Source organism: Bos indicus, chromosome 3 (assembly GCF_029378745.1).
Source record: "Bos indicus isolate NIAB-ARS_2022 breed Sahiwal x Tharparkar chromosome 3, NIAB-ARS_B.indTharparkar_mat_pri_1.0, whole genome shotgun sequence".
Classification (NCBI taxonomy): domain Eukaryota; kingdom Metazoa; phylum Chordata; class Mammalia; order Artiodactyla; family Bovidae; genus Bos; species Bos indicus.
In genome coordinates this window covers 33,564,400-33,704,974 of record NC_091762.1, presented here as the reverse complement: position 1 = coordinate 33,704,974, position 140,575 = coordinate 33,564,400, and the positions used below count along the sequence as shown (strand labels likewise).

Here is a 140,575-nt window from a genome sequence, read left to right as displayed (position 1 = left end):
CACAAGGGAGGGGAGGCATTAGAGGAAGCAAATGAGATTCAAGGAGCAGGCTGCTCCAGGTGGCCCCAGGCTGGCCACTGGACCCTTGGCTTTTATCCTACAGAGTTCAAGCCCTTGTGTGCCAATGTCCCAGAGTCCTACACCAAGGGCTCCAGGCACCCAGGTGTTCTTCCTCCCCCTCCTCCTCTCCTAAAGACTTTATGCTGGTTTTCCTGTGACACGATTGCACTTAAAGTTGTTTGTCAGAGGGGCTGGGACCCACCGCTGACCAGCGTTCTCTCTGTACACATTTGTTCCTTTCCCTCAAGTCACAAAACCCACTCATTCCCACTAATCTTCCTCCCTAATTATGGCAATCGTTGTCTGATTGCCTGCTCTGATTACACAACTGCATTTTCTCATGCTAATTGCATAATGAAGACAAGCAATCGCCTGGGAAAAAATTATGAAATTTCCAAGCTCCAAATATGATTTGAGGGCCCAACAAGGTTCATCCATTACCCTCGCTGGGGAGGGCAACGGGGGCTCCATCACAGAGGCAGGGGTCAGTGGTGACCATCTCTCCTAATGGGGACATGCTAATTCTAAGGCTTCTGTCATGGCCCCCTAGCACACTGGGACTCTCTAGATCAGTAAGTGGATTTATGTGACCCAGCAGCTCTGGCCCTTGAAGCCTTGGTCACAGAGGTGCCAGTCTGCAAGTGGCCACTAGCTTTGAGGAGCCAGAGTCTGAGCTGTGGTCTCACCTGTTTCTAGAAGCCCAGGCCCAGCCTTTCTTCCCCAGTGGCTGGGGCAAGTCTAGGAGGTCTGGCTGAGGCAGGTAGCTGGTTCTTTTCTTCCTCCAAGCCCAGGACTCGGGCCCCTACTCTTTCCTCATAAATTCCATAGCCTGGGAGAGAGATTGCAGGCCACTCCCCTCCCCGTTTCACTTTCCTTCCATCTCCAGCAGAAGACGACTTAAACCTTGCCCCTAGGAAGCCTTTCTAGGTTAGCTCTGCTCTGGGCATTTTTCACAGTAGCTCCCCCCACCACAACCTTGTCCATCTCATGGTTTGTCCATCACAGGGTCCTTCCTTCCAGAGGCTGGGAACTCTCAGACAGCCGAGGAGAAACCTCATCCATCCTCAGCTCCCTCAGCAAGACAGACGTCCTGCCATCATGGAGTCCACGGGGCCCCCACGCACTGTATGAACATCTGCGATTTCTATCTTATTCCAAATGCACCAAGGGAGGTGGCTGTTTAAAGAATGCTATAGAAGGTCCTTTGGTAAAGACTGCAAACACTTTCTGATTTATTTTTTTATGTAATTTTGGATTTTCATTTCTCTGGGGGAGATGGAGAGGCTACAAGCAGGTTCATTCGCTTCCACAGCCTGCTGTTCTGGACCCTGCATCTGCCTGCACGGCTCAGCATGTTGAAATTTATCATCTTCATTCAACAAACGTGCATGTGAGGCCTTCTGTGTACCAGTCTTTGTGTGCTGGAAGCAGGGTTACAAAAACAGATGAGACCCATTCTCTGCCACTGAGAGTCAGTGAGGGAGACACAGATATGTATAGGTACATCAACACAAGTAATGTTCAAGGAGGGTAATGGCTGTACAGAGGCAGGTGGGATTACCTTCACCTAGGACTGGGGAAAGTAGGGAAGGCTTCATGGAGGAAGTGGGTTTTAACCAGCATTTAGAAGGATGAGCTGAAGCATTCTAATGAAACAGGTTAAGTAGAGGAAAAGGCTGGTGGGTGTGGCTGGAGTGGAGGATGCCAAATGAGGAAGCCTGAGGGGAAGCAGAGACAGGTCATGATGCCCTTGGATGCCAGGCTGAGGAGCTAGGTTTGATTCCAAAAGCAAAAGGGTGAAACCAGATGGTGTCACTCAAGAGTGCCGCGCAGTCAGCCGCCCCTTCCCCACCTCCTTCCTCCTCTCCTCTCCCGACCACAGGAGCCCTCTTATTATTTCTGTTCTTCCTCGGAACAAAATCCAAAATCTGCCCCTCCTTTGCATCTCCACCAATCCCAGCCCAGTTCAGACCCTCACTTTCTTCCAGCCGGTGGCTCAGAATTCATAGTGCGTCTCTTCCTTCCAGTCCTGCTCCCTCAGGGCCATTCATTCTTGGGGTGAGATTCCTGACTCTTTAGCTTAGTTTCTTGATGGACTAGAATTTGGTCACCTGCTGGAGGTGAGAACAAGGGTTTGGAGGAAGGAAGAGGGCAGCTGAGTCTGTGGCATTCATGGATGTTTTCTTCTGCTGTCCAAGGCTGCCAGAGTCAGAGGAGGGGGTGGAGGCAGGCGCAACCTGGGTAGAGAATCAGCCCAGTGCTGTGGAAGGGTGAGGTCTGGAAAGTCCAGGGCTGTTGGCAACAGTCTCAATCAAGTGTAGCCCAGGCCGCAGGGAGAGGAAGGAAAGGGGGAAGAAGAGGGGAGGAGAGGAAATAACAGGTTCTTGCCGGGAGCAGCCGTGGAGCACAAAGTGTCACGGAGAAGTGAGTGCACCCCTGACAATATTCCCCACCAGCTGCGGGACGTCAGCCAGGCCTCCACGCTCACTCATTTCCAGAGTGCGCCCATTGCCTTCCTCATGGACTTAAATGTGTTAGCACATTCACAGGGCTCAGCCCAGGGGAGCTTCAAGTTGAGCAGAAAACTACCGAGACCACAGAAGTTGCTGACACCAGAGGCCCCAGCATGTTCCTTCCTTACTGGCCTCGGAGCCGCGGGCACCCTCGGGCACACAGGGCACCGAGCAGATGTCGCAGGAGGCCAAACTTGTGTGCTGCCTGCTGGCAGTGACAGTAGGCAGCCCCACCATCTCCTCTGGCAGGTGGAGGGTAGGACAGTACCTGCCCCAGAGGCCGGGAGGATTCACTAAGGTCGGGCCTTGCAGCAGATGCTGCCGGCGGCCCAGCCTGAGCCCCTCGGCACTCCCAGTTGCTTAAGATGGGTTCCAGCAGATTCATTTCTGCAAAAGGGGCTGGGCCCTGGGTGGGGTTAGCTGGCTCTGGAATTCAAAGGTCACGAGGGATTTTTTTAGGTTCTAGGGTTTTATCTTGTCTCAACCCATGAGAGGAGAGTGTATCATCCCAGGTGGTCTGACCCTGGGGTGGGAGCAGCTAGCCTCCATTGCCAGGTTTTACAGTGACTTCTGTGTCCTGGCGCCTCCCTCAGGTAGTCTCATTCTTTTGGTTGAGTGGGCTTTAACTGCGCCAAGAGAGAATTATTTGTAAGTAGGGGATGGGGGTGAGATGGAAGTGGAGAGAGTTAAAGTTACTGCCAGCTCCTGCAAGTCTCTGCCTAAGGAGGGTCTTCTTTGGTCACTGGAGCTGGCTCTGCACACATTAAGACCACAGGTACCAAGTTAGCACCCCAAAGACCAAAGGCACGGATTCAGCTTCTTTACTTCCCCGACGCACGGCTGGTGTATTCCATGTGGCCTCTCAAGGTGCCCGCTGGGACTAAGAGCTCCTAGTTGACCACAGAGGCCATCTGCTCACTGATGCAGTGTGGACTGCCCACCCTTATCTGTCTCGCTTTCTCGCTCCTGCTTACAGGAGCATCCTGGGGTTACCTCCCAACTATGTATGTGCTTGAGAATCCCTGTCTCTGTGTCTGGGAAACCCAATCCAAGAGGGCGTGTCAAGTGTGTGACAGAAGGAGGACCCTTGATAAATTAAAGCAGGAAATATCTATCATGATATGATCTCTCCTTGGGGATGGGTCCCGGCAGAAAGGGCATGAAATAGTGCTGAATGAGGCAACATGGGTGTGTTTCCTTCTGCCGCCCTGTCCTTTGGGCCCTCCTGTCACACCCTCCTGCTCTCCTTTCTCCTAGTCCTACGTTCGCTTTCCCGACCCTCCTTTTTTCCTCTTCTCCTCTCATTTCTCCTCTAAAGGAGGAAGGAATGTTCTGTGTCCCAAATGCCCCCTCTCATTTCCCTAAAGTCCCACTCTGGAAATGAGCCCTCTGATAAGCAGCATTGTGACATCACCATGCATCAGCCAATGGCTGTCCTCTTGGGCCCGGCCCTCGGCCTCCTGGGACCACTGCCCTCCGTTGATAAGGAGAAACCACACACATAAACCTTCTCCTACAGAACCCCTTCACCCTCAGGGCAGCCGCCAGAGCATGGATCCCTCCTGAATCTGCCGGCAGCCCGATGTTCCTCACAGTCAAGCTGCTCCTGGGCCGGAGATGTAGCCTGAAGGTGTCAGGACAGGAGAGCGTGGCCATGCTGAAGAAGCTGGTGTCCGAGCGGCTGCATGTGCCGGAGGAGCAGCAGCACCTGCTCTTCCACGGCCAGCTGCTGGCAGATGACAAGCGGCTCTCCGACTACCGCATTGGGCCCAACGCCTCCATCAGCGTGGTCGTGCGGCCCCTGGAGAAGCCGGCGCCTGAGGACACCCGCCTGCCCCAGCCCCTGTGGCACCACCTGGGCCAGGTCCTGGCCAAACACTTTGGGCCCCAGGACACTGAGGCAATGCTGCAGCTGCTGAGGCGGGAGCACGAGGAGTGCCTGCAGAGGATAAGCCTGGGGGACCTGGAGCAGCTGGCGCGGTACCTCCTGACCAAGGAGCCACTCGCACAGCCCACTGGGGAGAGGGAGCCTGAGGTTCTGAGTCCCAATAAGGAAGAGGAAAAGGAGGCTGTTCAGTAAACCAGCCATCCTGCTTGTTTGCACACTCAAATTCACCCCGCCTCATCCTTAAGTTTCCCCCAGTGACTCCCCACAAGTTCTTGCTGGCATAGATGCATCTTTACCCCTTTTTGAAATTTCAGAGCAACTGGAGGGATTTTGGGCCTTTTTCTCCTCTCTTGGGCCTGTGGGTTCCCCTCTGAAACCCAGAGGGATTCCCTCCCCATCACTAGAAGCGGCTCTGGTCGCTCCACGGACAGCCCAAAAGGGGTGGTCACAGGCTGCCCCCACCCTCTGCCCCTCTGGGGGAGCAGCTCCTCCTGGGCTGGGCGGCTTTGCCCCTGCTTGTCCAGCAACAGCCCAGGCTGTCAGCACACCTCCTGGCTCAGAGTCTCCGTGTCTCTAGACAGACTGTCTTTCTCCTTGGGGGCAGAAAGACAGATAATGTGAGTTCATTTCTTCCATCCCCAGGCCATGGCGCCCACCCCCAGACCTCCGATGGCCAAGGGGAAAGGAGTGCCTGGCAGCTGGCACTTGCCCTCTGAGAGAGGCTGTCCCTACTTTCTGCCTGCTCGTGCTTCCACAGCGTAAGGGGCAGAGGCAGCAGAGGTAGGAGTTGGGGAGGGCTTCTGTGTGCAGGTCTGGTGTTCTCAGGGACACACACACACACGCGGGAGAGCAGGAAGCCGAGGCTTAGGCTGAAAAGGCAGTTTGCATTGTTGCACACTCACCGTGGTCAGCGTGAGCAGCACAGGGCCGCGCCCCACTGTGCCCTGCCCCAAATCTCATCAATCACTGGGGCTCACTGAGCCCCCATTTCCTGCCCATCACTGCCCAGGCTTCCTGGGAGCAAAGAGAGTACCAGTCAGGGCCCTTGCTCTCACAGAGCGTGCAGCTTCGGTGGAGAGGTCATACGTGTGACAAGTAAAGCAGCAACATAAAACCAGACTGCAGCCCGTGTGACTACATGCCCAGGTGCCAGCCACCACCTTGCAGGGCGCAGTCCTCACAGACTATAGAAAAGCCAGGCCCCTTTCTCTGTTCTGGTGTGAGAAGGCCCTCACCAAGGGCTGAGGAGCTCCCACAGCCCATGTGTGAGAGGGCAGGGCACTCACTGAGAGCCTGGTGCTCTGAAGTCCTGGCAGTGCTGTTATCACAGTGGGTCTGTGGAGAGGAAGGGAAATGGATGAAGCATAATCTAGAAAGGAACTGGAGGCACCCAAGTTCCAAGGCTTCCCAAGTGGCGTTAGTGGTAAAGAACCTGCCTGCCAGTGCAGGAGACATAAGAGACACAAGTTCAACCTCTGGGTCAGGAAGATCCTTTGGAGGAGGGCTTGGCAACCCACTCCAGTATTCTTGCCTGGAGAATCCCATGGACAGAGGAGCCTGGTGGGCTACAGTCCATGGGGTCACAAAGAGCTGGACACGACTGGAGAGACTTAGCACACACAGGCATACACAGGTCCCTGGGAAGCATCCTGTCCTTGGCTTATGGGGCCCCCACATCCTATTTGTTGGGGTGTTTTATAGTAGTGTTTACTTACCCCATAGGTGTTGAAGATTACAATTGAGAGTAGGGTGGGATCAGCTACAGGGCAGGGAGAGACTCCTGAAACTGTGTCTCTGCCATCAGGGGGTGGGGGAACCCCAGCTTATGGCTCCTCTCTAGGTCCTGCTCCCAGGTACCCCATCCTCTGTAGGAGAGACCTTCTGTGGAGCTTCAAGTATGTTCATGCTGGGCTGTGCCACGTATGGAGGGGGACAAGCCTATTATCTTTATATTAGGGGAACTAATAGCCCATTTCCTGGGAAATCTGTGAGTGATAAAAATAAGTGGGCCGTTTTATTCCTTTTGCCAAGAGGAGCTGGCACAAGGGGATGGGGGACGGCTTTGTTGTCTCTCTGGCTAGTGGGAGTGTCAGGGCTGGCCGGGAGCAGCCACCTCGGCTGGTAGTCCCCAGCGCTGCGGGGAGGGACTCCAGGCCCCACATGGGAGGAAGGAGAGTTGTTCTGCTCTGGAGTGCCTGTGATGGTCTCCCACTTCTGACTCCACCCTTCCCGGGGGGCCCTGCTTCCAGCCCTCCCCACAAAGCTGAGCCCAGGGGAGAATGTACTGCCTCGTGGAACTGAGCAAGAACTTGCCTCTGTTCTCTCTCCTAGGCATATTTTATTCAATGCTGCATTTCCCACTGTGGGGTTTGTCCCCTAATGGATGAACTTACAGGTATCAGGGAATATTGGGAGGCTGGGGGCAGAGGGGCCACTCACACTCCTGCAGTGGGTTAGAATCCTCCCCTGTGTGGAGAAACTTGGCTCCTATCTTGCCCTAGAGGTCCTTCCTTGTCTCAGTTTCACCTCATTTCAAAGGTGAATTGGAACCTATGCCAGCAAACCCACTGAAGGCTCCCTCCTCTGCTGTTACCATCTGAGGAGCCGTGGGAATGGGAGGGGGCACTCTTCTTAAACTGCAGCCCTGGGCATGTAGCCCTGCCACTTCCCCACAGCATCTCTCTCCTGCCACAAAAGGACACATAGATCCCTTTAGAGGTAACCGCTTTGCTCAAGTAGGAGTCATCTCAGGGCAGCCACGGCGTCTGGGTTTCCAGCTTTGTGTTCTCAGCCACATAGAAATCTGCCTTCTCCTCCAAGTTCCTGCCTGCATCACCAAAGGCCAACAGCCTCTATCCTCCGGTCCCTGGCGAAATCGTCTTTCTGATGGAAACAGGAATCACACCCTGGTTCATGTGCTATTTCATAAGTCCTTTATTCTTTGATGATACAGGTTGATGGTGGTCTTAGCATGGGCTATGCTTTGTGCTGGGGATCTAGGTTGGGCTCCCTGAGAAGACAGTGTAGGGAGAAGTGCGCCCCCTGCTGTCCCTGGTTGCTTGGTGCAGCAGAGGGGCTCAGGGAAGCCCTGCCACATAGCCTAGGATTGAGATGTGGAGATGTGTGTGTAACTGGCCGTATGATTTTTACTCTTAGCCCTGAGTGGTAGGGCAGGGAACAGTCTGTCAGGATGAACATTCTTGTAGATGTTGGTGAAGGAGAAGGCTTACAGCGTTTCCAGGGCTTCAGAGACGCTGGATGCCTGATGCTACAGTAGAACCAAGTCACAGGTCTTGCCCACATTCAGAGAAAGGGAATCTCACAAAGGGCCAGACACCAGTGGAGGATAGGGAAGGGGAAAAGTTGAAGGGTACCTCAAGGACTTTTCCTGACACCCAGGGGTCTACACATCACACTTGGAGAATTGTTGCTTGGCTCAGCACAGCCAGCATCTGACCTGGCTGGGTGCCCCATGACACCCAGAATCATGTGACATACCCAAGGAGCACACTGGCAAACAAACAGATACCCCCTCAACACCTCACACCCATAGGGTGTGGTCTGTAGTGGCAGAACCAGGTTTGCAGAAATGAGCTTTAGGCTCTGTTCCACTTGCAGTGTCTGGGTTCACATCTGGCCTATTGGGGTTCAGGCTGCTGGAGCTCAGGCAGTCCAGCCAGAAGATCCCTCACAGCAAATGCAAGGACAGAAAGAGGAGACTTTCCAGCGCTGAACCTAGGAATTCCTAGGGCTGCAGGAAGAGGTGGCCTGGACCAGCTTTGCACTATCCAAGCGATGCCTTATATGGTCAGGACCCAGGTGCTCACAAGACATGTAGGAACATGGAGATGGCCATGTGGGTGTACACACTTGTGTGCTGGGTAGCAGCTGGGCCTTGCAACGGTGTTCCACACTTGTACTGACATCAGCCCCCTCATGTCTGAGGGCAGAGACTCCTTTCTCTGTGTGAACTCTCCAAGGTGGCAAGTTTGCTTCTTACCCAGGCCAGGCCTGGATCACTCTCTCTGGGCTCTGAGCTGGGCCTGGGTGGTTGTGGTGTGGCCAGAGGGCAGGCTGCCCTGTGCTCAGGTCCAGCTGCCGAGCAAGCTCTAGCTGGTGGAGATGGCTGAGGTGAGAAAGCTGCAGAGCCAGGTCCTGGGCTCCTGGAGCAGATGATGTTCCCACCAGCTGCATCACCCTGCTCCTCCCTCTTGAGCCTTCCTCCTCCCTTGTCCTTTCTGCTTTTCTTCCTGTACCTCTTTTCCACCCTTTCCCTCCTGTTCGTGACCACATCTGGGGCCGAGTTGGCTGCACTGTGTGGACATCTGGGCGCTTTTTGGCTCTCCCTCTAATCTTTAAGTCTCTTTCCATCCACCCCTGCCCAGCTTCTCTTTCCTCCCATCCATTTCATCCATACTCACCCTTCTATTAAACCCCACCAGCCCTTCTCCCTGTCCTCCTGTGTGCTCTCTCTTGTATTCTTGTATCTACTGACTCACCCATTAGATAGGCGTGGACAAGGACCCAGAACCCTCTGGCTTTGATGATGTCCCCGCCCTCCACCCTACCTGTGCACAGGTGTGATACTAATTAATAGACATAGCTGTCTGGTGCTCGAGCACAATGCGAAATGGCCTCATTGCATGCATGCACCTTTTTTGCTGACGTAAACCCCCAAACAGACACACATCCAGAGAAAGGGCACAGGTATTCACACATACAGGGTTACCACGAACAGCCTTGCTTGAAGATGGACGTGCTGCCAGGAAGGCAGAACTGCCCAGGCAGGCGGTCAGGCAGTGTTGGCCAAGGTGGCAAGCTGCCTCTCACAGGCACTGTGGCCAGCGGGTTGGGTGCTGGGTCCCCGTGCTTCCCCTCACGGCTCTGTCTGGGCCAGTCCAACTGTACTGGCACCCTCATTCTCCTTCAGCTCTGCCTCCCTCTCGGAGGTGGCTTGACTCCTGTGGGCTCCAGGACTGTAAATCCCCCTCAAGAACAGACTGTAACCCAAGGAGCCAGCAGGAAGCCCAGGCTCCCAGCATGCTCCTACCTCCTTGCTCTCCACCGCCTCCGACTGCACTTCCCATCACAGTGATTGAGTGGCTCCCCGGCAGCCTTTAGTGGCTCCCCTTGCCCTTGTAGATGGATGATAAATCTGAGGTAACTACTGTCGGTTGCTGGCCATAAACCCGTCACGGCCTGCTGCAATGGGGCCAGGCCTGCCTGCAAGGCCTGGCAGAGTCGGTCTTGTCAGCCAGCTGCCCTTGGAGAAGTCCCAGGGCACCCATGCCTGGGATATTATTTATGAGCCTCAGACTCCAGGATCAAAGCTGCTGTCCATCAGATAGGGCAGGAGGGAGGCCCTCGGAGCCCCCTCCTCAGCCTCTCATCTAGATAATTTCAGGCCATTGCCACTACTTAAACTTGAGTGACCATGCATTGGAGAAAGCCTTGGTCCTCTCAGGATCCCCTGAACCCCCTTCCACTTTATTTCCCTGACCAATTCCCAGTGTACCCCCTTACACACACACACACACATGCGCGCGTGCACACACACACACACACACACACACACACACTAGAACAGAGTCCACACACTGGACTCTGAAAGGCTTTGGTGACAGAGTTGGGGCAACAGAGTGGGCTTTAACTTGGAGGGCTGTCTTTCCTGACCGCTGCTGCCCCTCTCTCCAGCACGGCCTGCCTGAAAGGAGGAGTATTGGGGTGCTCAGACCCTAGGACTTTGTCCATGTGACCCTGACATCACCAGGAAGAGAGTTTGGGGGAGGACGTGCATTCATCTTACCCAGAGGGAGGAGTCTCTCTACAGCCTTTGCATCTCTCTGTGTTGGCTTATTTCCTGGGCCATTGTAGCCCCAGACACCCCTCCTCTGTGCTGTGAGTCTGGCAGCCCGTGAGGAGATGGAGGCGGATGGTGAGAACAGTGTGAGGCCTGGAATCTGAAGATTTGAGACTGAGCTTGAGATACTCCTTTAATTGGGAGGTTTGGTTGCTTGGTCTGACTCATCTGTTCAATGCCCTCTTTTGGGGTAGTAAAGAGCACCCAATGTATGAGAAGTGTTTTATGAACCCTAAAGTGCTCTGCAGAATTAAGGCTTATTCTACCCCTGCCCTCCACCCACATTGATTTCTATTGCAGTCAGCAGAATGCACTCTGACCAGTTCATACCTAAAGGGGTGTATTGCATGGAGGGGTTATGGTTTACAGGATCCCTGGGAGGGCCAAGTGACCAGGTTTGGACACTTAGCCAGGAGGGACACCCAGACTGCCATCTCACCTACCACTTGGCTCCTTGGGTTCCAGGGATGATCCAGAGTCCCCATGACAGGTGTGCCCTGGACTCTGCTGTCTCCAGCCCCGCTTTGAAGAGCTGCCTCTTCTGAGCTGGCCCACTTCCACCTACAAGTACCAGGTGAGTGGTCTGCCTGGAAGAAGCCAGGTTGTGATGAAACCTTAGTTGAAACAGAGTCTTAGACATGTGGATTTTAACTTTCCAAGAAGTTAGTTGGGAAGGTTGATCTATGGGAAATTTTATGGAACAAATGACCCAATTTCTTCAACAGGAAGAAAAAAATGAGCAAGAAAGAGGGAGAGAAATTTATAGATTAAAAGAAATTTAAGAGGTGTATCAACTAATCACAATGGATAGAGTTAGTTAGATCCTGATTTGAGCAAACTTAAAAAACAAAAGGCAAGGGACTTCCCTGGCGATCCAGGGTTTAAGACTTCACTTTCCAATGCAGGGGATGAAGGTTCAATCCCTGGTCAGGGAGCTAAGATCCTTCATGCCTTGTGGCCAAAAACCTAAAACATAAAAATAGAAGCAGTATTGCAATACATTTGATAAAGACATTAAAAAATGGTCCATATGAAAAAATATTTTTAAAAAGGCAAGACCATGGGGAAATATAAACACTGACTGGATATTTGATGGTATTAAGGAATTAGTGTCCATTTCTAGGCGGTGAGATATTGTCATGGTTATATTTTTAAAAGTCACCTTTTAGAGAAGCACGCTGAAGTACTTCGGGGTGAAATGTTACATTAGATTTTTTTCAGAACAATCCAGTGAACTGGGACAGAGGAAGTTCCTGCAGTGACAGAATGATAGCAGGGTGACTGTAGAAACTGGGTACATGAGGGCTTGAGCATACTACTCTATTTTTGTGTTGGTTTGAAATTTTTCATAATAAAAGCTTATTTTAGAGGTTTACTTCAGCAGCGGCTAAATTGCTGAAGCCTTGCCTCCCGCGGACTCCTTACTGTGGGGCTCTTAGAGTGAGAGCAGTAGCTGTTTCACCGTGATGTGCCGACCACCAGTCAAATCCCGTCTTCTGGGGCTAACTGACTCTCTGTTGTCTGGAAATGCAACGTGTTCGGAAACCAGTCCCAGATTCTCATATCCTCGAGGGTTTCTTGCTTGGAATCTCTTCCAATACCAGTCTGGGAGAACAGATTCCACTCTGGCTGATTTAAGCAGAAAGGAATTTATTAGAGGATATTAGGTAGTTTATAGAACCTTGGAGAGGGCCAAGACATCACAGAGCCAGGAGAATTCCATGAGCATCCCATGGGGCTGCCCTGGTGGAGACACAGCTCTGCTGCCTGTACCCAGGGAGCAGGCACTGGAAACCTCCACAGCTCACCCAAGAGGCTTTATCTCCCCTGACCCCGCTTCTGCCTTACATTTCTTTCTGCCTCCACACCTATCTTCCCCAGCCCTTCCAAGGCTCATGTAGGAATTTTCCTCATGGAACTCGGTCACTCATGGGCCCTAGCTGCAAAGAAGTCTAGGAAATGTAGTTCTATGTTTTCCAGCATCTTTAGCACAGGAAAGCAAACTCTCTGTTTCAGTCTTTAAAAGAATTTTTTGCCTGGCTCCCTAGATCCCAGAACAGTGACCTAACCTTGGCACCGGGCTATCTTTTGTTTAGGGCTGCCACGACTAATGTTATTCAGCTCAGGCGCTGGCAAGGCATATGTTCTGCCCATACCCTTAACATGAAACATCTACAGAATTCAGAGTTTACAAAGAGCTCTTACATACTTTTTGCCTTTTGATCCTCTCATCAAGCTTGGAAGGTTGGGCTCACCAACCTCATTTTGGAAGGGAGGAGACTGACAGAGAGGGTAAGTCAGGGAGCTGGTAGATAGCAGACCCAGAATCTGAGTCCTTTACTCCCCTTCCCCACTGCGCACCTATCTGCATGAGAGAATTTATTGCAACTGTCTTGTGACTTGATTTTGCTTCTGTGGCTAATTGTCCTTCCTCTGTCCCAAGGTCACCCAGGCAGGCTTTTGTGCCACCTTTCCTTACACCAGTTTTAGGGAGAGATGGCAAAGAGCAGTGGTTGGAGCACAGGCCCTGGAGTCAGAAAGCTGGGAGATGCTTGTGAGCTGAGCTGACCTTGGACACGTGACTTCAGGCCTCTGTTTCCCTCATATGTAAAAGTGGTTAATAATAATAGCGTCTTATTAATAGGATTAAATGAGGCAACATAAGTGATTAGTAGACAATAAATATTCAGTAAGTCTGTTATTGTTACTACAACAGTTGGTTGTCAGGGCACCTAGAAGACCACTTTTACCCTTTCCTGGATTTTGTTTTGTAAAAATACAGGTTCATATGGCTGAGTCATGTTGAGGTTTGACAGAAAACAAAATTCTGTAAAGCAATTATCCTTTAATTAAAATAAATAAGTAAAAAATCATCAGATCAGATCAGATCAGTCACTCAGTTGTGTCCGACTCTCTGCGACCCCATGAATTGCAGCATGCCAGGCCTCCCTGTCCATCACCAACCCCCAGAGTTCACTCAGACTCACGTCCATCGAGTCAGTGATGCCATCCAGCCATCTCATCCTCTGTCGTCCCCTTCTCCTCCTGCCCCCAATCCCTCCAAGCATCAGAGTCTTTTCCAATGAGTCAACTCTTCGCATGAGGTGGCCAAAGTACTGGAGTTTCAGCTTTAGCATCATTCCTTCCAAAGAAATCCCAGGGCTGATCTCCTTCAGAATGGACTGGTTGGATCTCCTTGCAGTCCAAGGGACTCTCAAGAGTCTTCTCCAACACCACAGTTCAAAAGCATCAATTCTTCGGCGCTCAGCCTATTTCACAGTCCAACAAAAAAGAAAAGAAAAAAATACAGGTTCATTGAGGGGATTATGCTGAGGGAGATGGTGGAAGGGAAGTTTGGAGGAAAACAAGCTAAAGAGCAAGGAATGGGGCTTCCCAGGAGGTTGGGAGGAGCCAGAGGACAATGGCAGCAAGGTGACCTGAGAAAGTTGACTCTTGGCAGAGACCAAATGAGGACTGGTCATGAGCAGAGCTGTGTGGACAGTGCACACAGAGGGGCCAGTGGGCCCTTCCCTGAATGTGCTGTGATGTGGGCAACTCCAGAATCTTTGCTCACCTCTAATGGATAGTGGAGAAGGAAGCTCCAATAACAATGCCTTGAATTCCCTCTGCACTGGTAGGATAGAGGCTTGGGACAGATTTAATTTAATTGGGGGAAAGAAATGGGGCTTTTTAAGCACCATATGCAGGAGAGTAAAATCCCCTGTTTGTGACTTCTTATCTTGTTGTCATCCAGAATGGGCCCCAGCAAAACCAACATTTAGGCAAAGATTGTTTCACATATCTGGGTCTCTATTCCTTTGCCCTTTTCTAAAATGCAGCCAGAAACTGAAGCTTTTCTCTCCTCCCTCCGCTTATCAAACTCACTTTCTGGTGAGGATGTGAATGAATCAGGTCAACACAGGCTCAAATCCCAACTCTGTCACTTAGCAGCTGTGTGTGAGGTTAGGTAAGTCAACAATAAAATAAATTCCCTTCAAAGAGCTGTCATGAGGATTACATGAGACAATGGAATTTAAATGTGCTTTGTAAACCGTGACTGTATGTTGACAAGAAGTGTCTTTATACAGATTTAAGCAAGTGGGATGTGTGATGGCTTCCTGGTAGCCTGGCTTGGCTACAGAATCCCCGTGTGCTAGTCTTTCATGGAGTTGGACAACAGAAAGAAAGTGGCAGCTATTTTGTAGCATATACTTCCCATCTGCTGCTGCTGCTAAGTCGCTTTAGTCATGTCCGACTCTGTGTGACCCCATAAACGGCAGCCCACCAGGCTCCCCCAGCCCTGGGATTTTCTCCAGGCAAGAACACTGGAGTGGGTTGCCATTTCCTTCTCTAATGCATGAAAGTGAAAAGTGAAAGTGAAGTTGCTCAGTCGTGTCCGACCCTTAGCGACCCCATGGACTGCAGCCTACCAGGCTCCTCCATCCATGGATTTTCCAGGCAAGAGTACTGGAGTGGGGTGCCATTGCCTTCTCCGACTTCCCATCTACCAGTTACTAAATCAAACACTAACTCAGGTGCTGCTTTAAAGGGCTTTTACACAGGTGGTTCAAGCCCCTAATCAGTTGACTTTAAATTATGGAGATAATCCTGGGGGGCTTGGCTCACTGTGTTGGAAGCCCTTTTTGGCACCAGAGACCTTTTTGGCACCAGAAACTGGCTTCCAGTTTCGTGGAAGACAATTTGTCCAAGGACTGGGGTGGTGGAGAATGGTTTCAGGTTGATTCAAGCACATTGGATGTATTGTGCACTTTATTTCTAGTATTAATTAACTCCACTTTATATCAGCAGGCATTGAATTCTGGAGGTTGCGGATCCCTGCTTTAAGAGAAGGCTTGGGGGACTTCCCTGGCGGTCCAGTGGCTAAAGACTCTGTGCTCCCAGTGCAGGGGGCTCCGATTCAATCCCTGGTCAGGGAACTAAACCCCACATGCCCCAACTACAGATCCAGCATGCTGCAATTAACACCCAAAGCAGCCAAATAAATGAATACATAAATAAATGTTGTTTTAAAAAAGATAGAGACGACTTGGGGCTTTCCTGAGAGGGACTCAAGCCTGTGGCCAGCAGCTTCAGCTAGTGCCTGTGGATTCCAGTCTACCCATGATCTTCCCTGCCTGCCTGCCTGCCTGCCCCACAGATCTTGGGCTCACTTAGCCAGCTCCACACTCGTGTAAGCTCCCATACACATCTCCTACAGGGTCTGATTCATTGGTTGACACAGGGTGCTCCTGCTGACACACAGCAGGGCAGGAGGCATCAGTAAAAGAGTGGAGAGGTGTGTTTGGCGGTCCCGGGGCGTCACGTGGGTGTGTTGGGGGAGCTCTGCCTCTGCCTGCACGGCTGCAGCATTTGTGCAGCTTCTGCAAGTCTCTGGGTGTAAACACAGGGTCACATCAGGACCTTTAAACAGGCGGTGAGGCAGGCATTGTTATTCTCACCTTTGAGATAAAGAATCAGAATCAGCACTCAGAGAATGCAAGTGATTCAGCCAATGAGTGGCAGAAGCGAGTGGATGGTCCCAAGGACCCTCTCAGAAGCACTGCCCATTTTGCTTGTTGCCTTTGGAACTGCTTGAGTGTGTCACGTGCCTCGCTGGGGTCAGGTCCCAGGGCTGGAGTCAGAGATCTGGGAGAAGGGTGATGAGTTTGTTCCCCTGCCCTAGTCCAGGTGTCTCTCTGGGTCTATGGCTGGGTGAGGATTGATGCTGGGCCTTCTGGGAGCTGTGTGTTGGAGCTGGCTTTCCTGCTTGAACCCGGTTGTCCTGAGCAGTACTCAGGAGAAGCTGCTACCGAGGTAGGTTCTCTGAGCCTGCAGGCAGAGTGGAGAGCCCTCAGGGCACCAGCGGAAGCCCTGGTGGCAGTCCCCCAGGGCCCCTGGGGCTCATTAGCGGCACTAGTGAGGGCACTGGAAAATGTCATCCAGAGGAAAGTATGAAGGAGTTGCTGCACAAGGGGCTGAGGGACCGCCTTTCATCCTCCACACCACCTCCCAGCGCCTGAGCCCTCCTACCCATCCAGACCGAGAGAGCACTCCACAGAGGCAGGTAGGACCTCACCTACCTTACCTGAGGCAGGTAGAGCCCAAGTGACAGCTCTCTGATTGTGTGTCCAAGCACCTTGGAAAACAAAAACCAACAAGAGATTATCTCCTGACCTGGGTGTTAGCTCACACAGTTATGTGGTAAGCAGAACTTTTTAGTTGGCTTGTCTATTCTGGTTGTCTACACAAATCAGAGACGGGCTTCTTTCTACTTCCAATGATCCATGTAGACCAGCCTCTTCCTTACTGATGTAAGAAATATTATTTGAAGGCCTGCTATGTGCCCTAAAATTCCCACCTCCACTCTGTAAAGACTGCAGCTCACTGAGGTATCTGCTGAGGGCAAAGGGAACAAGGGCCATCCAGTGGAATAAGGGAATTATAAATACTCTGCCAGCTGTGGAAACAAGGACAAGATTTCCTTATGAATATGTTTATATGTATATTTCTATTAAGCAAATATTTTTTTCTTCCTCTCTTATTCTCACTGTCTCAGTTCACTTCAGTTCAGTTCAGTCGCTCAGTCGTGTCTGACTCTTTGCGACCCCATGAATTGCAGCACGCCAGGCCTCCCTGTCCATCACCAACTCCCAGAGTTCACTCAAACTCAGATCCATTGAGTCAGTGATGCCATCCAGCCTTCTCATCCTCTGTCATCCCCTTCTCCTCCTGCCCCCAATCCCTCCCAGCATCAGTCTTTTCCGATGAGTCAACTCTTCACATGAGGTGGCCAAAGTACTGGAGTTTCAGCTTTAGCATCATTCCTTCCAAAGAAATCCCAGGGCTGATCTCCTTCAGAATGGACTGGTTGGATCTCCTTGCAGTCCAAGGGACTCTCAAGAGTCTTCTCCAACACCACAGTTCAAAAGCATCAATTCTTCGGCGCTCAGCTTTCTTCACAGTCCAACTCTTACATCCATAAATGACCACTGGAAAAACCATAGCCTTGACTAGATGGACCTTGGTTGGCAAAGTAATGTCTCTGCTTTTTGAATATGCTAGAACCCCATGAATAGTATGAAAAGGCAAAATGATAGGATACTGAAAGGGGAACTCCCTGGGTCAGTAGGTGCCCAATATGCTACAGGAGATCAGTGGAGAAATAACTCCAGAAAGAATGAAGGGATGAAGCCAAAGCAAAAACAATACCCAGCTGTGGGTGTGACTGGTGATAGAAGCAAGGTCCAATGCTGTAAAGAGCAATATCTCATAGGAACCTGGAATGTTAGGTCCATGAATCCAGGCAAATTGGAAGTGGTCAAACAGGAGATGGCAAGAGTGAACGTCAACATGCTAGGAATCAGCAAACTGAAATGGACTGGAATGGGTGAATTTAACTCAGATGACCATTATATCTACTACTGTGGGCAGGTATCCCTTAGAAGAAATGGAGTAGCCATCATGGTCAACAAAAGAGTCTGAAATGCAGTGTTTAGATGCAATCTCAAAAATGACAGAATGATCTCTGTTCGTTTCCAAGGCAAACCATTCATTATCACAGTAATCCAAGTCTATGCCCCAACCAGTAACACTGAAGAAGCGGAAGTTAAATGGTTCTATGAAGACCTACAAGACCTTTTAGAACTAACACCCAAAAAAGATGTCCTTTTCATTATAGGGGACTGGAGTGCAAAAGTAGAAGTCAAGAAACACCTGGGGTAACAGGCAAATTTGGCCTTGGAATACGGAATGAAGCAGGGCAAAGGTTAATAGAGTTTTGCCAAGAGAATGCACTGGTCATAGCAACACCCTCTTCCAAAAACACAAGAAAAGACTACACGTGGACATCACCAGATGGTCAACACCGAAATCAGATTGATTATATTCTTTGCAGCCAAAGATGGAGAAGCTCTATACAGTCAGCAAAAACAAGACCGGGAGCTGACTGTGGCTCAGATCATGAACTCCTTATTGCCAAATTCAGACTGAAACTGAAGAAAGTAGGGAAAACCACTAGACCATTCAGGTATGACCTAAACCAGATCCCTTATGATTATACAGTGGAAGTGAGAAATAGATTTAAGGGCCTAGATCTGATAGATAGAGTGCCTGATGAACTATGGACGGAGGTTTGTGACATTGTACAGGAGACAGGGATCAAGACCATCCCCATGGAAAAGAAATGGAAAAAAGAAAAATTCTCACCATCTAATATAACTTAAAAGAGTAGATAACTGTGTATCTCAAAATTTGTTACAAGATATTAAAGGAGGAGCATGAATTAACTAAGAGAAGAATAAACATCAAACAGATAAAAGTTCCTGCTCTGATTCAATCTCCACTCTACTTGGGGAAAGAAATAATAAATAAATAAATAAAATATATAGGTATCAGTTGCTGATCAATAATAAGGAGAAAATGGGGAAGGGGTAGAGAGAGCATGCTTGTGTGTATGTGTGTGCATGCATGTGGTTTTGAATAAGCTGATCAGAGAAGGCCTCCTAGAGGTAACACTTGAGCAATGGGAGAGAGCAGGTGCAAAGGTCCTGAGGTGGGTGCTGAAGGAGGCCTGCTGTGGCTGGAGCAGAAAGGAAACAGAGCGTAGCATAAGATAGGTTAGAGATAATGGGGATCAGGTCACACAGGGCTTTTGGGTTTTGCTAAGGACTTTGTTTTTTTTTATCCCAGTGAGGTGAGGACCCAGGCCAGGACTTTGAGGTTAGGGATATACTCTGACTTAGGTTTTCAGGCACATGGCTCTGCTTCCCCCCAAGGATTGTCAGAGCCCTGAGGTCCAGGACTTTGGGGACAGGCGCCCAAAGAAGGAGAGTCTGATGACATCCCCACCTCCCAGCCCAGGGCTCCAGCCCTTGGTTGTCTTTTTAGGGTCTCTATGACGCTAACATACACATGAATCCTGTTTAGTTAAATTCCATGAACTGAGCCAAGCCCTCCTTCTGGCTGGATTGAGCTGAACCCTGAAGGTTGCAGAGATGACCAAGGCCCCTCTTTGCCCTGCAAGAGCCCTGCAGGAGGAGACAGACATGTGTGTGACACTTAGATGCAGTGTCAGGAGGCTTGTCTGTGGAGAAGCTCAAAGGAGAGGGTGTTTTACTATGGGGTGGATCATGGTGCTGGGGGTGAGGAGTGAGGTGGGAGCATTCAGAGAGTGGACAACACCAGAGCTGGGGTGTTAAGAAGAGATCTTGGAGGGGCAGACCAGAAGAGGGAACAAGACACAGGAATGGGAAACTGTAGAAGGTAAGAATCTTAAACTCAGGGGTGGTTGTTGTTTAGTCGCTAACTTGCGTCTGACTATGTGTGACCCCATGGAATGGCCAAGCTCCTCTGTCCGTGGGATTTCCTAGGCAAAAATACTGGAGCGGGTTACCATTTCCTCCTCCAGGGGATCTTCCTGACCCAGGGATCAAACCCATGTCTCCTGTCTCTCCTGCAATGGTAGGCGAGTGAGTTCTTTACCATGGAGCCACCAGGGAAGCCCCTTAACTCCGGGGTAAGACAAACCAAATAACCTCATTTGACCCTATTGCCATGAAGTGGTGAAAATGTAACCTCGGTTGCTTTGGTGGGGAACCCCGGTCACTTTCCCTGGGACTGCTTTTTAAATCTTGGGAGCTTATGGAGTACCAAGGCCAGTGGGGGCAGGGCCGTCTGCCTTTGATGTCATCTCAGGCCCTGAGGGCCCATGGCCGGGTGTCCCAGAAAGCCCTAATCCCATGACCAGCTCTCATGGCTGGGGCTCCTCTGTTCCTTTCATGCCAGCCTGAAGGGGGTGCTTGGGCATCCAAGGGCCATGGGAAGTGAGTCTCTGAGAACCTCCCACTGCAGTGGAATCCGGGCGCTCCCTGACAGACTGCCTGTGGAGTGGACACCAGGCCACCCAACACCTCTGTACCTCTTAAAAGGAGAGACTTTTAAGTAGCTGTGAAGGTCGGGGGTGCGGGGGAGGGGAAGAAAACGGGATGGGGAAGCAGGCTTCCCTGGCAGCGGGCTGCACTTCAGAGCCCAGTGACATCAGGGACCTTGACCTCCACTTTGAGGCATGGCCCTGGCTCTCTGGACCTTCTGGGTGTGGTTTGCGGGAGGTTGTGTTGCCCACCACACCACGGCTTAGCCAAAGACGGACTGAGCAGTGTGGGCATGGGGGAGGGGGCCAGGATCACCCCTAGATTCCCTTGCTGGCCCTCAGTTCTCAGGGCACTGACTGCTCTCAGGAATGGGGGTGGTTGCAGGTGCCCTGGCCCCTGAATGAGACGCTGGGGACCCCCGAGACCTCTCGACAGGCAGCCTAGAAGCTAGCAGCCCCTGCTGTTTGGAGCCTCTAAAGAGCCAGGATTTATGTCTCTTCCCCACCGTCCATGTCTCTGGCTGGGGAGAACGGCTCATTTTTCACGCTGCCGCGTGACTTTCCAGACTATATTTTCAGCCTCGGCTTGACGTCAGTCTCTTGCTCGGTCCCTAGGGATCGGCTTTGTACATTTCCAGGCTGTCCGGGCTGGAGCCTCCCCATCCCCTTGGGCCTCTTGTGGTATCTCTGCTGTCCCTCCAGCCACCTCTGGTGGCAATCCCTGGGCAACTGCCTGTGGGGGTCGCTGGGTCCCCTAGGAAGCCAGTGGATGTGGCAGCAGGGAGGGGAACTGCTGGTCAGCAGGAGAGAAGGCCAGGTGGGCTGGTGCCCTCCAGGGTGGGCTGTCCTGTGTGGCATGTGAGTGTGGGGGTGGGGATGGAGAGCTAGGGGCGGGAGGAGGGAGCTGGGCTGACCGAGATGGGAGACTGCACGCTTGTCTCTAGGCTGCTTATCTGCAGACACTCCCTGGAACAGGCTCTGTCCCAAGGCCTAAAAAGAGAGAAGGGAAGATGAGAAAATGGGAGGGCAGACTGGGGAGAGAGAGGAAGATGGAGGAGCAGGAAAGGGAGAGGGGTAGTGGCAGAGGCAGAAGACTGGACTAATAGCACAAGGACAGATTACAGGGCTTGGGTCAATGCTTCCCCGTTTACTTACCTCATTTAATCTCCAAAACAACTTTGCTGTGGATATTGTTGTCTTTTTACAGATGGAGAAAACCGTCGCAGAGAGAATGTTCTTGGCTCACGGTGCTTAAAACTCAGCCTAGCACTGCCCTTGGCTTTCATTTCAAAGTTGAAGGGGCACAGTCTGCTCTCAGAACTGAGCACGTAGGCACCACCTGAACCCGCATCAAACAGCAGTCCCCAAATCCTGGTCACGACTTCTGTTCTGGGGTGTCTTCATCTCTGAACCTAGACTGGGGTCCTGTCTCTATCAGGCACCCCAGACACAGTCAAAGAGACTTCTAGTTTCTGCACTGACACTTACCTTCCGTGTGACTCCAGGGTAGTCACTTAACCTTTCTGGGTCTTATACCTGATAAATTCAACATGTCCTGGACATGGACATGGACATAAATTCAACATGGCCTATTCTCTCTAGTTCCTTACTGGTGCCCCTCAGTCATCCCAAACCAGAATCCTCAAGTCCTCCTTTACTCCACAGCAGTCGACCACTGTGTCTGCTGACTGTGACTCCTGAATACGTCGAGGATTGCTATGCTCCCTGCCTGGTGTTTGGTAGATGCTAAGAGATGCTAGTTCTTTTTCTTATGAGCCCTTCTTCCTGCTTTGAAAAGTACCAGGTAATCTGAAAATGTGTCGCTATGATAGAGCTTGGATCCCTGAGCCTCCCTTCTCACTTCTCTGCCAGTCAGTGTCCCAACACCCACCCCATGGGCTGGGGCTTCAGGACAGCTTCTGACTGACACCCGAGTCCCACTACAGGGGCTGGGTCCAGGCTCTCATGGTCCGCTGGAGTGGCAGCATGTCACGGTGGCTAAGCATGTGGGCTTGGGACTCCAATCTCAATTCTGCCACTAACTAGCTATGTGACTTGGACAAATAACTTAACCCTTCTGTGCCACGGTCTCTTCACCTGTAAAATGGAAATGATACTACACTTTGTTATGAGAATTAAATGAATTTATACACATAAAATGCTTAGAACAGTGCCTGGTAAAAACAAGCATTCAACAAATACTAACTTTTGTGATTATTGCCTGGAAGATAATCACCTCCTCAATGGTCTGTGCTTCCAGTGTTATTCCCTATGAGACATTCTCCACTCAGTGGCCAGAGAGCTTTCTCTGTCACTCCATGCAGGGTTGCCAGATAAAATACAAGATGCCCAGTTTAAACTTAAATAGATGTTTGGTATTTGCTAAATCTGGCAACTCTTCTCCCATGCTTAAAAATTTCCCCTGGTTTTCCATTACCTTTAAAATAAAATCTAAGCCTTTTAGCATGACATTCAAGTTCCGTATGATTCAGACCCCTGCCCTCTCCATTTAATGCCTACCTCCCTATTCCTTACCACTCCAGCCCCCTCATCTTATGCTCCAGCCATCTCCAACTGTGTTCCTAGAATCCCAGAGAATGACTCTCAGCATTTTGGAGCTAGGATTGGCCATTGGTCACATTTTCAGATGAGGGCTCACAGAAATTAAAGCCCTGCCCAAAGTCATGAAGCCCACATCACCCATGTTCTTGATAGGATCTCAAACCTTGGTCCTGCCACACTGAAAGCCACACACAGGCTCCTCTTAGAGTCCAAGAGTGAGGGAAGGCTGGATCTGCTGGCCTGGAGGGTCAGCCTCAGCAAGATGTGATGCTCAAGAGGTTTGCAGGGGGCAGAGAGTTGACCTGGAAGTATTTCAGACTCAGGTAAGGAGCTCCTCAGAGTGTAGGGATGTGCTTCTGAGACTCAGGGTCAGGGAAGCAAGGCCCTGTTTGCTGCTCTGTACTTGGGGTTTTGTCCTGGAGTGGAAACTTACTTCCCCAAGTCCAGTTAGCCCAGAGTAAAGCTCAGGATTATAAAATAGACAGAATAATCTTGGCTGTCAATAATCCTGCCCAGAAACCTTGTGGTGACCTCAGGGGGAGACAGTGGAGGCCATCAAAATGGGAGTGGTGGACACCTTCCCCACAGGGCTTCTGGGCAGGTGTCAGCACTCTGCAGTCCTTGGGAGGCTCTGGCTCTGTTACAGCATACCAAGAAAATATCTCTGCTCAGCGTTGAGAACTTGGTCTCAATAATTGACTTGTATGATGTCCAAAGACTGCGCATATAACCAGCTCAAAGTGATGTATCATCTTTAGCAAAAAGATTTATCATGGAATCTGAGACAGCTTCCCATTTGTCTAGAACAGAAATAGGAATGACTCTCCTTGCCAGGAATCATCCTTTGTCTTCAAAGCAAATTTCTCCATGGTTGGAGGTTTCCTGGACTGAGGCTGAGACCTGTGGCCGACTTACTGGCCAAGCTCCCAGAGTCCTGGTGTCTCTGTCTCAAGTATCTCAGCTACAGGCAGCAGGGACAAGGGAGAAAGTGGAGCCCTGGGTTTAGGAGCCCCAAGTTCGGGAACTGACTCTGTCACCACGTGACCTTGGGCAAGTCACTTGGTACCTCAGGCTTTTGCTGCTCCATCTGTAAAATGGAGTTTGTGATGTCTGTTTAACTACCTTATGGCAGTAACGGGAGAAGAACATTCATCACCTGCTTGGCAAGGAAGCAGTGAGGAATCAGGGTGCAGAGCATGGGTTTTGGGATCTGTTGGATCTGGGTCAAGTCCCAGCTTTGCTGTCTGCTTTTTCCTCACTGGGCGAGTTTCTCAACCTCTTTAAGCTCTGGTTTTATAAAATGGGGATCCTCAAAGTCTTTTGGACTTCACTAAAACATTTACAAAACATTAGTTCATGGTAATGTTGTCAGGAAGAAAAAGAGAGGATGTACAGGAGCCCTTAGAAGGGTGCCTGGCACAGGATGTACACTCAAGGACTAGCTGTCACCACACACCCAGGCACCTGGGGGACCAGGCCGTGCCAGCAGTGATGTCTGTTGTTACAAGACAGGCCCATTACCACATGTCACGTCATCTCAAGGACCGCACACAACTGTAGGCAAGGAAACAGATCTGGAAGGATTGAGGACTTAAAACCCGTCAGTGGCAAAGGTGAATTTTAACCCTATTTCTAGCTGAACCCAGGGTCTGTATTTTTTTTTCTGCCACACCACACAGGCTGGTAATGTAGTTGAGAGAGTAAAGATGGTCAAGTAAGAGTATCATTAACAGGGAGGATGCAGAAACTGTGCACAAGAGGCGGAACCAAACAGGCCGGAGTTTTATCTTTCACTCTCGCCACGTCATAGCTGTGTGACCATGGACAAGTCACTTACCCTTCTAAGTCTCAGGCCTGTTAGGTTCTCAGCATGGTAAATGGCGTCCCATCCCGGTAGCACTTGTTGTTACTGCTGCGTACTGAAGGGTGGTACAATGGCCAGTCCTCAGTGTGAGCAGAGTCTACGCAAGGAGCATCCTGTGGGTGATCGGGCACGGTAGCAGGGAGGAGTGACACTGAAATGGGGCTTTGAAGGGCAGAAAGGCTTCTGATGAGTGGAGCTGAGGGGGAAAATCTTCTCAGAAGAAGAGATGGTGCAGGGGAAGACTCAGGAGAATGCTGGGCTGGTGAGCATGGAAGCTGGTACCCATGAGGAGTTTCCATTCACCCACTATAGTAGAGATGACTGCTTTTTACTTTTTAAAAAATCATTTGGCTGTGCCATGTAGCATGTGGGATCTTAATTCCCCGACCAGGGATCAAACCCACATCTTCTGCGTTGGAAGCATGGAGTCTTAACCACTGGACCCTGAGGGAAGTCCGAGGCAACTGTCTTTTTTTTTTTTAATTGGTTTTGCCAAATATCGAAATGAAACCACCACAGGTATACATGTGTTCCCCATCCTGAACCCTCCTCCTTCCTCCCTCTCCATATCATCCCTCTGGGTCGTCCCAGTGCACCAGCCCCAAGCATCCAGTATCCTGCATCGAACCTGGACTGGCGACTCGTTTCATATATGATATTATACATGTTTCAATGCCATTCTCCCAAATCTTCCCACCCTCTCTCTCTCCCACAGAGTCCATAAGACTGTTCTATACATCACTGTCTCTTTTCTGTCTTGTACACAGGGTTATTGTTACCATCTTTCTAAATTCCATATATATGCGTTAGTATACTGTATTGGTGTTTTTCTTTCTGGTTTACTGTCTTTTAAAATCACTTTCTACGTGCCGGACACTTCGTAATCACTTTGATTTTCACAACTGTTTCTCATATTAGGTGACATTATCCTCTTTCATAGATAAGCAACTGAGGCCTGGAGAGTCTAAATAAGCTCCCCAAGAGGGTCACAAGTGACCAACAGAGCCAGAACTAATACAAATCTGTCTCCCTAGGGTGTGCTGACCACCGTGCCATGCTGACTACCTGTCAGTACTGAATGAACGTGTGCCTCCACCCCACACTCCCAGCTAGAAGCCAGAAGAGGCTTTTCTAGAAACAGGTGGGGCACTGTCTCTGGACTCCAGCAGCTGGCAGCCTTGGTAAAGTAAACACACACAGCGTGGGTGCTCAGCTGGTGGTGAAGCAGAGAGAAAGCATGGCCTGCACGGCTTGTTCTCTTGCCGCTCCCCCTCCACATCAGAGCATCAGCTCTCACCCCTTGAGCTTGGGGATGGGCTGTTATAACCAGTCCACTGTCAGGCTGGCTAAGAGCCCATGGTGGTGAGGGGGCAGGGACAGGCAGGAGGCTCTGTCCTCAGTGCTAAAGAGACTGCAGAGGTGAAGAGAGTTAGGGAGACGGAGGATTGCCCTGGGTCACTGTGGCTGGTGCCAGCCTCCAGCCTGATGGATTTTAACCTCTGTGGAGCTTGCTGGACACCTGTCTTGAGGCCAGGTGGTTGCAGAGCCTGTGGCTGATGCTGACACATGCAGGCCCATGATAATGTCTGGTTTTTCGTTCTGTCTCCCCCAGAAATATGTCAGTGCACGAGTTCCTTTGTTATCTCTGGTACTCCTGGACCCTACACTGCTTGCTGGTGGTTTGAGCTCATGGGATTGAACCACGTGAATCAAATCTGCAATCAGCAGTGTCCTAACCCAAGGCATGTCCAGAGTTCCCTCCTTGGTCCACCTCAGCAGAGCAGTGCCCCGCACCCCCCTGCCCCTGCACAGGTCCTACCCCAGCACCCAGGATCCCCTGAGAATGCCCCTCCCCATCGGCCTGCCTGGCTGTGTCCTCCCCTCCCGTCCTCCTGTAAGCCTTCCCCAACTTCTATGGCCCATCTTACATCCAGCTCCGAATGTCCCTGGAGCTGAGCTGCTGGTTAACCAAATTCTCTTCTATTCACTTCTCCATGTGCAGCAGGGCAGCTCTGTGAAGGCAGGAAGAGTCCTTTCCTACCTTTGCATCTCATCCCCAGCCCCAAGCAAGGATGGGCATAGGACTTGGTGATGTTTGAGGGGTTTGGCTGGATGACGGCAGATCTGGGACATTCTGATCACGGAAAGATTTCCATAGATGACTAGGGATGGCATCTGGCTTTGCTGGATACTGCAGGACTTCTCATAATTTATTAGCCACTCTCTCCACATGGATCTGCCAAGGGGCCAGGGTGGAGTCTCGCCCAGAATGGTTTTTCCCTCCCCTGAAGGACCCATGATCCCAGCCAGGTGGGATGACCTGGGAGCCAAGGTACCGAAGTCCCCACTGACCAGAGTCACACTTATATCTCTGCAGCCCCTTGTCATCCCCAGGCCAAAGCAGAGTCCCAGTGAGGGATGCAGAGGAGCCTACAGAGCACACGCACGCTGATTCTTGTCCCAGTTTCCAACTGACTCGCTGCCTGACCTTGGACAAGTCCCTCGACCTTTCCAGGCCTGGTTACCTTCATCTGACAACCAAGGGACTATAACAGTGCTCGAGAGTTGTTAAGGTGCCCCTTACAGCTCTGAACTTTTGCTTCTCTGACTCAGAGGCAAAAATGTCTATTGCCTCTCAAATAAAAATGTTCCTCCCCTGACAGCCAGCCTTGGGGAGATGAATAATTCTGTCAGAGCATCCTTGCATTAAGGCTGGAGCTCTGCCGTTTCCCCCAAGACCAGACAGTTTATCATTATTCATTGTTCATTCCTGTTCTCCCTCTCCTTAGCCCTCCCTCCAGGCCCCTTCACCACCCCACCCCCAACACGGGATGAGGCAACCTGCCATGAATGAAGAGTAGCTGGTCACATGGCCCGGTCACCATGGAGACGGATCCCCGCAGACAGAGGTAGACATCAAAGTCACATGAGAACCCGGAAAACTGGCTGAGGTATTTATAGAAGCAGGCTGGTGCTTTTATGGAAATGGGTCTATATTTGACTCCGGTACTGAAAGCTTCATGCTGGCTCTGGAGCAAGGCAGGCTTTGCACTTGATTCTCCCTACCCAGATCTGGGGTGGGGGCAGACAGATAGCCCCCTCCCTTCCTACTGTCTCCCAGCACATTCCCCCCTGCCCCCAACCTCACACTCAGCTGATGCTGCACCTACTAGAGCAGAACCTGCTCCCTTCTGTTTACACTGAACAAAGCTTCCTCCCAGGCTGGGAGATTGGGGCTCCAGGATGTTGGGCACGTGAGCAATTTGGGACACCCTCTTTTACTCCTCAACCCCGAGTACAAACTAGAAGAATGTCCTCACTGCTCTTCATAAATATTAGAATGTACTGTCAATGCTCAAAGCCTTTGCCACTTCTTTCTTCCTTCAAAGTTTAGAGGTATCTGCCAAAGGTCAGCGGGGGGATATTATCTCATGTACACCCGCCTCAGGCACCCTAGAGCATAGACACTACTGTTCTCCCATTTTACAGATGAGGGCAAGGAAGCCCCAAGTCAGAGAAGATCCAGCAGTCCCTGCTCTTCCCACCATGTCCAGCTGTGGAGAAGGCGGCATGAGCCTGAACAGAAGGGCAGGGGTTGGGGGTGGGGCCCAGCAGACAGTGGCAGTCTGGAGGAGCAAGGAGAAATGTGTTTTGGTATTTTAATGAGCAAGTAAGACACGCCTATGGTCAAGAATGCAACTGAAAATCCCATGGACAGAGGAGCCTGGTAGGCTGCAGTCCATGGGGTCGCTAAGAGTCGGACACGACTGAGCGACTTCACTTTCACTTTTCACTTTCCTGCATTGGAGAAGGAAATGGCAACCCACTCCAGTGTTCTTGCCTGGAGAATCCCAGGGATGGGGGAGCCTGGTGGGCTGCCATCTATGGGGTCGCACAGAGTTGGACACGACTGAAGCGACTTAGCAGCAGCAGCAGCATGGTCAAGAAAAATTAAAACGGAACTCACAGAGTTCAGTGCCGAGTTTCTGTTTCCAGGGCCCTCCAGCCCTCAGTTTCCTTCCGTAAAGGCAGTCACTGTGGCCAGATTCAGATTTCCCCTTTCTAGAGATCTCAGATGTATTATAGAGGCAGATATGGCTATACTAAACCGTTATACCTATACTTATACTATACTTATACCTTTACTATAAGGTATGCTAAAATTCAAAAGATGAAAAGTAAATCTTTCTCCCATGCCTTCCCCCAGCCATGCCTGCCCTAGCATTATGCACTATTATCAGTTTCTTATGTATCATTCCAGAAATATTTTATGCCTCTACAAGTATGTGCAGTATACACAAATGGTCACACAGCCCTGCATCTTTTTTCATTTAACAACACATTTTGCAGATGTTTCCACATCATAACATATAGAGCAGATTTGTTCATTTTCATGGCTGCAAAAAATTTGATTGTGTGGCGGTACCATAAATTATGTAAACAATTCCTTGTTGATAGACGTCTAAATTGTTTCCATTTTTTAGTGACAAATACTGCTGAGGGAGTATCTTTGGATGAATGTCTTTAGACGAATGAGTGTGTGCCTTCATAATTTTGACAGATATGGCCTAATGAGCCATGGGATGCACCTTTGCAATTTTGATAAATGCTGTCTAATTATCTTCTGGAGAGACTGTACAGTTTAACTCTTTTCCTACCAGCAACATATGTGTTATCAGTTTTTTTTTTTAAAGAAAAGTTATTTGTCAACATAATAGGTAAAATATGGTATCTCATTTTTCAATGTGCGTTTATTCTGTTGTGAGTGAAACTAAACATCTTTTTACATGTGTTTATATGTGTAGGAGTCACTTGTATTTTATTTTCTATGAACTTTCTATTCATATCCTTTTATCTTTTTCTTACTGATTTTTAGGAGCTCTTTATATATTAAGGAAATGCCTTCCCCACTTTCTGAACAGTCACTCCACAGACAGCCCTCCACACCCACTATATGGCAGGACTGTCCTAGGCCCTATTCCAGGGAATACAGAGCTTGTCTGTCTTATTGAGAGCAGACAAGAAGCAAACAAGCATGATTGTGAATTGAGTGCCAGAGGTGAGAAGTGATTTGGAGAACAATACATAAAACAGGAGGAGGTACAGGAAGTGCCCGTGGTTACATATCAGACTTAGAAAGGTCTTCCCCACCCAGGCTGTGACAATCTTTCTTCCATGATTTTTTTTAGTACTTTTAGGTTTCATTTTTTAAAAAAATCAGACTTCTCAAAGGACAAACTTCTGACTTTGATGATCCTCTCGATTGTATATATGCTTTTCTAGTTTATCAATTTCTATGTTGGTAATCTACGCAGTATTCTTGCCGGGATAATCCCATGGACAGAGGAGACTGGTAGGTTATTGTCCATGGGGTCACGAAGAGTCAGACATGACTAAGACTACTGAGTATGCATGTATATATGTTGCCTTTATCATTTTCTTTCTTCTGTTTTCTTTGGGTCTGTTTCCCTAAATTCTTGAGATGGTTGGTTGGTTCATTGATTTTTCACTCTTTCTTTCTGTTCTAATGTATCTATTCTATATAAATATCCTTCTAAGTACCACTTTTGATACTTTCTATGGCTTATTTTTTCTTTCATTTATTAATCTCAATACATCTACAATGTATATGGGTATAAGGATACTGTCAGTTCTGTCTATTAAAAATCCATCTTCCCCCTACTCATTTGAAATGTAATCTTTATTGTATTCTAAGTGACTGAACCTGGGTTTCTTTCTGGACTATGTTCTGCTTCACATCTTTCTCATAAGTAGGACTACATTAATTTAAACTCATAACTTTATACCATGCTTTATGACCTGGTAAATTCTCACACCATGCCCATTACTCTCCTTTATGATTTCCCTGAATATTTTTGCTGATTTCTTTTTCCAGATGAAGCTTAGTGTCCGCTTGTTTAGTTAAAAATAAAAATAAAATCTTTTGTTATTTTCATGGAGGTCATTTTAAAACATAGATTGATTCAGAGAGTATTAACATGTTCATTGGGCTTCCTGGGTAGCTCACCTGGTAAAGGATCTGCCTGCAATGCAGGAGACCTCAGTTCGATTCCTGGGTCAGGAAGTTCCCCTGGAGAAGGAATAGACTACTCACTCCAGTATTCTTAGGCTTCCCTGGTGGCTCAGAAGGTAAAGAATCTGTCCGCAATGCACGAGACCTGGGTTCAATCCCTGGGTAGGGAAGATCCCCTGGAGGAGGGCATGGCAACCCACTCCAGTATTCTTGCCTAGAGAATCCCTATGGACAGAGGAGCCTAACAGGCTACAGTCCATGGGGTCACAAAGAGTCGGACACAACTGAGCGACTAAGCACGGCACATTCATTATGTTTTGTCTTCCAATCGAAGAACATGCTGTTTCTTATGTTCAAACGTCCTTTTGGAGCTCTCTGTGGCATTCAGGAATTTTCCACACATCTTTTAAAGTTTATTTCTATGTATTTTTCATTTTTGTTATTGCTATCGTAGCTGAAGCATTTCTTATATCTTCTTACTGGTTGCTGTAGATTTGAAGGTTATAGCTATCGTACATGTTAAGTTTGCAACCAATCACTTACTGAATTGTATTAAGTCTTTTAGTTGTGAAGTTTTTAAATTTATTATTACTTATTTATTGGGCTGTGCTGGGTCTTAGTTGTGATATGTGGGATCTTTAACTGCAGTATGTGGGATCTATTTCCCTGACCAGGGATAGAAGCCAGGCCCCCTGCATTGAGATCAAAGAGTCTTAACCTCTGGACCACTAGGGTAGTCTGGTTGAGTTATTTTTTAAATGAAGTTTTCAACTTTTAAGGAAAAAAAGTACTTTATATTTTATAACATCCTGGGTAGATGGTTATTTAAACATTCAATGAATTAATAGGTGTAAGGTGCTTAAAGTAGCATTGGGCACCTCTTCAGAGCTAATAGCAACAGTGGGAATACTGCCTTGACTTGAAAAAAAGGGTTTTATCTCATTTAATCCTTCCAACGACCCCATGAGGTTAGAGAACAGATTATTTCCATTTCCAGATAAAGAATCTGAAGATCAGATACACTATGTGATCTGTCAAAGGTCATCTGGCAAGGGAGTGTGGGATTGAAGCTTGAGTTTATCTGACTGTATACATCTCACCATCTTGGAGGAAGAGAACATGGCAAGTCCTTTTGTCATGCGAAAGGTCAAATCACTCATCCTACAGGTGAGTTTTGATTTGTGTTCTGGATGTTTGTGCAGGAGTGTGTTTAGTTGGGGTACCCACCTTGCTGGATAAGGGCCCTATGGAGTCAGATGCCCCAGGGCCAGCATTGCAGGGCACTGAGTCCCAGTAAACAGAAGGTTGGGCTGTCTTTGGAGTTGGGCAGTGGGGCCTGGTCTGCCCTTGAGAGGTGCCTCTTATTCCTGTGAAGAGCTGTCCATTCCTCTCTTCCAGCACCACAAGGACAACCTCAAGATGCTGATATCAGGTGAGGGTGGTGGTGATGAACCAAGTGGTCTGGGCTCACCTAAGTCACACCTGGGGACAATGAGGTGGCTGCTGCTGCTACTGCTGCTAAGTCGCTTCAGTCGTATCCGACTCTGTGCGACCCCATAGACGGCAGCCCACCAGGCTCCGCCGTCCCTGGGATTCTCCAGGCAAGAACACTGGAGTGGGTTGCCATTTCCTTCTCCAATGCATGAAAGTGAAAAGTGAGAGTGAAATCGCTCAGTCATGTCAGACTCTCAGTGACCCCATGGACTGCAGCCCACCAGGCTCCTCCGTCCAGGGAATTTTCCAGGCAAGAGTTCTGGAGTGGGTTGCCACTGCCTTCTCCAAATGAGGTGGCAGGTACAGGAAAATATCTGGAGGCCCCCTCTGGTCCTCCTGAACCTCTGACTTCTTGTTGTCTCTCTCTCTCTCTCTCTCCTGGCATTCCCCAACTTGCTCACCACTGGGGTTCTCTCAGACATAGAAGTGAGGCTTCCATTTTGCAGCCTGGGGAGTTAAGGTTAAGAACAGAGACTCTCAGCTGCTGCAGGGTAGAACTTGTGTACAGAAATTGCTGTCTCCTCTCTGGGAGCAGAGATGTTTCTGAGGGACTCTGGGGTTGTCATCTCCCATTTAAGTCTAAATAGGAAGTCATCACTATAATGTCACTATCATACTCTAAAACTTTCAGTGACTCCCTTTTACTTTCTGACATAATTAGAGGCATTTTAGTCTAGCACGTCAGGCCTCCACATTAGCAAATCCAACTTGCTTTCTAGCTTTATCTCTCATTTGTCCCCTAAACCCACAACTACTAAATGGCCTGCCTGTCTATATCCAGACCTAGGTCTGTGAGGCTGGGGACATGGTAAATTCCTTCACAAGCTTGTCCTTGATTGCTTTCTATTTCTTCAGAGTGAACCTCTAACTCCAGAGAAGAAGCTCAATAGACTGGTTACATCTATCCTTTCATTTGAAAATGATAATTCTATTAGTGAAACTCAAACTTACGTTAGCTCCTTTAGCAGAATTTCACGTTGCTGCTTCATATTTATAGCTTAAATTAAAATTCCAGTTATTTTTCATATGAATTCTGATAGAACTTAGAAGGATGGATTTTGAGAAGAAACATATAACAGAAATGTAATAGGGAATAAAATCATCTGTGCTGTTTTTACAAAGATTCTTACATGAATCGTATATATATATATATGTGAATCACATATATATATATATATATATATATATATATATATATGGCACATGCCTGCATAGAGAAAACTGGGGAGAAGAGATAGAATCTTGTTCTCTTCTCCAAGCAACAGAATACTCAGAGCAAAACCTGAACTGAACACAAACCCCTAGGTGCTAGCAAAGTCCCTTTTTCAGTGCTTCAGGAAGCATTTGCTTCCTGTTACAGACCTAAGATGAAGTTCAGCATTGTCTTCTCCTATCTGGGGCTGCTTTGGGGCTTTTGTTAGGCTCTGGCTGAGGCAGAGGAACATTGTTTAGCTCCTAACACCTTCCAAGTTGTCCTTGACCTACTGTATAAAACCTGCCTCTGAATTCAGCCACAGACTACTGAGGTTAGCACAGTCCCTGACACAGACTAGCTCTCCCCAAATAGATGTAGTTGGATTTGAAGTCCAGATCACTGCCTGTAGACAGGAGCAGGTGTGCTCAGAGCTGTATGAAGGGCTGCCGTCCTCCAAGGTTGGCACCAGGTGAGCCAGGAGAGAAGGAACAGCTGCCTGCAAGCCCAGGGAAGCCCCTTCCCCATTCAAGTTCTTGCTGCTTTCTCCTTAACACATGACTCCTTTGGACAGATGACCTCCTAGATGGCCTGATTTGCATGGCATAGTTCCAGGTGCTGTTCCATCTGCATGGGACCCCAGGACAAAGATCTCTGTCCTGAAGCCCCCCTTCCAAGCCCCTGGCCCAGCTCCTCACTATGTATCATCACCACCACCACCATCATCCTTATCACCACCACCTTCGTCACCACCACCACCATCGTCATCACCACAGCAACAGTTACATGTACAGAGTCTTTAATGTACACCAGGCTGCTGTTAGAAAGGTATTACTTGGGGGAAAAAAAACTCAATTATTCTCCCCATTGTGCAGATGAGAACAATTGGCCCTAAGGGTTCCTCAGTTCAGTTCAGTCGCTCAGTCGTGTCCAACTCTTTGCGACCCTATGGACTGCAGCACTCCAGGTTTCCCTGACCATCACCAACTCCCAGAGCTTACTCAAACTCATGTCCATAGAGCCGGTGACACCATCCAACCATCTCATCCTCTGTTGTCCCCTTATCTTCCTGCCTTCTATCTTTCCCAGCATCAGGGTCTTCTCCAGTGAGTCAGTTCTTTGCATCAGGTGGCCAAAATATTGGAATTTCAGCTTCAGCATCAGTCCTTCCAATGAATATCCAGTCTGATTTCCTTTAGGATGGTCTGGTTGGATCTCCTTGCGGTCCAAGGTACTCTCAAGAGTCTTCTCCAACACCACAGTTCTAAACCATCAATTCTTCAGCATTCAGCTTTGTTTTTAGTCCAACTCTCACATCCATACATGACTACTGGAAAAACCATAGCTTTGACTAGATGGACCTTTGTCAGTAAAGTAATGTTTCTGCTTTTTAATATGCTGTCTAGGTTGGTCATAACTTTTCTTCCAAGGAGCAAGCGTCTTTTAACTTCATGGCTGCAGTTACCATCTGCAGTAATTTTGGAGCCCAAGAAAATAAAGTCTGCCACTGTTTTCACTGTTTCCCCATCTATTTGCCATGAATTGATAGGACCGGATGCCATGATCTTAGTTTTCTGAATGTTGGGCTTTAAGCCAACTTTTTCACTCTCCTCTTTCACTTTCATCAAGAGGCTTTTTAGTTCTTCTTCGCTTTCTGCCAGAAGGGTGGTGTCATCTGCATATCTGAGGTTATTGATATTTCTCCCAGAAATCTTGATTCCAGCTTGTGCTTCATCCAGCGCAGCATTTCTCATGATGTACTCTGCATATAAGTTAAATAAGCAGGGTGACAATACACAGCCTTGATGTACTCCTTTCCCGATTTGGAACCAGTCTGTTGTTCCATGTCCAGTTCTAACTATTGCTTCTTGACCTGCATACAGATTTCTCAGGAGGCAGGTCAGGTGGTCTGGTATTTCCATCTCGTGAAGAATTTTCCAGTTTGTTGTGATCCACACAGTCAAAGGCTCTGGCATAGTCAATAAAGCAGATGTTTTTCTGGAACTCTCTTTCTTTTTCGATGATCCAACAGATGTTGGCAATTTGATGTCTCGTTCCTCTGCCTTTTGTAAATCCAGCTTGAACATCTGGAATTTCATGGTTCACGTACTGTTGAAACCTGGCTTGGAGAATTTTGAGCATTACTTTACTAGCGTGTGAGATAAGTGCGATTGTGTGGTAGTTTGACGATTCTTTGGCATTGGAATGAAAACTGACCTTTTCTAGTCCTGTGGCCACTGCTGAGTTTTCCAAATTTGCTGGCATATTGAGTGCAACACTTTAACAGCATCATCTTTTACGATTTGAAATAGCTCAACTAGAATTCCATCACCCCTACTAGCTGTGTTCGTAGTGATGCTTCCTAAGGACCACTTGACTTGCATTCCAGGATGTCTGGCTCTAGGTGAGTGACCACACTATCATGATTATCTGGGTCATGAAGATCTCTTTTGTATAGTTCTTCTGTGTATTCTGGACTTCCCTGGCAGCTCAGACAGTAAAGCGTCTGCCTACAATGTGGGAGACCTGGCTTCGATCCCTGGGTTGGGAAGATCCTGTGGAGAAGGAAATGGCAACCCACTCCAGTATTCTTGCCTGGAAAATCCCATGGACAGAGGAGCCTAGTAGGCTACAGTCCATGGGGTGGCAAAGAGTCAGATACGACTGAGCTACTTCACTTTCACTTTCTGTGTATTCTTGCCACCTCTTCTTAATATCTTCTGTTTCTGTTAGGCCCATACCATTTCTGTCCTTAATTGTGCCCATCTTTGCATAAAATGTTCCCTTAGTATCTTTTTTTAAAGAGATCTCTAGTTTTTCCCATTCTATTGTTTTCCTCTATTCCTTTGCATTAATCACTGAGGAAGGCTTTCTCATCTCTCCTTGCTATTCTTTGGAACTCTGTGTTCAATTGTGTTTCTCCTTTGCCTTTTGCATCTTTTTTTTATCAGCTATTTGTAAGGCCTCTTCTGACAACCATTTTGCCTTTTTGCATTTCTTTTGCTTGGGGATGGTCTTGATCACTGCCTTCTGTACCATCTCATGAACCTCTGTTCATAGTTCTTCAGGCACTCTGTCAGATCTAATCCCTTGAATTTATCTGTCACTTCCACTGTATAGTTGTAAGGGATTTGATTTAGGTCATACTTGAATGGTCTAGTGGTTTTCCCTACTTTCTTCAATTTAAGTCTGAATTTGGCAAAAAGGAGTTTATGATCTGAGCCACAGTCAGCTCCCAGTCTTGTTTTTGCTGACTGTAGAGAGCTTCTCCATCTTTGGCTACAAAGAATAGAATCAAGCTGATTTTGGTATTGACCATCTGGTGATGTCCATGTGTAGAGTCTTCTCTTGTGTTGTTGGAAGAGGGTTCCTAGGTTAGTCAAAATGGGGTGAATTATAAACATTGGCACCTCTACTGCAGGGGCTAATTTTTTCAGCTCAGATTTCGTTCTCCTGTGATAGACATTGTCCTCTCACCTCCTGACTTCTGTCTTCTTTCTTGACCCTCTTGCTCCTCCTACCCCTTAGAAGTAAGCAATGCCCTGCACCCCTCAAATTCTGTCTGATTGACTGCCTTTTAAGTACTTCCTCTGCCAACTTTTCCTCCACTTAATGACCCCTTTTATGCTTATGACTCCCCAGTTGCATCTCTACCCTCTTTCCTGGACTTTATGCTCGTATTTCAAACCACACCTTACCTTTTCAGCAAATCTTTATGGAGCGTCTACTCTGTGTTGAAGGTGATCTCTGCTGCGTGGAGCTTACACCCCAGCCACGGAGATTGTGCCTCAGCCCCAGTCACACCAGCAGGTCCTCAGTCACAAGCATGATGAGTCACAAGCCCACGAAGAAGAAGCTGTGTCCACCTGGGAGATGCACTGGACTCTTCTCTAGGTCAGGAGAGGCTCGTGAGGAAGTAGGGTTTAAGTGAACTCTGTGGGGGAGTAGGTGGGGAACGGGGGAACAGGAGGAGACTTAGTGGCTTTGGGCAGAGAGGGCATAAGGCCTGGAGGCTGAGTCAGGAAAGAGTGGGTGAGCAGGAGAGCTGAGAAGGTTGTGTAGATAGTGGGCTGCAGAGAAGGCCGTGGGGAGAAGGGTGTGAAATAAGGCTGGAGATGATGAGGGGCCTTGAAGGACCTGTTAAAGATGTGGGCAAGAGTCTGCAGGCTGGAGATGAGGGTGAGCATATCTGTGCTTCTAAAAGATCATGCTTGCTGCTGCGTGGAGAAAAAGGGATGGGACTGAAGTCAGAGTCAGGTGAGAGTGAGAGTTCATGTGGCCAGTGATTATTGCCTGGCCTAGGGTTATAGCAGCAGAATTAAAGAAAACTGGCCAGATCCTAGGGGTATTTAGGAGAAAAAAATCTCCAGGATTTAGGGAGAGATTTTGTGAGGGAGTGAGAAAGCAGGGGCAGGTCTCAAAGATCCCCAACAATGAAACCGTGTCTCTTACATCAGCCTGCACTGGCAAGCAGGTTCTTTACCACTAGTGTCACCTGGGAAATCTGCTTCATTCCCAGTATGGCTTAAATCTGTTATCTCATGACTTTCTTCCCCAATGCTCCTCCAGTCTGCTCCTGTTTCTAGATTCTTTATTGTGGTTAGTAACAATACAATCACTCAATAATACCACTGCTAAGCTGCTAAGTCGCTTCAGTTGTGTCCGATCCTGTGTGACCCAATGGACGGCAGCCCACGAGGCTCCCCGTCCCTGGGATTCTCCAGGCAAGAACACTGGAGTGGGTTGCCATTTCCTTCTCCAATGCATGAAAGTGAAAAGTGAAAGTGAAGTCGCTCATACCACTAATAACTGTAATTTATTAAGCACATGTGATACCAGATATTTTAAAAGAATAATCTTCTCTCATCACCATAACAACTTTATGGGGTATGTGTTATTCATTTTACAGATGGGGAAACTGAGGCTCAGAAAGGTTATGTAACTTCTTCAAGGTTTCTCGTAAATGGCAGTCATGATGAAAATGTCGGTTTGTATGACTCCAAATTCCTTATCCTTACCCCTCACCATACCACCTTCAAGTTCTCTGCCTTACAACCACCCCTCTCAGACTCTTTCCTTCCCTCTCCCACACCAGGTCAGTCATCACAGGTTTACCTTCTCCAGGGTCTGGGTTCCTTGGCCAGGGGCTTCAAGAGGCTGCTCCCAGGCAGACCCCTCCCTCTCCTGGTCCACTCTGCCTACGTCTGCCATCAGAGGCCCCAGAACCACGCATTGACGCGGGGCCGTGCGTCAAGCCTCCTGTATCACTTGCTACTGCCTGCCATGCCCCTCCACCCCCTATGCACGGCTGGCTGTATCCACCAGAGTGGAAGCTCCAGAAGGGCAGGGATCATTAATCTGTCTTGTTCTCTGTCTTATCCTCAGGGCCTAGAATGGAGTCAGGCAAACAGCAGGCTAACACTAATTAGTGGTTGAGTGAAGAGATAAATGTCTATCAGAAGATAATTTATGGGGGACTCAAGTTTCCACAGGTCTCAGGGGTAGAGGCACTGATGGCTTTTTGTTCCAGATCATCTTTTTTGAGGAGGTTCACACAGCAAACAGCCTTGAAAGGTAGAGATAGTGTCTCCCCCAGTGGAGGGCAGTTTTGTTTGTCCTCCAGTATAATAAATATAAGGTCTCCCTTGGGGGCAAAGTTGGCAGATTCACAGCCGATTGTAAAAGACTGGGGAGTCTTCACATTAGATGCAAGGGTAAAATCTCAGAACCTTCAGAATTCATGACAATGGTCCTTCTGCCTTTCAGTAGAACAACTGATACAGCCTGCACCTCCCATCACTCCCAGACACCTGCCTCTAGTGCCAACGTCCCCTTAGTGTCCTCTAGAGCTGAGTTAATTCATCCAGGCTGCCCACACAGCCTTCCAAGTCCCCGAGGGATGGCTCCCACCTCCCTAACTGCACCTGCTCTCAGCCCACCCCTGCTCCATATCAGGCAGTCATCCCAACTGCACACCTTCTCCACTCCCTTGCATCTTTGCCCTTATCATGCTGTCCCCTCCACAAGGCTCATCCTTACCCCTTTCCACTGAAACCCTGTCACTGCTTGTGTTCAGGATCCTGTCTCATCTCCTCCATAAGTCCTCACTTTACTACTCTTGTAGGGTTCTCCCATCCTTCTGTCTTGAATTACGGGTTCCTAGGTAAACCCTACTCTGCCTCTCCCAGAGGTTCCACGCCCTCATCTCCCAGAGCAGTGATCTTCGCACCTTCTGCAGCCTCCGCCATACATAGGAGCTCAGGAGATGAGTAATGTCTTGAGGAGTTGAACCACACACGGAAGGATCTTGAGGAGTGGTAAGGTGGAAGGACAGTGGAGTGGGGAATTGAGGAGAAGAGAGTGAACAAAAGCATGGAGGTGGAAGTGGCCAGGGCAGGGGAATAACCAGGTTTGGTTGGTGCTGAGTTCATACCAGACAGCCGAAAGAGATGGGCCTGGAAAGATGAAGGAAGTGAGGCCCAGGCTCAGGAGGGCCGTGGCCATGGGGGTCCCATTCCTTTTTAGGGCAGAATCTGGTACTGCTTCTCCAGGGTCTGAGTTCCTTGGCCGGGGGCTTCAAGAGGCTGCTCCCAGGCAGACCCCTCCCTCTCCTGGCCCACTCCGCCTATGTCTGCCATCAGAGGCCCCAGAACCTCGCACTGACGCGGGGCCGCGCGTGAGTCAAGCCTGCGTCACGGCGCCCCGCCGTCAGGGTGGCCTTTCGCAAAGCGAGGGAACAGTGCGCGCAGCGCTGCGCTCCGCCCCGCTCCGTTCCGCTCCGCAGAGCCGGCGCGGCCCGAGTGCAGGGAGGGTGGCACTGGGCTCTGGCGCCTGCAGCCTCACGCGCTCCCTCCGCAGCTGTACCTGGGTTTCCGGACCGCTCCCCCGAGGCCCGAGCACGCCGCGGGCGGGAGACCGGGCGGGACCAGCGGCGAGGGAGGGAGCAGAGCGATCAGAGTCGCGTGCGCCCGTGCGCGGCTCCAGGTCTCCTCCCAGCCCCGGCTGGGGCCCGTCGCCGCCACACTCGGACTGCTCGTGGGAGGGGCTGTGAGCCCGCCACCCGTCGGGGACCGAAGCTGCTCGGTCCGAGTGCAGGAGCCGAGACCGCGCTACGACCCACGCGGGACAGGTGAGTCGCCGGCCGCGCCCCGCCTGGCTTTATGGGACCAGCCGCCGCAACTTCAGCTGTTCCGGCCCCACCCCAGCCCGGGAGGCCTAAGGACTGAGGTGCGAGGCGGCGCTGCCCGGGTATCCGCCTGGCTGTGCAAGGGCCCCAGCCACTTGATCCGCCGTTGCCTGGCGACGGAACCTTAGGGCCCGCGCTCCTCCGGCGCTTCGCGGGTGCTCTGCGCCCAGCTCACGGGTTGGACACCCGGCTTCACCTTCCCGGGCTCAGGAGGGCCGAAGAACTCCAGAGGTAATCAGGCAGAGCTGCAGAGGCAAGCGCACGCGGAGGACCGGGGAGGAGGCCCGGCAAGAACCGCTGCCTAGAGCTGCGCGCCTTAGGGTGCAGTTCTCCCCGGGAGTCTCCTGCGCGGCTGGGGACCCCAGCCCCAGCCACTCTGCTTCAGGCCCATGACCTTGACAGTAACATTGGCAAGAGAAGCAGAGCGCTCGCGCCTGAGATAAATATTTAATTCCCAGTCTTGGGGCTAGTCCTGGCTGAACTCGAAGCCAGATAGCGGAGAGCCCGTGCTCCCTCCAGGGAAGCGCGTCTGGGAACGGAATGGCGGAAATGCGGACGTAGGTGCGCGAGGTGCAAGTCTGGAGGGGGCGCCGCCTCGGGAGCGAGGCCACTGTCACGTTTATGCCTGTGCACACCGTGCTCTCCAGCGATGCGCGATGCTTGTAGTGCTCCAGGGAGGATCGCTCCCTCAGGGGCGCGGCCTCCTGCTCTTTCCTTTTAAGGCTCAAACAGCCCCGTCAGGGCTGCAAGTGTTCAGAAATCCCGAGGCCATTCACCTTACGGAATCCAGTCGCTGTCAAGGAGAGTTTAAAAAAATTTTTTTTCCCTTTCCTCTTTCGTTCTTTGAGAAAATTTTTATCGGACCGTTTAGATGAAGAAATTTCTAGCCGGAGCTACCTTTGGGGCAATTCAACTGTGAACACGAGGCAGCTGGGTTTGGGTTGGGGAGATAGGTCAGGGGTGTAGAGAAGGAAGCTTGTTTTGAGTGCACTGCCCCTGTTAATGGGAACTTTCAGGAACTAAAAAATCCTGAAATGCTCCCCCTGCCGCAATTCAACCAAAACTTTAGTTACGCTGTATTGGACTGATGTCTGAAGAACAAGGTCAGAGTGAGTGGAGGTTAACAGAGGGCTTCTTGTGTCTCATGCTGTGCTTGCATTATCGCATGATCGGCTGAGGTGGACCTGGGCAGGAAGAGCTTTGAGGTCATACCTACTTGTCCTTGGCCGTGGCCCATCCATGGGGACCATCAGAGGCTCAGCTCCTCTGCTGGCTTTTTCTCTAATGGAGCAGCTGTGGCTAAGTAGGTGGTGAATTTCAGCAAATCCTTGCAGCTCAGCCTGGAGGGTGACTCAGTGCAGAAGGCAGATTGTGCCCACCAGCCTGATTGGAATGTGTTTGGCCTGAGTCACATGCAGAGTTGTGTGTCAGCTATTTGTGAGTTGAATGGAAGCTCTTTACTGGGACTTGTGAGTGACAAGGACCTGAGCTTCCAGTGTTTTGACATCATTGACCAAAGGTGAGCAAGTCTCCAGAGTGAGCTAAGCAGAGATCTGGCTACTGGGCAAGTGTCCTGGAGCTGTGAGCCCATGGGAAAGGTGAGCAGGACTGGGTTGGGAGAGGGGAGATTGGAGGAGAGGGTTGGGGTGTCGGGGGAGGAGGCCCTATGATTTCAGTGAGAACTGGGCCCAGTGCTCTGCCATGTGCCAGTGTGGGGTGACCTTGGGCAAGTCCCTTACCTCCCAAGGCTCAATCTCCTCCACTGTAGAGCAGGGATGCCAGTAGTACCTTTTCTGCAGGCTTATTTTTAAGCCCAGTGCTAGACACCTAGCAGATGCTCATTAAATGTTAGTTCCGCATCCCTTTCCTCATGGATCTTAATCAGAAGTGAGTCTTTCTCTTCTTGTCCTTGTTTCTTGGTGTGAGAGGGAGTGTGGAGACAAATGAAAGTGGCAGGGCTTTCCATGTGATTGAGAAGGACCTATAGTGCAGCTTCAAACTGACCTATTTCCAACCCTCAAGGGTTCCCTGGGAGATCTTGAGTGGAGAAGCCTGAGTAAGAGCAGGGCTGTGGGATGTGGAGTCGGGTGGGGGGGTGGGTAGGGGGTGGGCAGATCTGTGCTGGGGCCTCTGGGTGCTGAGCTAAGATATGTGCACCTCAAGAGCAAAGAAAATAAGGGGACCCCCCCAGGACATCAAGAAAGAAGCCATGCTGACTCAGGGAACTCTAGTCTGCGACTGGAAATGTATGTATGTGAGTGAGTGTGTGTGCGTGCGTGTGTGCGTGTGTGTGTGTGTGCATGCACACGTGTGTGCATGCTCATGAGAGTGAGTGGTACATGCACCCTGGAATCACTGCCCTCCCAGTTGGATCTGGGAGCAAATTCCAAGGATGATATAATAAATACAGAGAGGAGAGGAATCCTAAGAAGCAAGTTCTTTCTGTCTGTGCAGCTTCCTTTTCCTCATGCTCCTTCCTGTCCAGATTTGCTGCAGCAGGACGATGCATCATTAATCTCTTCAAAGCTGCTAAGATAAGCAACAGAACATTTTAAAAGGAAGATGGATTTTGGTTTTTTCCTAAACCAGGTCTGAGTTATTGCTCACTCTCAGGCTGGGCTGCAAGAAATCCTTACAACAAAATTTCTGGATGGGGAGTTTCACCAGGATGGGGGAAAATTCTGTTATTATAGATTCCTCTTACATCAGCCTTCCTTAGTCTGGTATCCCCTTTGACTTCCAGAGGTCAGAAGCACAGTACCACGGGTAGCTCTGTAGTAGTGCATGCCCTGTGATCACAAGTGGGATGGTCATCTGTGGGGAAATGCCTGTTTGGCCTGCTTTTAGGAGGGCTGGGTGCTGGGTGCTTAGCACACAATGATAGTATCTAAGTTTTTATTGAGGCTTCTGCGCTGTGCTAAATGCTTCATTCATATACTATCTCATTTAACCTTCTTTACAGTCCCAGAAGGCATATTATTGCTCTCAGCAGTTTACAAATGTGGGACTTGAATTCAGAGAGGTTAAATAATTTGCTCAAGGTCACACGGTAGTGGGTGGCAACCTGAGAATTTGCACTCAGGTCTGTTAGATTCCAGACTTCATGTTCTTGATGTCTATGTGATGTGAATCCATAATAAGTTCTTAATAAACTTTTGCTGACGACATAGGTATTTACCCAAACGAGGTTGTCTAAACCTGTGAGTTTGTTTCTTTAAGCTGTTGCTCTGAGAAGAGGGACATGAGCCTCCACTAATGGGAAACTGGTAAAGAATGAGCATACCCCAGTTTCTAAGGGGGAATACAGTATGTGGTCCCAGGTTGGTTGGAATCCAAAAGAACATCGCAGGCTCCATCTTGATGCTTTACTGTCCTGTCCATCTTTCTCTTCCTGATCTCTACCACCCCAACCTCATTCCTATAAAGTCTGTCCCAGTCTGGGGTTGTTTCTAGGAGCAGTGAAGGAAGAGTCAGAGCAAATGTGAGGATGCCTGAGGATTTTTGCTTCTGCAGTACCAAGGGCAGCCAGTCACTGGTGGGCTATGATGTGTCAGGTTTCTCTGCTGGAGAGTGTGTGCCAGGGACCTGCAGCAGTTTCTGGTGAGGTCCCAGACCCCAGAGCTAAACTGCTAACCCTCCAAGGTCATTGGCAGCAGTGGCGGCAAGGGCTGCCCAGGGGGATGCTGCTTGCTTCCTGGTCCCGCCCCATGGAGCCTGTGCTCCTCACCCTTGGGGCTCCACCACGTGCGTCCTTGACTATTCTGGGAAACCTGGTCTCTGATTCCTTCTGCTTCTCCATCTCTTCTCTCTCTGAGAAATCACCTGGAAGAATAGGTCCCTATTCTCCTAGCCTGCCTCGCATCTTTGAGCCCGCTTTGTTCATGGTGGGGAAGTTTCTGAAAGTGAGAGTGGATTGTTGAAAGATAAGCACCCCCAGGGGACAAAGAGGTCTTCTCGGAAGCCCTTGCTCCATAGACAGCCATTTTGAGGAGATACAGTCTTTGGGTAATTCTCTCTCCCATCCCCCATCCCCCGTGAGTAATTTTAAAAATTAAGATATGGTCCATCTCTGGATAAATTCAGTTATTAAAAAATATAGTTAGATATTCACTGTGCACAGAAAACTCACATGTGAAAACGTGAACTCAGCTGTAAGATGCATTACTGTGCCAAATTATTCTCATGTTTAAAACCAGGTATGTTTTGTTAGAGAACAATTCTGTGTCAGATGAGGCTTGGGCAGCCTGGGTCCCCAACTTGGGAGCTGAGACTGAAAATGCTTTTGCTCTGAGGCCACTTGTGGAGTGAGGATGGGGCAAGCGTGGGGCCAGAGGAAGTAACACCCCAGCTTCCAGGCCTGGAAGTCATCGAATCTACTGCATCTGACCCAGTGAGTTGCCACTCTGTCTTCCACAGCCTACTCACAGTTCATTTGAAGATAAGTTTCCTTTTGCTGTATTCCATCATTTCTAATTATGGGTTTAATTGGAACTTCTGTTGGATTCTGTGAACCACTAATTTGCCACCTATTATTTCACTTGCAAATAGAATCTTTTGGTCCACACCCCAAATTCCTGCTGGCTGCATTTTCTCTTTAATTATAAGACTTCTGGGCTCCTGTTTTAAATCCAACTCCAGGCCAGCAGTGCTCTTTGATAAAGCTGCCATTCAGGGGATGTGAACAGTCATCTGATGGGATGGCTCCAGCAGGTGCTACCAGGTGAGTGCTCAGGGAGGACATGGATCTCCTCTTGCTGGGGGTCTACAGGGAGGAGAGCATGCTCCTGTAATGGGCAGCGAGCGCTGGCTTTCAGAATGGCCCGATGGGTGCTGTCCACGGTCCTGGCACACCTCTGAGACAACCTGCCTGCTAGTAGTTTGGGGACTCCTTTAGAACCACTGGAAGGAATCTCCTTGACCAGTCCCCCAATTTGCATTATGCTTTTAGCTTTGGGAATGGATCTGGCCAAGTGAGAAAGCTCCTGAACTCCGGGCGGAATGATGGTAGATGGACTTGTTCCATTGTTGACTTGCTGAATGAGATTCACACGTGTCGCTTTGCAGTGTGGCACAGTGCATTGGAGAACTTCCTAACCAGGGCCCCAGATGGGTGGCCCAGAGATAATGACACCTTCATCCCCTGGAATAGCCTTGAATGGCCTAGGATGGAGAAGCCTGCTGCATTTACCCAGTGTGCCATGGCAGTATTCTCCTCTCTGTGCGTCATCATGTGTGGAAGATTGGAAAGCACCAAAGTATGGAAGAGTACGGACTACTGAGTGAGGTGGACCACAGCTTGGATTCTGTCTCTCCGTTTCATGGCTGGGTAATCTAGTGCACGGTAGTAGTCTAGTGTACGGTAGTTATCTTCCCTCAGCTTAGGCTTCTTCATCTGTAAAATGAGCATTCCATCTTACCCCAAGTTGGGGATAAATAACATACGGAAGGACAGTAGGTCTTCAAACGTGTGCTTCCTCCACTGTGATCTCAGGTGGCTGGCGACTTGCTCCTGATGGGGGTGCCTTTCAGCCCACCCCTCCACAAAGCCTTGCTGAAGGCTGCTGGGGAAAGAAACTCAAATGTTTCTGGTCCTCAGGAAAGAGGCATCATATTGGGACAGTAATTAAGAGTTTCTGATCACTATTCTTTCAAGTGCTCTTCGGCAGTCTGGTGGGTAATTTAGGTAATTGGACACCCGTGATTCCTTCTGTCTCTCTCTGGAACAAGAGGAAATAGTGGCTGTAAGAAAATCCAGGTCAGAGGATTAAGGCAGAGGTTGTAAGGACCCATCTGTTGCCACTGTGGGCCTCCCACAAATAAGAAAAGCAGGGAATCAGGCTTTTGCTTGTCACTCCTGGAATTTTTTCTTTTCACAACTGACTTAAAAAATAATTTTTTTTTTTCCTACATCAGGACAGTCTCATGGGTCTTCTGTTCGGGGCCTGTGTACGTTTCAGTACCCTGGGTCCTCTGTTTTCCTCTCTTTAAAACCTCAACCTTATCCAACAGCCTGGCCCAGGTCACCACCATCTCTAACCTACCTGCCTTTTCTTTTTAAAATTTATTTAGTTGACGTACAAGGCTGTGTTAATTTCTGCTGTATAGCAATGTGATTCAATTATACATATGTATACATACTTTTTCATATTCTTTTCCATTATGGTTTATCACAGGTTACTGAGTATAGTTCCCTGTGCTGTACAGTAGAACCTTGTCATTTATGCATCCTATACGTAATAGTTTGCATCTGCTAATCCCAAACTCCTAATCCATGTGCTTTTTAACTTGTACTCTATCCATCCCTTTAAAAACAGTTTTCTGTTCGAGGGAAGACCCAAACTCCTTTCCACGGCTGATGGGTCCTGCTTGCTCAGGCTGCCAGCTATTCTCCTGTCTCAGCATATCCTACTCTACCCTGGCTTAGGATGCTCTAAGCACAGGGCCTGTGTGGCTCCTGCTTTGGGACCTTTGCACTTTCTGCTCCCCCTGCCATGATTGCTTCCCCAGGACATCCTGGCTTACGCTCTCACATTATCAGGTCTTTAGCAGAGTTGCTTTCCAATACCCCCTATACATTATAGCATCCCTACCTCACTCTATCCCCTGTATATATTTATTTGATATCACTATTGTTATAGTTTATGCCTATATATATGATATTCCCTGGTAACTCAGCTGGTAAAGAATCTACCTGCAATGCAGGGGACACCGGTTCGATTCCTGGGTTGAAGAGCTGCCGGAGAAGGGATAGACTACCCACTCCAGTATTCTTGGGCTTCCCTGTTGGCTTGGCTGGTAAAGAATCCACCTGCAATGCGGGAAACCTGGGTTCAATCCCTGGGTTGGGAAGAACCCCTGGAGGAGGACATGGCAACCCACTCCAATATTCTGACCTGGAGAATTCCATGGACTGTATAGTCCATGGGGTTGCAAAGAGTTGGATACGACTGAGCGACTTTCACTTTCCACTTTCATGTGATATTAATTATTATTATATGTGATTTTTATTTGTCCTCTAAATCCTCCAGAGCAGGGACATTGTTTTCTCCGTTCTCTGCTGTACTAGGACAGGGCTTGATGCTCAGTTACTGTTCAGTAAATATCTGTTGAAGGAAATAAAGGACAGGAAAGAGGGAAAGAGAGAGGGAAAATATAGAGAAGTTTTAAAATCCCATATTTCATTAGTATCTCTAGTTCATCAGAGTCTCTGGGCTCCATTCTCCTTCAGTTCAAGAGAGAAGTGGAAATATGCTGGAGCTCCAAACACCTGCATCCCCCACTAGCCCCACATGTCCTCAGGTAACCATGCTTGTTCCATGCTGGTTCCTGGACATTGCAGGCGCATGGGTGAATGGGCGTCTTCCTAGTTTAGCCCATCTCCCCCATGTTCTCATGTGGAGCAGCAGCTGATGGGGTTTATGGTGTGCTCCCTATTTCATTTTATCCTCATGACAATCCCACGAGGTCAGAGCCTCATCCCCATCTTTTCAGGTCCAGAAGCTGAAACCAAAAGAGGTATAAACCCTCCCAAAGACTCATGACTCGCAAGTGGCTACAGGACTCAGGCCCAGGTTTCCCTGACTCCAAACCCATGATCCTCCTGGGACAGTGTGGTGGCTGAGAGATTCTGCAGTCACCTTATGTTGGTGGTTGGGACTCTGGGCCTCCACTTTTTGACTGTGTGCTATATTTCATCAATCCCAAGATGTGTAATTTTGCACAGTGTCACATCTTAAAATCAGAATGTGCAGTCAACAATGTCTCAGATGGGCTGTTGGTCAAGTGGAGTGACCTAGTTGGGTGAAAACCTCCCACGGACCCTTTCTGGTAAGTTCAAGAAAGTACCAACACCAAAAAGTCTTAAGTTCAATGAAATACAAGTAATGTATCCCCTCTGAGCCTCTACTTCTTCATCTGTAAAATGGGGATAAGAGTGGCACCAGCCTCATACAGCTTTTGGTGGGGTTAAAGGAAATAATGTCTGTTCAATACAATGGCTGCTATGGATAGTCAGCCCTCAAGAAGGATAGCCTATGTGCTGCTGGTCTTTTAAAAACTATTTATTTATTTATATGGTTGCACTGGGTTTTAGCTGTGGCAGTCAGGGTCATTAGTTGTGGCATATGGGATCTAGTTCCCTGACCAGGGATCCAACCTGGGCCCCCTGCATTGGGAGCATGGAGTCTCAGCCACTGGGATCATCAGAGGAGTCCCTGTGTTACTGTTGAAGTTGCCGTTATCACCACAGTCCACTTTGCCCTCAGCACCTAAATTCTAGTGCAAGGCTCAGGTGGCTGTGGGGGCAGCCTTGGTGCTGCTCTTGCTTTCACACTCACTGGGCATGCATTCCCCCTCACATGACTTGGTAGAACTGAACCAAAAGCTTTTGTTGGCACTGGCCTCTCCCATATTTTCCAGTGCCAGTTCCTCCCCCCGTGGACCATCTGCCCCTTTTCCTGCTTTCCTTCCTCCTTGACTAAGAAAACAAAATATCAACTGCAGAGAACATGCTCAGTAAATGCAACAGGAAGGTGAGACGAGATGTAGAAGATTCCACTGGCTCCTTTGACCGTGTGTTAGCCTCTGGAAGGCTCCATGCCAAGACCATGCCCATCCAGTGATTACTTCTCTGTGGTGTGGATGAATCCTGCCTGCAAACTGGAGACAAGGAGGCACAGATCATGGCTCCTATATGAAAGGCAAAATGTCTTTGAGCAATGGCCAGACTTCTTAGTTTATGTTAGTTTCAAACAGATGCTTGGGGCATCACATGCTCCTGGGATCAGAGTATCATGTCAGAAGATGGGAAAATTTGAAGCTGAGAAATAACATCAGATTCTAGAAAATTTGAGGAGTTCAAAATACATCAATTCCTTGATTCACTCACTCACTTCATTCATATCATATTTATTGAGCACATGTAATAGTTGGTCACTAGAATTTGGCCTTGGGGAAGCAAAGATGCGGTCAGTTAGGATAAGGACTGGGGACCACAGCACAAAGCTGGAAGATCTGTGAAATGGAGTCAGAAGTGGCCGTTCTGTTGACTCGATGTTTCAAGAAGCTTTTCTTTCTCTTTCTCCTTCTATCCATGTGATAACCAGATGCAGTTGGTAGGTAAGAGCTGTTCCCTATTTTCCAGATGAGTCAGGGCTAGAAATCTGTCTTCCAAGGCCTAGGGTCCTCCCCACATGTGCTGTAGGGCTGCGCCAGATTACAGCCCCTGGCTGGGCAGACGACTTCTGGTAGGTTTACCATGTCTCTGCTCAGAGCTGTTAGCTTTTTGCCGTCACATCTTTGTTTCAAAGGAGAAGGGCAAAGTTCCGATTTAACATAGGAAGCAGGGAAGCAGGTTGTTCTTGGAGGGTGGGCAGGCAGAGACCTCGGAGCATCTGTGAATATCATGTCCTGTCCTGTGTGCCAGGCCCTGCTGGGTGTGGGGCAATGGGGAGGGGCACAGAGCTGATCCATCTTGGGTCCTGCCCTCAGGGAGCCTTGTGGTTCGAAAAGGAATCAGTCCTTAAATAACTAGCTATACTAGAAAGCCAGATGGTAAAAGTAGCAAATAGTCTTACAAGAAGTGTGCTGAGGAAGGGAGAGAAAGGGATGTTCTTTCTCACTGGACAGTTGTAGAAGGCATCACGTCATTGGCTGGGCCTTGAGCTGGACGTTCAAAGACTAGAAGATTGAGGACGCAGAGGACAAAGAGTGGTAGGTGGGCCGGGGAGGAGGAGGGAGCCAGGGCCAGGGAGGTGGAAGGGGGCCTGCAGGAGGAGCTGCCACGGCGATGCGATGGCAGTGGGCGTGGGGAGACATGGTATCTCCTCCAAAGGCCTGGAGGAGCTGTGAGCTGGGCACCTGGTGCTGGCCTTCCACGGAGAGCATGAGGCTGGGGGAGGACAGATCTGAACCCACTGGCGGGACTTTGCGATGTGGGGATGGAGGGTGGAGGAGGGAGAGGCCAGGAATGTGCTGGCGTCTGGCTGTGCCTCCTGGGCGAGAAAACCCAAGATGAGCGGCCACCCCAGGCCAGGGCCTGCCAGGAGCAGTTTGTATCAGCTGACTGCCAGAGGTTCCAATAAGATAGTTAAAAATAATTCAGAGGACAACTTGGGTCTGTTAACAGTCTGATCTGTATTGGGCTCAGTGGAAGCCCAGAGGCTCTGAGGTAATTAGAAAAAGTGTGTGGGCCACCACGGCTTGTCACCTGGAAATCAGGAAGTGGTTAAGTTCCCTGAGAGGAAGGGACCTGACCTCACTTTCTTCTCACCACTGCTTAGTCCTGAGTTGGACTTGGCTGTATGGCCCAGGGAGCTGGGCGTTCTCCACTGCTCTTCTCTTCTGGGGTCCCACGGCTTCCCTGTGCTGTGGTGGTGGTTTAGTAGCCAAGTCATGTCCAACTCTTTGTGATCCCATGGACTGCAGTCCGCCAGGCTTCTCTGTTCATGGGACTTTTCAGGCAAGGATACTGGAGTGGAATACATTTCCTTCTACAGGGGATCTTCCCGACCCAGGGATCTAACCCGGGTCTCCTGTGTTGCAGGTGGATTCTTTACCGCTGAGCCACCGGGAAGCCCTGTGATAGAGGTTTGCATTTACAGACTTGTAACACTCTCTCCAGAGTACCCACCCACCCAAGGCAGCAACAGTGAGCACCCCAGGGCTTCAGTGAAGTCAGTCCTCGGGGTCTGTGGTCCCCTTGGCTCCTCTTTCCCCAAGATAGCAGCTTGTCCACTCAGTTCATCTGGGAGGCTCACGTGGAAACTGACTCCTTTGAGTTTGTCCTTTAAGTTACCAGATACCACCTTACTGACCTCAGGAGGCAGGTGCTCAGAGGGTCCCCCTTCCCTGGCTCCTGTGGGGTGGAGAAGCCCCTGGCTTGGCCTTGGTTGCAGGGTGAGCAGTCACCCCCTGCCCCCCACCCCGGGGGTAATTACTGAGTGAGTGCTGTGCTTGAAAGGTTGTTGTGGAGCCATCATCCCTCTGGCCCCGAGATATTTTTACCTGTCTGCCTCCTAGTCACACTATTTTTTTCTCTTTTTAAGAAGATTCACAGTTCACTCGCCCATCCTGCTTCTCTCACATGCGCTATTCTGAGCTGTAAGCTGCATCTGTTGCTAAGTGACAGATCTGGCAACCGAGGGCTTTCTCGGCATTCGAGCCTCTCTGCATTGTGTTTTAAGTAGTTGAGGCATCCTTCCGGAGTGTACCATGGCACTGCATCCTCTGATGTGCCTCTTGGGAAAGCACCTTTACAACCCACCTCATTTACTGCGGGGGCGGTAATCTGAGAACAGAGGGCTGGTGGTCAAAGCATCACCACAGCGCCCCAAGTGAGCTCGCATCCGGAAGAGGGTGGCCTGACAGACAAGCGCAAGGACTTGCAGTGTGTGGTGCCTGGGGCAGGTCACACCTTGCTCACATGCATGTGCGGGAGGAGCACTCCCCGGATATATGCAGAGCTGAAAGGGCCTCAGAGATCATCCAGACCTGCCCGTTGCACACACAGGGAAAGCAAGGTCCAGAGAGGTCAGGTTGATGGTGCCACTTTGCATAGTTGTCTGGTGGTTGGTCAAGCAAGGCCAGCACCAAATGGGCCTCCCCTTGGCTGGATCACCTCTGGCTCCACGGCAGCAAAGGCAGGGCAGAGAGGAATCTACCTCCCTGGACCGTCTCTGATTCTGGCGCTTGTCCCCGGCCGAGCTTCAAGGTCGCTGGGTACACGTTGGATTCCCGGGCCCTGGGCTGAAAGCTCACCTTTTCCAGCACGGGGTCTCCAGGCTTCAGGGAACTGGAGGGCAGGTTCTTTGAAGTCACTGCTGCTGCTTCCCCTTTAGACATGGAGAGAGCCCAGGAGTGAGGAGACGTGGGTGCTGACAGCTGTGTGATGGTGGCCATGCCCTGTCCCACCTAGGGGCACAGCTGTTCACTGCACTTCTCGGGTCAGGCTGTGAATCCAGTGAGATGATAAGAAGAGGTGACATCTGTGAGCACTTGCTGGGGGCTGGGCCCGCTCCTGAGACCTGTCCTCCCCTTGACATTACCGGGTGGCCATGCTCTGTTCACTGGCACTGAGGGAATCAGCTCAGTGAGGGGAAGAACCCGGCCAGGCTGGTGGCTGGTGAAGAGGGAAGCTGAGATTCGAACCCAGGCAGTTTGGCTTTGGAGCAGAATCACCACCTCATACTGGGCCCATGGACTGTGTAAAGCATGTTTTTAAATGATTTCAAACTATCCCAAATATGAGCTATAGTTCTATTCATAATATTGCCAGGCTTTACTGTGAGGCCATGCTTTTTTTTTTTTTAAATCAGTAATAACATTGCTGATCTTCAGGCCTGGGGCCTGGCCCCGTATGGCCCTTACCTGCTTCCCTTTGACCCCGGGGCCAGGTGGGTGGGCCTGGACCTCGCAGGGTCCACCAGCTTCAGGGTGCTCTCTGCGCTGGTGGTGCCTCACAACGCTCTCCGCTCTCTATCCCACTCCACCCGCAAACTCATTTTGGCTTTTCCTGAGGATAAACAGGGCATTTATGTAATGAAATATAAATAGGGGGACTTACATATTTTTAAATGAATAAAGACAAACAAGACCAGAATTCCAGATTGCGGCCTCCACCCTCGGGGTCCTTCCTAGTGCCAAGCCCTGTGCCAGGCACTCTGCGTACATCTGCTCGTGGAATCCTCACACAGCCCTCCCTGGGAGGCAGGAGCTGTCATCAGATAGAAGCTTTTCACCCAGCAAGGGCCCGACACTCGCATAATTCAAGCGAGGTGGCTGCCCACCTCTCTCAGGGCACCAGCCAGTGTCTTTACGGTTGGCGGAGCGGGTCGTGGAGGGGTGGAGGTGAGAGGTGGGGGAGGTGTGGGCTGGAGGGCAGGGGCTTTGAAGTCACACAGGCACTTCATTCGCTCACTCAGGCACTTGACATACATTTCCTGAGTGCCTCTGCCCCAGTGTCGCCTCCTCAGGGATGCCTCTCCAGATCCTAACATTGCAGCCCTCCGGCTTGCCAGCGACCTCACTCTCCATCCCATGATATTTGTCATTATAGTAAAAATCACCACTGGTTATTTTGTATGTTTATTTCTTTGAGTGTCTGGCCTGTCTGCCAGAAATAGAACTTCCACAAGGGGAAGCTCTGGATTCTTTTGTTTGCTGCCGTATCCCTCACACTTAGAGCCTGCTACAGAGAAAGTCAAAGTGTTAGTTGGTCGGTTATGTCCAACTCTTTGCGACCCCATAGACTGTAGCCCGCCAGACTCCCCTGTCCATGGAATTTTCCAGGCAAGGATACTGGAGTGGGTAGCCATTCCCTTCTCCAGGGGATCTTTCCAACCCAGGGATCGAACTCAGGTCTCCCGCATTGCAGGTAGATTCTTCGCTGTTTAAGCCACCAGAAGAAGGCACTTAGTAAATATTTGTAAACTCAGTGAAATGAGTGAGTGAGTGAATGAATGAATGAAATGGGCTCTCAAATCCAGGCCTTTCTGACTTCAAAGCCCTCAAAGAAGATACTGTCTTCTTCCTGTGTTCCACCCCCTGCTGGGTCTGACCCAGTGGCTTTGGGCAATTATTTCCCTCTCTCTTGGCCTCAGTTTCCTCATATATAAAATGAGAATGTTCCTAGGATCCGTCAGACTTTAGTATTCCGAACATTGGACTCCTGTAATATGAGCACACTCATGGATGCAGAAGGTTCCAGTCTTGATGGCAGCCTGGCCCAGTGTCTCAGCTTGCAAGTTTGCAGCAGCACTTTGCTGATGGCCCAGAGGACCCCAGGCCCCATCCTGTGGTGCATCACTGATGTCTTGGGAAGAAGGAAGAAGCTCATATTGAGCTGATGCCTGTGGTTTCCATGATGCTGTTGAGGGTACCCTTCTCTGGGTATATTAGAATGTGCCGGTTTTGTCCTTGAGCCCTCTCAGTTTACAGTGGTGCTTTGTTCCCCACCCCCCTTCTCGTGCTGGTGACCAGAGCTGCCACTCACTAATCTATTTATGGGAAAGTGTGTTGTTGAATTGGCCAGCCTCAAGGTAAATTCTGCTGACTTGCAGGAATCCCTGTTTTCTCCAGTTGTGACAAGATGAACAGTACATCATATCGAATGCATTTCAGGTTGTTCTGATCTAATCCTGCTGCGGGCTGGCTACCTGCAGGGAGGCTCCGAGTTCAGGTGCCCTGGTGACTGCGCTCATAGGAGGGACCTACCTGACCCTCCTCCCCAGCTCTAGCTTTTTATAAAACTCCTAACGTGGCTGAGGGATGGCAGACTAGCTGGACAAGCCGCCGTCACGTGTGCCTTAGGTTTTGTTCTCCACTTGAGGGCCTGGGGACCACGATCTGATGACTGGGGAGCAGGAGGGGTTCATCTTGGCAGCCTAGGCAAGAACACAGGCCTCCCCCTGGCACAACTCCTAGGGGCACCATCTGCTTCTGCAGCTCAGGCACCATAGCAGCTTGAGGGGAGGCTGAGGGCTTGAGGGTCCACAGACATACAATCCCACCTTGGGGCACCCTCCGGGCCATGATGGAGAGTTCAGCTGACCCACTGTGAGGCAGAGTCCCAACTGAGAGCTGCGTTGCTTATAGGGAATTCTGAGGTCTTTCAGGCAGTCTGGCTCTGTCCCAAACCCTGACTGTGCCTAGAGTAGAAGGGGACAGTCACTAAAGAATCATTGCCCCCCTTAGATGAAGAGGACAAGAAAACGTCACTTGCTTGTGTGATCCAAAACCTGGCCTGGGGAGGGCTGGCTAACCTGCAGACCAGGGAGGACAGTTGTCCCCATCTGCCAGGTCTCCTAGCTTCGTTACATGTATAATAGGATCTGGCTGGCCAGGTCTCCTCAAAGGTCAGGTGTTGGGTGGAGCCAGCCAGGAGGTCTGGGTCAAGGCCAGCAGCAGGGCAGGTGTGTGCACTTCTGCTACACAGAGCTCTTGCCCGAGTGTTAAGATGGCACGTGCAAGGGGAACAGAGGCAGCTCCTTCGCTTAGTGGAGTAATGACAGAACACGACGATTTACATCCCTAGAAAGATGCAAGGCAACTGCCGGCCGGGGTGTACGTGGTTTAATTTTAAATCCTCCAACCTTCCCTTAACGAGGAGGTGCTTTGATACAAGTAGAGTGTTGGGATCCTTCAAAGGACTAGTTTCCTTGGTGCTCTATTTGTTTAAGGGAAAGCAGGAAAGAAGGATGGGGAATGACAGAAGCAGGGGAGAGTTGTGCCTCCCCCGCCCGCGCTGTGCAGACATTATCTGCTGTAAAACTGTCACAGAAGAATGGAGAACTGGCTCTTGGCTGCGGTGGCCTTCAGATAATGTCACTGCTGAGCGATGACCCAGGATTTGTTGGCACTGAGCAAGCATCTCTAGGTCTCTGCTGCCAGAATCTTTAGCTGAGCCTGGTCAGTACTCTTGCCTGGGGAATGCTGGTGTCCAGGGGCCCTATGTAAGACCGTTAGCCTTTTTTTTTTTTTCTTTTTTGCAAACATGAATGTCCCTCTGAATCACTTGGAGTTTCTGTAGAAATACATTATTCAGTAAGTCTGGGGTGGGACTGAGAGTCTGTGTTACTGACAAGCATGTTGATGCCACTGGCCTCCAGCTGCATTTGGAATGCAGGTGCCGGTTTCCCTGGGTCCCACCAGTCGGTTTGACTCAATAGAACACAAGAGGGCTAGGACTTGGCTACACCTTGTGCTGCCCTAGGAGGGGAGGGCAGTGGAGCCCTCCAAATGTTCTTGAACATTCTAGGATCTATGATGGTGACAGGTGGCCATGTTGTGATGGGTGACCCTTTATTTGGGTTTGGTGTATGGTGTTACCCCTTCCATCAGGCTTGCCTTTCTGATGATGCTCAGCTGAGAAGGCTCATGGGGAAACTGAGGGTGCAGACCTTGAGGCCCTCAGTGGCCCTCACTGGGGAAGAAGGCAAGCTTGAAGTTCAAGGCCACTGACCAGCTTCTGAGTGTGCGAGAGGGAGTTGATTGGGTCGTGTCCACTCGGACTCCCCACCTCTCTGGTGTGGTCAGCAAACCCTCTCCTGCTCTTCTGGTTTCAGAGGTCCCTGGATGAGAAGGAGCTGACGGCAGCCAAGTCCCACCTTCTCCACGTGCTGGGAAGCAGGGCTGCGCCACCCAGGGGGCCCAATGCCGAAGAACAGCAAGGTGACCCAGCGTGAGCATAGCAATGAGCACGTCACGGAGTCGGTGGCCGACCTGCTGGCCCTGGAGGAGCCCGTGGACTACAAGCAGAGTGTTTTGAATGTGGCCGGAGAGGCAGGCGGCAAGCAGAAGGCAGCGGAGGAGGAGCTGGACGCGGAGGATCGGCCGGCCTGGAACAGCAAGCTGCAGTACATCCTGGCCCAGATTGGCTTCTCTGTGGGCCTCGGCAACATCTGGAGGTTCCCTTACCTGTGCCAGAAAAACGGAGGAGGTAAGGGGCAGCCCTGCTTGTCCCAGAGTGCCCTGCATGTGGGCTGGGCTGAGGGGAGAAAAGAAACACCCCTTTATGAGGCAGAGCCAAGGCCCTTGTAGCCTGGAACTCAGGACTCCAGAGTGAGACTGAGACTCTTCCCCAGGAATGGCTAACAGCTCTTAAGAGGCTGCAGGAGAGAATGTGGGCTCTGGCCCTAGACAGCCTGGATTCAAGTCCCAGGGGAGCCATTTGGCTCTGGGACCCTGTGCAAGTTGCTTCATCTCTCTGTGCCTTGCTATCCTGCATCTGTAAGATGAGAATAATAGTTCCTGCCTCACAGAATAGTTGGGAGAATTAAATGAGCTTTGTATTTATTAATGGAATGCTTACCACTATATCTGATGGGGCTTCCGATGTGGTGCTAGCGGTAAAGAATCCGCCTGCCAAGGCAGGAGACATAAGGCACGCGAGTTCAATTCCTGGATCAGAAAGATCCCCTGAAGGAGGGCATGGCAATTCACTCCAGTATTCTTGCCTGGAGAATCCCATGGCAGGAGGAGCCTGGTGGGCTACAGTCTATAGGGTTGTAGAGAGTTGGACACGACTGGAGCGACTGAGCACATATCTGACACACAGTAGTGAAAAGAAGCTATTGGCCATTACTATTAAATGCTTATAGATGCCAGGCACTATCATAAGCTCTTCCTGGATATTAGGTTGAAATGCATGAAACTGCATCTTGGAACAGCCAAAGCACCAATTTCATATTGTTCATATGGTATTGTCCCCAAAAACCCATGTGAGGAAAAGTTATTATCATCCTCATATTAGAGGCTGTTACTTGAGGCACAGAGAGGTTAGATCACTTGTTCAAGGTCACACAGCTGGTGATAAAGTCAGGATTCAAATCTGGACAGCTTGGCCCCAGAGCCTGAGCCCTTAATCACTACACCTGCTGCCTCGCAGGTTGGAGGGGCCCTCATGCTGCCCCTCCAGAGGGGGATTCACTCCCCACAGAGGGTCTTACCCCTGGTATCAGACCATTTCTACTCACTATTCTAGCTCCTGGGGTGGGTAAAAGTCCCCAGGCCTTATCCCCTAGCACCTCTGAGGTAGGCTGGAATGTTCCAAAAGCAATTTGCTTTGAAACCAGGGGGAAATGAACCAAAAATAAACAACAACAACAACAAAAAGTACCTAGTGGGCTTTGACAATTCCAAGCTCAGACCTCTGGTCCTGGGAGCCAGCAAAGAACTTTCTTGCCCCTGGGTCCCTGTGCCCTGGGACTGCCACGCTCCAGCCTGAAAGTGTGGGCCCAGCTAGCCCTGTCACTTCCCTCCCTGCCCCATGGATCTGCCATGTGGGCCCGCCAGAGATGCAGCCCTATTCAGAGTCCCTCCCTCCCCTCTGGGATGCTCTCACCAGTCCAGAAGGCAGAGCCTGGCTCGAGACTTCTCCTCCTTTGCCAGTTCTGTTGAAGAGCAGGGAGTGAGAATGTCCACCAATGTCACTTAGGGCCAGAAACTTCCATCTTGCCACCAGGGCACAGTCTCTTCCCTCTGTACTCTCCTTGCTTTGAAGATCTTTATTTTTACTCACCCAATAAATAGCTGCGATCAGAGCTTTCAATCTATATGGCATGCCGTGTTGTGCTGTGCTTAGTTGCTCAATCGTGTCCAAATCTTTGTGACCCCATGGACTGTAGCCCACCAGGCTCTTCTGTCCATGGGGATTATCCAGGCAAGAACACTGGAGTGGGTTGCCCTGCCCTCCTCCAGGGGATCTTCCCAAACCAGGGATCGAACCAAGGTCTCCAACATTGCAGGAGAATTCTTTACGGTCTGAGCCACCAGGGAAGCCCAAGAATACTGGAGTGGGTAGCCTATCCCTTCTCCAGGGGATCTTCCTGACCCAAGAATCGAACCAGAGTCTCCTGCATTGCAGACAGATTCTTTACCAGCTGAGCTACCAGGAAAGCCCCTGTATGACAATGGCCAGGCCTAAGTCACTGAGTTGATATAAGGCCAGCCCAAAGCAAAGTTACAAAGGGAAGTGTGTGATTCCCTCAAGTGCTGTGAGATGTTAAAAGCTCAGAGTACCCAAAATGACTTCATAGGGCACGTTGCATTAGGGGCTCTGGCTGGCAGCCTCCGAGCGCATCCTTCATGGCTGAGATCATCAGTCCGCCTGAGCATCCACTGCTGAATCACAGAGTCCTTCTCCCGCCCCACATTCCACCGCCCCCCTGCCCCCAGGCAGCATTCTTGCCGAAGTCTGTTAGTTCCCAGTGTCATCAGACCGTTGCCACGGCACTAGACATCACTAACAACCCCCAAAAGAAAAGCATTATCAGGTCTCAGGACTCAGCTCCCCATTCCATGCTCCTACCTTCATTTCGCATCCTCTCTAATTCCTGGAATCCCTCTTTATCTCTACCTTTAACTCCTACATTTTACTGGTTTTTATAGTCATCTTAAATGTGTTTTGGAAGGAGGTAGATTGTCACAGGAGATGGTTGGTCTGAGAGTCAAAACTCTGGTTTTGAGCCCTGAGTGATCCAGTGAGAATTGCTTAATTTTGAATGGAAACTCCAAAACTCCACCTAGCTCCACCAGACGTTGACAGTTTCTTTATTCTTCATCCTTGCAGTTTGCTTGTTTTTCTCTTTATTTTTATGAGAAGTAGGCAGATGGTCATCAAGTGCTTACTGTGGGTAAGTCACTCATTTAATCCTCATGGCAGCCCTGTGCAATAGATGTACAGTTGAAGCGTATGAACTGGGCATTTTCTTAAGTAAAAAATGATCAAATATCAGCAATTTCATATGATTCTACCTAATATTTTCATCCTCTTTACATAGATAAGAAAACAATGGCACAGAGAGATCAAGCAATTTGCCCAGTCACAGAACCAGTAAGTGGTGGAACCAGGACTCAGGCCCAGAAGGTCTGACTTCAAGGTCTGGATCTCAGCACCCACTCAGCATGCATCTCAACAGGCTGAGATCAAGGTGGTCTTTCAAAGCCCACCTTGGGGCTTGCTGTTAATAGCAAGACATGCTAGAGATCCAGGAAGCCTCAGAGATCCCAGAATCTAACTCTCTGTAGTCACGTTCTGCTAAATTTTATAACTCCCTAAACAGTGCTCCCAGCTGTTTAGACTGATGACCTGAGGCCCCAGAAGCCACTGAACCATCAAAGTAAATTCAGATGTGTCCCCAGTTGTATTTTCTAAGGTAGAGGAGGGTGCATGTCCAAATGACTTTAATAAGAGTTGATATGAAAAAGCACCTGTGATGAACCCAGGCAGAATGCTGCTCATCCAGCCTTCAGTCCCTTGAGCCCTGTGGTTAGCTAGACCTCAGTGTGTTGAAGAAACTTCCAGTCCAGTCAGAGTCCTGGGGCCTGAGTGGTGGCTGGTGGCGGCTAAGTCTTTGCAGCAGGACCTGTCTTTGGACAGCAATTACCTGGAGCCTCTCCCTAGTTTCTTGGGAAGAGGAGAAAAGCATCCACAGAAGATGCCATCCTACTTCTCTGACCCTTGAGACCTGTCTCCCTGCACATCTTCCCCGACCTGAGGACTCGTGGGTGAAATACAACACCAGGGAGCCTGTGTCCCTATGCTGTCCTTCAGATCAGTCCTCTCCTCTTCTGTTTCCCAGAGCTGGAGACCACGAGACAGAGCTGGGTTAAAAGACAGAACCAGGGGTCCTTCAGGCCCCCCTCCCTTTATATGTTGCAGAGGCTCTTTAGTGACAAGTTAAATTCATGCGTTCATGTGACCATGTGCACGTGTGTGTTGCATGAATTAGATGCTCTTGTATAAGTTGTGGGGGGTTGCTCCCCTGGGCGCCTTTTCTGACTAGCTCCATTGGACCCACGCCCCTCTCTCAGCAAGTATATGCTCAGTTGCTCGGGTGTGATGCGTGTGCAGATGCTCAGGTGAACCCGAGGTGAACCCGAGGGTCCCACCAGCTCTCCTGGGATAGTGTCTGTGCCTTCCGTGGCCCAGATAGCTCCACTGCACACCCTGGTATAGAATAGCTAACGATGGGCTGTTGCCAAGTGCCGAGTCATGGGCCCCAGAGGTGCCTGACTGCTGGGTTTATTACACATGTTGGGATGTTGCATTATGGGGAACAGAGCAGTGTGGCTGGGGGGTCTTCTGGAGGCTCCCAGCTCGCAGGGCTTGGTCTGGGGATAGTGGGGACCGGAGGCACCTTTAACAGACAGGCAGGGCTGTGCCAATAACACTGCTCACAGGACTGGGTTGTTGGCACAGCTCTCCACCAGGGTCAATTGTCTGTGTCCAGACATGGTTTTAATTCCTCTGCGAAATGCCCTGTCACTTGGAATCGAGATTGTGTCTGCAGTGAGACCTGGGACAGCAAGCTAAATTTATTGTCTGGAATCTTTAGTGAGATCCATTCTATCCTTTATGATTCTCCTGGCTACGCTTTCCTAAGCTGCTAATTTCTCTTCCATTCCTCCCAATTAGCTATAGATTAATGGCGATGCTTGTCAGACTCTGTGTCCCTGGAGAGCTTCCAAGCTCTGCTTCCCTGGAGCTGTCCAGTCTGCTGTGTCGGCATCTGGTCCCCCCAGACTTGGGGAGGACGGTGCCCCAGGGTCTGTGCCTCTGAGGGGCCAGTGAGTGGGGGCTGCTCCTCTGTGGGCGGGAGGGGGTGTGAACAGGTGTCCACAGAATGCGTAGGGAGGTAGGGCTGTCTGCCTTGTGAATAGCAGGCGTTGACATCCATCTGGCTCCTCCTTTAGTGTTTCGGGTCAGTGGAGCCAAGGGGAAGAAGGAGGTCTGGGCAGCCAGTGTGTAGTAGGTTGCATGTGTAAGCCAGAGCATTCCTGGAGGAGCACAGGGCCTGGAGACAGTTTGAGGATGATTGGAGATGTGGCTGAGGCTGTAGGACCTGGCTGCCACCCCTGCCTTACCTGGCTGCCATGCTCCAGACGCCCTCCCACATTCCTCCCTCCTCCCCAGGTGCCTACCTGGTGCCCTACCTGGTGCTGCTGATCATCATTGGGATCCCGCTCTTCTTCCTGGAGCTGGCTGTGGGCCAGAGGATCCGCCGTGGCAGCATCGGCGTGTGGCACTATGTGTGCCCCCGCCTGGGTGGCATCGGCTTCTCCAGCTGTATAGTAAGTTGGGGGCCGGTGGCGGGCACAGGCTGGGAGGCAGCGGGGCTGCTCTCGGGCACAGGGCTTACAGCCCAGAGTCCTGGGAGGGGTGAAGGGCAGGGAGGGAGACCCTCATCCTGAGTACTGCATCCAACTGGTGTCTCAGGACCACATACTTCCTAAACTGGAAGTTGGCACCACTGCCTGAATGATGTAATATTTGGGATTGTTATGAAGGAGGAAAGGCCTGGGACATCTCAGCCAGAGTCCTCTGGGGACACGTGGACCATCCCGGATACCCGCTCTGCTTACCAGCCCATCAGCACTCTGTGAGGCAGGCCCATTCTTTCTCCTGGGTTAGAGGGTATTTTATTTGGGTGAGAAAAGGCAGCCTTGGGGTATGGTGTCTCCTTTCCAGTTTGCTGTGTGCATGAGCGAAGCTGAAGAAGGCCTCAGGGGTCTGTGGCCGACCCAGGAGGGGTGTGGCTTTGGAACAGTGGGAGATGGGGAGACCCCAATGGCCTGGATGGGAATGCTCCATGAGGGCTCCAGGCTGATCCATGGGGCTGCAGATGAGGCCCTGCTTAGCTCTCCAGGTGGGGAAACCGAGCCTCCCTTAAGAGCAAAGCCTGCAGGTGCCCATGCTCACACCAGGGATAAAAACTGGAATCTGCCTCTGGAAGGATCTGTCAGGCCTGGCAACAGGGCCAGCCCAAACCTGCCTCAGGCAGAGACTAGGAGAGATCACCTCTGCACAGGTTGACATGACCGAATACAGCGCCCTCTGCTGGGGCTGGCTATGTGTATGTGCATGAGTGAGTGGGGTCTCCTCCTTGGAGGGCAAGCATTCCAGTAAAGGCAGTGGGTATCCCTCCCACTATATTCCCACACATGTAAGGTATGCTATAAGAGTGTCTGCTCATGCATACCAGGGCTCAGACAAAATTGATGAAGCCAGGGTCTCTCAGCCCTCACACTGCCCAGCAGTGTCACATACATCAGATAGCCAGGCCCCTGGAAAGAGAGGAGGTCTCTGGCTATAGGCAGGGGTCTGCATCCCAAGTGGATGCAGAAAATCTCTACAGTAGAAGCATTACTTTCAAAGGAAACCCCTTTGACCCTCAGTCAGGATGCATGCGCTTCTGTTTTAAATACAGTTCTACCAAGGTTGATTATCATGTTCTGAAAAATGAGAAGTCATGTCTTTCTAGAGGCAGGCTTCTGACAGTACCAAAGAGAAAGCAGCATCCTGAGAGAAGGGCGGACATGGGAAGCCAATAAGAAGCATCTACAAAACCTCAATAAGCACAGCTGTCTGAGGCCATTTACTGTGGCAGCAATAACTGGGCATGCCTCCATAGCCCCATAGGGCCGTTCTGGAATTATAATCCTGAGTCATCAGGAAATGATGGGGAAGTGCTTCAGGCATCTTAGAGGAATGTCGAACTGGAAAGGATTAACAGTTTAAGACTTCATTGCTTAAAGGAGAGAACTTTAATATCTGAAGCATTCCTTTGTGGATTCCCCAAATAGCAGATGAGTGGAGCATTAGGAGCAGGCCCTCTGCTGCCACCGTCCCATCTCTCCTCTCCCTCCTTCATGGAGGAGGGGATGGGGCGGAGCCGCCTGCAGCCTCTGTGACCCCCCTGGAACCCCGTCTGCAGGTCTGCCTCTTTGTGGGGCTGTACTATAATGTGATCATCGGGTGGAGCATCTTCTACTTCTTCAAGTCGTTCCAGTACCCACTGCCCTGGAGTGAGTGCCCTGTCTCCAGAAATGGGACCGTGGCAGGCAAGTATGGTTCTTCTAAGGAACCCACCTGGGGATTCCAGCTAGCTCTGTCCTAGGAAGGAATCCACAGAGCCTAAGAGAGGAGGCTTAGGCTGTTGATGCTACTTTCTCCCTTCATCCCACTCTCTCCTTCCCCCACTGTGTCCACAAATCCATTTTCTACATCTGAGTCTCCATTCCTTCCCTGCAGATTTTGGGATTTCATTGACTTGCTGTGCCACCTTGGATAAGCCACCTACTCTCTCTGATCCTCATCTCTCCCACCTTCTTTTTCTTTTGACCGTGCAGCATGTGGGCTCTGTTTCCCCATTCAGGGATTGAACCCTTTCCTCCTACATTGGAAGCATGGAGTCTTAACCATTAGACCACCATGGAAGTCCCCTCATGTCCCCTTATGATGATCTCTTGCCAGCCTGTCCCACAGAGTTCTTATAGGGGTTGAATGAAATAGTGAGTGTAGGAGTAACTCTGGAAATTGTGAGTTTTGTTTCGTTATTATTAACTACTGTGTTACTCTAGCACTATTCTGTCTGGAAACAATCTATATTCACATGCCAGTCCTATAAAGGGCTGGGTGATTTATGCCACCTCAGAAATGGGTAAACTGAGGCTCAGAAACAACTTTCCCATGGTCACACCACTGATTTCGCTAAGGATCTAGGATGAGAACGTAGGTGTCTGGCTCTTAGGTCAGGACCTTTCCCAAGGAACTTGAGGCCAGTTCTGCCTAATCCTTCCTGCTTTCCGTTGATGGACATGGGCAGGGGGATGGCATGAGCGGGAATTCAGTTAGATCAGTGTGTCCTAAAGCCTCCCAGGATCTGCCAGACCCTGGCTAACCCAGAACAATACAGTCCCTTCCTGTTACCGTGCTCAGCTGCCCTGGATTGGGGTCCAGCCGGGGAGGTGGTCTCACAGGCCCCTGTGGCCGCTGCTGCCATTTCAGTGGTGGAGGCAGAGTGTGAGAAGAGCTCAGCCACTACCTACTTCTGGTACCGAGAGGCCTTGGACATCTCCAACTCCATCTCGGAGAGCGGGGGCCTCAACTGGAAGATGACTCTGTGCCTCCTCGTGGCCTGGAGCATCGTGGGCATGGCTGTCGTCAAGGGCATCCAGTCCTCGGGGAAGGTGAGTGGCCAGGGGGCCGGGACACCCACACTTACTCGGGGAGAGGGTGCTGCAAAAAAGTGTGAATGGCAGGGGCGGAGAACGCTGGGTCACCCGTGAAAGGTCCGAGATGGGGGTGTCACTGCTGTGGTATTGGTCCCTGTGGGCAGCCCACCAGGGTGGGTTTGTGGAAGATCATTGCCGTGACCCCAGCTGCCTCCATGCTCGGATAACTCAGGGCTGCTCTGCAAACTTTAAGGAAAAAAAAAACAGGAATATTGAACTAGAATGTTTGGCTAGACCCTTGCCCCTCAGCTTCCCTAGCAAAAATCCTAGAAGAGCCCGCTCAGCAATTTTTGGTGAAAACCAACAGTTCACTGTGTATGTAACTAACGGGCTCTGTGAATAGGTGGGTGCTCTGAGTGAAGGGGACTTTGAGAGCCTCTGAGGATGCAGACCAGCATAACCCCACACAGCTTCTCCCAGCAGGTCGTTTTCCCTTCAAATAAGGACCCTTTCTTCTTTGTCATGTATCAATATTCATGGACTGCCAGGGCTGGAAAAGATGTTAGAAATCCTATAGCTCAATCTACCCATTTTACAAATGAGGAAACTGAGGCTTGGAAAAGGGAAAAAAATCTCACCCGTGGTCAAACAGCCCCAGGGCTCAAACTAGAACCTTGTTTGTCTGTCTGAGGCTCCAGGTTCTTTGGTGGATTTGATGAGCAGGGAAACTAAGCCCTGGAAAGGTAGTGTGATCTCAGCCACCGCCTCTTCTCTCTCCAAAGGCCAGACTAGTAGCTAGCACTTCATGTCACTCATCACACACTGCCACATTTATGAGCGCATTCGGACCACAACAACCTTCAGAATCATTATACCCATTTTACAGATGAAGAAATGGAGGCACCCTGAGGTTAAATAAATAGCTCAAGGTCACATGGTTGGAAAATGGTAGAGCTGGGATCAGAGCTCAGGTGGTCTAACTCTGGACATGTGTGCTTTTAACCTTTACACCATCCTCCCCCAAAAGCCCTCTTGGTTTGTTTCAGCCCAGTAAACTTTTTGTAAGCGTCTCCTTTGTGGGTGGCTCTGTGCCAGGCACATGGGGATATAGAAATGTTCAAGAAATGCATGTGCTAGAAAATAACATATACTTTATAATCACAAGAGGCAGGACCTTCTTCTGATGCTTTTGTTTGGGAGCCGTGCCTGGACCCTCCTGGATGCTTTCTGTCAAAGGAGCTCCAAGGACAGGGGAGATCCTTAGGGAGTCCCCTGGAGTCAGGGACATGAAGACATTAAAAAAATGAAGAGGGAAGAGCAAAGGGTTCCTCACCCCAGTGGCAGCCTTTGGGGGTGGGGAGGCTGCGGGCCCAGCCCCAGCAACCCTTGAAAGGAGAAAACAAGCCTCAGGCACAGCCACACTGACTCCAGCCTGTCTGTGTGCCTGCTTCTGCCGTGGCTCAGTGCCAGACGTGTGGTGGATTTGGCAGCATGCCCGGGGGGCCTGGGGCTCTGCTTTCTACTGCCATCAGAGGCAGCTCGTGCACCCCAGCTGGAGCAGTGAGGGGGGTGGCAGCTGCAGGAGGGGCTGTGCCCCACAGTGGGTTCTTGTTCTCTCTGCAGGTGATGTACTTCAGCTCCCTCTTCCCCTACGTGGTGCTGGCCTGCTTCCTGGTCCGGGGGCTGCTGCTGCGGGGGGCCATCGACGGCATCCTACACATGTTCACTCCCAAGGTAAGGGTCACAGGCTCCTGGGGAACATGGACAGCTCTGCTGGGCCTCATCTGTTTCATGCAGTTTAACACTCGCTGAGGGCCTGCTGCGTGGCGGGCTCTGTGTTGGTTGCTGGACGGAGGCACCAGGGACGGGAGCACAGGCCCTGCACGCAGGGTTCCAAGGAGAGAGACAGCACATCAGTGTGGGTGAAATCCGAAGCTTCAGAGGGGAGTGACATCTGAAACAGCCTCGGAGTGCAGATAGATTTCAGCGGAACTATATGTGCAAGTGTGGAAAGGCACTGGACGTGCTTAAGGCCATAGTGGAAAGTCAGCTTTGGCCAGGCTGTGGGGGTGGGGGTGGGGGTTCATTGAGTGAATCTGTGACAGTAGGAACCAAGAAGATGCCCAAGAGAAGAAAGCTCCCTGGGAACCCCAACTTGTACCCAAATCAGGGGAATGGGGTTACTATTTTATTAAAGGTAAATGACCACGTGAATCATGATTTTACCCTTACTGAAGCCAGCCACGTCGCTCTCATTTAATCCTCCCAAGAGCCCAGTGAGGGAAGAGCAGGATCATGGTGCATGGCTCCCAGGGCTGCTTCAGGGGCATAAATGTCCTGAAAGTGGACGCCCAATTTCCTAAGCATGGTCTCTGCCCACCAGGTGGCCCTGTCTCTCTGTTGCTCTTCAGACCAGTAGGCACAGCTGGCATGCACCAGTTCACTGAGGAATAAGAGAATTTCAAATGCACTTTGGCATGCCCTTCAAGGTAACCCTAGGCAAGAAGTTCACCCTAGTGGGCAGGCTAGAAAGTTCAGTTCCAAATGCCAGCTGATCAGTAGCAATATCAGGGGCCTGGTGAAGCTTCAGTCTGGCCTGGCAGGGTTCTGGCCCTGTGCCTGCAGACTGGACCTTGTCCAGTCCTGTACCTTGACCTTGTCCCTTAATAGTGCTGTCTCACACATGTTTGAGTAAACACACACACACATTAATGATTACACAGAAGCTCCATACAAATGACACAGAGAGAAGAATCCAGATCTAGTGGAGTTTGAAAGCCCCATTCCCTCCCAGTTCCCCTGCTCTGCAGCTACAAACAGCTGATGTTTAGGGGTGGGTGACAAGGCGCAGGACACACACCCTTCCACATTCATCAGACAGGGATGATTGGCCCTCGGCATTCTTGGATGTAACATTTGGGATTTCTGTGTGAACGAGCACAGAGGTCTGCTCTATGAAGCACTTAGGAATCTCCTGAGGCATTAGTGTGACTCTGGAGCCACCTGGCTCGGGTATGTTGTTGTGAACATGTGATGTCTGACAAAGAAGAGAAAAATGCAAACCTGGGTTCTTTGGGGTAAAACAGCCATAAGAAGAAAGTCAGTGGTTTTTATGAATGAATTCAACTGTATTTCTAGAAACGTGATCAGTCTACTGTGTTCATTTGAGACTTTCCGTTATACTTTGTTGAATTTTATGAGAAAATTATATACTCTAGAGATGATCATAAACGTGGAGATTCACACAGGTCTAATAGGCCCCTGGGTGGCGTTAGGAGAGCCTGGGACTTAACTCTAGAAGCCAGTGGAACCGATTCATAAGATTAGCTACCAGGCCCAACACACACAATACTGTTCCCTTCTGATTCACTGATTTACCACTCTTTAAAACATCTTTTTAAGTGAAACATCTCAGACATATAAACACACATATAATAATATAATAAACATTCTTAAGAAACAAAATATTACAGATGCCATAAAAGTGCCCCTGGAGAAGGAAATAGCAACCCACTCCAGTATTCTTGCCTGGGAAGCCCCCTGGTGGGCAGCTGTCCATGGGACTGCAAAAGTGTCAGACACAACTTAGCAACTATGCAGCAACAATAGCAAGTATCCATTCTCTTCCCATTCACTTCCCTTTCCCTAAAATAACCACTATCTTGAATTTGGGGTTTATTCTACTAATACACTTTAAAATTTTTGTACTATATATATGTGTATCCTTAAACAATATAACATATGTGCATACTTTAAATTTTTATGTAAAATGCATTATATGCAATCTTCTGCAGCTTGCTTTTATTTTTGCTAAATACTCTTTTTTGAGATTTTAGCTATATTGATACATGTAACTCTAGTGCATCCATTTTTATGACTATTGTATTCCACTGTAATGAATTTATTCATTACATGACCAGTTGATGGTCAAGCTAGAGGATGAATTTACTTATTCATCCTCTAGTTGATGGTCATTTAAGTTGTTTTCAATTCTCACCATTGCTACTAATGCTAATAAATATATGACACAGGTGTTCATGAGTACATGTTTCTCTAGGGTGTATATGTTTTGCAATAGAATTGATGTCTCAGAGGGTATGCATGTCTTCAGTTTTACTAGATGTTGGCTAAATCGCTGTCCAAAGTGGTTGCATCTATTATCACTCCCACCAGTTGTTGATGGGAGTCCCACTTGCTCCACGTTTGTTACACTCCAATTTTTGTCAATTGCAGTGTACATCTGATTTTTGCCAATCAGATGGATGCAAAAAGTTGATGTGCACTTTGAATAATAGGAGGGCTCCTTTCCCACACCTTTTCTTGGATATTCAGAGAACAGTGTGGTCCCACTTTAGCATTTGCAGAGGACCAGAGTCTTCATGAAGTGAAGCTTAAAGAAATCAAATCTGAAAGGCTCTAGAGGAACCAGGTCAAGAACCAGCAGGTGTGGGACCTGCTCCATCTAGCTCTTGTGAGTTTCAAGTATGCACAGAACCTGGGGGTTGGGGGGGGGGTGCATCTTGAGACCTTGAGCAGGAAGCTCCTACCTTTGACCCTGGAGGAATGAATTGAGTAGGGAAGGGGAGGCTTGAGGGCCTCAGAGGTCAAAGGATCAAGAATCTCCTTCAAAGTCTGTGCCATCATTTGTTTTAGGCAAGTGAGGCTCAGTGGTGATAGCTGGAGTGAAGTTCCTATTTATTACAAAACTTTCCAACCATCTGCAAAAAGTGTGGACCCATGCTCAGACACAAATGTCTCTCTGTACATGGCAAACTGCTGTTGCACATCTGGGACTGTTTCAGCATGGGCCTGGTGAGATATGGGGAACCGGGAGGCATTTCAAGTCCATGCTCTAGTAGAGTGCTATAGAGTGCCAGGGTGGCTGTACACGGGCGCCCTGCCTGTGAACTGCTCCATTCAGATCGACCACAGTGTAAATGACATCACCAGGGGTTATGCCATTTGGCAGTGGTGGGAGAGTCCAAGATTTCTGGCCAGGGCATCTCAGAATCAACCTTAACAGAGCATAGGCCCTCCATGGTGTACTGAATAATCAGGAAGATGCCCCCTCCTATTCAGTCTTCCAACATGAGAAATAACCCAAGCTAGAGGCCCTGGACTTTCAGTCCATGTTTTCAAGCTGTTACTGGGTGTGATGAATGCAGTGTGGCCAGGACACCTTGATAACCCACTAGCACCTTTGATGGGAGTCTCTCATGTTAGTGGCTAATGAACTTCTTGAACTCTTTGGGCTGCTTCTCTCCATCCAGTTAAAAACCCAAGTCAGTATGGGGTACCATACATTAAATGATGTGAGCTGCCCAATATACAATGGATCAGAATAGATTATCTAACCACCAAAACCTCCAGGGAATGTTTATCAAAATTACAACTGTTCACTGAATTCCTGTTATGTTCTGGGCACTGTTGTGGATCCCGGAATCCAGCAGTGAACAAAGCAGATAAATTTTCTGGCCCTGAAGGAACTTATATTTTAGTGAAGGGAGACGGCTAATATAAGATAAAGGAGTTGTTGGATGATGTTGCTAAGGAGGAAAAGAAAAAGCAGAGAAAGAAAGATTCAGAGCACTGGGGAGAGGGCTGCATAGCTAGTGTGCTCAAGGAAGGCCTCCCGGAGAAAGTGACATTTGAGTGAAGACCTGATGGAGGTGAGGGAGCAGAGCGTGTGGATATTTGGAAGGAGCACGTTCCATTCCAAAATAAAACAATAAATGAAAAGCCCTTGAGATTGGACAAGTCTGGCATTCTCAAGGAGGCTGTTGTGGCTGGAGTGGGAGGGGAGAGAGAGAGGACCTGCGGTCAAGGGGGCAATGAGGAGCCAGGCCAGGTGAGGACTCTGCTGTTTACTCAGGGTGTCGTGGGGCCTATTGGAAAGTTCTGAGCGGAGTAGTGACATGATCTGACTTCCATCTTCCCAAAGTCACTCTGGTTGCCATAGATGTCTGAGGGGGCAAGGGTAAAATAGGAAGACCTGCTAGAAGGCTCCATCCAGGTGCCAGAATTCATCCAGGTGGGAGGTGACTATGGACGGAGCCCAGGTGACATCAATGGAAGTGATGAGAAGTAGTCAGATTGAGGATATATTTAGAAAGTAGAGTTGTCAGTATTTGCTGCTGGATTGGATGTGACGTGTGAGAGAGAGGGATGACGAGGACAACGGCAAAGCCTTTTGCCTGACCAACTAGGAGGATGGGGTTGACATTCATAGACATGGGGGAAGGTGGTGGGGAGAGACGGTTTGATGGGGAACTCTGAGAGTACTTTTGGAACATGGCGGAAGTATACATTTGGGAGTTTAAAGTTGTGACTGGTTATAGTCACTTGGAGAGTCAACATAGAGAAAAGGACTGAACACTGAACAGTGGGGTCCCAGCTTGTAGAGGTTGGGGGAGAGATAGTCATTGAGGGAGGTGGAGAAGAGAGGGAGATAGAGAGAAGTGGAGAGAATTCCATCCAAGTGGAGAAAGTGCTTTAAGAAGGAGGGTCAAGTCCGAAGCTGCTGAAAGGTCAGATGATGGGGACTGAGAAAGGGCCAAGGCGTTTGGCCGCAGCAGGATCACTGGTGCTTTGACAAGAGCAGTGGGTTCAAGGGAAAATAGGAGGGGAGGAACTGGAGACAAGTAACAAAGACCACTTATTTTCAGGAGTTTTGCTGTGAGGGGAGCAGAGGAATGGAAAATGCAGTGGTAACCAGAAGAGAACTGTGAGATCAAAGGTGTTATTTCAGAATGTTATGAATTCTGATGATAAAAATAACCCCTCATATATTACTAGTGGGAATGTAAAATAGTGTAGCCGCTTTGGAAAACAGTCTGGCAGTTCCTCAGAAGGTTAGACAGAGTTAGCATGTGACCCAGCAATTCCACTCCTAGGCACATATCCAAGAGAACTGAAAACATATGTTCAAAACCTTGTGCACAAGTGTTCCTAGCAGCATTATTCATAATAGCCAGAAGTAGACACCCCCCAAATGTCCATCAACTGATGAATGGAAAAATAAAAGGTAGTGTAGTCATACAGTGGAATATTGGCTGGCCATACAAAGGAGTGAAGTACGTGCCACACATGGATGATTTCATCCTTGAAGACGTTATGCTGAGGAAAAGAAGCCAGTCACAAAAGACCGCTTATTATGTGAATCTGTTTGTATAAGATGTCCAGAATAGGGGACTCTGTAGAGACTGAAAACAGACAAGTGGTCACTTAGGACTGGGCTTCTGAGAGGTTGGGGGGGAAGTGGGGAGCAGTGGTTAATGAATATGGGCTTTCTTTTCGGAGTGACGATATTCTAAAATTGGTTGTGGGAATGGTTGTACAGCCCTGTGATACACTAAAAACCATTGTATTGCACACTTTTTTGAAAATAAAAAAAAGGGGAGGGGGATTGATGCTATGGGAGAGGAGGGAACGAAGTCCTTGAATAAGCAGGAGAGATGGGACGCAGCGCCCGGGCGGAGGGGTTGGTCTTAGCTCAGAGCAGACATTGTCCCCCGGAAGCAGGAGCGACGGGCCGGCCAGCCTATGGCACAATGCTGTCAGCTGAGAAGCGCTGGCCAGAAGCTTCTCACTGTGGGAACTCTCTTCTCATTGGGTCAGTTTTCGATGTGAAGTGGGCAGCAAGGTCATCAGCTGAGAGTAGAGATGGTGGGGGGGCATGGGGTTGGAGGCCTAAGGAGGGATGAGTGTGACGTAATTGCACACGAGATGGGGAGTGTGTTCACGCAGGGTGGGTGGGGGACAATGGAGGTTAAGGGTCGAGCGCCGCGGTGAAGACGGCAAGTGTGGTTCCAGTTCCACGGTGGACAGCTATTCACACTTTACCAGCTCTGAAGGCAGGCTGCTCCTACAGTGACGCAGTTAAACCAATCATGTTTTCCAGCAGAAAGTATTTACTATGTGAGGCGTCTTATGTATATTAACTCATTTAAATTCATAATGATTCTAGAAGTGTTATTGTTAAAAAGATTTTTTAAAAAATCTTTTTGCCTTGCGACACAGAATGTGAGATCTGAGTTCCCTGACCAGGCATCAGCCCCACTCCCCCGGCACTGGCAGTGCAGAGTTTTAACCACTGGACTGCTAGCAAGGTCCCAAAGTATTATTATTCTTCCCATTTTGCAGCTGGGGAGTCTGAAGCACAGAGAGGTAAATAATCAGTCTGAGGTCCCATGTGTCAGGGCCCAAGATTTACATTGTGTCCAGCACTGCTGCTTGGGGACAGCCCAGAGGAGAGGGAGGCTGGACATCACCCGGGTCAGGAGCTTATCAAGGTGACAATGGAGAGATTGCTGGGCAGATGAGAGTGTGAGGAAGGAGTATGAAAAGGATGGACATTGACTAAGTCAGTGACGAAGGGAAGTTAGGATCCAAACAGGGTGAGGGGCAGTGAAATGGAGGGAGGCCAAAGGGCTGGAGTTCCCAGCAAGGCTGAAGAATGTTGTAGAGTCTAGATACTAGAGGTGAGCTAGAAAGTTGGGTGTTTTGGAAGATGGGATCTTTAAAATTAAGGTTTACTTGGAGCACAGCTACTAGTCATGACAAAGGCCATGGTGTGACTGTAGAAGTGGGGCGAAGGAGAAGAGTGGGGAAGGTTGCAGGAAAATGGGGTGCCAGAGGATGGTTAGGTTCTAGATCTCATGAGTCCTTCTGATGGGCTACCAAGTAAGGGTTCTTGGCTTCCCTCAGGAAGAATTCAAGAATGAGCCATGAATGAATAAGTGAAAGCAGGTTTATTAAGGTACACAAAGGTAGAATGCAGTCTGTCTCAGCAGGCAAGAGTCCCAGGGAATGGAAAGTTCAGTTCAGTTCAGTTCAGTCACTCAGTCGTTTCCGACTCTTTGCGACCCCATGAATTGCAGCACGCCAGGCCTCCCTGTCCATCACCAACTCCCGGAGTTCATTCAGACTCACGTCCATCGAGTCAGTGATGCCATCCAGCCATCTCATCCTCTGTTGTCCCCTTCTCCTCCTGCCCCCAATCCCTCCCAGCATCAGGGTCTTTTCCAATGAGTCAACTCATCGCATGAGGTGGCCAAAGTACTGAAGTTTCAGCTTTAGCATCATTCCTTCCAAAGAAATCTCAGGGCTGATCTCCTTCAGAATGGACTGGTTGGATCTCCTTGCAGTCCAAGGGACTCTCAAGAGTCTTCTCCAACACCACAGTTCAAAAGCATCAATTCTTCGGCGCTCAGCTTTCTTCACAGTCCAACTCTCACATCCATACATGACCACAGGAAAAACCATAGCCTTGACTAGACGGACCTTTGTTGACAAATAATGTCTCTGCTTTTGAATATGCTATCTAGGTTGCTCATAACTTTCCTTCCAAGGAAAGTTCAAGTGGCCCCCACGTATAGGGTGGTTAGTTTTTCTGGGCTGGGTAATCTCATAGGCAACTGTTTCGGGGATGAGGGTGGGGATTTCCAGAAATTAGGCCATCACCCACTTTTTGGTCTTTCGTGCTATCTGGGAACTGTCCTGGTGTCTGTGTGTATCTGTCATGAAGCTGATATATTACAGTGGGCATATAAGGAGGTTCAGGGTCCACTGAAAGTGGAATCTCCTGCCATCTTGGGCCTAACTGGCTCTAACCAGCTTTTGTCGTATCCTCAACAGCTCTGGCATTCTTTTAATGGTTGTGCCCTGCCCCCTTCCCTCCTGTCTCAGAAGGGAGAAGGAAAAGGGACCCAGAGGCAGATTGTTGGAGGGGACGTTGATGGAGATACGGAACTCACTCAGATGACGATTCTCATCACTCAGATGACGATTCTCATCATTCAGATGACGGCAGCAGTAGTGCTGGGAGGCGAGGCAGTGCACAGGGGAAGGTGAGCGAGTGGACTGGAGACCGGGCAGCACCCTGTCCACCCAGGCCCAGTGGTCCCAAATGTGCAAGAAAACAGCCTTCACCCGAGAGGCTGCCGGGGCCACCTCGGCTTTACGGTCATTTGCTCAGCCCTTCCCTGCATATCAGGCTCCCCTGGGAGCTGCAAGAACCAGGAAAAGCTACCAGTGCTCAGGCCCACCCTGACTAACCAGAATCCAGCAAGCAGACTGTTGATCAGGATCGCTGGGGGTGGGGTCCAGATGGAAGCAGATTGTCAGAGCTCCCCGGATGATTCTACTATGCAGCCAGGATGGTGAGCTGCTGAGTCACAGCAAGAAGGTAAAGAGAACATCCAGAGATGGTTTGCAGCAGTGGGGGATTGTGCTGATGACAGAGCCCAGTGGTAGGGTGCAGGCAGTTGGAGAGGGGCATGGAGGCTCTAGTCAGAGCAGGGGACAGACCTGGCCATCCTGGGGTTGAAGTCCTTGTGAAGAATGACCCAGGAGTCATGGGCATCTTGCAGCAGCCGAGCTAAACTGGGCCCTGGGACCAAGGACCTGGCCTGGTGGTCTCTCAGTCTGACTGTGGAGATGAGGGTATGAGCGGGCAGGGGTAGAGGGGGAAGCTTGTCAGGAGCCCTGGAACCCTGTGGATTCCCAACTTTGTAGGATGGGAGAGTGTTGAAATTTGGGGTGACATCTCCAGTGGACAGTAGGGAAAATATGAGGAGAAAAACAATAAATATGCATGTGTGTGGTGTGTGTGTGTGGTGTGTGTGTGATGTGTGTGTGTGATGCGTGTGTGATGTGTGTGTGGTGTGTGTGTGTGTGATGTGTGTGTGTGTGATGTGTGTGTGTGTTGTGCGTGTGTGTGTGATGTGATGTGTGTCTGTGTGATGTGTGTGATTGTGTGTGTGATGTGTGTGTGTGATGTGTGTGTGTGTGTGTGTGTGATGTGTGATGTGTGTGTGATGTATGTGTGTATAATATTTATGGTGGTGGTAGTGTAGTCGTTAAGTTGTGTCTGACACTTTGGGACTGTAACTTGTCAAGCTCCTCTGTCCATGGGATTCTCCAGGCAAGCAAGAACACAACCCCGACACGGTAGCATTTGTGCCAATTTCTGGCTGGAATGGTGACAACATGCTAGAACCAAGTGCTAATATGCCATGGTTCAAGGGATGGAAAGTCACCCGTAAGGACGGCAATGCCAGTGGAACCACCCTGCTTGAAGCTCTGGATTGCATTCTGCCACCAACTCGCCCAACTGACAAACCCTTGCGTTTGCCTCTCCAGGATGTCTATAAAATTGGTGGTATTGGTACTGTCCCTGTGGGTCGTGTGGAGACTGGTGTTCTCAAACCTGGCATGGTGGTTACCTTTGCTCCAGTCAATGTAACAACTGAAGTCTGTAGAAATGCACCATGAAGCATTGAGTGAAGCCCTACCTGGGGACAATGTGGGCTTTAATGTCAAGAACGTGTCTGTCAAAGATGTCCGTCGTGGCAATGTGGCTGGTGACAGCAAAAATGATCCACCCATGCAAGCTGCTGGCTTCACAGCTCAGGTGATTATTTTGAACCATCCAGGCCAAATCAGTGCTGGATATGCACCTGTGCTGGATTGTCACACAGCTCACATTGCTTGCAAGTTTGCTGAGCTAAAGGAGAAGATTGATCGTCGTTCTGGGAAAAAGCTGGAAGATGGCCCTAAATTCTTGAAATCTGGTGACACTGCCATCGTTGATATGGTTCCTGGCAAGCCCATGTGTGTCGAGAGCTTCTCTGATTATCCTCCCCTGGGCCGTTTTGCTGTGCGTGACATGAGACAGACAGTCGCTGTGGGTGTCATCAAAGCAGTGGACAAGAAGGCAGCTGGAGCTGGCAAGGTCACCAAGTCTGCCCAGAAAGCTCAGAAGGCTAAATGAATATTATCCCCAATACCTGCCACCCCAGTCTTAATCAGTGGTGGAAGAATGGTCTCAGAACTGTTTGTCTCAATTGGCCATTTAAGTTTAATAGTAAAAGACTGGTTAATGATAACAATGCATCGTAAAACCTTCAGAAGGAAAGGAGAATGTTTTTGTGGACCATATGTTTTGTGTGTGGCAGTTTAAGTTATTAGTTTTTAAAATCAGTACTTTTTAATGAAAACTTGACCAAAAATCTGTCACAGAATTTGAGACCCATTAAAAAAAGTTTAATGAGAAAAAAAAAAAAAAAGAATACTATAGTGGGTTGCCATTTCCTTCTCCAGGGGATCTTCCCAACCCAGGGATTGAACCTGAGTCTCCTGCATTACAGGTGGATTCTTTACTGCTGACCCACCAGGGAAGCCCCTTAGTAGTTGGACAAAAGTTCATTTGGTTTTTTCCATAACATCTTTACCAAAAAGCCCTGAATGAACTTTTTGGCCAACTCAATATACATCGTTGATATACATATGAAATATCACTGGAAGGGTAGGCAAGATACTGGTACCATGGTTACATCTTGGGAAGACGAATTGAGTGTCTGGAATACAGGGGTGAATACCTTTTTGTGCCTTTTCAGTTTCAAGCCACATAACCCCTTTACTATTAATCAGTCGTGATAGAAGCCACACTTTTTCAGGGCTGTAGCCCAGCACAACCTGAACCAGGCAGGAGCTTTGGGCATCCGCTTTGTGGCCTCTGGATGAGACGAGTGAATGGTTCTGCCTGATGAGGATGGGCCTCAGGGTCAAAGGTGTATGGTAACCCCTAGAGAAGAGAAGTGGGTTCCCTGCAAAGGCCCAGGCATAGCAGTTCGTGGAGGAACTTTGTGATCCCCACAATCAGAGTCAGGCTTCTGAGCAGGATGGTAAGGCAGCCTTGATCCCAGGGGTAGGCTCTGGAGTTGGACGGTCTAGTTCCAAGCCCAGCTTATCAGTCAGTCATGGGAAGACTAGTTCCTTGTCCCCTTGGGGCCTCATTTTCCTCAGCTGCAAGATAGGGGGACCCATGGCAGTTTGCTCACAGCACCACCAGGAGAGCATGTAGGACTGTCCTGGGGTGCAGAGACGGTGTGGTGAGCGTTAGCTAGTATTTCTTCTCATCCATCGTGAAGGTGACACTGTTCTTGGGCAGCGGGAACCTGGTGCCTCTGTGCCATCTGGTGTCTATGGGCCCATCTGTGCTGAAGCAAGGGCACGCGCTTCTTTTTTGCACCAGTCCAGGCGAGGGCTCATCAGCTTCTTGTTGATTCAAAAAGCATCTTCATGCCGCTGAGTCAAAAGCCGTGGAACACCTTGCTCCCTGCGTCAGCAAGTGACTCAGCTGTATGCCTAGCAAATGGCAGGAAGCTGCTGCTCTGTGCCAGGGAGGGCACCCAGAAGCAGGTTCGAGCCTCGACTTCAGTGAGGAAAGCCCATTTCCCACCTGTCCTCTTGCAGTCACATCCTGACGTCTGGAAAAGACTCTGGGCTTTCTGAGGTCTGGCTGTGGGCTCATCCTCTGAACAGTATCATCAGGACCTTGTTGAAATCAGGCACCATGATCCCTAAAATCCTGAGAGAGCACCTTTAAGGAGCACAGGCACTCGATGGTGAAGGTGCCTGTTTAAGCCCAGATAAGCACTGGGCTTCTGGTCATTTCCACGGGCAAGGGTGCCCATCCACGCTGCAGGCTGGAAGCGGGGACGCCCAGGAACCACTCACCAAGGGCCAGGCTTTGGCTCTCTCGGCTGCTGTCCTGGGGGCTTATTAATGTCAGATTTGGATCCATTACTGTACTTCAGAGGAATCTAGAGGTGGGAGGGGGAGGAGAGAGAGTCGGGATACAGAGGAAGCGAGAGTGGCCATGTGTTGATAATATGCTGAAGCTGGGCGATAGGTACATGGGGGTTCATGACACTATGCTTTCCACGTTTGTACATTACACAATCAATGTCTCATAGTTTTAAAAATGGAACAAGAACAGCAACTAGGTACAATCTTAATATACAAACAAACACAAACCAGTTTTTGTTTCTATCCAAAGTCCTTGCATGTAAGACAGTCCTAGCCCATGTGTATGCATGCTCGGTCACGTCTGACTCTTTGCGACTCGATAGACTGCAGCCTGCTGTGCTCCTCTGTCCATGGGATTCTCCAGGCAAGAATACTGGAGTGGGTTGCCATTTCCTCCTCCAGGGCATCTTCCCGACTCAGGGATCGAACCCGCACCTCTTGTGTCTCCTGCATTGGCAGACAGTTTCTCTATACCTCCTCCGAGAAATCCCACACACCATGGAGCCAGCTCTGTTGGTAGTTTGGGATGATGGTGTCCTTCCTTAGGTGGCTGCCTCCCTTTTTGAGATTTGGCCCTGATGGTGGCCTAGGAATTTATCCACATCTTAGTTTTAGGCTTAGGGAATGGTGAAAATCCTAATGATGATGTGTCTCACACATGGCCCAGACCTTTTTGTAAAAACTTTAGTAATGACTGTTGTTCAGTTGCTAAATCTTGTCCATCTCTTTGCGACCCCATGGACTGTAGCCCTTCAGGCTCCTCTGTCCATAGGGCTCTCCAGGCAAGAATACTGGAGTGGGTTGCTATTTCCTCCTCCAGGGGATCTTCCCAATCCAGGAATCAAACCCGAGTCTCCTGAGTTGGCAGGCAGATTCTTTACTGCTGGGCCACCAGGGAAGCCCGGTAATGACTGACCTAGATCAAAAAGGAAAAAAATCACTTTAGAAAGAGAGAGGGAGAAAAGAGAATGAAAGGAAGCCAGCTTGGAAATAGCCTTGTTTTATAAAGTAGAAATTTAAATTCTAAGGATCTTCTTGTCCTAGAAGACTGGATCTTAGCACAAAAGGGCTGGCACTTCATAGCCCCTGATCTGGTCCTTCCTGCTCAGCTCACCTCCAGGACACAGGTCAGACTCTGTCTGTCTCTTTCTTACCCTCCATCACTTTTCCCTTCTCTCCTGTGTGCCAGGCACTGCTCACACAAAGATGAACAGGAGATGGGCTCCACCCCTAAGAAGCACAGAGTGTGGAAAGACAGACAGACACATAAGCCTGTCATGCGGCTGTTGACAAGAGCTGTGAGAGCCCAGGGACCACGACTGGCTCTGCCAGAGGCAGTCAGGAAAAGCTTAAAGAGCAGGTGATATTCGTACTGGGTTTTGAGAAATAAATATGTGTTCACCAGAAAGTGAATGGGTGCAAGGGAATTCCAGACAGAGGAAACAGCCTGGATGAAGACCAGACTGTAAGGTCATGATGCTTTTGAGGGATAGTTTGGATGTTCAGAACGTAGGATGGAAACAGATTTTCCAGCAGACAGTGCTGCTGCTCAGTTGCTCAGTCATGTCCAACTCTTTGCGACTCCATGGATTGTAGCCCGCCAGGCTCTTCAGTCCATGGGATTTTTCAGGCTAGAATACTGGAGCGGGTTGCCATGCCCTCTTCTAGGGATCTTCCTGATCCAGGGATCAAACCCTCATCTCCCATATCTCCTGCATTGCAGGTGGATTCTTTACCCAATGAGCCACCAAGAAAACCCCAGTAGATAGTGGGGAGCCATCAAAGATACTTCAACATGCAAATGACATGACCAGAGCTGTGTCTGTTTCAACTGGTCCTGTCTTACAAAATTTTGTGCTCCTTCCTGGTTGGAACTCTCCAAACTACCCAGAGCCCTCCCACTCTGTCTAGGTTTCTAGCCTGAGGTTCGAGCAGCTCGGTAGGACAGTCATGACTGACATCCATGAACTTAGATGCCATGCCTTCTAAGCGTAGGTAGTCCACCCACTGGGCTTCCCTGGTGGCTTAGATGGTAAAGAATCTGCCTGCGATGCAGGAGACCCAGGTTCAGATGCTGGGTCAGGAGGATCCCCTGGAGAAGGGAGTGGCTACCCACTCCAGTATCCTTGCCTGAAGAATCCCATGGATGGAGGAGCCTGGCAGACTATAGTCCATGGGATTGCAAAGAGTCAGACTGAGAGGATCATTTAAAAAAAAAAAAAAAGCCATGCAGGAGAAGGGAGGTACCTAAGCTCTTTCCCACTGAGACTATGATTATTTTATTTTAAAAATAATCTCCAAATTTCTGTTAGGAGCATGTATAGGTCCCTAAAACTTTACTCACAATGCCAAAATCTGAATTGCCCTGAAATACAGAAAAATGTTTATTCTTTCTCCCATAACTCATTTGGCAGTAAGTGACCTGAACAGATGTGAGGCTATTTATAGTCTTTATTCACTTGGTGTGAATTTTCATATTCTGCTTCAGAAATACAAATGTATCTGATTAAGGGTGCTGCCCCAGACCCTACAGGGGGTGTCATGCAATTATGTGGTATACACACCATATTATCCTTCTAAAATAAAATTAGAAGCAAAGCCTGATTTCCAAAACCAGTCTGGCCTTCAGGTTTTTAGATGAGAAGATGCAGGCCTGTATTACCTTTGTAAGGAAGATGACTCGGCAAGCAGAGCAGGCCCTCAGCAGTGTGGGATGACTCTGTGCCATTTCTCTGGCCATCTTTCTTTCCCGGGTTCCATAGTGAACATTTTAAACCGCTTCCACTGTCTGAACCTTCTGACCTCTCTTCCCAGCACACCTCACCCTTAACAGATGATTTGGCCTCCTGCTTTATGGGAAAAACAGGGGCCACCAAGACAGCAACTCCCTTAGATGACAGAGACAGAAACGAGATATACAAGTTTATCCACAGCTGCCCCATGCTGTCCTCCTTCCCTCATCTCCTATGGATGACAGCTCCCCTTCTCTCCTCTAGATCCCCTGCTCTCCATCAGCTGTCAAGTCACTGCATTAAAAACAAAAACGAAACAGCAGATCTAAAAGCGACCCTCCAGTGATTTCTTAGCCTTCCCCCGACACTGCCCTATCTTTCACTCCCAGCCTAGCTTCCCCACCGAGTGTCCACCTTTTCTCCCCCTGTTTCTCACCTCTCCTCCTTCCTACTTGTCTTCTGGCCCCAGGACTCCCTGAACATCTCCAGCTGAGCTCACCCCTGCTCTCGTAGCACCTTTCACTCCGTGACACGGGTCCCCCTCCTCCCTGGTGGGCTGTCTTCCCACGGCCTCCATGACCTCTGTCGCTTTTCCTCCTGCCTCCACTGCTGCTGCTCCTCTCCCTCCCTTGTTTGAGCTTCTTCCCTGCTGGCTTTTTTGGCTACATTAGTTGCAGTGAGCAGGGGCTACTCCCTAGTTGCGGTGCGAGGGCTTCTCATGGCGGTGGCTTCTCTTGTTACAGAGCACAAGCTCTAGAACGTGGGCTCAGTAGTTGCGGCACACAGGTTTAGTTACCCCGTGTCATGTGGGCTCTTCCCAGACCAGGGATTGAACCCGTGTCCCCTGCACTGGCAGGTAATTCCTAACTCCTGGACCAGGAAAGTCCCCTCCTTCCTGCTTTAAACTCGCAGACCTTGACTTGGCCCGGCTCTTGCCTCTTCTCGCTCTACCCACAGCCTCAGCTGCAGTCCCTGCTGGTCCATCTGCTTCTCACACATCATGCCTCAAGCTCTGTGCTCCCCTCGAAGCTCCAAACTCATTTGTCTGACTGCTGGCTTGATATCTCCTTGTAGAGATCTCAAGGACACATTAAACTCAATATTTCTAGAAGGGATGTCTGGACCTCCCCTGTTCAAACCCCATCGAGTCTTGCCCCTCTTCCACTGTTTCCATCTCCACCCACTAGGGTCTGCAGGCCAGAGATGTGGCCGTCACCCTGGCATCTCTCCCTCCAGCGCCCCCCATCAGCAGTCCATCACTAAAGCAGGCTTGGGTTTTCCCGCTATAGCCTCTCCATCTGTACTTCCCTGGCCCCAGACAATGCCACCATTATTTCCCACCTGGGCCCCAGAAAGTGTTTCCTTGCAGGTCTGCTGCATTCGCTGGTTTCTTTTAGAAATGCCTACCTGACAGTTTCCTACCTCTTTCACACCCCTCACTGCTTTCCCTGTTCAGTGCTTTTTTAGGATCAAGACAGGATCCTCACGCTCGTCTGCTCAGGCTCCACTGACTCTCCCAGCCTCTCCTGTTCCACTCCGGCCTGTCCTCAGCACTCCAGTCAGGCTGGCCTCCTCTACTTCCCTTCTTCCACACACCCCATGTGAAAAGGGTATCCTTCCTTTTCCCCCCTCAGGGCCTCTGCACACACTGTTCCCTCTGTCTGAGTCCTCTTCCCTCCCTTTAGTGAGGGCAGCTCTAACAACCCTTTCTGGACTCCCTGGTGGCACAGTGGATAAGAATCTGTCTGCCAATGCAGGAGACACGGGTTCAATCCCTGGTCTGGTAGATTCCACGTGCCACCATGCGCCACAGCTACTGATCCTGCGTGCTGCAGCTACTAAGGCCTGTGCACCTAGAGCCCATGCTTCACAACCAGAGAAGCCAGCACAGTGAGAAAGCCTGTGCACTGCTACAAAGAGTAACTGCCCCCCCCAACTTGCTGCAATTCAAGAAAGCCCAAGTGCAGCAATGAAGACCCAGTGCAACCAAAAAAAAAAAGATCTCTTCCTCTGGAAGCTTTCCCTGACCTGACTCAACTCAAATCCCCCATCACACGCTCTCCTAGAATTAGGTACCTGGCTTTCTCGGCCCTTGTCACTTTTGGAACTTAGCATCTGTTTATAGGCTCGTCTGACCAGTGTCCATCTCTCCAACTAGAACGTCAGCTCCACGAGAGCTGGGACCTTACCTGCTGTGGACCAGGCGTGGTCCACAGGGTTTGCTGAGCGAGTGGCTGATGTCGTATCCACAGGGAGCCCCCAGCACGTTATAGCTGTTGAGAGTACAGTGAGGGAGAGGGGGTGGGAGGATGCAAGGGGCTCTTGGCTCCTTAAGGTCTGCACATTGGGCTTTCTTGGTGGGCCAAAGATGGCTTTATCTCTTCAGCACATGATGGGAGACTGTAATCTCCCTGGAATTCGAATACTAGCCAGCCAGGCAGTGCTCCTGGGCCTCCACCTGTGTACAGGACCCGAAGCCAGAAGGCTCTGCTGTCACCTTCCTCTTCTCCTCCTCCTCCCTGAACCCATCATTCTGCCAACCTCCATGCATGCCACCACCTTCTCAGCTGGGGAGTGACTCCTGGTGCTCAGACATGCCTGGGAAGCTGCTGAGATGCTGAGCTTCTGCCCTCAGTGTTAGGGCTGAAATATCAGAGCTGGAAGAACCCAAGCCCATCATTTTACTGTGCCCACAAGGAACAGACTCCCTCACAGGCATGCAGCAAGGGGCAGCCAGCCTGGGACCATGTGGGGCTGTCCCCGCAGGGGAGGCAGATTTTCTAGTTCACTCCTTGCCTTCCTCATCTGTGTGGAGTCAAGTCACTTTGGTCAGCCTCAGCAGCAGAGGTCTGAGGGGAAAGTGGTCAGAGGAGTGTAGCTGCAGGCCAGCTGTGTCAGGAGCTGGAGCTGGGAGGATGCCGCTGCCCAGTGTCGGACAGTCTGTATTTAGTAACTCCTGAGTCTCAGCGGGCTGGCTCCAGTGCTTTGAGTGAGTTATTTCATCCTTGGTCTTAGTTTACTCTTTCCAAATATGAATAACAATTCCTTCCCCTCCACCAAAAAAATTCCCCCAAACACCCACAAAAACCAAAAGCCCACCCCTGGCTTGACCTGGTCAGAGGCCTTTTGTCAGGATTACATGATCCTGTGCACGAGGCACTGCTTGAGACTGTACATTTGATCTTCACAATCACTTTGGGAGGGAGTTGTTCAGTCGCTAAGTCGTGTCCAACTCTGCAGCCCTATGGACTGCAGCAGGCCAGGCTTCCCTGTCTTTCACTGCATCCTGAAGTTTGCTCGGACTCGTGTCCATTGAGTCGGTGATGCCATCCAACCATCTCATCCTCTGTCGTCCCCTTTCCTCCTGCCTGCATTCTTTCCCAGCATCAGGGTCTTTTCCATTGAGTCATCTCTTCACATCAGATGGCCAAAGTGAAGCTTGGAGCTTCAGCTTCAGCATCAGTCCTTCCAACATTCAGGTTTGATTTTCTTTAGGATTGACTGGTTTGGTCTCCTTGCTGTGCCGTCCAAGGGACTCTCAAGAGTCTTCTCCAGCACCACAGTTTGAAAGCATCAATTCTTTGGCACTCAGCCTTCTTTATGGTCTAACTCTCAAATCCGTACATGCCTAATGGAAAACTCATAGCTTTGACTATATGGACCTTTGTCAGCAAAGTAATGTCTCTGCTTTTTAACATGCTTTCTAGGTTTGTCACAGCTTTTCTTCCAAGGAGCAAGTGTGTTTTAATTTCATGGCTGCAGTCATTGTCCACAGTGATTTTGGAGCCCAGGAAAATAAAATCTGCCACTGTTTCCACTTTTCCCCCATCTATTTCCAGTGCAGTGATGGGACCAGATGCCATGACCTTTGTTTTATGAATGTTGAGTTTTAAGCCAGCTTTTTCACTCTCCTCTTTCACCTTCATCAAGAGGCTCTTTAGTTCCTCTTTGCTTTCTGCCAGAATAGTGGTGGTATCTGCATATCTGAGGTTGTTGATATTTCTCCTAGCAATCTTGATTCCAACTTATGATTCATCCAGCCCGGCATTTCACATGATATACTCTGCATATAAGTTAAATAACAGGTGACAGTATATAGCCTTGATGTACTCCTTTCCCAACTTTGAACCAGTCTGTTGTTTCATGTCTCATTCTAACTGTTGCTTTGTGACCTGTGTACGTTTCTCAGGAGATAGGTAAGGTGATCTGGTATTCTCATCTCTTTAAGAACTTTCCACAGTTTGTTGTGATCAACACAGTCAAAAGCTGTAGCATAGTAATGAAGCAGAAGTAGATGTTTTTGTGGCATTCCCTTGCTTTTTCTATGATCCCACAGATGCTGGCAATTTGGTCTCTGGTTCCTCTGCCTTTTTAAAATCCAGCTTGTACATCTGGAAGTTCCGGTTCATGTACTATTAAAGCCTAACTTGAAGGATTTTGAGCATTACCTTGGTAGCATGTGAAATGGGTGCAATTGTATGGTAGAACATTCTTTGGCCTTTTGGGACAAAGACTTTATTATTATTCCCATTTTTCAGCTGAGAAAACAGAAGCTCATAAAACAGGCACCATCACTTGCCTAAGCCTTCTCAACGGTTTCAAGAGGGAGTCAGACTTAGATCTGGGTCTGTCTGACTCTAAAATCCTATGCCGGGCCCAAGCCCTAGTCGCCGCCTTGAGGAGCAAACAGTAAAGGGAAAACAGACATGAAAATGTTTGGAAGTTACTCCATGCCCTCTAGATGCTGTGGAGGCCCTGGCTCCTCTCACGTCTGAGGGTCTGGCAAGGGGTCCCCTCTCTCAGAAGTGTCTGAGTTCTATGCTTCGAGTTGGGTGAGCTGAGGGGGTGGTTCTTCTGTGATCTAGGGCATGTGCAAATGAACTTTAGGTCTTTTTCTTTTTTGGAAAAGGGAGTTTGGGTGAGCAAGAGGGAGAAGTTGGTGTCTTTCTCATGGTTGGAAGTGGAGGAGGTATCGGGGAGATATTGGTGTTCTTACTTGTCTTGTACTATTGTGTGGGCTGTACGCTGCATGACTCCAGGAGGCACCATTCACACTGTAGTCTGAGTGAATGACACTCCCTAGAGTTTGCCCTACACATCATTGCTGATAGCCTTGAAGATGTTCCTTGATATGATAGCTCCATGGTAAGCAGTGATAGCAGTTAAAATTAACTTGGAACTTACTATTAAGCACACAGCATTGATTTTATCTTACCTAGGGCCCACAACAATCATCTGAAGTTGATACTATTTTTTTTTATTAAAGTAGAGTTGATGTACAGACTTCCCAGGTGGCGCAGGGGTTAGGAATCTGCCTGCCGATGCAGAAGATGCAAGAGGTGCAAGTTCAGTCCTGGGTCAGGAAGATCCCCTGGAGGAGGACATGGCCACCTGCTCCAGGATTCTTGCCTGGAAAATGCCATGGACAGAGGAGCCTGGCAGGCTGTAGTAGTAGTCGTCCATGGGGTCACAAAGAGTTGGACGTGACTGAGCGCACGCATGGGCGTACACACGGGCACACACACACTGGCACACACACACACGGGCACATACACACACATGCACACACACAGTTTTTGTACGATATTATTAAAGTTACAGGTGTACAATATAGTGATTCACCAGTATTTAAAGGTTATACTCCATTTATAGTTATTATAAAACATTGGCTGTGTTCCCTGTGAGGTACAGTACATCCTTGCAGTTTATTTGAAGCCTAATAGTTTGTGCCTCTTCACCCCTACTCCTGTGTTGCCCCTCCCCACCTTCTCCAGCTGGTAACCACTGCTTTGTTCTCTGTGTCTGTGAGTCTGTTTCTTTTTTGTAATGTTCACTAGTTCATTGTATGCTTTAGATTCCTGATACGCTTGTTTTCTGCGTTTCACCTGTGGGGAACATGAGGCTCAGGGGGCTGGGGGAGTTGCCCGAGGTCACACAGCCACAGTTCTTTACCACTGTGCCACGCTGCCTCTGTGAGGCTGAGGAAAGGGGGTGTGGTGGAAATTCTACTGCAGGTGAATAAAGCTCTTTTTTTTTTTTGGCTGCCCCACGTGGCTTGTGGGATCTTAGTTCCCCCCATCAGGAATGGAAACCAGGCCACGGCAGTGGAGGTGCTGAGTCCTAATCACTGGACTGCCAGGGAATTCGCTAAAGCCGTTATCTCTGTGTCTCTTTTCTTCGCCCTGCCATGGCTCTCCCTCCCCGGCTGTAGCTGGACAAGATGTTGGACCCCCAGGTCTGGCGGGAGGCAGCCACACAGGTCTTCTTCGCTCTGGGGCTGGGCTTCGGGGGCGTCATAGCCTTCTCCAGCTACAACAAGCAGGACAACAACTGCCACTTTGATGCCGCCCTGGTGTCCTTCATCAACTTCTTCACCTCGGTGCTGGCCACCCTCGTGGTGTTCGCTGTGCTGGGCTTCAAGGCCAACATCATGAACGAGAAGTGTGTGGTCGAGTAGGTGGCACCTCTCCTCCTGTCCTCTCTTCTCCAGTCCACCTTCCCCTGGGAGAGCCCCCCTCCACCCGGGCTGGGGGATGGAGGTCAGAGCAGCTCTCTGTCCTCAGCCCTGGACCACAGGGCCAGCTTCAGAGATATCTGTGTCCATGGTCTTCAGTGACCTTCCTGGGTGTCTGCGAGGTGCCCCTGGATGGTGCCCAGTCCTGCCTGTTTACCTGCACTTTTTTTTTTAATGTTTTTACTTTGCTGTCTCTTTTGTGCTGCAGAAATGCTGAGAAAATCCTGGGGTACCTCAACAACGACGTCCTGAGCCGGGCCCTCATCCCTCCCCACGTCAATTTCTCCCACCTCACCACCAAGGACTATGCAGAGATGTACAAGGTCATCAAGACTGTAAAGGAGGACCATTTCTCAGCCCTGGGCCTCGATCCCTGCCTTCTGGAGGATGAGCTAGATAAGGTATGGGGGAGGCTGTCCTTCCATGGACGGGCAGGAAGACAGATGTGGGAGTGCAGGGCCCAGAGACAGGCTATGGGTGGCTGGAGCTTGGGTGCAGAAAGCCACCAGGGACTCATTCTTTGGCTTGATAAGCAAGGATCTACTATGTGCCCAGAGTGAAAGGTACTGGCCAAAACCCCTGCCCTGAGGTAGGCTGAGTCTCACTGAGAAGACAGACAGACATATCCCAGAAATCCCAGGGAACAGGACAGCTCTCCCGTTTCTTGAACGGGTTTCCTGTGCAGCCATCACTGCCACGTGGAATGCACTGGGACCTGTGCCTTAGACACGGCACACAGGATGTGAGTCTTTGCATTAGTGTCTACCCCTTGCTGCCTGTCCCTCCGGGCCCTCATGGCAGCTCTGAGAGCTGAGTGTTAATGTTGTCTCCTGTTTTACAGGCAAGCAGCCTTTAAGTTGGGAGCATGCTCGAGATCTCATAGCTAGGAAGTTGGGGAGCCAGGGTTCAAGTCTTGATGCTTCTGCCCCTCCCCCACTGGCATGGCCACAATGACCTTTAGCCCCTGGGGAAGGCAAGGATATGCTGCCCTTCGTTGACAAGCAGGCCCAAGCTTAGACACTCTGCTTCTGTCCCCGTTTGCACAGCCAGAGACTTTCAAAGTGTTCCGTGAGAAGGGGTAACAGGAGACAGACATGCCCATGGGGTCCTGGGATCCAGCTCATGCCAGGGCGCACTGGGGGCTGTGCCAGCTCCCATCTGTCAGCCTCTGCCAGCCTCCATGGAGCCAGGGATGGTGAAGCTTTCCCTGCTTTTTAAAAAGTCATTGTTCAGTTGCTCAGTCACATCTGACTCTTTGCAACCCCGTAGACTGCAGCACACCAGGCTTCTCTGTCCTTCGCTATCTCCAGGAGTTTGTTCAAACATCAAGAACCCCATGAATAGTTGAAAAGTTAGCTGCATTCTACTGGCACCGACCTAATGCTCAGGGACTGAGTCCCCTGTCACCTCTCTCATGGGATCAAGAGCCAAAAGGCCCTGTCTGGGCTCCCCCGCCCTGGTTTCTTCCCCTGACAGTATAAAGGACTGCCCCCTTCCTTGAGACCCTGCCCCATTCTCACAGGTGGGGCCTGGTCCTCTGGATAGAAGTAGGATTTTTTAAAAATATAATACAATCTTGATAACAACCAAATAACAAGAACTCCTCTCACCCAGTTGGGGTGGGTGTTCCCTGACCCTGACGCTACAAGGAGAGCACAGAAGTGACGTCAGTGGACAGTGTGTGGTCAGATCCCCATGAGCGGGGGCCCCAACATTGCAGCAGTGCTTCTCTACCTTGGCTGCCCATCAGATTCCCCTGGGAGCTTTATAAAACCTTAATATCCAGCTTTACCCCTAAGCCAAGCAGATCATTGTCCTTGGGGAGAGACTCAGGCATCAGTGTTTTTTAAAGGCTCCAATGTGAGTCCATTGGGCAGCAGAGGCTGAGACCACTACGGTAAGGTCTGGAATTCAGAGCTGGGGGGGTGCTGCACTACTCAGAGGAGGAGAGTCTTGAGCTGGTTATGTTTCTAAAAGAGAGTATCTTCATGTGAATCGCTGGGGGTCCTTGGACAATGCATAGATTCCAGGTCTCACAGGTGAAGTCCCGAATTAGTGTTTTACTCCCTGGGGTGTATTCTGATGCCCACTCAAGTTTGAGACCCACTGGCCAGAAACAAGAGAATTTAGGTGGGGGCAGGGATCACTGGGAAAGAGGGAACAGTTATTCCTAAAGCTCCAAGGGCAGAGAGAAGGAAGCAGGAGGCTCCCAGGTGGGCATGGCCCCCACTGAGCCCCACCCTCTGCCCCCACCCTCAGTCTGTGCAGGGCACAGGCCTGGCCTTCATTGCTTTCACCGAGGCCATGACGCACTTCCCTGCATCCCCCTTCTGGTCTGTTATGTTCTTCCTGATGCTCATCAACCTGGGCCTGGGCAGTATGATCGGCACCATGGCGGGCATCACCACACCCATCATTGACACTTTCAAGGTGCCCAAGGAGATGTTCACAGGTAACTCCTCCCAGTGGTCCCCAGTGGCCTTGTGGGCTGCCCCAGGAGGGTGGGGGGAAGTGATCAGGTGGTGGTTTTGACTTTAGAAAGATTTGGTTCCCACTGGGTTATTCATGACTCCATACTTAGAAAGCTTCCCTACCCCCACCCAACCCGGGATGCATCTGGAACCACCCCAAGAAGAGCAGTTCAGAGCCAGAAGGGAGAAGGCTATTTGGGAATCTGTGCCAAACCTGGGCTGGGAAATAGGCCTCTTTCTTGGTTCACTTGCCCCTCTCCCCAAGGGCCTGCTGAGGTGTCTGGGCAGGATGGCCTCCTTCCTTGCCAGCCCTGCACCCTGTTTCATCCTGATCACTCCCAGCTCCAGGGTGCTCCCCACCTAGTGGAGTGGGAGCTCAGAACCTGGGCATCTGGACCCCTGCCCCACTCCATGCAGGGCTGGGCCTTCTGGAGGGTGAGCTGCAGGCCTGCTGGGGGGAGGGCTGGGATGGGAGGAACCTGGGGGCCCTGAAGACACCCCAGGCCCCACCCACCCTGCACCTTTGCCCCCACACTGGCCTCCCGGCTCTCTGTAGTGGGCTGCTGTGTCTTTGCATTCTTCGTGGGGCTGTTGTTCGTCCAGCGCTCCGGAAACTATTTCGTCACCATGTTTGATGACTACTCGGCCACCCTGCCGCTCACCGTCATCGTCATCCTCGAGAATGTCGCGGTGGCCTGGATCTATGGGACCAAGAAGTAAGGGGTGGGGGTGCGTGGGGAGAGGTAGGGAACAGGAGGAGAGGTCTGTCCCCTCATGACTCCCTAGAGAGTGCTGTGTTTCCAGGGCTGCTTGTGATTTAGGCAGGAGGTCACAGAGTCAGAATGTTAGCCAGAAAGTGCCCCCCTACAGATCATTTAGGGAAACCAAGTCTCAGAGAGAGGATGCAATTGCCCAAGGCTGCTTGGCTAGAGTGAAGCCATTCTAGTTGCAGTGCGTGGGCTTCTCCTTGCAGTGGCTTCTTCTGTTGCAGGGCATGGGCTCTAGGCACGCAGGCTCAGTGGTTGTGGTTCTCTGGCTCCAGAGCACAGGCTCAGTGGTTGTAGTGCATGGGCCTAGTTGCCCTGAGGCATGTGGGATCTTCCTGGACCAGGGACCGAACTCGTGTCTCCTGCATTGGCAGGCGGATTCTTAACCACTGAGCCACCAGGGAAGCCCTTAATAATGTTTTAAATCTGTGATTACACGTGTGCTTTATTCTTAACTGCATTAAGTTACAAGATCTAGCTGTGGGTCTAATAACAGTGGTAATTTCTAAGTAGTGATGAGCATGAATGAGATTTGTAGGTATCTCAATTGTATTGTGATAAAATATCTGTGATTTAAGCAATTCTTTACAGCCTCATGGGTACTGATAATACCGCTGTCATTGCTTGCTCTTGTAATAGAAAGAAACACAAGATTTCAGTTAGGTGTTACTGAGGTAAAGATGATTTTTTAAATGCTATTCATGTACACAGTCTGCCAGTCTTCCGAATTCCACCCATAGGCCCAATGGTTAGAAACCTGAGTCGGGGCAGCCTTCTGCCTTTGGACGCCAGGGACAGGCACTTCTACCTCTCTTCCAGCAGGGGGAGTCTAGAGCCAGGTCGGTGTGAGTGGGGTTGGGTGCCCAGGAAAGCCCTCTGGAGCCTATCCACGTGCCCAGGGCATGTCCTGTGGCCTGTACCCTTTCCCTGGGTGAGATGTGATGTGACATAGTCAGAGTAAGTTAGAGGAGGTCAGCAGAGGCTTTTCAGAGGCCAGCAGGGCCACAGAATAATGTACTGAATGTGAAGAGTGGAAGAGCCTGGAGAGAAGGGACTGGTGAGTGAAGGCTTTAGAGGAGGAGTCTGGGGGTATTGGGCAAGTGCAGTGGGGGTGCCAACTTCTGGACTGTCTGCTGCTCCTGGCAGGTTCATGCAGGAGCTGACGGAGATGCTGGGCTTCCAGCCCTACCGCTTCTATTTCTACATGTGGAAGTTCGTGTCTCCGCTGTGCATGGCTGTGCTCACCACAGCCAGCATCATCCAGCTTGGGGTCACGCCCCCAGGCTACAGCGCCTGGATCAGGGAGGAGGTGAGAGCGGGGGCCTGAAACCCCAGGGATCTGGGGTGGCATCTTCCCAGGCCTTTAATACAACAGGAAACAGAGATAAACCCTTACAGGGCGACTACTCGATGCCGGGCCCCACCAGGGGCTCTGTACATCTGATCTGTAACTTTTCAGCAACCCAAAGAGAGAGGTGGTTTTATTGCTATCACACACATGGGAAAACAGGCAGAAAGCTGAATGCGTTTGTCCAGTCTTTCTAACCCATGTTTCCCCTCCCTGTGGATGACTCTGTGACCAGCCCAACTTTACACAAGTATAGAAACTTGGGGAGGCTCAGCCCTTAGCCAAGGGGACCAGCTGACCCGAGGATCAGCGCCTGATGACCCCATCTCTGCCAGTGCCTGGGCAGTGCAGGAGGGGTGGGAGTGGGGAGGAGTCTGAGAGGGTGAGGCTGCTGCAGAGCGAGGCAGGCAGCAGCACTCACCCGTGTGCACCCCTAGGCTGCCGAGCGCTACCTGTATTTCCCCAACTGGGCAATGGCTATCCTGATCACGCTCATTGTCGTGGCCGTCCTGCCCATCCCTGTGGTGTTCGTCCTGCGGCACTTCCACCTGCTCTCTGACGGCTCCAACACCCTTTCCGTGTCCTACAAGAAGGGCCGCATGATGAAGGACATCTCCAACCTGGAGGAGAACGACGAGACCCGCTTCATCCTCAGCAAGGTGCCCAGCGAGGCGCCCTCCCCCATGCCCACTCACCGCTCCTATCTAGGGCCTGGCAGTACATCACCCCTGGAGACCAGCGGCAACCCCAATGGACGCTATGGAAGCGGCTACCTCCTGGCCGGCACCCCTGAGTCAGAGCTGTGACCACTGCCCTGCTCTGCCAGCCTCACCCCCACCCCCAACACACACACCCAGCCAGCCCACGTGTCCCCATCTAACCTCGCCTTCAGGCCAGGCCCTCAGCCCAAGGAGTGGGGCTCTGCCCTGCCTCATGCCCCACCCCTGTCCCAGCCGACTTGTGCTCCCTAGATCTGAGTGGGGGCTGGGAGAAGCTCTGTCCCCCGAACTAAGCCCCCACCCCAGCTAACCTTCTGAGATCGTCTTACCAAATTGCAGCTGAGTAGCTGGAACCACCCAGAAGTCCCAACTCCTGGCACAGGGGAGTCTCCAAGCGGCTGCTCTCGAGTCCCTCCCTCTCTTGCTGGTGCCTGCAGTTCTTAGGTCTTGGGGCCCCTTAGGTCTGTGCTGCCAGGTGGTGGCTGTGGTGAGGGGCATCGGGATGGGTTAGGCAGGGTGTCCTGGCCCAGAGGTGCCCAACTGCAGGTTAGTGATGGGACAGAGGTGCCAGGACTCAGGGCTCTGATTTGGGGATGGAGTCTGCAGAAATCCCCAGGCTCGGCTTGGTGAGGCAGATGGCTCCCGATGGTTTGAGCATGAGCTACGGCAGCAGAGGTGGTGAAATGAGGGAGCTCCTAAGCACCTTAGCACCCAGCTCAAGACGGACCTTCCAGTGTCCTCGGCCTTGCCTGGGGTGGGTGGGGAGTGCTCCCACTTCCTGCCTGAGAGGGCGATGACTGGCCCCAGAACCATTCCCCGCTCCCTTAGGGCTGAGCCTGCCTGCCCTCCTCCCACCCCTGTCCTGGAGCCCAGAGTGGCGCCTCTGCCTCTGCCTTCGGAGAGGAGAGGTTTCCAGAGCACACCTAATGGTTCCCAGCACAATTCAGGTGATTTGGAGCACAATTGTGAAGCACACCCCCTCCCCTCTCGCCCAGGGCCTGCCTCTCTTGCTAGTGGCAGCTTCTCTCCTGGAACAGGGGGCCCTGGAGTTCAGGGGCTCACACCTGGAGAAAGTGATAATTTCACTGCCCCGCTGGGCCACCGCCACTCTCCTTGGATAAGCACAGTCACCCGGTGTACACGGCATGTGTGGACACCTCAGAAACCTTTCCCAGGCTGCCTGGCCAGTGGTAGGGAGGGCCACATGTAGTGCTGGGGACACCGAAGCTGCCCAGGGCAAGGGCCGAGACTCTGTCCTGCGTCCCAGCCTTGAAGCATCCCCACCCATGCTTACATTCACTCCCCCAGGATAGGGTTGTAGGTTAAGAGGATTAGGTTCTGATCGGAGGTCAGAAGTGTGCGAAGTGATGAATGGACTGATGAAAGGATGCAAGGATGGGTGGATGGAAGGAAGGAGAGAAGGGACAGAGGGAGGGAGCAAGACTGGCTGGGACAGCAGACGTCCAGCTTTGAGAGCTGTGGTGGGCACGGCGGGGACAGGCCCTGGTGCTCGGCCTGACTCCCTTCACAGAGGGTCCTGAGTCAGTCTTGTGCCTCTGAGTGCTCTCAGCACTGGCAGGGGCACAATAGCCCCAGATCCTCTCCTCACCCCTTAGTCCCTTGGCTTCCCCCCCCACATTTGGGGTCCACTCGCCATCTCTCTTCCTCATCCCTCCCCCGCACATGCTCCCATTACCAGCCTTCAGCCCCACCCATCCTTCCTGAGTGTATGAGGGGAGGGGGGGCCCACATCTACACAAAGACATGAGCTTTGGGGCACAGCATCCCGCCTTAGGCACCCCTTCACCTGACAGCACCTCCTACCTGGCCCTATGCCTAATCCCGAGCAGAAATAGCAACAGGAAAAGCAAGGCCCTAGGAGAGACACTACTATATATACTCTTCTATATATTCTGTTTCTATTGTATATTCAATCTGTACATGTGGGTGTAAATGCTGTTAAATGACAAACCCAATATTATACTGTGGCTGGTGGACTATTTTCATCCTCAGTGCTGTACAGATCTATTTTCATTGTATATTTGATATATTTTTAATTTTGTAGCGTGTGGCTGGACCAGGCCCTATCGTGCCAGCCTGTGACAGGGTGGCTGAGCTGGGGCCGTCTGCTTGATCCTGTGGGCTTGGTAGTGCTTAGAGCTGCTGCTGCAGGCTGGGCCCATCCCGTCGTGTCTCTGCCATTAGACGTAGGGCCCAGAGCTTTGTGTGTGTGTGTGTGTGTGTTTGTGTGTGTGTGTGTGTGCACATATGTGGGTGTGCGTAGGGTGCTGATCTATGACTCCTAGTGTGCACGTTCCTGAAGACCATGCTGCCTCCTCCTCTCAGCTACGTTGGGCAAGGCCTCAGGGTAAAGTCTTGTGGGAAGCCTGTGAGAAAAGCATATGCCTCTTGCTGGTGACTTACTGCCTTCACACCGTCAGGCTTGCCAGAGACAGGAAATCAGGGGTCTTAAGGGGTGGGAGAAGTCTGCACATTTATTTTCCAGCCAGACTTCTGGCTGTACCCACTGGCGTCACAAGCTCTTCATCCCCTGGGAGAGTGCTGGGTTTCTGACGATGCTCAGGCCCCCAGAGGGCCTCATCTCAGAGTGCCTCTGTCCTGCATTTGCCCTTGAGACATCCCTGACTGCTTAGAGAAGGCTGCCCCTCCTCTGTGCTTCTGACACACACACCTCTCTGCTCACTCTCAGGAGAGCTGGGAGTGGGCGGGGCCAGTGGGGTCAAGGGTAAGGGGGGCATCTGACAGGTAAGAGCCAGCCCCAAATTCTCTGGAGGAGCAGGAGGTGGCCAGAGAGGGCTGGGCCCCTGTGTTCCTGCACAGAGTCCCCAGGTGGCTCACTTTGGTGCTGTCCATGCAGTGTCCACAGGGAACAGAGCAGACTCCTGGGTGGGGCGGGGCAGGGTGGGGCAGGGGTGTCCCTGAAGGAGTCCCTGGTCCCTGGTCCCACCTCTGCCTGGCCTCCAGCCCCCATCACCAGCTTCTTGCTCAGGGAGCCCTCTCTGCTGAGGCAACCTGAAGCCTGAGTGAGACCCATGTTGGGTGGACAAGTGGGCACACAGGTTGATGCCCACTAGACTGACTTTTGCCCTTGAGCAGTAAGTCCGTGGGGACTGCTGCTTTCCTAGTGCCAGGAAGAGACCCCTCGAGTCAGCCTATAGGACGTGAGGCTAGGGGTCAGAGCCTGCATAGTCCGGGCCTGAGTAGGCCTGCAGTGTTACAGGCAGGGGGCTGCCCTCTGCCCTTCTTCTCAGCCGCACTACCCCCACCTCTTGCCACCAGAATACAGGTTGGGACATGCTTGACACCCTGAGCCCCCGCCTGGCCCCTTCACTGGGGCTTGCTGCCCCTTCACTGGGGCCTAGTGACTGGGGGTGGAGAAGGAGAGCCCAGACTCCCTTCTCTTCGCAGGCACTGCTTTGTACAGACCCAAGCACACACGGCCAGCAACCCTTTCAGTTCTGGCTTCAGTTCAGAGCGATTCCAGTCCACGTGTCCCACGCTGGTCAGAACCCTGGGTCAAGGACGCTCGGCCAGGGGAGGGGAGGAGGCACCGTCACCCCTGCAGCCCCTCCTTCCTCTCTACTCCCCACATGGTGTACAATAAAGCATCTATTCTTACCAAACGCCTCTTGCCTTTCTGACCTGCTCCGGGATCAGGGAGAGGGGATGGGGAAGTCACAGATCCTGAGGACAGCTTTGGGGTGAATGCCCGGATTGGCGGGGGTGGGTGAGGACCGCTGTGGGAGTCTGGAAGCTGCCTGGCTGTCCAGTTGAGGAGTCTGAGGGGCATGAAGAAGGGCACACATTTATTTCCCTAGGAATCGTCCAGAATGGTTGATAGCACATACGCTGGCAGCAGGCCTTATGGATTCCGAGTAGTTCACACGTCTGATCTCCTGTGATCACAGAGTAACAGCTCAGAAATGCACCGTTGTCCAGGTTTTTCCAAGTGAGGGAAATGAGGCTCCATCTGATGGTGTTTGGTGTCTGTGTACAAGATGTCATAGGGGAAATTCTTGTCCTGCTTTACTGCCAGGAAGAAAGCCAGTAAGTTCTGCCAGGGTGGAGGTGGGGAGGGAAGGTGCCTGTGTCCAGAGGCCTGGGACTCAGGTAGGGGGCAGCAGGGGACTGGCGAGTTCTCCAGGAGCAGGCCGTGGTGTAAATTCTGAGGGAATGGCCCATCTCTTCAAGGTAGCTATCTCTTTCGCAAACTTCATTAGAACGTAGAGATGAAATATGAGACTGTACATTGCTTGTTTTCTCAAAGTTCAATCTCAAGTATTTATTGAGCATCTGCTGAATGCTCAGCTCTGAAGAACAGAATGAACTGGGGGGATAGGGGAAGCGCCACTTTGCTCACTCTCAAGGAGCACAGACATTGGAAGAAACAAAAAGTCTGGCTCCTGGGGGAGGCCCCACCCCACAGCACCCCACTCCAGTCTAGAATGAGGCTGCCTGATCCCTGACACAGCCTAAGTCCCCCAAGGAACTTTGCATTTCCTTTTCCTGCCACAGAAAAGAAAGTGGTGTTCCAAGAATGGCCACCAGATGGCATAACAACCTCTCACTCCAGCTCCTACTCCACGTAACAGTTTCCATCTCTTATTCCTTTGTGGGCTAATTTATTCTTGAACAATCATTTATTAAGTGTCCACCATGAACAGACTCTGTGCCAGCTATGGATATACAAAGATAAATAAATCAGCACCCACTGTCCTGAGTTTGGAGAAAGGAGCCCCTCCTCTCCCACCCACCATCTCCAAATCTCCTCTCTCTCAAACAGGGGAATGTCTTGGTACTAAAAATATCACTCCTTGAAAATTAATTCAGTTCTTTGTTTGGAGGTAATGTTTGGGGTTGGAATGCCAGCCCTAAAGGACACATTGATTCACTAAGAAGCAGTATCACAAATTCTTGAGTTTGAGGGAGTTAAGAGTCAGATGTCCCAAGTTCAAGTTCAAATGACAACTAGACTTCTGCTTCCTGAGAGAATAATTAGAGAAAGTTATTTAAGCCCTCTGAACTTTAATTTTCTAGTCTGTAAGATAGGTATAATGAATGGATTGAATGAGATAACATGTTGTTATGTATCAATTTACTCCAAAGCTTAGCGGCTTGAAACACCCATTTTATTATACCGTGTGGTTTTTTGGGTGAGGAATTCAGGCAGGGCTTATCTGTGTGGCTCTTCTAGTGGCAACTGAGGTTGCTCAGTGGTATTCAACTAGCAGATAAGCTGGTCCAGAGGGCCCAAGGCAGGCTTACTCACATTCATTCAAATGACCGGCACCTCAGTGAGAACAGTTGGCAAGCTAAGCTCACGCACTCCCCAGACAACTAGACTCCATAGCTCAGTTCACATCTGGGTGGCCAGACTTGTATGCGATGGCTCAGGTTACCCAGAGAGACCATTTCAAGAGACAGGAGGTGGAAGCTGCCAATTTCTTAAGGCCCAGGCCTGGAAAATGGCAGTGTCACTTCAGCCGTACTCTGTGGGCCACAGCATCTGCCCAGAGTTATGCTAAGTCACTTCAGTCATGTCCGACTCTGTGTGATCCCATAGACGGCAGCCCACCAGGCTCCCCCGTCCCTGGGATTCTCCAGGCAAGAACACTGGAGTGGGTTGCCATTTCCTTCTCCAGTGCATGAAAGTGAAAAGTGAAAGTGAAGTCGCTCAGTCGTGTCCGACCCTCAGCGATCCCATGGACTGCAGCCCTCCAGGCTCCTCCATCCATGGAATTTTCCAGGCAAGAGCACTGGAGTGGGGTGCCATTGCCTTCTCCTGCCCAGAGTTAATGGAAGGGCATACAGACCTCGCCTATTGATGGGAGGGGGACCAAAGGAATTGTGGCGTATTGGAGGATGCAGAGATCATCAGTCATTGGCACCTGAGTTGGGCACAAACAAGTAAGTTCTCACAGGAGGTGAATTGTTAAACTTGGGCCCTGCCCTGGGAGCAGACAGGGAGGAAGAGAAGGGCATGTGGGCAGGGGACATGGGAGACAACTTCTTTCGCTGCATGTTTGCCCAGGCAGGTGGCATGAGCTAGGTTTGAGTCATGGCTCTATTGTCAACCCTGCCACATGAGGCAAGTCCCTGAACCCTCTAAACCTCCACTTTCTAAAATGAGGATAACAATAAAATCCCTTCCTCACAGAGACGTTGGGAAGGAAAAATGAACTCCTTGTAGTAAACCTGCTAGAATACAGTATAGAATTCTTTCTAAACTGGAAAAGAATAAGAGTTCATTAAATATTAACTTCCTTTCTTCTTGCGACTAGAGTACATTCATGCACCTGCTTCATTCCAGGGCCCCCGTTACCCTTGCAGTGAGTCATTCTCCAAGAGCTATTCAGAAAGGTCAGTCTCAGCCTAAAACTCAATGAAATCAAGGAAGGAGGGGAGAGAAGGCATCATTTGAAGGAAAGGGAGTATCAAAGTGTGGAGGTCTCACCAATCCCACACACCTTCCTGCTCCCCCAACAACCATTACCAGCCAAACAGCCTCACCCAGCCCCACCATGAGGGCCTTGGACAGAAGGAGAAGGCTTCTACAGATCATAGGCATGTGGTGGCTTTTTTTTTTTTTTAAGGCCTCAAATTCTTTAACACTCAAGGGAGCAGAGTCCATGCTCCACCCCTGGAATCTGGTGGGCAAAAGCTTCCTTTGACCAATAGAATATGGCAGAAGTGATGCTACATGACTTCTGAGTCTAGATTAGAATAGGTTATGCCACTCCCACTGGGAGTTCTGGGGAAACCCAGCTACCTTCTAAGAAGTGCAACTATCCAGAGACCAGCCTGTGCCAGAGAGGACATGTGTTTGCAGGTATTCTGTTGACAGCTTCAGCCAAGCTCCCAGCCAACAACCAGCATCAACTGCCAGCCACATGGATGCACCACGGTGAACATTCAGCCCAGCTGAGCTTCAGATGTCTGCAGCCCCAGCTGACACATCTGCTTGCAGCTGTATGAGGGACTCTAAGCAAGGGCTGTCTAATAGTCTTTCCTAACTCCTGACCCATAAAATCATGAGCAAAATACAAAGCTTGTTGGATTTACACCATGAAATCTGGGTAATTTGTTTCACAGCAATAGTAACCAGAATATGAACCTTAGTGCTGATCTGGCCCAACTTTCTCATAGAACAGTCAGGGAAATCAGAGCCTCATAAACCACGGAGTTAGAGTCAAAGAGCTGAAAGGGACCTGAGTGTCAACCAAGTGGGGGCAAAACTGAGCCAAAGACTGCGTTTCTCCCAATCTAATGCACCCTCCAGTATAGCAAGATGCTGACAGGGAGGGCTCTGGCCCTCTTCTACCCTCATCCCACTGCCTCATTAATTCCATCCATCAAACATAAACCACATGTTCTGAGCACCTGGGACTGTGCTAAGCACTGAGAATATACAAAGAAGGATCAGGCAGGGGTCCCTGCTTTTGTAGAAGCAATAATAATCTGACTTGGCATGTCCTGTCCCTGTTATATTCCCCAGTGCTAGGGACTCTCCTGCATTTACTTACATAGTGGGAAGAAACCCTGGGAAATGGGGAGAAGACAATGTCTGTCACTTAACAACTACCCAGCCATTATTAGGATTACTCCATGTGAGCCATGGTGCCAGCTACAGAGAAGAGCTCCACCCTTGGCTCCCTGGGTTAGAGCTGGCTGCCTTCTAGGTCTATCTGCTCTTCCCAGAGCTGACCCAAGCAGGGGAGGACCCTTAGGCTTCATGAGCATCCAAGAGAACCCAAAGTTCTTTCTGCCTCTCCAGACACCGCTTTCCTTTCTCCAAGACCCTGCTAGAGGGGACCGGGCCCATGGGGACTAATGAATACACTAATGGAATAAACCAGTTTTGCTGGAATTAGGCCCAAGTGGGAATAATCTGTACTCTTCTAGATGGAGAAGCACTGAGTGCCAAGGAGTCTTACCAGCTGGGCCCTGAGCTACTGTGTGTGCACGGGCACTCTGGCTCTCTACCCCCAGGCTAGGTCTCTACCTCAGCAGCCTTGAGCCAGGAGGGCTCTGGGGGTCCACTTAGCTGCCCCAATCCTGTGATTCCCATGAATACTGTTCTACCTGCAGAAGCCACATGGACCCTGGGTCTTTCTTGACCCTTGGTGCAACCCCAGGCCCAGCTCAGTCTCCCAGCAATCACTGCTGCTCCTCAGGCCTGGACTCTCTCAAGGAGAATGTGCCTGTGAGTTGACACCCAGGTCCCTTCCAGTCTTTTGACTCCAAGTTCATGGTTTATGATACTCTCAGTCCTGGCTGGGCCTGAGCTTGTAGTCTACACCGTTCTGGTCCTTTTCCTTTAAGAGCTGGACCACCAAAAGGCCATCTTTGGAATTCCCCTGGGGCCCCAAATATACCTTCACTAGGATTTTCACTGCAACCCAGCCCTGTCTCTGTCTTGTGCAGAGCCCTTCCGGCTGACCTCTGCAAGGCCTGGTGGGCTGTCCTAACGTCTGGGTTCTTCCCAGATCCCTCCTGGAAGGCTATCAGCATTTGATTTGGAGCCTGCAAGTCTCTGCAGGCTGCTTGGGGGTGGGGGTGGGAGTCAAGATAAAGTGAAGTGATAAGCACAAAGGAGGTTTCAGCCTCCACTCATCCCCCCTACTCTCCCTCCACAAGGGGAAAAGCTCTATCACCCTCTGCCTCCATGATGATGGCTGATAAAGCAATTCAATTAACCAGTCTGGGAAGCAGGGAAGGCTGGGAGAGGATGCTGGCTCCTTGACCTGTATCTGAGGGAAGAGAGGTCAGTCCTTGGCTGGAGCTGGAATACTGAAACAGGGGTATATGAATAGCAATGGTTAGGCCCTTGGCTTGGAACCTACTGGCCTGTTGCTAGGCCTGGAGCCCCCCAAAACAACCAGAGTCCAAAGCAAAAAATGGAGAGGAGACTGGGTGGCTCATGTCCTCCCAAAGTGCTCAAGCCCTGCACCAGGTAGGAAATCAGGAAGTGTAAATAACTTTGGTGTCAGGCTTTCAAGCCTTCCGTATCAGCCTCAGCTCTAGGAGAGAAAGGGCCTTATAGGGGCCATTCCAGAGCCGACACCCCCCATCCAGGCCACTCTGGGATCAAACACTACTCTCTTTTCTTTTTATTTGCCATACCTTTATTCCTACTGAGGAAAGCGCACTGTGGCTGACACCTAAGCATGAACTGGCTCCCAGATGGATGTCATTTCCAGCCAGCCAGAAGAAACTTGGGCGTCCAGGGAAGGAAAGTGGAGAAAAAGTGATAATGAAGGGAAAGAAGTTTGTGGAATTCAGAATTTCCAACTGTGACTGCTTTGTGGTCTTGCTTAAAACTGTCAGTTATCAAGGTCTTAGAACAACGGAAAAGGGAGAGAGCAAGCTGAGTCCCAGATGGGAGAGATAATCTGAGGTCCTGGAATTGAGGGACCCTTTTTCTCCCAGGACCACAGCCAAGTGAGGTCTGGAGCATGGTATCCTAGCACCACCAGGGGGCAGCACCTACCCATCTACAGTAGGCTGTCACATGGTTGGCTGAGCAGGGGGCTCTCTCCTTCCTGGGTTCTGAGCTCTGAGGAAATAGGAGGTCCTCATACACACAGAATAGAGGGAGACAAGCCCTGTGAGGCCAACTGCCACATGCTCAATTCTCCGGAAAATTTCAGAGAGGCTCAGGTAACAGATTAGCCCAGAGCTCTAGGATAAAACCTTCAGCAAGTGGTGAGGTCTTCTCTGGAGGCCTCTGGCCTGAGGCAGAGTCCCCTACTCCAGAAGCTGGGCAGTGTGCTGAGTCAGAGGCCCTCCTACCCAGTTCCCTTTCTCCCCACTGCCTCTCCCAGGCTAGGCCCTCTGTTTTCGGTTACTCCTTCTGGGTTCCCCTATCTCCATCCCAGTTTTCTGATCTCCAGGCCTCCTTTTTCCCTGGTAGCCTTCTCCCTCCACCCATCTCCCCACAGGCTTCTCACCATCTACACACCCTGCAGTGTGGAAACACCAAGAGAGCAGAGATTTACCAGGGCGAGGCTGGAGACATGTTTTGTTCATTGTTTTCCAGTGCCTGGAATAGCTTCTGGGACATAGTAGATATTCAAGAAATATTTATTGAATGAACAAGTGACTTAGGAGTGGGATGCTGGCAAGACTTTTTTCACCTCTCCCACCTACCCTCAACATCCTCTCTCTTTTCTTGGAATGACTGAGTTTAACCACCCTGAAGAATGGAAAGTAGGGGAGAGACCCCAAGGGAGTTTGCCAGGACACAGTCAGCTAGGGCTTTAAATTTATTCATTACAGTCAATTCTTTAATACCCTTGTTGTGACTCTTCCTCATTCTAGCTTCTGGCTTGTCCTGGGTCTTCTCTTCCCAGTCACATTTGGGAGATTTCTTTTTCACTGCAGCAAACTCAAAGCCAGCTAAACTCTGAAATGCAGACATCATATCCAAGAGGTAGGGAGACTAGACACAAAATGAGTGCCAGCAAATTTGGGTTTCTGATAACAGTCCAGAATGCTGTTTAACTTGTCTGTGTGTTAGTAGAGATTACTGTTCATCATCACATTATTTTGCTTTTTCTGACCTCATTAAAATGAGACTTTTGCTTATAAGGATTCCCCACATTTGTACTGGGCTTCTAACCTTTCCTCAGAGCTATAGCCAGATGGTGAACAGGGGTCTGGGGAGGTGTGTCAATCACCTTGCATTTCTGCTTTAAAATCCTTCTTACAGTGATCTGGACAGATATGGAGAAGGCTTGCCTAAAACTGTAAAAAAAAAAAAAAAAAAAAAATCATTAAAAAAGAGGACTAATTTAAAGATGTGGAAGAGTTCTGGACTTAACAAATAAAAACAAATGAATCTGGACATTGCTTTTGGATTGAAGCCAATGCAGTCGGGCTAGTGCCTAATATTTTGGATATGGTACCTTCTCAATCACTTAGCAAACAGGTTCTCAGAGGCAGGCACTGTGGGAGCTATCAAGATGAAAAAGCAGTGTGGCCTGTAAGAGCTCAGGGTCGGAGAGCGGAGATGTGACAGAAAAAGGGCAAAGTCAATTTGCAATGAGTGAAACAGTAGAACCTGGAGGGAGTCACAAGGTGTGGCATGGACGCTTCCTATGTGCCCCCTGGGACAACGATGAGCCACGGCTTTAACCTAACGATCTTTCAGGGCCACCTGCCCCACACCCGTAACAGCGCCGGACTACGCTTTTCTTCCACCCAGAACAGGAGCTGCTTTTCTGCCAAGGCCGCCGGTGCCTTATTCCCGGCGGGGGCTTCGGTGACTGTGACAGAAGCCAGCATCAGGACGACGGGGATCTTGGACCCAGTTTGGGGCGGAGTCGTCAGGAGGCCCTAACAGTGTCTGGGGCAGGAGGGGGCAGCCTCTTCCTAGCGACACTGTCTCTCCACTCTTCCGCCCTCCCCCGCCGCCCCCGGCCTCCAGTCGGCCACAATTAAACCGCAACAAAGCGATCGGCTTGATCGGGAGGAGGAAACGGGAATGGCCAGAAGGGACAGGCGGAGGTTAGAGGTCAGAGGTCGAGAGCGCTTCGGTGGCCGCGGGACTGCAGTGGGAGGAGCTGCGGGTTCTAGGAAGGCGGGGAGCGGGGCCTAAGGGGGCGGGAGAGGATGGTGGCGGAGGCGCGCAAGAGCGGCGCGCCTGGCTGAGCTGGGCTCGGCTCGGCTCCGCGGAGGAACGCAGAACTCGGCCGCCTGGGCCCTGCAGCTAGCCCGGTCGGCCCGGAGCCGCGCCCCGCCCACCCCGCCCCGCGGAGGGCGCGCCCGAGCGAGGCGGGGCCGGGAGGAAAAGGCGCCAGCGGAGTGGCGTCTGCTGCCAACGCCGGAGGGAGACGGAGAACCCTCGGAGCCGCAACCCACCGGCGTGGAGGCAACCCCCGTCCCTAGGCCACCTCTCGCTCGCCCCCTGCTGCGGGCCAAGGCCAGCGCCCCGCCCAGAGATGGGTAAACGCGTGGATGGCGTGGCTCCCAACGCCGCCAGATCGCAGGAGCCCGGCGCCGGGGCGCTGCGCTGAGGCTCCCTCTCGGCGCAGCCCAGGAAGCCTGCAGGTGTCCTTGGCTGCTCGGCCGCCACCCGGGAGACTCCTTCACCAGTGCCCAGAGCTCTGTTCCCTGGAGCTGCCCCGCCCCCCAAGCTCGGCGCCGCGCAGGACGCCCCGTCTGAGGCCCCCCCGCCCCGGCACGGCCCCCGCAGCGCCCAGCCCAGCGCAGCTCCCCGCCGCTGTCGAGCCGCGGACGCAGGACCAGAGGCTCGCTCCAGCGGGCGCGCTTGTTTTCCTTCTGCCGCCTCACCCTGCGCAGCACCCGCCTGTCTGAAAGCCGCGTTCCGCCCCGCCCGCCATCCGTGTCCTGCGCTGGATTTATGAATGGGGGGAAGAGGCCACATGCCGCCGCCGCCGCCTCTTGTTGACCGCACGCAGCCCGGGCCCGCAGAGCTCCGGCTACCGTGAGAACGCCGGCCCGGCCCCGGCAGCCGCTCCCAGGACTTGTTGCTGCTGCGCTGCCGCCGCCGCTGCGGCGGGGAAGCCGGCTGCTCCGGGGCTCGGCGCGGACTGGGAGCAGGAGGGTGGCCCGTGTGGGTGTGAGCGCGCGCACTGCCCGGACCCTCGCAGTGCGCCTGGACAGTGCACTTCCCCGTCTTTTGGGAGGTGAAAGGGGGGCGTGTCCCGGGCCTCTAGCGTCTGAGTGCCTCGGGTCCTAGCGGGGGGAACGTGTGTGTGCTTGCCCTGCTTCCCCGGGCGCCTCGCTTGGGTCCTCGGCTCTCCTTTTCCCCTCCTGACTCCCTCCCCGGCGCTGCCAGCCCAAACCCCAACCACCTGTGCACCCGAGAAATCAACTCCTCTCGCTCCGTGCCCCGGGGGACAGGCAGGGGCAGGGCCACGCCGCAGAGGGGGCCGCCGCCGCCTCCTGCCTCCTCGTCTCCTTCCCCTCCCCCGTCTGACGCTGCCTCCTCGGGAAGGGTGTTTGGAGGGCAGCGGCCGCCCCAAGCCGAAGCCCCGCAGCGCTTCTTATGATCAGCTCGGTGTGTGTCTCCTCCTACCGCGGGCGCAAGTCGGGGAACAAGCCTCCGTCCAAAACATGTCTGAAGGAGGAGATGGCCAAGGGCGAGGCGTCGGAGAAGATCATCATCAACGTGGGCGGCACGCGACATGAGACCTACCGCAGCACCCTGCGCACCCTACCGGGCACCCGCCTCGCCTGGCTGGCCGATCCCGACGGCGGGGGCCGGCCCGAGTCCGATGGCGGTGGTGCAGGCAGCAGCTGCGGCGGGGGCTGTGAGTTCTTCTTCGACCGGCACCCGGGCGTCTTTGCTTACGTGCTCAACTACTACCGCACGGGCAAGCTGCACTGCCCCGCCGACGTATGCGGCCCCCTCTTTGAGGAGGAGCTCACCTTCTGGGGCATCGACGAGACCGACGTGGAGCCCTGCTGCTGGATGACCTACCGGCAGCACCGCGACGCCGAGGAGGCGCTCGACATCTTCGAGAGCCCGGACGGAGGCGGTGGGGGTGCGGGGCCCGGCGACGAGGCCGGCGACGACGAGCGGGAGCTGGCATTGCAGCGCCTGGGGCCCCACGAAGGAGGCGCGGGCCCTGGCGCGGGGCCCGGGGGCTGCCGCGGCTGGCAGCCCCGCATGTGGGCGCTCTTCGAGGATCCCTACTCCTCACGGGCGGCCAGGGTGAGTGGCAGGAGCCTGGGTCTCCTCTCGACAGAGACTGACTGACTTGACCACCACCTCCTTCCCAAATTACCTTACTTTACATGGGGCCCTGTGGAAATTATACCTTTACCCCACATCGCGCCCCCTGCACGCTTCAGGAGAGTGCACCCACCTGACTTACTACTTGGACCTAATCCAGCTCCTACTTTAAGGCATCCCCCCTCGCAGCGAGTAGACAACCCATAGCTGCGCTCTTGCTTTTCCACCCCCTCCTTCCTGCTCAGGCGGCCTCTCTACATCTACCCCCAATTCCTCTGAAGAACAGAGTCCTGGAGAGCTGGAATGAAGCCTTGAGCTGGGGTCAGGCAGAATTTGGGGCGATGGGAGGGAAACTAGGGTGTAAGTGGCCGATCTGGTAGGTCGTGGGGTTTGTTCCTTCCTTGTGTCCCATCTCATAGAAACCCTCCCAGCAGCTCAGTGTGCTAAGAACTGTGAGTTCTAGAGAAGGGGCCTCAGGCTTCAGCTCTTTAGCCATAATAGGCAGAACTGGGACCAGAACACCAGGTTTGGGAGAGTCCTTCTTTTTCCCAAGAAGAAGCAAGCAGGAAGAGCAAGATAAGTCAAGATGCCTGCCCCAAGCTATGCCCCTGAGGCTTTCTGGACACCAGAGTTGTCCTGGCCTCTGCTGGGATGAAGGGAGAGTCAGACAGAAAGAGCCTAAGGTTCTGGGCCCTTCGGCTCCTACAGCCAGTGGCCAGCCACAGGCTGCCTGGTGATGATCCCAGATTTGTTGCTGCTGCTTTCTTCATGCTGCAGCACAAATTGGCTTCCCAGAAAGCCCTGGTTCAGGTTACTGCTTGAAATAGGTGACGGGGATGGATGGGGGGGTAGGAGGAAGTGTAGGTTGATTTAGGCAGGATCTGGTCCCTTCCCACCACCCCCTCCTCAAGTCAATCCACTTTTCCTTAATCCTTTTAGGTGGAATGGGGTGGTGGAGAGGTAGGCTTAAGCATCTTTAAAAAAATAAAACCTGAAGGATGGCTTTAGATTCTCTAAAAAAGAGAACCCTGTACCTTAGTGTCTTATCTCAAGCCTGGCTGGGGTCTATCTGGGAGACTGAAGACCAACGTGATGCATTGGATCTGGGTGTGGGGACGCTCTCCTGCGTCGGAAGCTGGTAGTTACCTCTGGCATCCCAAGTTGTCACATTAATGAGTCTCAGAGCTCTGCTGCCTTCCTCAGCACCTCTGGTGCTGGGCCTCAACCCAGTCATGGAAGGAAAAGTTCCACTCCCCCCACCCCCAGGGGAGAGCAGGAGATTGGGAAATGGGGCTGCAGGGAGGGGCCATGCTGGCATAAATGCATCTCCTGTATCTAAGAGGAGGGAGGAGCAGAGGGGTCAGCGGCTGAGGCACACGTCCTCGGGCAACCTCTGGAAGGCAGGGACTGGTTTCAGGACTGACAGCAAAGTTAGGGTGCCACCTCTGCTTCTTCCCCTGCAGCCCTGAGACCCGCTCAGAAGGTGAGGGCTCAGTGAGGCCCTGGCAGGCTATGAACCCCATGGGCTTCTCTTGCAGTCCTCCAGCCCTGCTGGTGTACGCTTTCAGCTGTGTGCATGGTGAGAGGGGTGGGGAGGGGGCCGAGACAAGTGCAGATCCTTTTGGTTCTTTCAAAGTTGGCAATAGAGGGAGGAGGAGGCTGATTTAAGTTGGTGGAGTTGGGGAAAGAGAGAGTGCCAGGGAAGCAGGAATGAGATGAGATGCTTAGGGGCCCTGTTTCTGAACATTCTGGGGTCTCTGAAGACTTTTTGCCTACTGGGTTTCCTCTTCCTTGGATTCCAAGGGGCTGTACCATCAGTGCACTTATTTTGTCCTTAACTCACTGCCAAGTGGCCCAGCCGGGGCTCTGTGAGTAAGCTCAGAGCCTGGTTAGCCTCTAGAAGTCCTCCATGAGGCCAAGATATTAATGCTTGGCCCTTTTGATGTATCAATAGAATCACAGCAGCCAGGGCAGTCCACTTGAGGTCGGAAATTTTGGGCTGGGCTGGGTAACCCACTTAACAAAGAAACCAGGATTCAGAGGTGTTAAGTGTTTTGTCACAGACACTTAACTAATAAATAATAGAACCAGCAAACCACCCCACGCAGCCTGCCTTCTGGTTGTTAACACTGATGTGCAGGGCTGTATGGAGCTCATGCCAGAAGGGGCTCGTTTCCTACAGAGGAACACAAGCCAAGGCAAGCCTTCAGCTGTTCCTGGGACACACAAGTGAGAGTACAAAAGTTTAAAAAATTAACTGATAGCAACTGCCATTTATTGAGCACTCCATGCAGGTACTTTGCATTAATCCTCCCAGTAAACTACTAGCAGAGGTATTAATATTATCCTTATTTAATAGACTGAGGCTGTGAGAGGGCAGACAACTTCTCTAGGGTCACGCAGCTCGAGAGCGGTGGGCTGGGACTCAAAGTCAGGGCCCCCTTCCTCAGATGATCACATGCTCTTGTTATCATGCTTTTGAGGTGGCTCATTTCGTACTCTGGTCTGGGAGGTGTTCCAAGGTTCTGTACCTGCTGTGGATGACATCAGAAAACGCAGGGGCAGATGGGGACGTCAGAAGGGACACTGACTCAGTTACGCTTCCAGGCCTGAGGTACAGGGTTTCTGGGGCTGTGTTCTTCTGTGAGCTCTATTTACCCCAGGCCAGTAACACGCCCCCCACCCCACAGTGCTGTCCCCTGGGTCTGTGTGCATACCTTCCCTCCCTCAGGCCTCTTCTGCTGCCTCCCTCATCCCTGGACGGGGGCTTCCAGGGCCAGTAAGGGTAGAGGAGCCTCCCACTGACCCCGGGCATCTCTCCGCACACAGCAGCTGGTCATTTGAGTAGCGCGTTATGACAGAAGCAAAACAGATACAAACGGAAAATAAACTGAGATGATTATGGGAGGCTGTTGCCTAGCTACTGGCCTGGCCCACAGAGCCATCTCCTTTGGGCTCGCCCCACTCTCTTCGCTGCGTCTGGGCCCATGGGTGGCTGCTGCTGTGGTTCTGTTCCCATAGCCTGACCTGGGAGCTAGCGCAAGGGGCGGGCTTGTCTTAGCCCCATCTGCCCACTGCCTGCGATCTAGGCAGAGGGAGGGCTCAGCAATGGTGAGGGTGGTTTTCCAGACTGCAGGGGACCAGTTAGGGTTTGGGCAGCATCCAGAGTTCTAGAATCGGGCCTTCCTCCTTTTCTGACGGCTGACACGAGGCCTGATGGATGGGACCCTGGGCTGCTCACCTCCCTTATCCCTGTTCCCAGAGGTCCCCAGGGCTGATCTGGCTTAAGTCCAGTCATTGGCCCTCTTAAGGATGATAGTCCTCCTTTGGGTAAATCAGTACCTGTTTTGAGATTTCTCATGATGTTTCCCTTCTGAGTAGAGGAGGTTATCCCACAGGATCCCACTGCAGCCAGAGCTGAGGTTTCACATCGCCTAGGCATCCACTATGTGTCAGGTGCTGGCACCTGGGCCTTTTTCTGATATCTGACCCATGTGAGGCAGGGAGTATTAACTTTAGCTGACAGAGAAGGAAATGGAGACCACAGGGGCTTGTTGAAGGTCACATAGCTGGGGGTAGAACTAGGATCTAAGCCCAGATCTTGGGCATCCCTGTGTGTGCTTGTCTGCTGCCTCTGCCACCTCCTGGGGCTCTGCTTGGAGAGGACCTCTGACTTCAGGAGGTTCTCTGCTGTCCTCCCATCCCTTCCTTCACTTATCCCTCTGAATTAAAGCCCCCATCTCCTTGCTCCCTAGAGTTGCTCACACCTGAGCTTGCTTGCTCTTTCTTTCCCTCACTGTGGGGCTTTTATAGGACAAAAAGAAAGAAGGCTTGGTTGAGAGAGGAGACCAGGTTTTCTGTGGCCTGGGCAGAGGAATGAAACCAAGGCCTTCTAGGAAGGAAATGCAGAGTTTGCTTCCTGCTCACCTTTTCTGAAGGCCCTGGCTTCTCCTGCCTGGATGTTGCCTGGTACCAGCCACTTGGTGGGCATGACAGGCTTCTAAGTGAGGCCAGGGCTTGAGTTCCCCATGCCCTCTGGGTGAGAAAGGGCTAGGAACCTGAGTAGGAGGCTGGGTGCCCTGGCTTCCAGAGCACCCTTGGGAGGACAGTGCCAGCATGCCCCAGGGCAGCCCCTCTGCCTCCTTCCCAGGAGCAGGAGCTGTGTCAGGCCAGGGCCTGCCTCCCACCCTCACACCTGTCTCTGCCCTTAGGCAGCCTCCCAGGCTCCTCCCAGGCTTGTTTTCTGTTTTCCTCTCTTGTTCTGAACAGACCAACATTTGTCTCTGAACATCTTGTCTCTGGATGATGAGGTGTTTCTGTTTGTCACCGTTTGGGGTGGGGTGTAAGGTGGGGGAAGGGATAAAATAAACTTGGGCTATTTTGGAGAGTTGGGGGAGGAGCAGGCATGAACAGAGTCAGGCAGCCGGGCCTTAGGAACCAGGAGCCCCCAGGCCCCTCACCTCTGCCCGTGGTCAGTGTTGACCTGGGATGCTGGCACCGGGGTATGCATGCCACCTTTGTTTCTGGGCAGCCAGCCTGCCTCAACCTGACCCAGCTCCCTGTTGGGGTATTCCTCCAGCTGGGTGAGGTTACCTGCCCCTGGCAGGGATCCCCATCAGGCAGCAGGCTTGGCCCACCTTGGAGAGCCACAGGGTCTGAGAGCCCAGGTGCCAGGAGGGATTCCTGGGTGCCCCTTGTCACCTCTCCTCATGACAGGCTCCTTAGGACCAGGAGAGGGAGCAGGCAGGCACCTTGGCTTCAGTCATTCAGAAAGCATTTATTGAGCGTGTACTACATCCCAGATACCAGGGTGGCTTTTATAGAGACGAGTTAAAGGTGGTCTCTACTCCTGAAGAGAGCCAGGTCAGGTGGAGTAGGTGGCAGCTAGAGAAAATTGAGTGACAGGAAATGGTAAAGATAATACACATATATCATGAGAGGGGCCACAGTAGTCTTAAAAAATGAAGTTCAATAGGAGGTGAGGTAAAAAATGAAGTTCAATAGGAGAAGCCACACATCCCACCACTGTGTGGGATTTATTTCTTTAGGAGGGGGGTTGGTATGCAGGGAAGTTTCAACGAGGAAATATTAATAGAAGTTAAACCGGGTAGGCCCTGCATGATAATGACTTAGCTCCCTTAAATAATTTTTAGAAGGAAGCAGGTTATAAATAAATATATAAATAAATATTCAATGCGGGTAGTGCTTAAGCATGCAGAGTTAGGGAAGAAGGGAATTTCCTGGCCAGGGACCAGCCAGAGAGAGATAGGGCAGCATGGGACAGAAAGTCTTCAGGGGCAGGGACGTTCTGGTGGATGGGCAAGAGCCTGGAGTCACATTTGTCTGAATAAGTTCTTGGCCAGTGATCTGAGCTGGACTGAATTCCTTCTGGTGCTGGGACTTACCAGCTCTGGGCAGCTCAGTAGCCCTGAGTGCCCCCCAAGTGCTGACTTGGCAGAGGGTGGGCATGGTAGAGGCGGGTTCTGACACTGGAACCAGAGGGCCCTGGCTTAGGACAGGAAGGCCCAGGGCAGCCTATGAAGGGAGAGGAGCAGGGGGCCTTTGGCTGGGGCCTGGGCATCACAGTACAGGCCCTCACCCAGGAGCCCAGGGACATCTCAAAGACGCCTTGCCTGGCAGACTCCCTCTCCATTCCTGCCTCTGAGCCCCCAGGGCTGCCCACAGCCTTTCCAGTGCTGCCTGGGCACCAGGATCTCGCTTCCCCAGAAGGCTCAGCTCCACATCCATCCCCTCAGATCTTCCTCTGCAAGTGTCTTTGGCTGTGTTCTCAAATTCTCTTCTCCTACACTTCATCCTTAATATAGGTTTTTGGGCATGAGTCTTCTTATGTTTATCTGTCCATCTGTCTCCTTGGCCCTTCCTTCTTGGGCTCCCCTCCCCTGCTCCTGCTGATTGTAGTCAGCTCCCAATGACTGGTGTCTGTCACCTCCTCCCCACCCCCACCCCAACCCAGCCTGTGCCAGATTTCTGAGCCACTCTAGGCTCTGTGCTAAGTTTTACAAATATCATTTCTTTTAATCCTCGAAACAGCCCTATTAGAGAGGTACTTCTCTTAGCCATTCAGTATGCTGTAGCCTCAGGGCCTTTGCACTTACTGTTCCTGCTGCCTCTGGAGTTCTGCTGGGTCTTCATCTAACTTGCTCCCTCACTTCTTCAGGTCTCTGCTTCCATGTCACCTTGGCACTGAGGCCTTGCCTGACCACCCTATTTGAAATAGCTACCCCACCCTCTCACTTCTTAACCTCCTTTCTCTTTATTTTTCTCCCTAACACTGATACCATCTGACATACTATATTTTACTTGTTTATTTGTTGACAGTCTGAAGGGCAAGGTGTTTTGCTTCCTGCTGTTCCACAGCACCCAGAATAGTGTCTGGCACATAGTAGGTACTCAATTTTTCATTTTATGAACAAAGATCCTAAGGCTCAGAGAGATCAAGAAGCTTGCCCAAGGCCTCCTGGGCTGTAACTGCAGAGCCAACTTGCACCCAAAAGTGTGTGACTTTACATAGTGTGTGTCCTGCATTGCCAAGGACAGTTGTGCAATGAGCTCGGTGAAGGACACTGGTCACAGGGGTGGCCCACCAGCTGAAACAGTTGGGCGTCAGGGAACAGATGGGTCCCCAACAGGATACAGCTGGCCAGTGTGAGGGGCCCAGGAGAGCAGGAAGCTTGAAGGAGCAGGGTGCTCCTTCACAGAGGCTAGGACCCTCCTGTCCAGGGCGGATTGAACCTCCTGCATCCTCCCACCTTGCAGGAGAGGGGCTGCTGCTGGCCAGACCAGTTCACACGGGTGGCTTTCCACCTGGACAGTTTTAATTTCCAGCAAAATCCATGCCCTCTGTCCCCAGGCAATGGAAAGAAGGGACAACTTTGGCCATGGGAACCAGGCAAGTCACTTGTCCCCAGGCCTCAAGTTTCGCCATCTGTACAACAGCAGAAAGGACGTTGAGTTCAGTGACCTTCTAAATCTCACTTCTGAAAAGCAAAGACTTTGTGATAGTTTGGGTTCCAGATCCAGCTCGTCCTCAGAAGCTGCAAGGGGGTGTCCGCAGAGGCCCCCCTGCCCCGCCTCAGCTCTGTTGCCATTTACTGAGGCCTCACTGTGTGCCAGGCGCGTACTGTGTCGAGGCTCACGCAGTCCTGCAGGAACACCACTAGGGAACTAGCGCCATCCCACGGTGCAGAGAGGGACTGAGCGGCGTGGCAGGATGGGGCACCCGGGGCTCCTTGGCTCTTTTTTGCCTTCAGTCTCAGCTCCCTGAGACCATCCAGCCCTGTGGGGGGCAGAGGCCGATGGGCAGTGCTCTGAGGAGCCCCGCCAGCTGGCAGAATGGCCCAGGCTGGATAGGAGGCTCAAGTGTGAGGCCTTGACCTCTAAGTTGGGTAGTGCAGCTGCCTCCTCCCTGGTCCCTTTAATGTCCCAATCGAGTTGTGAGAATGGAACTTCCCTGGTGGTCCAGTGGTTAAGACTCTGTGCTTCCAGTGCAGGGGGAGTGGGTTCAATCCCTGGTCTGGGAACTAAGATCCCACATGCTGTGCAGTGCGAGCAAGAAAAACAGAAAAATCACAGACCAAAAAAAGAGTTGTGAGAAAGACAGCTGTATCCTTGCCACCAAAGGGCAAAGGCTGGGTGAAAGTAGGGCCACCACTTACAGCATAATTTGGCTTGGGGAATAATTTAGAGGAGAGAGGAATAATTTGGGCCCTGAAGGGGAACCTGTATCCCCAGGACCCAATATGGGGCAACCTGCCAGAGCACAGGCCACTGCATCCATCAGGGCTCGGCCTCAGCTCTGCCTGTCTCCTCAGGGAGGGAGTGCTTTCTGGGACCAGCCTAGAGGGGCCACACGAGAGACTGAGGCCCCATGTAGGTTTCATCAAGGAGGATTGTCCCACCTTTGGTCAAAGGGGCCAAGAGGAAAGATCTGTGAGTCAGGGGACCCAGCCTCAGTTTAATCCTCAACAAGTCCTTTTCCCTGTCTTGTGCCTCTGTTGGCCCTGAGAGGTGGGCACATGTGGTTCCCCTTTCTCTGTCCTCATTCTGAGAGAGGAGCAGGGAGGGGTGGAAGTAAGTAGATGGGATGGTTCAGTGTTTTTTTAAAATAATGAGTGCACAGTGCAGGAATTGAGGGTGGCTGGCACCCGCTGGGCCTGCTGCAGAAGGAGCCCATGGGACAGAGTTGAGGAAGGCACCTTGGCTCTGCAGGTGGGAGAGTGTCCCGGCGCCACAGCACCCTTCTTCCCCCCCCACCCCCGCCACCCACCACCCTGCTCCCTGCACCCTCTGCTCCGTCCCTTGGCAGCTTTTCGTGAACTTGTTTATCCAAATTGCTAATTAACTTCATGTTGGGCTCCCAGGTGGGCCAACTCTCCTGGCTAACATTTCCTTCTGAGAGTGCAAGCTTCTGCTTCCCAGACTTCCTGGCAGAGCTGGGATATGCTGACCCCACCCCTCACCCCAGCCTCCTCTGCTTGGGAGAGCAGTGCCAGGGCTCGGGGTTCCTGGTATCACCATGGCCACTGGATATGTGCCTCCACCAGCTCATCTCTGGACGGCCTTGGAACACCTATGGGCTGGAGCTATTTGCCTAATGCCCATGTCAGCCGAATTGTCTTGACAGCCCATTCCTCATGGGAAGAAAAATGAAACCAGACAGGGAACTTCAAATTCACCTTCATGGAGAGAAGCAGGCAGAAGAAGCTACAGACAGAGTTGTCAAGTGGGAAAGCACGTCTGTAGTCTGCTAATCTGCTTCTCCTAACTTACTGTATCTGATCAACCTGTCCATGCTCAAGTGTAAATAAGTCTTAGTTTAGTGTCTGGTGTCTGTCCCAAGTCAAAGATATATTTTCCTACGGGTGAAATTATCAGTCATCAGAGAGCTGGCTGGGAGAAGTATTGATAATTCGGATATGACTTTCCTGGGTTTATGAATTGACCCTGCCCGGAAGCTGTGAAAAGAAAGTAAATGGTGCTGAGTTCAAATCTGGTTTCCATCCCTTTAAGGCTGTGTGACCTTAGACAAGTATATAACCTCTCTGATCCTCAGCTCCTCCTTTGGAAAATGGGATAATGGGGCCTACCTCATAGGGAAGGCTGAAGGTGATAACACAGAATGCCCAAGTGTGTGAGACAGAGTATAGAGAACTAATGAATGTTCATCCCCAAAGTTCCCTTCTCCGACTCACTTCTGCTCCAGAAATCCTTGGAAGCACCATTTCTTGCTTCATTTTCCCAGCTCATGAGCTTACACGTGCTCAGTTGTGTCCAACTCGTTGTGACTCTGTGGACTGTAGACCACCAGGCTCCTCTGTGGAATTTTCCAGGCAAGAATCCTGGAGCAGGTTGTCATTTCCTACTTCAGGGGATCTTCCTGACCCAGGATCCAACCCATGTCTCTTACATCTTCTGCATCGGCAGGAGGATTCTTTAACACTAGAGCCCCCTGGAGAGCGCCATTCCCCCTATATTCCCCCTTGGTGTTTTGCGGTACTAAGAACAAGGTATGTCTGCCCACACCTGCAGACTCTCAGGGAGGAAAGCATCTCTGGGGAGCATCATTAGATAGGGGGCAATGCCATGGCCAGGTGGAAATCGGAGTGGGGTGGGCATTGGGGTTTGCCAGGTGGTCATGGGGCACAGTCTTCCCTCATGTATCTTATTTAAGCTCAGCCCTCTGCTCAGGGACCAAACCCACCTCCACCCTCCCAGCAGGACAGGCTACAGCAGGGGGCGTGGACCCCAGCAACCAGTACCCTGACAGTGGTGAATGATGTCACATGAATAACAAATGAAGTCTCCGTAATTGGTGTTATTACACATGCATTTCATCTCCATTCATAATGATTGGACACTTAAACCCAGCCGTTCCTCTGCTGAGTGCCGCTGTCATCATTCTAGCTACGATTTCGGCAGCTGTCTAGATCGGCTGTTGCTACACTCTGATCCCAGTGGGTGCAGTTTATTTTTTATTGGCGCTTAGTGTCTCAGGAAATGTCAGTTCTTGAGAAGGGCGTGCGTGCGTACGTGCGTGCTCAGTCGTGTCCAACTGTTTGCAACCCTATGGACCATAGCCCGCCAGACTCCGTCCATGGGATTCTCCAGGCAAGAATACTGGAGGGGGTTGCCATGCTCTCCTCCAGGGGACCTTCCCAATTCAGGGATCTAACCTGCATCTCTTGCGGCTTCTGCATTGCAGGCAGATTCTTTACTGTTGAGCCACCAGGGAAGCCTCTTAAGAAGGGACAGAGTCGATATTCTGCACAGACTACCCTGTCTCCTGCCCTGGAGCAGGCTGTCTTCCTTCTCACCGTCTGGGCAGTCAGCTGGGACATTCTAGGGTGAGAGGCTGGCCAGAGGGGCTATGACAGGGCTTGAAGATGTGGGTCACAGTCAGAGCTTAATAGGTAGAAGGCCAGCTCCTTGCCTCTAGGTACTCCTTAATGCAGTGGCTCTCTTAACTTAGTGTGTATCAGAATTACTGGGAAGGATTGTTGAAACATTATTAGATCCTCCCCCCAGCATTTGTCATTCAGTAGGTTTGAGTGGGGCCTGAGACTTGGCATTTCTGACTGGTTTCAATTGATGCTGATGCTGATGCTCCTGGTCCAGGCCCTCACTTTGAGGACCACTGCCTTAAAGTCTAGTTACTCAAGTTGCAGTCTGTGGACAAGCAGCCTCACCTGAGAGCCTGTTAGAAATGCAGAAGCCCAGGCTCTGCCCCAGACCTCCTGAATCAGAGTGGCATTTTAACAAGGTTCCCAGATGGCGTATATAGCCATTCCAATTTGAGAAGCTCAGAGCACGACAGGGTTAGAGGTGGGCAGAGGTAGGCAGTAGGCAGGATGGGGCAGCTATAGATCTCTGTTCAGCTCCTTCCAGCCAAGAGCAGCCTCTAACTTCTATGCACCTAACAAGGACTGGGAAGTACTGCCTTAGCAAGCACATGGATAAAGGGCTTCCCTGGTGGCCCAGACAGTAAAGAATATGCCTGCAATGCAGGAGACCCGGGTTCGATCTCTGGCTTGGGAAGATCTCCTGGAGAGGGAATGGCTACCCACTCCGCTATTCTTGCCTGGTGAATTCCATGGGCAGAGGATCCTGGCAGGCTATAGTCCATGGGGTTGCAGAGTTGGACAGGGCTGAGCAACTCACAACACACGGATGAAGACCCTCCAGGGAGGGAATTCCAGCCCCTCACTGTGCACCTTAATCCCACCTCTCACCACCTGACAGACTGCATGGTGACCTATGGCCCCTCCCTCCATGGGCAGAGGGCCCTGTCCCCGCTGGGCGCATCCATTCCTGACACAGCTGCCCTCACTCTCCTCCCCGCCCATAGGTGGTGGCCTTCGCCTCTCTCTTCTTCATCCTGGTGTCCATCACCACCTTCTGCCTGGAGACCCACGAGGCTTTCAACATCGACCGCAACGTGACGGAGATTCACCGGGTGGGGAATACTACCAGCGTGCGCTTCCGGCGGGAGGTGGAGACGGAGCCCATCCTGACCTACATCGAGGGCGTGTGCGTGCTGTGGTTCACGCTGGAATTCCTGGTGCGCATCGTGTGCTGCCCGGACACGCTGGACTTCGTCAAGAACCTGCTCAACATCATCGACTTCGTGGCCATCCTGCCCTTCTACCTGGAGGTGGGACTGAGTGGCTTGTCATCCAAGGCGGCCCGCGACGTGCTGGGCTTCTTGCGCGTGGTGCGCTTCGTGCGCATCCTACGCATCTTCAAGCTCACACGCCACTTTGTGGGGCTGCGCGTGCTGGGCCACACCCTGCGCGCCAGCACCAACGAGTTCCTGCTGCTCATCATCTTCCTGGCCCTGGGCGTGCTTATCTTCGCCACCATGATCTACTACGCGGAGCGCATCGGCGCTAGGCCCTCCGACCCGCGGGGCAATGACCACACCGACTTCAAGAACATCCCCATCGGCTTCTGGTGGGCCGTCGTCACCATGACAACACTGGGCTACGGGGACATGTACCCCAAGACATGGTCCGGCATGCTGGTGGGGGCGCTGTGTGCACTGGCCGGCGTGCTCACCATTGCCATGCCCGTACCTGTCATTGTCAACAACTTTGGCATGTACTACTCTCTGGCCATGGCCAAGCAGAAGCTGCCCAAGAAACGGAAGAAGCATGTACCTCGGCCGCCCCAGCTGGAGTCGCCCATTTACTGCAAGTCACAGGAGACCTCGCCCAGGGACAGCACCTACAGTGATGCCAGCCCCCCTGCCCCAGAAGAGGGTGTGGTTGAGAGGAAACGGGCAGGTGAGGAAAGCCACCTCTCCCCTAGTGGCCAGGGGAGCTCCCGACTGAAACTCAGGCATTGGAGTTTGGGGTTGTGCTCTGGTTGCACTGGCTACCGTATATAAAAGGCATGCCTTTAGGAGGGCACAGTATTGAGGCTGAATCTCCATTTTCTGATCGCTTCCTGAACATCAGGCTCTGTAGAATGAGTATCCCACGAAATTTAGGTTGTTATGGGCAGTGCATGGGGCTGTAAATGAGAAGCCTGGGTTTCTAATCCTGTCTTGGCCAGTGTGCTGTGTGCCCCCGGGCCAGTCATTCACCCTCTCTGGGTATAAATGCCTCACCTGTAAAACAGAAATGCTATCAATATCTTATTTCCAAGACTTGGACAAGCCCCAAATGAATGACGGATATGAAAGTACTTTGAGAAGTTAAACCCACTTTACAAATATCAGGCACTGTCATTATTAGCTGGAGAGGAGGGCAGCTGTTCTCCTGAGGAGCATCAACACATGAATCATTTCTTTCCAAACGTTCGAGTCTGGTGTCTCTTGGCCTAATAAATGTGATAACGTAATGGCTGTGGGAGGCTGCCTTCTGTTTGGCACAAGCTAGATTGAATCCTGGGCCTGGGGTTTAACATGGATGCAAGGGAACCAAGAGGGAGCAGCCCAGACAATATTGGGAGAGAGGAAAGGAAAGGGAAAAAACTGGTAGCTGCAAGGTGGAATAACCAGACCTGAGGGTCTGAATCATGCTATCCAAGGATGGGAAAGGCCAGCTCAGGAAAGCTTGCTTCTACCTGAGTCAAGAGGTGAAAGGAAATTTGCTTCATCCACAGCAACACAGAGTTATGTTGGAGAGTGGGAACCCAATTGTTAGGTATGGGATGAGCTCCTAAGAGAGGTATGAGATTCCTAGTATGGGGGGTCCATTGGATGCCAGGCCAGTGGGGAGCTGCTCATAAGACAGCAGCTCCCTCCTGGCATGGCTCTGGGGATAAAGTAGGACTTGTCCTTGTGGGGAGGTGCCTGGCTCAGAATATTCACCTGTGGCCTGTTGGTGGGGGCCCATCCTACATGCCGGGGTCATTCAAGGGCATGGGTCTTTCAAAGACCTTGATGGAACCCTTTAGGCTCCCCTTCTCTCCCCCACCAAAATGGTACCTTTTTCCCAGATTCCTGAACAGAAATCTCCCAGACAGTACCCCAGGGAATTTCAGTTCTACCCTGAGGTCCATTCAGGGCTCAGAGGGTAAGTTATATCACAATGTACAAGTCCCTGGGCTTCTGCCATGCACACTTCACCTGTGGCACCATGACCTGTGCCTTAGCCTGACCCTAACTCCTTGGTCACAGTAAGGGCATTCCTGGTCCCTGCCTTCAGACCAACTGGCCACCCCCCTTCTCCAGACCTAGGGACTCAGCTTTGCCTGTGATGTTGCCTGTCCAGTGGAGCAGGGGTCGGGACTAAGAGCATACACCAGTGGGAGCAGAATTGGAGCCTCTTCCCCTCAGGGTGGGGGTGGGAGTGTCTTCCCCCAGACACAAGTTAGCCCGTGAGACAAAGGGCTCTGAATCCTTCGGGCATCAACTCTGGCTTGGAATGCCTGGTGACTAAGAGTAAGTGCCTTCAGGTGGCCCAGGAAGACAGCTGTGGAAGCCACTCTGTAAGTTTAACCCCATCAAGCCAGACACTCTCCCAGGGAATGCATACTCATCCAAGTGTCAGCCTGAGCCAAACCCAAGGAGGCAGCAGACTCTACTGCCTGCCTTGGGCTGATCTCACAGGGCCAACATGGGGAGTCTCTGCTTTTGGGGTATCTGTGGCTCCATCTCCAGCCAAGACTGAGAGGAAAGCCAGCATCCCACTCTTTGTCCCCAGGAGTAGGCCCGCCCCCTGGTTCTGGCAGCACTCTCCCTGTGGGTTGGGTAAGTGATGCTCTAGGTCAGGGATCAGCCCTCCTGCAGCCTCCTTTTTGTCTGCCCCTTTAGATTCCAAGCAGAATGGCGATGCCAATGCGGTGCTGTCGGACGATGAGGGAGCCGGCCTCACCCAGCCCCTGGCCTCCGCCCCCACCCCTGAGGAGCGCAGGGCCCTGCGCCGCTCCGGCACCCGAGACAGAAACAAGAAGGCAGCTGCCTGCTTCCTGCTCAGCGCTGGGGACTATGCCTGCGCCGATGGTAGTGTCCGCAAAGGTATGGCTCCCCAGGCCGGGCAGGGGGGGAGCCCCCATGGAGCTGAGTCTCCCCAGTGTCCCCCATGGAGCTTGAGGTCCCCTCCTCCTCTGAGGCCGTGGCCACCATCTCCTCTGCCTTGGACGCACCCTCGCTTTTAGGATGGGTCCCCTTATGTTCTAGTCCATGGATTAGAAAGGCCCGTGACATCCCCAGAAGGTACACAGAGCCCCCCTACCTGCCAGGTGCCCTCCGGAAAGACAAGTGCTGGAGGGTGAGGGGACCACAGATCAGGGCTCCTGCCTGCTCCTTCCGTTTGATCACTTTCCTTTCCTCTGGTTCCTGCTGTGACCTTTAGGCCTGACTCCAAAGTGTCATTGCTAGCCTTCCCCTAGGCCTCCCTTAAACACAGCTCAGGCTTCCTCAGTAAGTAGTCCCAGGAGACTCCCAGGAGTCTCAGGAGTCAGGGTGAGAATGGAGTTCTCGTGTGAGGTCTTCAGAGAGCCTGGCATAGGCCCTACGTCCTCTGTCCTACACTGGGGGTCCTGCAGCCCAGCTGTGCAAGCCCCTGGGATGTGACTGTCCCTTCCAGGTAGAGCCAGAAGGTGACCAGGGGCTGGGAGTGGGCAGGGAGAGGGGGTATGTTCTGAGGCATGTTCTGAAGGATTTAGAGAGTTCAAGGGAAAGCTGAAATTCCATCCACAGTGGAGCTAGGGGATTCCTGGCCTGACCAAGTGGGACTGAAATGATTAGGGAAGGTGGAGCTCCATGATGACTGAGGACCAGGGCTCTCAAGCCCCAGTGTTCCTTCTACCCAGTCCCCATCACTTTTTTGTCTTTTCTGCCCTGTCCTTGTCATCTAACCTCTCTTAAAAGCCTGCCTAGTTTCGGGATAAACCCCAATTCTCACCCCAAAACAGCTGGGTATAGGCTGCTTCTTAACTCGTCTTCTTTCAGTCCAACCCCTTTCCCCCGCTACTTCCCACCATCCCCAGATTCCAAACCAAAACAAGGTCAAGTGAGGCAGGGACAGTAGCTGCTGTAGGAATAGCCTGTGATTTCTCTGTCCCCACAAGGATGTCCCTTGGCCTGCCCAGCCCAGGAAATGTCCAGGGATACCTTCCCAGGCCCTTTCCTTGGCCTGCTCATCACCACTGTCCCCAGGGCACCCTGACCCTAACCAAGCCCTGAGAGCTGTGTGTCCAGTTTTGCTGGACATGTGCCCTGTTGGGTGGCAGAAGCAGGAGCAGCAATCTGGAACCTGGATGTGGCCCAGCTAAATTTAGAGCTTTAAATGGATGGTGCTCAGACTACTTACACACTCTCCTGTGCTCCTCTGGTCACCCTTGGCCTCTGCCTAGCCCAGTCCTTGGGCTCTGGGTGTGCCTGTCCCTCCTGCCCTCCCCCTACACCCCAAACACACTGAGGCTTCTCCTGTGTCCTAGTTCAGACCTGGAGCCTTGTTCTGGCTGGAGAATGCTAAGTGGTTAGCATGGAAGGTGGGGTGGCAGGGACCCCACCCCCCATGGAGGACTTGAGCAAACAGAACCAAATCCTGAGCATCCCTGTGTTCATCCAGTGTGGTGAAAGACTCAGTGGAAGTTTCGGTGTGGAGGAGGAGGCTGTGAGGGTGCAAGTCAGAGGAGAGACCCTGAGGTCCTGGGGAGCAGGTCCCGTCTGAGAAGGAGCCCGCGTGTGAGCATGCGTGGGGCTGGGGAGCCTGTGTCCCACCACCGTATCTCTCTGGGTGCTTGTGGGGCCTGGCTGCTCTAGTTTCAAGATGCCTCCACACTGCTTCTTGGCAACAAGCATGTAGCTCAGCCAATTAGAGTGACCTTCGAGAGGGAACAGGTGGGTTGCTGGGAAACAGGCCCTGCTAAGGAAGCGTGGCAGTTAGCATCGCCAAACTCCCAGTGTGCATTCGGCAACTTTACCCATGCCAGACCACGCCGCACTTCTCTGCGCTTGGGCTACATTCAGGTCCAGGAGGGAGTAGGCCCAGGACTCCTCCATCCACCAGCACAGACAGCAATGAGACCTATGTGACAGAGTATGAACTCCCTGGGAGGAAAGCGGTGCGTGATAATTAGGGTTTCTTAGGGTTGAGAAAGAAGGGTCCTGAGGGCTGCAGGGTCTTTGTACAGCTGGAGGGAAACTTACCTGGGGATGATGACAAAGCAAAGGGCAGCCGAGGATGGGGCCCTGGGGTCCATCTGGAGACCAGAGAGAGCCAGGAAGCCTTTCCCAGCTGAAGCAGACCTCTGCAGCCAGCCCTGGGGCTGCCTGCCCCGCTGAGTCCCCGGAACACGGATCCCATGGAGCGTCTCAGGCGAGGAGCTGCGCCCCCCTGACCCATGTGCCTTTTCTTCACCAAGGCTGTGGAAAGTCCCGGAGCCTAAACAACATAGCGGGAGCGGCTGGAACCAGTCTGGGTCTGTCTCCACTAGCATCGCGATACAGCTCACCCTACCCTCCGAGAAAACCCCTGCTCGCCCACCCCTTCCACCCGCTCACCAGTCCACCCCCTGGACACTCGGCCTCGTAGCTGCACCCTCAGCTCTCCCTGACCCTGGGCACCCGCACACAAACAGGCACACACATGCCTCCAGCCTCGTCCCTCCTGTGTCTTCGGGAATCAAACAGGATACGGGAGAATTGAGGCCCCCGAGCCTCCCGTCCACAGCACCCAGCTCCCTAAAAGGTTCAGCCCTGGAGCCTGAGAGCGAGGGGAGGTTACTTTTAGGCCTCCTACCCCACTCACTCCCATTCTCAGCTGAAGGTGCCGTCACCCCTAGGACTCTGTAACTGTGTCTCTGGGCCTTGCCTCCCTCTCAGGCTCCCACCTAAATCACAGCAAATGCACCCCCATCCCTCAGGGCCTTCAACAAGTAACCGAACAGCTTGCAGTTGAACATCTCTGTCTGTCTGTCTGTCCATCCCACACCCAGAGCAACCAGGAATAAGCTGTCCCTTGGGGCGTGGGGCGCAGGCAGGGGTTCCCAAGTTGGAGCCCCAGGATAGGTGGCCTAGATGCAGGGATGTCCCCCTCTCGGTGGACCCCAGCCTCGGAGCCAGCCTCCCATCTGTGCCCCACCCCCCCGAGCTGCGGCATCGCTGGCCACGCGGCTTCCCCTGCTTCCTCTACAGTTCTCCTTCCTCTCCTGCTCCCTCCAGCTCCCAGTCCTGCCTCTGAGTCACCTGCCACTCCCACCCAGCCTCTGCGCTCTATATCGCTGCCAGAACCGGAGACTCATCTAATTTCTATAATTAAGTGTATTCATTTACTTAACGAGCCCAGGAGCACAACAGGTTTGTGAGTCACAGAGTGAGCAGGGGTGCACCCCGGGCAGGGGCAGCTGAGGGGAAGTGCAGGGACAGGAGCCATCCTGCCCCCACCCACTGCCTCCCGCAGGGGCACGCGGCCACGCCCAGGGCCCCTCCTCAGGGCAGGCCCCCAGCACACCAGCCAGGCTCGCTGGGACCACACTTCAGCCAAGACATTTCCTGTTTCACCTGATGGGAATTAGACCTGACAGCAGAGCTGGGCGCCTGGCAATTTTTAGAGCCAGATTATGCAACTTTGTGGAGGGAATGACTAAGTAAGGCCCATGTCTGCCCCTTCCAGAATGGGCAGAGATAGGCACCGCCAGACAGCATTCAGGGACTCGGCAGGAGGCGGGGGACTCTGGAAGCCGCCCCAGAAGGTGAACTGGGCACAAAGGTCAGACCATTTCATGGGATTGCAGGGGATAATGAAGAAGAGCATATTCTAGAAACATTCCCATTTCAGTCAGTGCCTTCTTCAGCCTTGGACAGACACAGGAAATTCTCTTCAAGGTGGGTCCTGGGCTCTCCCCGCCCTGCTGTGGTCTGTGGGGCTGGCGTTCTGTTTGCTCTCGGGAGGAAGAGAAGAAGAGCTGAGAAGATACAGGACCATTCATGCCACTGCCCCTCAGAAAGGGACACAGACAGGCAAGCCCTGGGGAGCAGGACAGAGAGCAGGGCACCTTCTACCCTTTCAGTCCCGTCTGAGAGCCCAGCTTCTCTTCCAGTAGGATGGTTTAGGTCCTGCCCCCTCTGGGCTCCCCGGTGCTGGGGTCCTGACTCCAACATGGACACTGTGAGTGAGGTGACCGGCGTAGCATGGGCACTACAGCTATTTCCTCCTCTCACTTGCCTTTCTGGTTCAGGGAACTGAGGCGGCTATTTCTGTGGCAGCCCTCAAGTTGTCAGGAGCCCAAGTTTCCACGGCACCCACCGCCTCCTTCCCTCTTCCCTCCCACAGGAACGGGCATGCTCATGGCACCCCCATGGTGGGCACAGATGTCCCTGGGCGACATGATGCAGGAGTGCCAGCCTGGGGCCCCTTGAGCCTTGAGGGGGCTGGGTGGGCTCCCACACACCCCTCCTGGCTCTCTGGCTTCTGTAGGGCTGACACAGGATTGAGCCAACAGTAACGCTGAGTAGGCTGCCCGCCCCAGCTCCCTCCCAGGGTCCTGGGAAAGGACAGAGCAAGTATACAGGGCCCCACAGTACTCTAGGCCCTGCCTGGGAAGGTGGCCCTCTTCACAGGCCTCAGGCTTGCCCAGGCCCTGGGCCTCCCCGTTTTAGGAGAAAGCTCTGTCTTCTGCCCACAGTCTGAGAGCACAGTTTGCTTTCCCTTGCCTCTGGATCTGGGCTTGTACCCATTACTTTGGCTTCTAACCATCTTCCCCTTCATCTGTGACCCAGCCCCTCCCTGCAGAGCAGGGGAAGCAGGCCAGGCAGGAGTTGCTACCTTTCCTGTTTGTACTAGTTGCTGCTGACAACTGTGGAGACCAGTCCTCAGCCCTCAGGGCTTCTGAGAGGGGAAGCTGTGAGCTGGAGCCAGAGGGGAGGGTGCATGGGAGTCAGAGGAGAAGCTGTACAACAGCCCTGGCTCCCTTTCCGCAGAGCTTCCTCGGGGCAGGGCCTTGTCTGCCCTGGCCAGAGAGTATCACCTCCCCAAGTCCCTGCCCCCACTGCAGCCTCCTGCCTGCCCTACCTGTGCTCCCACTAGGAAGGCAGGGGAAGGCAAGGCACAGGCCCCTGCTGTCCAAGGCTGAGAAGGAGATGTCTGGAAGGGCTCACTGAGGTGTTGGGTTTCCTGCCTCCTCTCCTGAGCGGGGCACATTCGTCCTCCCTGAGCTTCCTCTTCAGCACTCACCCTGCAGCTGCTGGGACTCTCTTCCTGGCAGACTGAGGAAAGGAGCTGGGCCTGACATGGCAGCACACTCAGGAGCCTTCCTCACCAGCCCCTGGGACAGTGGACTAGACTAGGTGGTGACAGCAGATGGAACTGTGTTGGGGGGGCGGAGCACAGGCTGGGCAGGCGATGGCCTGTGGGCTGAGAGCCCCGGCAGGAACTTCCCTTGCTGCCTCCATGCCAGGCTGCAGAGCTGTGATCCCTCTCCCCACCACACTGCAGCTTTGGGGACCTGAGGGCTCCTGGTTCCTGGAGCTCATTACCCGACAGGCATGGAGCTGAGCTGTGACATCACCTATGGGTCACTGTGGCCCAGCGCTGGGTTGGCAGAAGGACGATGAAGGGCTCACCCTTTCCTTCCTGTCCCTGCTTTCTGGTTTCTTAACTCCAGGCCCCATGCCTTGCATCTCTGGCCTACTCCTTAGCCCACAGCGTGTGGGTCAGCAGCTGCCTTCCTTCTAATATCTCATTCTTCGTTTCTCCCTTTCTTTTGCTGAACTCCTTACCTCTCAAGAAGGCAATGTTGAGCCGAAAGCGTGCGTCCCAGTGTCTCACACCTGTGCTCTTTAAACACAGAGACCTGCCAAGACGCCCTCTCGTCCAACTATGCCCAGGCCGAAGTCCTCACCCTCTCTTAAAGCGGCACCAACGTGAGAGAGACAGGCAGACAGACAGAAAGCCAGAGGCTTAGGGCAACTCTGGAACCCAGGCAAGAATCTTTCGCTGGGAAAGACTCATATCCTTGATTGCACAGGACTGATGGAAACCTCCCACGTGACCCTCGGGCCCAGAGCCATCGGGTCTGATGTTCTTGTTCTGTTGTACATTGAAGAGATATATATGCACATATAGTATCTATATTCATACATACTATACTATTGTGTGTAGTGCACGTGCTCTTGGTGGTCTGTCTTCTTCGTTAGGCTGTGTCTCCCCAAATCTTTGCCCGACCCCACCCCCTTTCCCTTCACTGATTCTTTGTTTCTGCCGAATGTGTATGTGGAATATCCCAGGAAAAATACACCTGGGAACTGCCAGTCCAGCTGGGTGGTCCCAGGCTAGACTCTCCCTCTTGGGAGCATTTCCCCTGTGGGCCAGAGGCTGGTGGAAGGCCAGATTGCTCCCTGGGGTCACTGCTCCACTGGCCTCACCCCACCCCAGATTGGGGCTCTACCTCCCACCCCACGCCCCAGTTGTTGGGGGACTTCCCAGGGCTCTTCTGCAGCTTCTTCCACTCCTTTCTCCACCTTCCCTGTGTCCTTGACTGAGGGGGTGTTTTGTCTTTTTTTATTTCTGGTTTTTTGTTCTGTCTCCTTCGTCCGTTTGTTTTCCAAAGATGCTGCTGGGCAGACGGGCAGGGAAGGGGTCTGTCTGCCCATCTGGCTCAGGGGTCTGAGAAGGGGAAGCCGCGGGCGAGCGGAGACCAGTTGCAATACTGTACTTCCTGGCTGGTGGCCAGAGGATGCGTGCAATAGCCGAGGCCAGGTGCCCCCCTTCGACCTTGGCCTCTGCCCCTGCCTCAGCCCTCCCTCCCCACTCCCAGCCCGCCCTGCCCCTCCCTAATGTTGGTTGTCCTTTTCTAAAGCTGTCCCCTCGTGCGTCTGAGGCATGCCTAGGCTGGGCCCTACCGCCCTGTCTGCATGCCTGTGACTGTCATGCCGTGCTCAAGCCCCAATAAAGACATCTGGAGCGTTCTGCTGTGCCTGTTGTGTGACTGCCTCTGTCTCTCCTTTCTGTGTCTGTGGGGATCTCCCTGGCTGTCCCCCCCCAGCATTTTAGAAATGCATACTCCTAACCCCACCCCCACCAGGAATCACCAGTGGAGCCCAGCTGCATTTAGAACCAGACACGAATGCTTAAGATGAAGAGTGATTCTGGCCGAGGTCCCGCCGAGAGGACTAACCTGGGACCTGGGCTCCTGGGCAGTGATCTCCACTGCTGCCCCCAACCCCACCCCCCACCATAACGTGGAAGAAGAGACTTGTTCATTTCAGCGGTTCCACTGTATTCCTCCTTGTTTTGCAGGGGGCTTCCTCTCTTCCCTGAAATTGCACCAATTCTGTGTGGGCCAAGGCCCAGGGGATGCCGGAGTTGTTGCAATGACTGGATGGCTGATGAACTGAGGCCGACAAGGGCCTGGGGCCACAACTGAGACTGCTGAGGGCGGGGAAGTGAACAGTCCTGGGCCCAGATAGGAGGTGGGGGTGGTAGGGAATGCTCAGATGTCATCTCTACCCTAGACCCTCCTACAGTCACACAGGGGCTTGGCTTCAGGGCTGTGCCCCCTGAGGCGCTCAGAAGGCCCACAGCCAACTAATGCTCAGCTGTCACCCTCTGGAAATTACTGATAATTACTGAAGAAGGGCCCAGTGTTTTTGTTTTGCACAGGGCTCTGAATTATGTAGCCTGGGCACGAGTTTGCTCTCCTTACTTGAGTCAGTGGGCAGATGGGGGACCTCAGTTCAGCTGCCACTTCCCAGCTGGGTAAGGTGGGGCAATTCACTGAACCTGTTTCCCTGCCTGTAGAATGGGTGTAATGATAGCACCTATCTCAGAGCCAGTGAATGTGAAGGCCTGACCCAGGGTCATCTGTCCAGGAAAGGACAAGAGCTCACGAGGGAGCAGGGTGAGGGGAGGGAAGGGGAGAAGCAAAGGGAAGCCTGTTCCTGAAGCAGTCAGGCTGGGAGCCTGGGCCAGCAGAGGTGAGGCAATGGCAGGCAGCCAGTTGTCAATTAAAGATAAAACCTCTCCTCCAGCAGTGGAGGGCAAGCCGGGGCTGTACTGCCCCCCCCACCCCCCCAGACAGGAGAAAGCCATTTGCAGCCAGGCTCGCCTCAGAGAAGCTTGGCTGGGCGATAATGGAATGGGATGCGCTGCTGGTTCCATAATGATATTACGCATCAGGGCCCACATCCAAAATGGTGTTTGGTTTTTTATTGTTGTTGTTTGGGTTTTTTTTTTTTTTTTTGGTTGATCAGTGTGGAACCATTTCATGGTCAGGGGCTGAGAATCCAGCAAGCAGCCCAAGGGTACGCAGTGCCAACAGAGCCTGAGTGGACCCAAGGAGATGCCTTTCGAGTCCCCAGCAACACCCTCAGACGCCTGAAGGGAGAGGGACAGTGTACAGGAGAGCAGAGTTCAGTTAGAAGCAGGGACCACCCCACTTCCCCACCTCATGGATAGCAGACAATGCTGTTAAGGAAGCAATGGCTCTGACTCCCTCTGGTCCCCAAAACTGGAGTGGAACCCAAACGAGGGAGCTGGTGAGAAGAGCTAGATGTTGTATTGATGGAGACTGACCCTGGGAGTCAGACTCATGGCTCCTTCACTTCCTGATTATGTGACTCTGGGCAAGTTAATTAGCCTGTGTGAACCTATATTTCCTTATCTGTAAAATGGGAGAAATAATGGTATCTACGTCATGAAACCACTGGGAGAATCCAGTGAGGCAGGGCCTGAGACACCTTTAGCACAGTGCATGGTTTACAAATATTGGGGTCAGGGGGCAACTCACTCCAATGACTGCTTTGGTTTAATGACCTCACCTTTCAAGTAAGTGCCATGAATTTGCCTCATTTCTGTGAACCCCTATCTCTCTGTGAAGGAATAGAGTTGGGGTGGTAATACCCAACAGTTAACCTTTTTAAAGTGCTAGGCAATGTATCTAATGCTCCTAAACACCCATCCTGAGTTTCGTGTTATCATCGTCCCTTGTTTCAGAGAAGAAAACTGCAGCACAGTAATGTCAGGTCATTTCTCCAAGGTCACACATCCAATAAGCAGTAAAGCTGGGATTTGAACCCAAGCCATCTGGCTCTGTGAGCCCTACACTTAGCTGCTACCTAAATGGAATGGGGCTTCTGGGTCATCACACCCAGGGTATAGATTTGTGCTTTATGCTTTTCATTTCCTTCACCTGTATTGATTCTCATAGCAAAGGTATTGTTTTCCCCTTTTATGATAAGAAAACCAAGACTGGAGGAAGTAAGTGATGTGATTATGCCTCCTGCGCCCCGCACACACACACACACAAAACGGAGAAGAAAATCTCAGGCCTCACTAATGAATCAGCATGAGCTAACGCCCAACTCAAGGAGTGATTGGTTCCTTCTTTCTGCAACCCAGTGAGTTGTATTTTCTGGAGGTACTGGGATGGAGACTGGTCTGGAGCTCAGCCTAAAGAAGTCTTGGTGGAAACTTGATGGAGATCAAGTTCAGGTATTTGAAGGGCATCAGAGGGGAAATGGGTTTAGATTATTCTCTGATCTCAGAGAGAAGACCTAGGATTAGTAGGTAGAAATGTTAGGAAGGCAGGATGGCTTTAAATCAAGAAAAACCTGCCTTTTTCTTTGCCTTTCTTGCCATCACAAGTTTAACAAACAGTGCTGAAAGCATCCCAAACCAAATTAACAGGGAAGCCCTGTCTCTCTCCCTCTCTCAATCCCACTGTCCTCCCTGGAGGTGACACTGTTAACCTCTGGTGTTGGGTCCTTCTGGCCTTTGGATAAAGAGAGGCTTTCTAACAAACTCCTGAAGGAATGGGTTGTCCTGTGGGAAGTGAAATCCCCATCCTGGAAGTTTAGAGAGATTCTGAATGATCATGGGCTGGGGGTTGGTGGGAGGAATTTCTGCTCAGCCTGGAAGGTGGAACTAGAAGACCCCTTCTAGTTCTAAGATGTTCTGACGTACGTGGAACCACGCAGGTATCAGTCGTGGAGGCAGGTCCAGAACCCAGTCTTCTGAACAGGACTCATAAGCTCCTTTCCTAGCATGCTGCTGCTACTGCTGCTAAGTCACTTCAGTCATGTCCGACTCTGTGCGACCCCATACACAGCAGCCACCAGGCTACCCCATCCCTGGGATTCTCCAGGCAAGAACACTGGAGTGGGTTGCCATTTCCTTCTCCAATGCATGAAAGTGAAAAGTGAAAGTGAAGTCGCTCAGTCGTGTCCGACTCTTCTCGACCCCGTGGACTGCAGCCCACCAGGCTCCTCTGCCCATGGGATCTTCCAGGCAAGAGTGCTGGAGTGGGGTGCCATCGCCTTCTCCTTTTCCTAGCATGACTTTCCTCAAAGTCCTCAACTCTAGGGTGGAATTCCCTGCTAGACTTTCTGTCAGCCTCTGCCCAGCCAATCACAGGCACAGGGTGGGGCAGAGAGTGATATTTGGGGTGCATCCAGTCCAGAGTGACTCGGTGGATACCCTGGGCTTGGGTTGACGACACATACCCAGCGTCTACCCCTTGCAGCCTCCCAGGGCCCTGACAACATCACCACAGGGAGCACCCGCCTTCATCTCCCAGCTCCAGGCCCTTGTGTGTGCCCATCCTGGTACCCACACAGCAGGTGGCCCACGAGCGGGCTCATTCACCCAGGGCTGTGATAAGCACACCTGTGCTCCAACAGCCCGTATTGTTTCAGAGGCCAGCAATAGCTGCCAGGGACCCTGAGACCTGCTGTCTCCTAGGAGACCTCAGTTGGGCTTGACCACAGCATCAAGGGCTGAGAGGGAGCCAGGAGTATGGCTGTGGCTCAAGGTCAGAGGGACCTTCTTCTGTTAATGCTGGAAGCCTCTCCTTTCCCGACAGCGCTGTGGGGCCCCCTCCGACCAGATTTGCCTGCCTCTATGGCTACTCCCTAGGAGTCTCCTGGAACTTCAGGTCTCTGCTATTTGCTGAGTTAGGGTCCCTGCTTCCTAAATCAGCAATACCTGGCATGGGCAGAGACGGTGGCTGGGTTAGCGGGTTCCCTTCCTTTCTCTCTCCAGACACCCTTCCCTAAATGACCTCATCCATGCCCATGGCCTTCAACACCCTCCAGGGACCGGTGACAGCCACATTTGGAGTCCCAGTCCAGAACTCACCTCGTGACTTCATTCACTCACTCATCCATTCAACAAACACATCAAGCCTCTTCTGTTATTCCAGGCACTGCTCTCCTTGCTGGTGTACAATGGTGACCCAAACACACACCCCCTTCCTCTCCATGCTCTCTATGCCCGTTCACACTGCCTGCTTGGCCCCTCGCAGGCACCTTCACCGCTCACCTCTCTGCCTCCCTGGTCCTCCTCTCTTGCTTTGCTACCATTATTCTCCCCTAGGTGAGCCAGAAACTGAGATGTCATCGTTAATCCCGCCCTCTTATCCCTTGGTTCAGCTTACTTCAGTTCAGTTCAGTCGCTCAGTCGTGTCCAACTCTTTGCGACCCCATGAATCGCAGCACGCCAGGCCTCCCTGTCCATCACCAACTCCCGGAGTTCACTCAGACTCACGTCCATCGAGTCAGTGATGCCATCCAGCCATTTCATCCTCTGTTGTCCCCTTCTCCTCCTGCCCCCAATCCCTCCCAGCATCAGGGTCTTTTCCAATGAGTCAACTCTTTGCATGACTTGGCCAAAGTATTGGAGCTTCAGCTTCAGCATCAGTCCTTCCAATGAACACCCAGGACTGATCTCCTTTAGGATGGACTGGTTGGACTGTTTAGTAAATCTTTATGAAATTCCTGTATTGTGTCCTGGGGAACCAAGAGTGAGCCAAACCAATGAAATCCCTGCTCTCACGGAGCTTACATTCTAATGGGCAACACAGACTAAAGGACCAGTAGATTAAAATACCTAATAATATCTTGCATTCCCTGCCACCCCCACCACCCCGCCTCATTCCAAGCCGTTAGCAAGTAAGTTCTAAGTAAGTTCTACCATTCCCAGCTCCGAAATGCTTCACACATTTCCCATCTCCTTCCTCCCTTTCAACTCCAGAGGTGGGCTCCATGTCCTCTCTCTGGACCTCCCTGGGTCCCACTGTCCACCCATCACAGCAGAGAGTGCTTCTTAAACCAGAAAGTGCTATCCCTGTTTAAAATCCTGTGGCTGGATTCCCACTGCATTTTGAATAAAATCCAAACGTATTCAAAGGAAGGCGGGCTCTCAAGGCTCTGCTGAACCCCAGGCCTCTTCCTGCCTCAGCAGACCGCTCCTGCCCCCTCCCTCTGCCCCCGAGGACCTTCCTCACACCTACCAGCCTCTTCCACCTTCAGGGATTTCCTCACGCTGTTCCTCCCATGACCGTGTGACCCACTTCACTCCAGCCCTTCGCTTGGCCGAGTTCTCACTCTTCGGGTTGGACTTTACATGTCACTTCCTTGGTGGCCCCTCTCCCCCTGCCCCACCCGCCACCGCTGTGTTGTTTTCTGTCATTGCAGCTGCTTGTTTTCTTCATCGCTCTTTCTTCCTTGCAACTCTATTTGTCTATTGCATGCCTTCCTGGAAGTCCCTGGGTTCTAGCACCATGTGAAATAAATGTTTTATGAATGAATGAAGGGCAGAGGTGGGCCTGGCATGAGTAAATGCTGGACTCTGACCTGTCTTATCCCTCTCAAGCTGTCTCTGCCGGCTTTTGCACCTCGCTTTCTAGGGCCTTCCTGGGAGTCCTTGTGGGGAATAAAAAGCTCTCCTCTTTACATTATGTATCTCCTGCCTGAGAAACTGTCAGAATAATGAAGCAGGCCGGAAGTGAGGGATTAAGAGGAGAGTTCCCTTAGCTCTTCCTTTCAGAACGTAGCCATTTCTACCTGGTGTTCTACACGCTGTAGAATTCCCCTCCCCTGACCGTGTGTGCGACCCCAGGGAGCTGATTCATCCCAAAGCCTCTCAGGGCCTAGCCCAGGGTTCTCTGCACAGTGGGTGCTCAGGAAAACATTCAAGTGAATGAAGAAAGTGATGAAAAAGGAGGAGTGGGGGAGAGGAGAAGGCCAGAGGAGGAAGAGGGAAGGATGTGGGGGGCTGATGAACAGAGGAAAGAGATGATAAAGGAGGTAAAGTTGGGGCATGGAAAGAGGGAAGGAAACCTTGAGGCCGGAGTTGCCTGGCTCAGCTTGGCCCTCGTGCCGGCGCCCCCTCACCTCCCGTGTGCTCCATCCTGAACTCTGAGCCTCCTGATCCTGCTCAGGCCTCTGGGTGGGACAGAGCCTAAGGCCATAGTGGGGGTGGTGGGGACCACTCTGAGGAGGCCTCTGCAGGCACTAGAGACTGGGATTCCTCACCTGTCTCATGACTTCATTCTTAATGTCCCCAGAGACTCCCCCTTCACACTCCCCTCAATTCATCTTTAGACCCCAGGTTCAAGGACAGTCACCTCAAACATGATATCCATGATCAAAGGTTCAGAGCAAACAAAGCAAAATAAACAAAACCAGACCTTCCCCCACGCCCTCAGCCCTAGGCCCCAGAGGGGACCTGAGCGGAGGTGGCCCGCTTCCCCATCACGGCCCAGGCCCGACCGGCCGCCCCCCGGGAGGCCGGGGGTGAGCCCAGGAGGCGGGGAGACCCAAAGGACCTCTTCCCACACTAGCTGTTGTCATAGAGGCTCTCCGGAGGATGGTGGTTCCTGAGACGCTATGGAGAGCAGAGTTGTGCCATCGCCACCAGCAGACCGTGTAGAAGCTGCCTGGATCCTTAACCCTTCCTTGGCCGCTGGCTGGTCGGCCTGGGGCCAAGCCTGTGCCTTCCTCTCAGTGCACCAGGGCTTCACAGCACCAAGGACCATGACAGAACCTGTCGTCTTCCCAGCGCCCCACCTACATCCAGCCTCATGCCTTGGGACCACCTCCTCCCCGGAGGGAACAGCACTGTATTCATGGCAGTCAATTGGGGGCCTTCTTTCTCTCGGGACCCCACTGGAGGTGGCAACCATTGGCCAGAGACTTTGGGGGTAGAATGGTGGGAGTAGGTGGCAGGTAAGAAGGCTCCGGAGAGTACCACTCTCCCTGTGAGTCTCAGTGTTCAGTCACTTCAGTCGTGTCCAGCTCTTTGTGACCCTATAGACTGTAGCCCTCCAGGCTCCTTGGTCCATGGGGATTCTCCAGGCAAGAACACTGGAGTGGGTTGCCATGCCCTCCTCTAGGGGATCTTCCCAATCGGGATCGAATCCGAGTCTCATGTCTCTGCATTGGCAGGCAGGTTGAGCACCACCTGAGAGCCCATCAGTGTGCTACACTATGACAATCAATCTGCTACTCTCCATCTCTCTCCCTGGACTCTTCTCTACCCTTGTCAGGGGCTTTCACTTCTGGCTCCCCTGTAGTACCCCCTCAAACACTCACATACTTCCAGGGTCCTTCTCTCCTCCTCTCTTCATGTTCTAATCTCTGCATAGGAAAGTATCTTATGTCAGTCATTCACACTCTAGCATAAATTAAAGTCCATGTATATTTTATTTCTCAGAATATAGGATTACTAGACCTCTCCTCAACTTAAGGAGTGAGAGCCTTGTTCTCTGTTACAGGACATCCTAGCACAAGAGAGCTTCAAACAGTGCAGATAATAATTTTTTTGTTCAGAGGAGAAAGAAAGCAGGGGCTTCCTTGTTTGAGTCACATTAGAGGCCAGGACTCTACAAGGAATTCTGGCTTGGCTCTGATTAACAAAAGGGAAATCTGAAGTGATAAGCGATTGCAGTTGCCTCTAAGCCAAAGATCCTCTGTCTTTTTTGCCCCGTTCCACATTCCCAGTATTGAGTCCTCTTCCTGGCAGACTCTTATTCATCCCTCAAGGTCCACACAGCTGTCACCGCCTCTGAGAACCCTTCTTGGATTCTTCCTTTAGCTCTCACTGCACCTTACTTGCCCCTCCATTACAGTACTAATCGCAGTATAGCCTGTTGCTTGTTTACTCAGTTATGGATGCTCCACCTTTTTAACAGTTTTATCTCTTAGATCCTGCTCAGCATCCAGGAGCTCAATGATGAAGGAAGGAAGGGAGGAAGGGAGGGAGGGAGGAGAAAGCGAATGAATTAGCTGCTCACTGTTGACTCTTGTCCTTCACATCTGTCATTCTAGCCAACGTCTGTTTTCAAAATTCGTCCAGAACAATTCCCTGGAATGTTGGGCCCTTCCCCTTACCCACAGACTACCGTGTGCCATCCAGGTCTCTCCACCACCCTTCCCCACCAGCACTGCTCCTATCCACTGCCCCCCATTCCCTTTGGCTTCCCTGGTTGTGACCAGCTGGGCTTTTCCTTCCTGGTGTTAATGGCTTAGATTGGCAGTGAAATCCACTTGGAAGGGCCAGGGGCTCGTGTCCTGGCTTCTCCTCCATCTTTCTCCGTATCAACCTTCATCAGTGTGTTCTTTTATGAGCCTCATGCTCTCCCCAGTTCTCTGAGTGCCAGTCTGGTTGCTCAGGGGTGCATTCTTGGCACAAGTCCTGCTGCCTAAGAGGCCATGGAGAGAGAGGCTGGAAGGGGTTGTTTCTGTAGGGGCCCAATCCAGTCCGATGTTATTGCTGGGCTTCAATTTCACATCTGTGACTTAGGAATTAAACCTCCCTGGCCCTCACCCATGGGAGTTATGAAGATTAAATGAGAAAGAGGGTAGATGGGGCCTCTGGGTCCCTAAAGCAATACCAGAAGTGAAAGTTACCATTCCTCCAACCTCCTTTCAGGGACTGGGATAGTCTTCCAGAATCAGAGTCAGTGCCACTGGGATTAGTCATAGCCAACCCTGAGTGTTTATGTGGGCCAAGCACTGCTAAGCCCTATATGCTATATGTGGATTAATCCTCAGAACAAATCCAGGAGGTAAGGGCTCTTTCAATCACTGCCACTTATGGATGAAGAAATCAAGGCACAGAGGTCCCATAGAGAGTGGATTTCACAGCCTGGTTTTGACCTGAACCCATTCAGCCTGACCCTGGCGCCGTGGCCACACAGTCACAGCGAGGGGCTGGCACCTCAGCACCAGACTCCCACTGCCATCGATTCACCATCCACTCTCAGAATGCTACCACGGGCTTTGCCACTTGTGAGTTGTGCAACCTCGGGCAAATGACTTAACCTCTCTGAGCATGGCCTCTCATCCCTGGAATGGGGATCATCGACATCTCTTGCAAATTTTACCCAGAGGACTCATTGGAAGATGACCACATGAAACAGCTAGCCAGACTCAGGTAGCTGTGTGGTACTCAACAAGTGTCCTTCCCCATTTATATATAGGGAAACAGTCAGTGGGGTAGGTGGGGGTGGGGTTGCCTTCTGCAACAGAAAACACCAAAAAACACTTTTCCAGAAATGCCTTGCTAGGGCCACTCACTGTGGGACAATGGGATGAGGCCGTGTCCTGTTTGATGCAGGCCCTGTGAGATGGCCCACTAGGATGGTCATTTCCCTCTTGGTGGCACAGTGACACCTGTGCACTTGTTACCCAGAGCAGTGAGAAATCAGAGAGAAGCCTGTTCCCAAGCCTGTTCACCTGTGCTGGCCATGCCTCTGCCCTCTTCCCTTCCTCCTCTTGCCCCGACAGCCCAGGGTTCAAGAGCTACCCCCAAGGTACTTCCACACAGACCTGTGGGCCCCTGGGGATGGGAGCCAGTGAGGCAGTGAGGTGAGAGGAAATGTGGGGGGAGGCAGAGCAGGGATCTCAGAGGAGGAGGGGGAGGAAGAAGGAGGGAAAGAAAAAGCAGGAAGGGGAAGACGAGGGGGTGGGGAGGACAGGGAGAAGGAGGGACCAAGCCATGTGGTGGGACCTGACATGAACTGAACAGGCTGGAAATAGAACAGCTGGGCAAACCCCAAAACGCTCTGTTTGGGTGTCTGCTAAGCAAGCACGTGAATGTGCAGAACTGGGGGAGCAATTCAAGGAAGAAATAGATCATTTCACCTCAGAGGTAGATCAGAACAGGAGGCGTTTATTCTAGCCCAGCCCAGATTAGATAGGGTTCTTTTCTGAGGATGTTTTCTTTATATAATCATTATTTTTAACAGACTGGCGTGGTGGCTGCATTAGCCTGATGCCACCCCATCCTTGGCAGGTGGAAAGTTTGATTACTCTGAGGCTGAGACCACTCTGGATTTTTATTTCTAACCGTGGATGCTGCTGGCTTCAGGGGAAGGGCTCTGAATCTACTTTCCAAATGGATTTAGGAATTTGAGCTGTGCCATGGAATACCACTCCCCTGATCAAAACAGAGCCCACTTCCAGGATGGGTCAGGACTGGTGTGGGGGGCCCTGCTTCTCTCAGTCCTCCCAGAGCCCCATCATGCCCTTTGAGGAGCTCACTTGATGCCAGCAAACTTAACTCTGTGAGGTGCCCAAGCACCGGAGGCTTGGCCGTGGGCCGCCTCCTTCCCTGAGTGCCCTCCACACCACCTCTTTGCTCCTTCCCCTTCCCCTCCAAGAGCACACTGTTTCAATCTTCCTTTGCTCTTCCAAACCGTTTTCTCTTTCTCCACCTAGGCCCCCATGGAGACTCCTGGGTTTCAGAGAGAATTGATTACTTTGGGGGCCCATGGACCGCCTGAAATTGCAGCCAAAACTATACGTGTGGGGGTGGGTAAACGTATGTTTTCTAGAGACAGGATTCAGAGCTTTCATCAGATTCTCAGAAGAGTTTGCACCCACCTCCCACCGCCACTCCCACCCCCACCCCCAAGACGAAGAACTGTTAGTTGAGAAGCTTGAGGCCGGGCCAGCACTACCATGAAGGTAGCTGGAGCGAGGTGGCCCCTGGCCTGGCTTTTTAGCCTGGCCCAAGGAGTCCTTCTCACTTTGGGACTTTTGCTCCTCCGCCATTTTCTCTAGAGTTCAGATCAGCTCCACTGGGACCCAATGTGAACAGGAATTAGAGGGCCAGAGCTCCAGCCTCACGTCCACCTCTGGCTGTGCAATCTTTGGCAGCTTGCTTAGCTTGGCTGAGCAGCAGTTCTTTGTTTTGTGGACTGGGGATAATACTGCCCACCTTAGCCGGTTCTCACAGGCTTCCCAGGTGGCGCTAGTGGTAAAGACCCTTCCCTGGGTCAGGAAGATCCCCAGGAGGAGGGCATAGCAACCCACTCCATCTTCTTGCCTGAAGAATCCCATGGACAGAGGAGCCTGACAGGCTACAGTCCATAAGGTCACAAAAGAGTTGGACATGACTGAAGAGACTTAGCACGCACACATCCAGCTGGTGCTCACAAGGCTCAAGTGAGATCCCGTGTCTCTACAACTTAGCTTAGTAACTAACATTGCATAAAGTTTAATGTCCTTGCTTCGTCTCTCCCTTCTTTCCTGGATGAACTCTAAGGCTCTTTCCAAATTTGATAGGTAGACTCCACTATAGGACCTTTGAGGAGACCTACACTGGGGAGAGAGAGAACACAGGCAATTACATAGCCCCTCTAGTGGCTCAAATGGTAAAGAATTTGCCTGCAATGCTGGAGACCTGGGTTTGATCCCTGGGTTGGGAAGATCTCCTGGAGAAGGGAATGGCAACTCACTCTGCTCTTCTTGCTTAGAGAATTCCATGGACAGAGGAGCTTGGCAGTCCATGGGGTCGCAGAGTCGGACATAACTGAGCGACTTTCACTTTCACTTTCCACGAGGGGCTGGGGCTGGAAGGTTGGATCTGGAGGGTGGGAGAGAGAGATCTGAGTAAACAAAAGGTCCCCTTTGTGGTAGAGAGGCAACCAAACTCATATCTGATATTTGGAACATAGCTGGTTATTGGACTGGATTTTGGCTTTAAAGGAATATTTGACATTTTGTCCACCTCATTTCTAAACATGAGGTTTGGGGTTAGGTCGATTTTCTAAGTTCCAATTCAGTTGTCTCTGCTGCTCTGGGCTTCAGTTTTCATCAGAAGACATTCACATGAAGCCCCAGCTGGTGATCAATTCATGGCAAAAAGCCAGAGGAAGTCTTATCTCCAAGGAGATTAGAATTTTCCTGTTTCTACTGGGTGGTTAGTCCTGCACATGGTGATTATATAACCCCCAGAGGAAATAGGACCCAAGAGTTGTCTGCCTTCTCAGACTGGTCACTTGGAAACACATCAACTGTAAAAAAGCTGATTTAAGACCCCTTGGCCTCTGGTACACACCAAGAGAGATGGTTTGATTCCAGAGCCATCCCCTCCCCTTCTCCACACTGCTTCTCCCCTTCCTGAGGCCACAGACTATCAGCCTTAAGTAGCTCATTCTGTGCATTTCAGGTAGAACTAGAATTCAGGGAAGTGAGGTCCCTCTTCTCTTACACTGATGAGGTGGGATACCAAGGAGGAAATTTCAGAAAATTCAGG

General features: G+C 51.5%; 3 protein-coding genes and 1 long non-coding RNA gene across 7 annotated transcripts; 3 read left to right on the top strand and 1 right to left on the bottom strand.

Moving 5' to 3' along the window:
- Window positions 1-3,987: 3,987 nt before the first annotated feature.
- On the top strand, window positions 3,988-14,918 carry UBL4B (ubiquitin like 4B). Its single transcript, XM_019958386.2, has 2 exons — window positions 3,988-6,856; window positions 7,201-14,918. The coding sequence occupies exon 1, from the start codon at window positions 4,156-4,158 to the stop codon at window positions 4,651-4,653; it is 498 nt and encodes a 165-aa protein (XP_019813945.2). The 5' UTR covers window positions 3,988-4,155; the 3' UTR covers window positions 4,654-6,856; window positions 7,201-14,918.
- A 19,199-nt stretch (window positions 14,919-34,117) lies between these two features.
- On the bottom strand, window positions 34,118-37,863 carry LOC139182172 (uncharacterized). The gene is made up of 2 exons (XR_011565763.1): window positions 37,034-37,863; window positions 34,118-36,705 (listed from the first exon to the last, which is right to left on the bottom strand). It is a non-coding gene; the product is annotated as an uncharacterized lncRNA (long non-coding RNA).
- Window positions 37,864-40,063: 2,200 nt separating this feature from the next.
- On the top strand, window positions 40,064-96,762 carry SLC6A17 (solute carrier family 6 member 17). Of its 2 annotated transcripts, none has more exons than XM_019956881.2 (12): window positions 40,064-40,464; window positions 56,583-56,956; window positions 61,934-62,091; window positions 63,735-63,861; window positions 64,808-64,989; window positions 66,598-66,708; window positions 87,511-87,752; window positions 88,022-88,214; window positions 90,073-90,265; window positions 90,841-91,000; window positions 92,198-92,360; window positions 92,837-96,762. In XM_019956881.2, exons 2-12 carry the CDS (start codon window positions 56,671-56,673, stop codon window positions 93,203-93,205), a joined length of 2,184 nt encoding a protein of 727 aa, XP_019812440.2. In that variant the 5' UTR covers window positions 40,064-40,464; window positions 56,583-56,670; the 3' UTR covers window positions 93,206-96,762. The 2 variants fall into 2 exon arrangements, with proteins under 2 accessions (XP_019812440.2, XP_070642056.1); XM_070785955.1 differs by lacking the exon at window positions 40,064-40,464 and adding an exon at window positions 40,526-40,752.
- An 8,071-nt stretch (window positions 96,763-104,833) lies between these two features.
- On the top strand, window positions 104,834-128,220 carry KCNC4 (potassium voltage-gated channel subfamily C member 4). Of its 3 annotated transcripts, none has more exons than XM_019956877.2 (4): window positions 104,834-106,820; window positions 118,207-119,143; window positions 121,120-121,323; window positions 123,678-128,220. In XM_019956877.2, exons 1-4 carry the CDS (start codon window positions 106,152-106,154, stop codon window positions 123,845-123,847), a joined length of 1,980 nt encoding a protein of 659 aa, XP_019812436.2. In that variant the 5' UTR covers window positions 104,834-106,151; the 3' UTR covers window positions 123,848-128,220. The 3 variants fall into 3 exon arrangements, with proteins under 3 accessions (XP_019812436.2, XP_019812439.2, XP_019812437.2); XM_019956880.2 differs by having other exon boundaries at window positions 104,839-106,820; window positions 127,041-128,220; XM_019956878.2 differs by having other exon boundaries at window positions 104,864-106,820; window positions 127,103-128,220.
- The last annotated feature ends 12,355 nt before the right edge of the window (window positions 128,221-140,575 follow it).

Excerpts from the sequence above, each read along its gene's own strand:
- SLC6A17 (XM_019956881.2), top strand. The coding sequence starts at position 56,671 with ATGCCGAAGAACAGCAAGGTGACCCAGCGTGAGCATAGCAATGAGCAC. Across the intron at positions 62,092-63,734 it reads TCGGCTTCTCCAGCTGTATA|GTCTGCCTCTTTGTGGGGCT; the intron begins GTAAGTTGGGGG and ends CCCCGTCTGCAG. Across the intron at positions 90,266-90,840 it reads GCCCAAGGAGATGTTCACAG|TGGGCTGCTGTGTCTTTGCA; the intron begins GTAACTCCTCCC and ends GGCTCTCTGTAG.
- UBL4B (XM_019958386.2), top strand. The coding sequence starts at position 4,156 with ATGTTCCTCACAGTCAAGCTGCTCCTGGGCCGGAGATGTAGCCTGAAG.
- KCNC4 (XM_019956877.2), top strand. The coding sequence starts at position 106,152 with ATGATCAGCTCGGTGTGTGTCTCCTCCTACCGCGGGCGCAAGTCGGGG. Across the intron at positions 106,821-118,206 it reads ACTCCTCACGGGCGGCCAGG|GTGGTGGCCTTCGCCTCTCT; the intron begins GTGAGTGGCAGG and ends CCCCGCCCATAG. Across the intron at positions 121,324-123,677 it reads CGATGGTAGTGTCCGCAAAG|GCTGTGGAAAGTCCCGGAGC; the intron begins GTATGGCTCCCC and ends TTCTTCACCAAG.